The sequence below is a fragment of the Mercenaria mercenaria genome, chromosome 5 (genome assembly GCF_021730395.1).
Source record: "Mercenaria mercenaria strain notata chromosome 5, MADL_Memer_1, whole genome shotgun sequence".
Lineage (NCBI taxonomy): Eukaryota > Metazoa > Mollusca > Bivalvia > Venerida > Veneridae > Mercenaria > Mercenaria mercenaria.
The window spans coordinates 43720561-43864739 of NC_069365.1; the positions used below are offsets into that span (position 1 = coordinate 43720561).

Consider the following 144179-nt stretch of genomic DNA (forward strand, 5'->3'; position numbering starts at 1 on the left):
ACCAGTCTTCATTTCGGTGCACTCGGTGATGCAGAAGTACATTAAATGTTTAACTGCAGTCTTTCAATGCTGACTTACATAACTCAACACTTAAGGGAATGTTTCCTGAGAAAATAACTCACATAAAATGCCTCAATAAATGATATGTTCTACCATACCTACAATTTCATTTCTTCAAACCTCTCTTGTCAAGACTTCCCCTAACAAATAGCAGTACGAGGTCTTCGCTCTTTTATTCTTTGAAGTAGCTCTATGAATGTTTCAAGCATTTTTATTTAGCCACAACAACCCAATATACAGGCCGAGTAGCGTTTCTGATCAGTCTTAAATTGTCAAATTGGTCTTTGCTGCTATCTGATAGGACAGATCTTTTTTTTTTAATAATGTGTTTGATATATTTATCATCCCCGTCATAGGTGTGTGTGGGTCGGGGAACCATCTGCACTTCACACCTTACAAATTATATATATATGCCTATGCAAGTCTGATTCACGGCATAGTATTACTACGAATATACAGATATGAAAACACTGCCGTGTTATATAACTTTATCTAGAATCATTTCATTAGCAAAAGGTTTCATTATGGAGTATGTACAGAAATAAAACTGTAATCTGTCATGCTATATAACATGTATCTAGAAACATTGCATTAGCACAATTATCATAACGAAGTATATACACATATGAAAGTGTAATCTGTCATGATATAACATGTCATCTAGAGACATTGCATTTGCAAAAAGTGGTATATACAGATGTGAAAATACTGTATGACGCTTAATATATAACGCTGAATTAGTAAAAGTATTAAATGAGCCTTTAAGTTTTTTTTACATAACTGTTTTTCCTATACAATATATTTGTCTAAAACAGTAGCCTCGCATGACCATAATTTAAATTAGATCTTATGTGTGACACTGTGAGTATATAAACTGAAACCCTTTCAACCATTTAAAACATTCAGAATGTGGAAGAGATTTAGTATAATATGTGCACTTTTTGTCAGTAGATATCTATGTATTCATGAAAGTCGTATCACTTCATGGTATTAAAAGTTGAAGAAAAAAATGTGTAGAAAAATGACATATGCCATTCAATTATCGTTTTTAAAAAAAAATATGTTTGGTGGTGGACTAAACAGAATGTCACAATGTTGGTCTTTGTCGAGGTGTTATCAACCTTTAGAAATGTACTCAGCAATAAATCTTTAGTCCTGGAGACCATTATATCTTTATTTCGTGTAAAATCAAGTTCACGTTCTAAGATCAACCCTCTACCGCAGATGATCATCACAAATCGACAAATAGCATGTCATATTGTCGTCCTTGTGAGGCGATATAAAAATATATAGCCACGATTGAATATTCTAATTATGTCGACGACTAGAACTGTGTAGTTTCGTAAACTTTGATCAACGTTGACAATTGTTGTGCTGGATCATCAACTGTCAAACTTCTATTGCGTTTTGTCTTTGAAAATAAACACAGTTGCAGGCCCTTACATTAGCAGGTCAATCCGTTGTTCACTTGCTACTTTTTAACATTAATACATTAATTTGGTAACTTATCACGTCGCAGTTGTCTGTCTTTTAACATCGTAACAATGAATATTGTTGAATTACTATATATACAAAAAAAGTACAAATTCATTGTGTAAAACAGTTTTAAGATTTGCACATAGAGTCATGACCATTGTTCACAGACATCATCTTGTATATAATGGTCTCATTCCAAAAAGTCCACTGTCTGAATATGAACTTCCCCTGTTGCTTTATCTTCAACTTTAACCGCTACTTCTGTCCCACCAAAAATAAATTTGCATCCAAATTTTCGTTTTCTTCCGAGTGTCGTATCTGAGATAGGTATTATAAATCGGCCGATTTTAACGCAACCTGGTTCTGTAACAAATATGGGATCAGCTGATGCTGAGGTATATATGTCGTAGCATATTCCTGTCTGAGTGTCACTAACAGGAAACGAATATTTTTCTTTTTGTTCTTCTTCTAGCTTTACAGTCTGTCCGACGGTAACATGTTTAGCAAATAAGTTTATGCAATACGTCACTCCTTCAAAATTACGGGTTATTGTGGGAGGATGCTTGCAGTTTTCTGATGTTTCGTGGGAAAGGGCTTCTCCATAAGTATATTTGCATATTCTTTCTGCAATTGTACTTGGACGATGACCAAATATTACAGCACCTTTCAAAACAGCAAGACCAGCGCCCTCAGGAATGATTATTTTCATACCGCTACCAAATTTGTTTCTAATGGCATCCTGCAGTACATTTGACTCAGAAAATCCTCCCACCATTAAAATCGCCTGGCAGTTTCGTGCTGATTGCTTTTGCATTAAAGAAGATATATGACGAATAATGCTGTCAATTGCCTTTTGAAAGAACGTCCTCGTTACATCTGCATCAACTCTTAATTTTCCACTCTGATACGAAACCTGATCTCGATACTCTGATGACAAAATCCTTTCCTTAATTGTAAGATCCGTAGCTTCAAGGATAGTTTCCGCCAGCGAGGGTGGAATACGAAATGTCACCTTGGTCGATTGTTGTGGGGAAATGTCTCGTTTCTTTACCTCGAACGTTCGTAATAAATCGATGTAGTCATCCATGTGCTCCTCCTTGAATACTTGAAAAGTTTCTTTTCCTGAGAAGAAATAAAAATGAATTGTGACAATTTCATAAAAACAATGTTTCTTCCCCTAAAATCAAGATTACAGGGTAATTGTCCCTTAATTTGACTTTCAAAAAAAAGATTTTGCTTTGTTGGTTCGATGTTTCTCTCTAATCTTTCTGACAATGCTATTTCAAATACGTAGCTACAGACGTTTAAAATATTATATATCATGACCGGAATACTAAATTGAATTTTCAAAATCTTACAGCATTTTAGGGTTCTAGTAACTTCGTTCATATGAATATCAAAGTTTTATTTTAGCATCAAGTGTACTGTAAAAACATGATATTTCATGGGAGAAAATCATCTAAAATCTAGTTTGCCTGTTTGATTTTTCCCACTTGAAGCGATACTTATAATTACCAAAGAAGGTTGAAAAGTGTGTAACAATAACGAAACGGTAAAAAGTCTAAGATTAAATGATTATATATGCCTGGCAAATATTATAACATGAATAGGTTCATACCCGCAATTGATGCAATGAACTGTTCGTATGCTTTATCAACCTCTGTACCTCCCCAAGCTCCACCACTGGCCTTGTGCAACTCTCGTAGTTTTCCGTCTACAATTACTTGGTGCACCGTAATGTCAATAGTACCACCTGAGAAGTAAAATCTAAATCAATAAAGACTGCCAATAACCTAATCTTATGCACTTTAGAAATAGTTTTATTGTTAATGTTTTCTTTCTTTCACTACTTTGATTCGATTTAAGGTAGTAAAAACATCACTACATTAGATATAGACGAATATCCTGGCCACGAACACTAAACACGACAAATACTCTATTTTTGGAGTTTTCGTGATTTCGTATTTTTTTGTTGGCAGGGCGTAAACACGACACGTTATAAGATTATACGAGAAAACTCGACGCTTAGTGGGCGCCGACAGAACAAATTTATCTGTCACTGTTTCGTGTTAGCGGGTATGAATATGTCGTATTGGCGCCCTTTATTTGTCGTGATGTCGTGTTGTCAGGACTTCGCCCCGCCGACCTTATTTTTCGAGTTTTCGCTCCGCCGACATGAAAACACGACGAATACAATTCAGTCATAACAGCTCTTTCTTTTTCTATTTCATTTGAATGTAACATTTGTGACGTTCTAAAATATATATTTTAAAATTTGCAATAAAATATTTTGGGTAGGGGCAATTTCTTATGGGTAGGAAGCGGGAGAGGAAGGCCTGTTTCTAACTTTAAAAGGAAATGTGACAAAAGTTCAATACCGCGCTTGAAAGATGAAACAAATTTAATTGCTTAAACTGCATTTCCTGAATTCGAGATTTAGTGAGAAATAAATCTATATTTTATACTTTAGAAACAACTAAACAGCCGTATGATCCAGTATTTGTAACCGTTTATAGACCATTTTGAAGGGAAAATGACACCAGAATCGAAACATGGTTGCAAAGATTAATTATAAATTATAGTAGTATCAGGTTTTGTGACGGAGTATCCACCTCAGTATTAATATGATTTAATAGCAAGCTTCAAACGACAGTCAATGCCAAAAAAAATAGAACATTGTATAATAAAGTGGTTCTACCTCCTTCATCAAACATTTAATTTGCATTATCACATAATCAAACTAACCGAACAGACGTGTGTAACTTGTTGTGTATATATCTTGAATTACAAACATATTAAGATAAAAAGTCATGATCATGTGGATCGATATGTAAAGTGTTTACATTTCCATTGATACATTTGAATAACCCACAGAGCTAAAGGATCGCAGCCCTTTTAATGGGGGCTACTTTCATCATTATCAACGTATACTATTATCAAGTCATTCACATGTCTAACGGTAGACGACAGAACGAAAAACATGAAAATATTACAAATGAGATATTTGTCGTGTTTTCGTGTCGGTAGGGCGATGATGTCAAGAGAACAACACAGCATGAAAAATTAAGAGCGCCAACACGACATCTTCATACCCTTCAACACAAAAACCCGACAAGTAAATATGTCGGTGCCCTCTTAACGCCGTGTTTTCGTGTAAAATGTGTAAAGCTTTCTTGTTTTCGTGTTGTCGTGTTTTCGCTCCGCCAACACGCCAACGAAGAAAGTAGACAAGTCAGAAAGTTGTTTCCAATGTAAAATGGTATTGCATTCCCTTGCGAAAATGCCCTTACCCAAGGGAAAGTCATGTTTCTTTTCTTGTCACTGCTTTGAATATACAATTATACAAATATTAAAAGTATGAAATAGATAAGGCGACCTAACCGTATTTTTTCACGCAAAAGAAATATTACTTTAGTGTACAGATGTACCTGCCGTTTTTGCCATTTATTTGCACGATAAAACATAATTAGCGGCTAATTTAACTATGTCCATAAAATAATCTGTGCCACGAACAAATTCTCAGGAAACAAGACGGTTCGTATATCACTTAAAACGGAATAAAATGATATGACTGTGATCAGGAAGTTGGTCATTAGGTGAGATACATTGTTCGGAAATATAGAGTAAACATTTAATTGAATAAGGGCTCCGTATGTAGCATACTTTACGTATTTAACATCATATAATTTTATATCAGCAATACTTGGAAAACAGTTAAAGGATCTACAGGTGGTACCCATACACACTGCAGATAAATGCTGTGTCGAAGTTGACTAAAGGAAGTCCGTCAACATTAAAATGTACTTCCTTTAGCGCGAACTGTTACATCATGGAACCTAAATCCTGTATGTGTGATACAACAGTAATTGTTTCAGGCATCTATAGTAATTACGATTCTATCATCAGAATTTGTTGTGATTACACATTATCCCGTTAGCTCTTCAGCAAGAAGGCAGAAGGTATTGTTTACAAACTGCCAATTTCGCTAAATCTCTTATTAGTCGTAAAAACGACTCCTATCAAGTACAGTTTCTGAATATCCTCACATGATTTGTTTTCTAAAATGTTGATCAGATTGCCCATTAAATTATATTGGATTCGAGTGATTTTCAATTTTGGCAAATTTAATAGTTTCTTGTACACGTGGGAAGATATAAGTTCTCTTACCTACCCAGTCCATGAATCCATGACATGCATACCTTACCTTGAGACCATAATAATGGGTAAAACATGTGATAAAAATTGAACAAGTCTGTTGTCTAGTATGTTTGTGCATTTTAGGACAAATATAGTAAGGGCAATGGAACTACATACATGTATACAAGTGTTTAAGGGTGTAATACAATCTGACATTTGTAAAATACATGCTTTTGAGTTTATTTTGGCATCCAAACATTCATCTATTCCAAAAGTAATGTAGAGCCAGAGGCATAAAATATGTTATGCTTGTCCTGCTGTTTACCTTCATAACTTCTAAGATATAAAGTTAAATTGACGTAATTTAGATTTTAAAGGCACTGACCTCCAGATTTGGCTAATAGTTATCTTTCTTTCAAATTGAGTTTTGGTCATATTATGAACATTGCAATATCGGTTTTGTTTCTAAAATATTCTAAAGATTCCAAATCAAGAAAAAACAGACAACCGCTTCGGGAATCGAACCCCGGACCGCCGCCACAATAAAGACTTTTTTTCTGTCGCCGTAACCAATAGCGCTGTAGCGAATTATGACCTCAAAATATAGATATTAATAATCGAGACAGTTTACCTGGATTAAAGCGTTACAAACGCTTTTTGATTTTCATCGTAAAAAGTATTAAAAACAGTAAATTCTCATGTGTTTCCGTAATATATAGTTTATCAGTAATTAAGTTTTAAAGCCTTTTTTAAGAAATATAGCATTTATTTCCAGATACTGTATTCAAAAAAATATTTTTGGTTGAACGACCTGGAGGCCAGTCCCTTTAACGATTTGTAAATTATGTAAAATGAACACAGTTTTCCGGCGTAGAAGGTGTACTCACATAGAACATAATCAGGGCAAACAATCCTAAAGTGCTTAAAAACTTTCATTCCAAGGTTACATGCAATAAACTGTTTTTATTTGTTTCAAGTAGAGTTGAAATACAAGAATATTATGTTACTGTTTATAGATCTTCTTTTCTGATTTGTTTTACGGATGCCATCAGATTTATTTATCAAAAAAGAACTTGAACATGGTAATGCATTTATTGTTATGTCTTGCAGCATTAAAAAATGTCTCTTCTTATCTGCCAAAACAAAGAAGAACAGAAACTGCAAAATTAATCACAGAATTTACAAATGCATTCGGCCGCCTTCCTGACATCTGGCGAAATTGCATTGAAAGCTGACAGACACTATGATATATAGATAATGGGTACCTAATGTACTGATGAGGTGATTGCAGTGTTTTCCATGTATATAATGATTTTTGTTATACACTACTGTACATGCAACAACTTTCTTATTCTTATGTAGTGAGATAAACTCTTAGGAGAAACCCATTGTTTTTGTCGCTAGGGCACTGGTTTGCCTAGGATACCAACATATTAATTATATACACTAGGCATAATCGGCCTGCTGTCCCTACAGCTTGTTCACATCTTGCAAATATTACAATTGTATGTAGCGCGTCCCGGTAAACATAAAGATATATTGGAGTCAGGTGTTGAGTGGCATCCATGTATTTGGGGGCAGTTTGTCATTGAACCTTCAATATTTAATCATATTTGCTTCTTTTATGTATTTCAAGCCTTTTTGACTTGTTTTGGCAGTGCATGTTGATTCATGTGACGATGGTTTTTTTTATATTTTTATCTTCAAATCGCTCCTCGCCCGCTCCAAAAATAGATGAAATCTAAAAAAGGTATTTTTATTTCGCTCGCTCACTTTTTTGGGGAAAAATCCGATGACCAAGAAATCAATTTAGTGTGGCTTGGTATACATTCTTAAGTTTTCAAAAGCATACTAGTATGTTTAGACGGTCCTGCATAGTTGATAAGTTTAATATTCTACAAAATAATATGTGCAGACCGCTATTTTGTATCACACGTATATGAATAATTTACTTTCATGATATATTCATTTAATATATGAAATAACCGCGCATCATACAAAATGATGTTCCAGTCATATATCCATAATAAAACACAACTTTACAGTAATTAGGTAGAAAATATAAAGGTTATCAGGCAAATATACCTCCTGCATCCACTACGATGTATTTAGTTCCTGATTTAAATGACGCTAATGACATATCCTCATCGCCTTTTTGAACTTGCAGATGCCGGCAAAATAGTGATGCTGCTTCTGGTTCAAGTGCGATCAACAACTTTGACTTTAGAATACCAGCCTGTAAACGTAAAATAGAAACATCAACTAAATATTCTTATCTTGAAAGAATGAGTAATTTCTCAGGCATGGGTGTGACATGTTATTTCATAAAAATATCACTATATATATATATATATACAGTCGAAACTCAGTATCTCAAACTCGCTTACCTCGAAATGTATGTATATATATATATATATATATATATATATATATATATATATATATATATATATATATATATATATATATATATATATATTGAAGGCAAAATACCAAATTAATCATAATTTTGTTGTATAGATGAATCTTTTATAATAAGTAGTTTTAGAATGCCATAAGGTTTTGAATACTGACAACATTCATTATAGCTATTAGGAAAATATGTACTTACATCTTCAGCAGCTTCCCTCATAAACTGTTTGGCAGCGTCGTTCCAGATTGCAGGCACTGTCAGCACCCACTGAATATCGTCTTCTTGCAGGACATCAGCGAGTTGTTTATGACATTCTTTCAATAGGTCGTTTTTCAGGAACTGAATTGCCAGTGAGAACACAGTTTTTGCTGGCAATCTCTTTCCTGTTTCGTCCTCTAGAGTAACTTGTCTTTGAATTTTCTGAATAAATATTCAGGATTAAGAAACTATGTATGCATGGAAGGCATATGTGTAGGTCATCCTTCATCCAGCCTAATCCCTTGGTTTCAAAAATCAACAAATTGAGACAATTATATAAATATCACATGCATTCAAGTGTATAACCAGAAATTGTCATCCCAAAAAATATAATGCTAACAGAGGTGATAGGGTTAGCCGAGGTTGGCATTTTTAAGGGTTTGCAATATCTGCATGTATTATTTATATTGATATACTGAAAAATATAATGATGACAAAATCAAGGAAATATCTAATAATATCTAAAACTTGATATTTATTTTAGAGTTATATGCTATTTTAGGGGTGTAACTTCATGATATTAAATGGCTATTAATGTTAGCTCTGCGGAATATAAGGACATGCAAGTGAGATATAATGATGCACAATATTTAATGGCTGATTTATTAATATTATTCATACATGGACAGAGTAAGTTTTCATATGATTATCAAATCATTTTTTTCATATCTAAGCAGTACACGCATGCACTTACTCACTCAAGCACGCACGCACGCATGCAATCATGTATGCTCACATACACATTTTTTCAGGATCTGTTCATTTTACTTTTGGTCCAAACGGAAATACATGTAATTTTATCTTGGCAATTTTTCAACAGTGATCAAGAGAAATTCACGTAGGTCTTCGAAATAATAATACTGACATAAAAGCTTAAGGAAATAAACATAGTTGTATGAAAATTTAGAACAGAAAGAAAAAGGTAAAGTAGTGAAAATCATCTGACTTCGACGACCTATTCTGCTTCCAGCGAGAAGCTCCTCCTTTTTAACTGTATAACACATGCACTTACAAGTACATTTCATTTTCAACTTAAATAGGTCATAACATTATGCTAAATAGTGCAGTCAATTCTGTTGAACGGATGCCCGTTTAAGTCAACCTCAAGCACTCGCCCTGATCACCGGAAATAAACGAAGGCCATACGACTGCAAATTAATAGAAAACCGCTCTTATGACAAACCTAGGAAGTGAGCTTGGATTTTCAGCTATACAGTCGCGGTATCAAAAGCCTGGAATGACGTGAATTTGTTTGACAACGGAACATTATTTCCATGGAAATAAGAAAGCGTGTTTTCATCAAAGCTTCTTCGTATTAAGCATTGCATCGGAAAAGTAAACCGCAACTTGCATTCTAGAACCAATATCTTTGAAATATACATTCTTTAAAGAAAGATATTGGTATTTTTATAATGATTAAGACCTTTAAGTAGTGTTATTTCTAACAACAACGAGAATATTTCAATACTTGACAACTGAATTTTGAAAACACATTTACCATTTTATCAAATAACATCATTTTAAACCTTCGGAAAAAGAACCATGGTTTGTGTAACTCATCAGCAGCAAGTTCAGCATACTTGGTCTCTGCTACATATCCAAACGAATCAAGCGTTTTTCCATCAGGGTTTATTAAGACACATGTTGGAGCTGAAAAGTGATAATAGTAAAACAAATATTTAGAGTTTGCAAAAAAAGGTCTAATTTTATATATACATTTGTAATGATTTTCTTTCCTAGAACATTATTATAATCAATGCTTTTAAAAAATTATTATGTCTTTTAAAAATAAACGCATTAATAATGCACGTGAAAGATATTCTTTTTGATATTTGGCACAAATTTTTATGTTACTGTGCCAGATTTTTGACATTTTGAGGAGTTGTCTATTTGTTACGACACTTAAGACATTGTGAACCTATGAATTAGAGAGCAGTGCTACAAGTATCTGATTCACCTTTACCGTAGCAATGGTTTTCCTCGATTGCTCGTTCAGTAAAAGACAGTATCATTGATCATTCAAAAGAACTCACAGATTGGTAACAGGGATTATTACAATTTTCAACTGATCTTGATTTTATTAGGTATTTTCCATTGTAAATTTCAGCCGTTTTGGACTCTAGAAGGCTTTACAATTTCAAGTATGACTTTATTTTTGATGGGTTGCTATATGGTATCTACGCGAGTATGTAGCAATGATGTCATTTAGAAATTGTAAGGTTTCAAAAAACATTTAAATGTTTCATGAGCTAAAATTTTACAAAGGGAAATTAAATGTTTGGTCATACAAGTGCTAATATTAAAGATGTATAAAAATGCAAAAATTCTACTACTACTCATGGGGACATTTAGGATAATGTATCTTAATAATTTCTATCTCGATTTGCAAACTAAAATCACAATGTACAAACACACCTTTTTTAGATTAAGCGGATCATACTGTAGGTTTATATCGCTAAAATGAAAGGATGCACGTACGATAATGTCACGACCACATAGGACGTAATGGCCAGAAGTTATAGAACTGATTTTGAAGATCAGTCTCAATACTCTTACATCCATCTATCTAGCTGGCTTTTTCTTTGCTAACATTTAAATTGACAAATGAGAGAGTTGCATTTTGAGACTGATTTCTAAATATATTTCCACAACATAGAGACCAGAGCTGCCTTTTCCAAGAAGTATACTCGAGAATTATTTAAAAAAAATCAAGGCTATTTTGTCCTATTCGAGCTAATAACAATATTCATTGGTGTTATAATCGGTATAATTTTGACAAAGATAAGCGCAATCTGCAAATAATTTAACCTTTTTAGATACCAGGCCCCCTGTTTCACCAAACCTTTAAAGTCCCCCCCCTGTTGGTAATGACTTAAACTCCATAGTGTACTCATCTTTGACTTAAGTTGAGTAACTTAATTTGCGATGCGTTTCAAACCGAACATTTTATGACCTCACAATGTCGTACTACTACTTCAAGACCTTGAAGTTGAGTCTGTTAATTTAATTTGAGACAGATCTATGGCTTCCTCAAATTGTTGTTCTCTACTCAATATGGCCGACTTGTAGCCGCCTCGAGAGATTGGCGCCGTAGACAGCGAGTAGAAAGGGTTATAACCCTGATCGTATAAACCCTCTTGAGGTTTTTATCACACGCTCCGAATTAGGCAACTCTACAGATGCCATCCGGATTCTAGTGTTTGTTCTATGGGAATATTTTCAACGCGTTTGGAGAGCCCTACTTTTCGTTTCGTCTCCTCCTTCCGCCCATGATTCTCTCTGGTTAACGCTTCCAGTTTGTTTTGCCAGTGGAGCCCATTTATCTTGTTATTGGAGAACATTCACGGTGGTCCCAAGTCTTCGGTGGCTCGGGCTGTTCGGAGACCCACGCAGCCATTTGTTCACTAATAGCGATACATCAAATTCCCGAGGACGACGCTGCAGAGCATCCACAAAGATTTTCAACATAGCAAGTAAGTATCGGACGAAGCGAAGGATTGGTTTCCAATGAAACATTTAGCCACTTATTGACCCAAAGTAAAGTAAATACCCGAAGTTTTCGTAAATCGGTCAATACGTAACTTTCATTGGTTGATAAAAATTGTATTGATTTGAAAGTTACACACATAGATCTATCATTAAAAGTACTTTAACCGATTTATAACTATGATGGAAAAATAATGCCACATCAAATCTTAAATATGCCTGTGATAGCCCTTTTTTTCAAGACATTGTACGAGTCCCTAGATCCTGGATATAAATAACCAAATAAAAAAGTTTTTTGTGTCAATCCTCCAGATTGTTTTCTCCAGAAGATGTAAATAATCCCTGAATTCATGATTTTGATTTTGTGGTCGTTTTTTTTCTTGCATAAACTTATGGATAGATGTGGTCATGAGGGGTGTACCCAGCCAACCCTACCCTATTATAACCTGAACATTGTTTGCACACCTCACATAAATAATATTGCTTTTCATTATACAGTATAACAATGATTATAAATCCTTGAATGTGCATGTAAATTAACATAGGACCGACTTTTCCTCGAGCTGGCTAACATTGTACAAATGCTGGTGTTACTACTCAAGATATTGTATGCTGTTACACACATGGAAGTGTGGGTAAACCATGGAGAGGCACAAGACTTTTAATATATTCTCTAATTCATCATCTCACTCTTTCCTTATTCAACACTACCTTTAAGAGGTAATATCAAGGTCTGTATCTTCTCTTTATTGTAAAATTGCCAAAAGAAATGCATAGCATTACAAAGTGAATGCTAAGTTATTCGTTTTATTTGCCACTGTAAATTATTTGGTCTTGATCTGCACTGGATAAATATCCACTGTTGTATGATGTCCAATTCTCTTGTTACAATGGTGATCATTGTACCTGATCATAAATACATTTCATTCACATAACCTAACTAGAGACAGGTAAGAGTATTTAAGTCATATAGTCATTTGTTTGAAGTTATTTTTGAAGGTGAATGGTAGGGTAGAGAATTTTTCTCTGAAAAGTCTTTTGGAGTGTTCTTAAAGCTTAATTTACAAATTCAAGATTAGGTTATATAAATATCAAACCATAGCTAATATGGATTCAGATGAGAGGGACTTCATGTTAGTTTTTTATATATTAGCTTATTATATAGAACATATCATCTAAATGGCATGGCCTTTTTTAAAAACGCCTACAAATAGTTTAAACATTCAACCCTTGTATCACACACCAATTTCAAAACTTTCAGCTGTTCTGGTATTTCAGGTTTAAAAAATATCATAACCATAATTTACTATTATGGATTCCAATGGGAGGAATCAATGTTTCTTTTTTTATTATTAGCTATTATTATATAATTGGGTGTGACCTTTTTTGACCTTAATAACATCAAACCCTGTATCACACCCACTGTCCAATGGAATCCTGCTTATGTATTCAAGCTAATTTTCCAAGTTTCTAAACATATAACCTGTCATTAGAAACCTGTCCAGCAGACACCAGCAGGACTTATTATCCCTTTTCTGACTTAAAGGGCATTATTTGAAAAATAAAGGAAAAGCCACCCTTCCATCCTTTGCTAAATAGCAAGACTTAGTGTGTTATATCAGTTCGTTATGAATTATATAATATCAAACAATAGCATTATAGATTCACATAGAGGAAATTCATTGTTTCTTTTTATTAGCCTATATCACCTGTACATGTCTTTACATGTCGACCTGAGACGCTTACTCTCGTTTAAAGACCTGGCTTGGTGTGAAGACGGCCATAAATAATTGTTTTTTTTTCTGTGGCTATATTTTTCTAGGGTTATGATCCTTTCTTATTTTTACAAAATAGGCTGGTAAAAGAAATTGGTGTGTTTAACTCCTCAAACACTTTTTGATGCACAACCTTATTTGTATACAACTTGCTTCAAACGCCTTTTCGGACATGTTTCATGTGAAAATGATCTGTACTAAAAACTTTAATATTTACAGGATGGCGCAGTATGTGTGGGTATCCATGTCCTATGGACACAATTCTAGTTCATTTTTGATTCCCATTAATTAAGATATTCTAGTGAACACGTGTAATTACCTAAACGTATTATCAGCTCACATTAACTACAGGCTCATGGTGAGCTATTGGTATAGGCGGATGGTCCTTCACCCATCATATATTATCAACATTTTAACTTGATATCCTCTGAAACTACTGGTTAGAATAACACCAGTCTTGGCATGTACAACCTTGTAAGGTCCTTTCGCAAGTTTGTTTTTTCAAATGGGGACACTTGGCAACTAACCTTGTAAGGTCCTTTCTCCTTCACCCATCATCCATCTTCAACATTTTAACTTGATATCCTCTAAAATTACTGGTCAGAATAACACCAGTCTTGGCATGACAACCTTGTAAGGTCCTTTCTCAAGTTTCTTTTTTCAAATGGGGACACTTGGCAACTAACCTTGTAAGGTCCTTTCTCCTTCACCCATCATCCATCTTCAACATTTTAACTTGATATCCTCTAAAATTACTGGTCAGAATAACACCAGTCTTGGAATGTACAACCTTGTAAGGTCCTTTCTCAAGATGTTTATTCAAATGGGGACACTTGGCAACTAGAGCTAGAAATAGGCAAACCTTTAAACAAGTTTGGTCTTTAACATTAGTTGTGTTAATACTAATTTGTTTTAGCTCGATTGTGTTGAAAGCTTCAAGCTTATTGGAACCACTCACGATTCCACTTCCTGGAAAAACCAGTACTGGTGTCATATGAGAAGTCATACATTAGTATGAGGTCCTCTCCCAAATTTGTTCAAATGGTACACTTGGTCCCTTTTAAGGACTGTTAGAGCTAAAAATGTAAATACCTTCAAATGACTTTATTTTCTGAACTATTTGATAGATCTTCATCAAACTAAGTCTGTAGTATCAGTATAAAGTCCTCTCCCAATGTTATTCAAATGGGAGCACTTCCTTTTAGGGGCCGCTAGAGCTAAAACTAGCAAATTGAAATACCTTAAAACGACTTCTTCTCATGATTTTTTTTCACATAAACCACTTGATGGATATTTATCAGTCTTGGTTTGAATCATCATTATAAGGTGTTTGCTATAATGTGTTTAAGTTGATGCACTTGGCCCCTTTTAGGGCTGCTAAGACCTCAAAACAGAAAAAAAGACTTCAAACAACATTTCCTCATGAATCACTCGATAGGTCTTCATCAAACTTGGTCTGTAGCCTCAATATAAAGTCTTATCTTGATTTCAAATGTGGGCACTTGGACCCATTTAGGGGCCAATAGAGCTAATATAAAAATACCTTATTAATCAACTTCTCATGGGCAGCTTGATGAATCTTCAATAAGCTTGGTCTGTAACATCTTTGTAAGGTCCTCTCCCAAATTCGCCCAAATGGGAACACTTGATCTTTTTAGGGCTATCAAAGCTAAAAATATAAATACCTGTAAAGAATAATAATATCTGTCATGTGCTTACGAATCGGATAGAAATATCCGTCCCGAGGGCACCTGCGCACGTGGCCGAGGGACGGATATTTCCATCCGATTCGTAAACACATGACTGATATTTTTTCTTGCATATTGTCTACATGTTAGCATTTTATTCTGGCAGATTATTTTTCTTGCGTACCGTATTTTACAAATAACAGGTAGAAATATTTTCTTTGTAGCACTCTTTCTTATAGTAGAGCGCGGGAAATTAACGTCCGTAAGCAGAAGTGACGTCATGATGTTTTGCGTTACGCACAATAACAAAGTTCCACTTAACTTTTATCGTTTGTAGCGTAACGTTATGTTCTTATGGTAAACTAACGTATTTTGAATCGAGAAATATACTATAAGGAACGGAGAGAAACTATCAAGGTACCTTCTTTTTTCGTATTTTTACATAAACAATATATTATCAGTGCATGAACCACTATTTGTCATTAACAGCACGAGAGTCATCTTGCATGGGGGGTGCCAGATGGGTTTTGCCGGCATAGGTAAAATCACAGGAAACGCCAGTCCGTTGTGCGAGAACTTCTTCTCATGAGGTGCTTAATGTATCTTCATTATGCTTGATCTGTAGCAATTTTTAAAGTTTGTATATTTCTTCGATTGGACCCTTTAAAAAGAGGATAAACTGTTTTGAACATTTCTGTAATGCTTGTGAAATTATTTAGGACCGACACTTCGTTGTAACGACAGGTCTTCTTGCACTAGCAACAAATATTAAAAAAATAATCTTACTGACCTTTTATACAGCATTTTACACTTCAAGTATCCTGTTAGTGATTTTAAACAATTCCAATATATTCAAATATATATGCTAAACATCTATCCATTTTACCATAGTCCAGTCCTCTTCAAAATACTTATGTCCCCTTCGAAGATACAAGGGTACATTGGTTTGCACATGTCGGTCCTTAGAGCCCGATTATTTGAGAACCGCTTGACCAGTAATATTCAAACTTGGTAGCATGACTGAGCTGTTAAAGGATGATTACCTCTGCTATGTTTGGAGTCAGTATGTTAAAGGTCAAAGTCACAGATGCTTGAACCTTGAAAACGGTTTCTACCCAATAACATGAGAACCACTTGACCCAGAACATTCAAACTTGGTAGCATGATTGGGCTTATAAAGTTTTAAGGGTCAGTTGGTCAAGGTTACTAGGACCTGAAACTTGACAACAGTTTCCAATCGGTAATTTGAGAACCACCTTATCAAACAACTTTAATTTTGGTGGCCTGATTAGACTTATAAAGTAGATGACCCCTGTTGTGTTAAAGTAGTCTACAAGTAGCATTTCCACATCATCACCAATATTTCATTAAGTATGACCCCTACGATTAAAGCTTCAATACACTGCCGTTCTATCATGGATTTGATTCCAACTGAGTTATGTTCCGTATCATATGCCACAGGGTCAATAACTCTGACAGCAACGTCAATAACTCTGACAGCAATGTTATTAACCGTCCTCTCTATTTACTTAGAAATTAGTATTAAAGTTTTCATGCACTTTTTTCCTTTCACTGTAAATTTGCTTCAAACTTACAAGAGGTGTTCCATGTCATCATCCGCATCATGTGATACAGGGTTCATAACGCTTTCACCAACATTTCATGAATTATATTATAATTTTCAAATACAGTTCACAATAATTTTTACCAGTGATTCAATCTTGCGTGCCATTAAATGGTAACTTTCTTGAGGTGTTTATGAAAAGAGAAATGAACTGTGACGCGCTTATCGTTACATTGTATGAACGTGTTCTTTGATTTTTAAGTATCTACTTAGACGTCAGTGATACTCTACCGGATCCTATTAAGTTTTCCATATTACTGATAAAATTGAGTTTTCTTCATGACACTATAATGGCAACACCACATCGCTTGACTTATATTTACTTATTATTTGCGCAAGGAAAATATGTTTTGATATCACAATCCTTTATCTACATTACATTAACGTTTAATTGATTTTTTGTAACATGTGAAGACATGAGACCTTTTACCGGGTATTTAATGAACACCCTCGTGTAATTCATACATGTATTTTCACGTGCACGCATACTTTTAAAGCGACTAACCCACACATCGTGATGTAAGAATTGCCAAATCAAACGTTTACCTATATTGACCTTTATGTGGCACATTTAGTGTTCTAACAATGTATTTTTAATCGAATTCTGTCATAAATCAAAACTAGAAGCATTCATCTAGCATTTCTGATAAGGGTTTTCCGGTTTATAATAATCGCCTTCAGCGAGCACCTTGCAAACATCAGGTGACAGTGAGAAGAGCGTAGAAGTATAGGTATCGCGCCTGTAATGACGTTTTGAAAATGTAACTAAATAAAACAATGATATAGTGGACGCAACTTGACCCCGATGGTTGACCTTTGCATTATAATACATAATGAGGCACAACCTATTACTGAAAAGGAGTGTACGTAAACACGAGCTGCACGAAAAGGAAATATAAATGTGTGTAAATATAAATTAGTGTAATGGAAAGTTTTAACTTATCAAATGTATGTATTAATACTTTGATACTGCACTGTATACAAACTAATTCCATATAAATATACATGGCTACCCTAAGCACCCTTGATTTCTATAAGGAAATAATCGATATGAACAATCAGCCTTCGGCTCGGTGAATATAACTCTTTTCGGTTTGATAAATCCTGATATCAACCTATGAAAAAGTCGATAATTGTATAGTGTATTGGGAGATTTTAACTGATGAAATGTAAGTATATACTAATCCCCAATGATAACAAGATTCCCGCCGAAACGCGAGGACGATTCCATTTCATGATAACCGATAAAATACCAATCCATAATGCGTACACATTACCTTCTAAATAATTATTAGTATTTCTTTCATCTTAAATCGACAAGAATTACATGGAAACATAGCTCAGTCGGGTAAACTGCAGATAACAATTGAATATTATAAGCAAAACATTTTGTGGGTTCGAATCTTCGTGAGGGTCTTTTTTTCTCATTTTTTGTCTTTTTGTGTATTTTTCTTCTTTTCGTTTTCATTTTTATTCCTGTATGTTTGTTTCTTTCTTAGGTGGTTCGTATTTGTATGTATGCCTTTATATAAAACAACAGTATGTTTATTATTTGCATGGCTTAAATGCATGCATTTAGTCAATATCATCTTTCATATATTGGTAAACTTTTCTGATCTACCATATCGGCTAAAGATACTTCTCTGTTGTGTTGTCACATAGTTCATGAAGGAATCTAAATGTTTATGAGAAAAAAAATAATGTCGATGCTGAGTTTCGAACTCACACGACAAAATATCTGTTTAACACGGACTGTATGCTTTACCACTGAGCTAATTTCCAGTTGGTACAAAACCTGGAAGTATTTAGATTGTAACATGTTAGAAAAATGTTGAATTCCCTATGTTCCATTTTAATCTATTTATAGTCATGTTTGTAAATATCAAGTTATCGTTGGGGCATAGTATACTTTGATACTGCGCTGTATACAAACTAATTCCATATAAATATACACGGCTAACCTAAGCACCCTTGATTTCTATAATGAAATCATCGATATGAATATTCAACCCAAGGTCAACCATCGCGATCAAGTTGCGACTACTATATAAAATGAAGCACACTATAAGTACCGCACAGTATTAATAAACAATCAGTACTTAGCAATCTCTTTTAAAACAGAATATACTGGAAATAAGATCAACAGTTGGCTTGGTGGCGCAGTAGGTTGAGTGGAGAAATGTAATCATTTTGTAGTGATAGTTCGAACCTTGCATCCGTCATTTTTTTTTATTTTGCATTTAATTTATACACTTTGTGTAAGTTTGTGATTTTGTCTGGTTTCTAATTCATCCACGAAAGCTTCAAAAACATTAGATCATATTAAAGATGAAGAGTATTTAAACATGATTATGTGTTAACAGTGACATATATAAGTTAGTGAACAAGTTAGTACTAGATTAACAAACTTGTGTTGTTTTCGTTGAATCGTATTGAAAAAAAAAAGAAATTAAATACACTTTTCAAAATACTATTTTACGGGCCCGGGAATCGAACTCCCGACGAAAAAGTATAAGACGGGTACTATTACCGCTCGGCCAACGAGGAATTACTATTGTCAGCGTAAACGTTGTGTATTGACTTAAATTTATGCTATTGTTTTGTTTGTTTACATTTCAAAGCGCCTTATTACTGTGCGATACCTAACTACTGTCCTTAAGTATTGACCTTGCACTTATTTACTATTGACAAAGGACAGGATTTTTTTTAGCGAAATCAACACAAGTAACATACTAATTGTAGTCACATTTTATGAATGACTTATTCTTGCGCAAGCAGCCTATCCTGGAATTTCATAGCCCGATTTCTGGGGATTTTTATGGGGAGGGTTATTCAACTTAAAAATTGTAAAGAACTTTATAGAAGCACATGCAAACTTTGTCAGATTTTAAATGTGCGAGCATAGCGAGCGAGAAAAAAAAGCATATTTTTTTCACCAAAAACAAGAGTAAAATAAGGTGCCCCCCCCCCCCCCCCCCCCCCCCCCCCCCCACTCAATCCGCTAGTGATCAGGTCGAGGTTGATACGGGCTGGAAAGGGTGAGGGAACCATTAAGTTTAGTTTCATGTAGATATATGAAATAGTGGCGTCCTTCTGCCTTTCAGTGATAAATTATTTTAAAAATTACAATTCACAATGTGTGGATTAATCGCTTTAATACCCGCACGTAAATTTTGAAATGTGCGCCCAACCAAATAAATGGTACACCACGATATTTACACTACGTTCGATAGTCGCATAGCTACCTGCCTTGATCGATTGTAAGGTACCCTATAACTGGAAAAGGAAGTAAATTGTCTCCGACGAAAGTAATGCTTGTGATTACACTGCCATAAAAACCACCGTAAGTAAAGTACAAATTATTTTTTATATTACTTCTTTTCAGTGTCAGATTTAATTTTGCGTTAACATTTTGTTTGTACTTTTATCGAGGAACAAGCAACTTTCTCTTTCGTATTTATTAGGTCTACTTGAAATAAAAATATTCTTAAAAATGTAAAATGGTATCTTATAGCCAGTACAATCTCTATCCTCATTTGGAACTAGCAGAAGGGAAAACGAAAGTAGATTTGATGTATCGTCTAAGGTTATTTTCCAAAACAGTCACGCTTGAACTATATCAAACTACATTGTTATGACCTTGTATTTTCTGAAATATTCCACGTAGAAATTCATTTATTTTTAAACAATCTATTACGTGATGGTTATTTGCTTGTATATGAAAGGTAACAAGTCAGGGGTTTCCAATTAGGATACCCTACAAAAACGCAAACATAAGAATCAGCCAACAAAGGCTAATCTTAGCAACACAAGTAAATCAATTACAAAATAAATTAACTTGAAACATTAAATATCAAGTTTATAAAGAGTCCAATCCAGTCAAAAGCAGTCTTTAAAATTGAGACTTAAGGAAAAATAGATCAAAATAGTTCAAGGGATTGATTGAGGTCGTATTTAACATGCACTTTGAAATATAGAAAGAATAAGAGAAGTACTCGTTCTTCAGCGGAAGAATATTGCGCTCCTAAAGTCGCGCAATATTTCCACTGAAGAACTCGTGCATATTTCCCGATACAAAGCTAATAACCTATAATTATTGGACAACCACGAGAACATGTATATATTACATGAAATCATATAAATTCTAAGTATCGCATTATTGATTTACTCGTTTATGTCTCTCAATTTTACCACCACTACACTTTCAAAGTTCGATACGCAAACTATGTGCAGCTATTGTAAGATGTGAAAAATATTGTCTTGCAATTTTAGTTCACGACACTGGACCAGCTGTTAGTATAGGTGGACAATCCGGTATCAGTCCATAGTCCAGCGTTCACAGTTTTATCATTCCGCATGTCACCAGTTTGATATGGAAAACCCAGTTATCATGGTAGAGGCCACATTTATTTATCTTAACTACTTGAACCTTATCAGAATGTTTGTCTTTATGTTGGAACTAGTTCTTCTTTGATCCAAAATATAATAGACTAAGTAAAGAAGTGTAAACACGTTACAGGTTGCATGCGTACCTGAATGACCTGAAACCTGGTCAGAAGAATTCATGTCATTGTGTCACATGAAGTCTTAAACTAGAACACCGTGAAAATATATGAAAAATATTGTTAACATAACAAAGGCCATATCCTTTGCCTGACGCATGAAACATGGTCAGAACGTCTTAAGTTTATATGATGTAGTGTGAGGGCCAAACTCAAGAACTAAGGCAAAAGCGTTGAATTTTAGAAAAAAAATCCGTAAAGACTCTAAAAGCTTAAGCATGATCTGTATGAGTACTGGTCCGCTTATCTGTACTTATGTAATACATGCCAAGTTTAAGACTGGGTCATTTGAGGTCAAAAACTATATTACATGGTCAAATCATTGATAACCCTTATTTTTTCTTGATCTTTATAAAATGTGGTTAGAAAATTTGCCTGTTTGAAATCACGGTTAGGTTTAAAACTTGATTATGTGACTGTGATAAATAATTAGACCACTACATCATGTCAAAATATAAACAAACTGTTAATCTTCCATGGGCGGCATTTTTAACCTGATCGAATGAAACCTGGGCAAAAGCTTTATATTTACGATGTATGTGTCAATGAAGCTGTGTTATCTGGGTTTTAAAAGAATGCCATTAGATTAATTCTAAGAAACAATTTATTACCATTCTTTCAGTAGCTGCTCAAGAGATCATTCTCATCGAAATATTTCTATTCTTCTTGTTAAATTGCTTATGAATATCGTCCCAATGTATCTGTATTGCTGTATTCTTCCCTTTAATGCTGTACATGTAGCATTTTCAATATTTTCGACCAAATTTACAGTATTTGTTTCCATCCAAAATCTTGTTGTATAGGTATATGTTATGGCCAGTCAAGTTATCAGTTGGTGTCAATAATAACTTATCGCTTGAACAGGATTTTATCTAGATTAAGCCGTTAATAGTTGCCATAATTTCTTCACAAAAGTATTCAGCTCTTCTAGTGTACATGTATAACTATATTTATGTAGATCATAATGGGCATTAATGAACTTATCATAGTCGTAAATTTAAGCCCTCATATTTTTGAACATATTCGTAAAACCATTCTGAAAATTATTTACTAGGCACTAGCTTTCCTCTTTAAAAGTCCTTTAAAATATTTTTAGTTGTTTTGTTGTGAATGTGACTTTAGATAATGAACAAGCCAGACCAAGGTCACTTGAACTAGTTTTAAATATAGATTAAAACAGAAAAAGGAAGTAAATTTCTTTCAACGAATGACCGATAAACTTCTTATTGGATCACAGGTAAGAAAGAGCAATTTTGTTGATTAAACTTAAACTATTTAAAAATTTGAAAAACAAATCTGTTTTAATTTTGTTGTTAACCGTTGAAAAAGAAATACGTTTAATGTAAACAGTTTCAGTTCAATTTATCAAAAATAAACTACTATATGAATACGCATTATTCAGCAAGTCTAATCATGTTTCATTTCAGTCTTTGTATCTTACTCTGATACAGTCGCTGAATGTTATAATTGTCTGACTTCATAAATGACGTTTCGTTTTTAAATGACACCTATATACATGATATACGTGTATATCATATTAATACGTTAACAACGATTACTATAACATAATTTATCCGCTCACACCAGACCTGAAAGAAAATACCACTTTACACGCTATACCCTACCCATAGGTATATTATGAGGCGGGAAAATATAGTTTCACATTTCTCACTAAAATTTCTCCCGCAAATGGATACTGTGCATATTCAACATTTAGTACACTAGTCAGATGCATAGTAGCCATTTTCCGAACTGCACGTTTTAGGTGAGAAATGCGCATTTGAAATGAGCTAGCATATTTTCCCGTGCATGACCATAGTTGTTATAGTATACCTTGGAAAAGGGCATAACATGCACACTGTAACTTTCTGTCTGATCTAGTGGGTTTTTACTTATCGCAGGATCTAGACAAGTGATCTGTTGTAATTCATTCTAAATGTCTGCATGGATATTAATTGGAAAAAATAAAAGTTACATCAAGAAATATCAAATTTATGGGGGAAATGGTTTAGAGGTGGTAGCCCCAAGATTTTGGAATAAATCTGGATAAAGCTTTATTGCACACTCCTCAATTTAACTGTATCTTCCTAAACTACATTTTAACTTATACATTTTGTTTCTTATTATCCGTCGTATCAACTTCCCCCCATCCTTTCCTTCTATTTCTATGTAACCGCATCACACAAATATTCTCGACCTCTAAAAAATAGTCCCGTAATTTTTTTTAAAACCTTGGTATTGTCTGAGTGTGTGAGCAACTGCGGACTATTGTTTTAAACAACAAAAACAAGCAGCAACGAATTCTAGAATCATTTTAAACTTTATTTTCACATTCGAAATATTCGGAATCTCTCCGCTCTAGGGTTAGGGTTTAGGGTTTAAGTTAGGATTATACTTGAAATCAGCCCCAACCTGGGACAAACTTAGTTTTACATAGAGTATATGGAAAACCTTTAAAAATCTTTTTGTTTTGAACCACAATGCACAGAGCTTAGATATTTGACATGTAGCATTGTCTAGTGGACCTCGACCAATATTGTTCAAATCATGACCGGTCTATGCACAATGAAATGTTGATTCTTTAGGTGTATCGCTTGAAATATCATTCAATAAGTACTGGCTTTCAGTCTTTTCAGGGCTTTGATCTTTTACTTATGTTACCCTATACTGGGTTTTAGTATCTTCCATGCACACACCCTTCCTTTCCCCTCTCAAGTTAAGTTTTTTGATTTTCATTTTCCTTTTTTTATTAACTGAAGTTTCTCTATACTGTTTCTTAGTACTACAACATCTCTGGTCATTCCATAAAAGTCAATGTAACTTAGTCTAACTTTTATCTTTAGTTAATACTTTTACACGTGTACCTTTATTTTGAACCGTATGCGCACGTGATGCAGACCTTGACCCCAATGGTACACCATAAGTATGGAGGAGACGTTCTTTAAAGAAATTGTAGAGGATGGACATCCAAGGAGGTAACATAAGCACGAAGTGTGCTTTATGGATCCTTGGATGTCCGACCTCTACAATTTCTTTAAGGATCATCTCCTTCTCAACCACTAGGCGTGACTGATCATATAGGAGTGCTTACATATTTATGCGTGCACGTATGAAAATGTATACATGGACACGCATGTTTTTACATCCACGCATACTTTTGAAACATGCGCGCACGAAATATACTATTTTGACCTCTACCCTCCAAAAGGAACAGAACAGAAGTATGCTCCTCATCCATACAACATGGTACAATCAAATACAAGGTCAACAATTCATATTCTATATTAAATAATACTTAAGCATAAAGTAAAGAAGGTCTAGGTAAAATGTTGATATGTATTCTGTACAGAAATATTACGAACACAATCTATAAAATAGTAAAGAAGGAATTCAAATATGTGTTGCAACAAATGGTAACTATACTTTGCACTACATTACAATATTTACACTATATACGATCAATAATTTGGCAACGGTAGGGTAACCTTTGTAAAATAATAAATCTATAGCAGGAAAAGGAAGTAAATTACTTCTACGAATATTATGTTTATGACTACACTGTCTATAAAAACTATCGTAAGTCAATACCTTAATTCTTTCGCAATAACACGTTAGATTTTGCTTCACCAACAGGTTGTTAATATTTGTTTGTAGTTTTGTTTGTATGTTTTATTTTCTGATATTATTACTGAACTGAATACAGTATTCTTTAAAATGTACAGCCAGTATTAGCCAGTACAAATTCTTACCTGGCTTTGAGCACTTGGCTTAAAACTAAAACAAAATGTAAAGGAAAGTAGATGTCATGTTTTTTCTAAGATATGTTTTGTCGTCACATTTGTTTTACTATAAATTGAGCTAATCAAAACATACTGCTATGATCTTGTATTTTATTAACAATTCCAGTCTGTAGAAATTCCTTCCTTTGTTTTGTAAATTAACTTTTATATGTTCACTTAAGAGGGTAGGTTACCTTAATATTTGTATGTGCGCATGTCCAACCGGAAGCTAACGTGACGATTTACGACGACTTTTACGACAAACTAAATATGTTTTTATATCCATTCTTCTGAAAAAAAAATCATGAACCGTCTCCGTTCTGATGCTTCATAGTTTAATAATGCAGAAATAATGAATAGATTGCTGGAGAAACGATTCAAAACATTGTTGCCTTAAAATGACGTCATTGACGCCATAACGTTACGTGTCAGTTACCGCGAAAAAAAAGCTACGTAATTCTGTGCATTTGCTTTACTTGAACTATTCTTAAAAAGCCATTATTTGTTGAAATATCTTTTAAAAGTCTTTCGCTCTGAATAATGACCTGTATTTTGCTTCTTTTATTAGTTATATTGAAATTTTATGCGGAATGTAAGAAAATGGATGATAATAACTGATGTTATTGGGAATAATGCTGGATGAAAGTGTACTTATTACGGCCATTTTCAAATAAAAATTGGGCAGTTTGATTTGTAACACATATTTTTTCAGTTTCCGTTGAGAATTTGTTACTTATATACTAAAACTATGCTCTAAAATAGTTAAGATTTCAGTAGAAAATTGTGGTTTCTTGAATTAAATTGATGTTACCATGGAAACGAAGCCCGTGACCTATATATCTAAATGTAAAATTCAAAGGCGTTCACACTGGTCTATTTAAGGAACTCAGCCTCGGCTTTTTATTTGCATTTCAACAATATTCATCAGAATAATAGTAGCATGCAGAGCGATTTTCCCATAAAAAATGTCAGACGAAGGGTACTGCTGTAAGTATTTGAAGCTGTGAAATCTGTTTAAATCAATGCAAATAAGACGAAAATATTACTTACGTTAGAAATAAGATGCTTTAAAGCTGCATTAACAAGAAAGAATATTTTTTTATTATTTAATTTTCTTTTTACAAGAAATTACGATAAAAGCAAGATATAAGCTATTTTAAACATCTCTGTTGCCATGGTTACTTTGAAATTTAAGAAAAATAGGGAACCATGTAAAATGCTTGGTATTTCGCTAATAATATTACCCAAATATTCCATGTTGGTCATTAACAGAATGGCACTGAAGCCGTCGAAAAACCCGTTTTCATACATAGTTGTTTAAAAATGAGAGAAAATGCGTTACCATGGAAACAAGAGCCCCGCGACATACATTTCTGGCTTATACATGTATTAGAAAGCTAACGCGCATACTAATAGAATTATCAATTATGCAGACTTCTACGGACAACAATGAAACCAAAATACACTGAAAGGTGTTAAATATCCGTATTTTCCTTCTTCTTTCAATATAAAATACCTTTGGAGGGTCATATACTTCAAACCTGGATAAAAATTGTACCTGAAAGGACAGAGATAAACGAAATGGAGTTTGTAGCAGTTAAAACATTAAATTATATGAAATACAAACCATTTCTGCGGTTTAACTAATTTGAATTTACCCTGATAACAAGGTAACCTACCTCCTTAATGTTTCGTTAAATGTGTGATCACATACTTGGGCCCATAGGATGTAGATTTTGTCAACGTGAATTAAAACCAAATACATATTGCCTTCAACTGGTGAATAGCTTTGACACTAAAATATGTCTGATTGTATGTATTAAGTTAAATCTTGATGATAAAACACTATGTCCAACCAACATTCTTAATAATTTCATTTTAAAATAAAGGTCTATGTAAATCAAATTAGTACAGGGTAGACAATCGAAGCTGCCTAAAGGAAGGAAGGAAAGAAAGTGATCTCATTACACAAATATACTCTGAATACAGCATAATTTGTTCTTTAGCAATACGAAAAAATCCCTGAAAATATGGTCTTTTAATGCAAGTAGTCTCTTAATAGAGGTGGTATATTCAAATGTATCCCATATTCATATCTGGAAGTTATTTGCCACATTTATGACTGTAGGCAATCTAACTAAAATGCACACTGCTTACATTAGGTATCATATAAAATTTCACAATCTGATAAAAAATGTATGGGACCAAAAGAGATATTGCGAAATTGTTTTTGAAAAACATGTCTACATTGCTAAATATGAAAAGAAGATTTATTCGCCTGCAAATTATGCATTTTGCCACTTGTAGAAAAAAACAAAAAAATAAAAAATACATAGCATATTCAACATGTATTATTACTAAAGCCTTAAAAGACTATATATATTAAAAGGTCAAATATTGTGTCCATGATGGTATCATTGTTGGGCATGCAAAATATCAATGTCAGTTAAGAAGATCTTAAATTTTCATAAAACGTTTTAGCAAGCCTAATAATTGATGTCTAAATCATCCAGTTTAGTGTAGGTAATAAAGATTACTGAAAAAAATCTTGAGTTATAGATGTTTAACACTGAAAAAAACATATTCTCGGAATTAACGGATACAGTTACGAAAAAACAGTAACAAGAATATGAAGTCTTGTCCACGTCAGGTATAGCTGTACAATAACTGTATTATCAGAATGATTTTCATGGAGTTCATACAGGGAAAAGTCCTTGGTCTTAACCGCCCGCCATTAACTCTCGAATCATTTCCTCGCTTCCGGTCTTATATAATACATAATGCGTAAGTCCTATCAACCTATCAAAAAGACATAACATGTAATACATTGTTCCTAAGAACAATTTAATAACGAAGCAATTAGAACGGAATATTACAAGATTAGAAATGAAACTAAGCATAACTGGAATGGAAACTAATACAGAGTGAGTTATGTGATAAAGAGGTGCGTGCACCAGCTGTACTATATTTACAAGAATTGTCACTGTACTAAACGTAATCTGATCAAATATGTGGATAACTAGATATTTAACGTTAGTTACTGAGGTTGAAGAAATATCTTTGTTAGCTTGATTTTTCTTAATTCTTTCTATTTTGGTTAATACATTCGACAGGCAATGTTCAGCTATAACGATAGTAATGATTAATAATCATTAATAAATATTTTGAAAAAATGTTATACATTACAATCGTCAGGCATCAACGAGTGTCGGGATCAGCTACATGTAGGTCTACTATGTATCTTCTTAGCTTAATGTTCACAGATGCCAAATTATTTGGTAGGAAACGACAACGAAATATGCTATCAGAGCTGAGACACTGGCCTTTTATTGGCTGTATTCTTACGTTAATAAACTCATTTTCATATTGATGAATATATATGAGAATGTTACAAAATGACAATTTAAAACAAAAATCATTTTCTAAATTTTAAATCAATTCCGATGTAACAAACAGACTTGATGTGGTTTTAAAATCTCTCAGTATTTTCTTAATTAAGGACCTCGGACATTTTCCTATTCAGATTGCCTATCCGATTAAAGAAAAAGTGACATAGGGCTAGACTTCTGAAATTGCATAGTTACGATAGTTGAAGACCATTTCTTGATAAATGCGACTTCATTTTACAAGTTTATGAACAAAAAAGAAGACTTTGTAGACATTTCTCATTCTCTTAAAATATTAACATAAATCATTTTCACGTTTTAAACATCTTTCCGCCCAGTGACGCAACAAAATAGTTCACATGCCTTTGTAAATAATAATTATACACGCATGCTGCAAAAATGGTACGTGGTCACAGGGGGGAAAGTTTTTAAAATTAAAAAAAACTACGTACAGGGTATCAGCAAATGAATTTTACATAAATATTCGACACTTAATTATTGCATGTGTTTCCTAAACCTTACATATCTACAGCTTTATTCATTTTTTGTAAATATTTCAAGCACAGAAAACACTAAACTAAATAAATAGCGGACATAGAAAGTCAAGCTAGAAAGCAGACTGATCCTTATAAGTATATCTTATGAATTTTTCAATCAGATCTGTTACCTCTTGTCAGTCTAAGTCCGTCCATTGAGTGTCATCAGGACTGAGACAACTGCGTCTGTCGTAAGTCAAGAACCAAGCACGTGGCTTAGACATATACATATATATGTGTCTTCAACGTAAACATGACAAAGAGATACAGACGAACTTCTATGGGAATAGTGCCACTTTGGTGCATTTTTTTTTACCTTTTGTAGGACACAATTGAAGCGAACCTAGAATGCATTTTAAGAACAACATTTGCTTTTATTCGATCCAGCATCATATACCCTAACAGAACTACACCAGACACCATCTCCTTAACTGACCCAGTTGCTTCCAGAACTAACACTGACACCCATAGAACTAATACTGACTCGCCCAGAACTAACACTGACACCCCCAGAATTAACATCAATTCGCTCACACATCTGAAACTTATTTTGAAGCCAACCGAAATACTAGTAAGGACCTTAAAGAACTAACACAGACACCCCAAGAATATCTACATAAATGTTGATACTAGCTAGTGAAGTTCTGTTCCACTGATATAAAATGCTAAAAGTAAGGCACTCCTTTGCTTCAACTGAAAAAGGCCAACTACGCCAATGTATGGCCAGCTACACTACTGCATGTATTCAATAATAATCCTCCACATAATGCCCGGTCAGTATTGTACATGTGTATAAATACAGTATAGCAATAGATGTATAGAAAACAAACAACAGGCTATGATCAATGCATCAGTTATCATGAGCACTCGGGTGGAAATAACTGAAGTACAGTTATGGGACCAAACGTTTTGTTCCACTTTTATTTTTTCCTTTTCGTTTATTTTTAAAAATGTCAATAAAACTGATAATCTGCATGGTATAAGTTTATTTATTGTGTTAAAATATTTCATAGTAGACATACCTTAAATGCCAATGCTTATTTTAACTAAAAATACATATTTTGAATTTATCAAAAATATGACCCTTAGTTACAAACTGTTCGAATTTCAAGAAAACGAATATGAAATAAAACTATTTTTGTGACAGTTTGATCGGAATATAACTTATTTATCAGTATTTGAAGCTATTATATAAAACTATCAGCTATTGAAGTCAAGAAATAGCATTGAACTTAGGGCAAAATCCCTAACATAATGTCCGATGTCCTTTTGATACTCTGAAAGTAGGTAGTTTACTCCACATTAGGTATGTGTACTAAAACGATAAAAACTGTGATCAATAAACTGGTGATTATGCGAGCTGTATCATATGAAATAAACATGTACTTTTCACGTGCTACGATAAAATTTTAACAACAGACACTAATCAAGGGATATACTATTATCAAGTTCTTAAATACTCTTAATAAAACAGTATAGTTCCATTCCGGTGAAGCAGTGAGATATTTTCCATGACTGCACTTTAAAATACGTTACCATTGTATTTGGTTGTATTGAAATATATGGGACGAAATTGAAGTCATTATTATAATATTATTGATTTGTTTAAACTTCAGCGTATCAATTCTAAGATATGGTTTCGTTTTCATTTGCCGTCCAAGACATCATCTGTAACATTCAATACATATAATATGTTCCCGTTTCATTTTGATTTAATGTAACTATCAATTTAGTTATAATTCTACCAGTTTCATTATACGTGTTATTGTTTTGTTTGATGGTTTTACAACTTTTGTCCATTTCCGAGTATAATATTATAGTAATTCTAACATATAATTGCTATTCTTGTTACTTTTCGGTGGTGTTTTAACAGGAGAGAAATCGTGTGTTAATAGAGAGATTCTCGCGCTCACGTGTTATTATAACACCTTTTTATATATGCGCATTCCGTGGCAAAGCGTAAACGTATTATGGCCCCAAAACGGATAATTTAACGAAAAATGAAGTCAACGTGAAAAAACAACGCAGACATCACGCGCGTTTCATGGGAATGTAATGACGTATGGGAATAATATATTCGTTTAGCAGTGTTTTTACGCATTTTATATGAGAATAGCGGGATTCTGCAGATGTTATAACACGAAAAAACATGCGTTATCCCTACATTATAAATACATCCATGCACATCCTATGCATTGATATAAGTTAATGATTTGAGGCGCTACCGTCTTAGAACGTGGATTTTCCTATTGGATATTAATCTTGTAAAGTATACAGTCATTCCTGTGTTTGTCATTGAATTGCAGAAACACATGCATTATCGCGGGATATTTATGTGTTCATTTATATAGTATTTACAGTTGAAAACGCCAATAAAGAAAAACTAACAAACAAAAGGAAATGTACAGATATTTTATGCAAGATCCTTAGAATTGAAGAAGGCTGTCAACAGTGTGAACTATATTAAGTGGTAGAAAACGATGCATATAAAATAAAGAAACTTATAATATTATACTTGTCATTTACAATATTCAGAAATATCGTAAAATATCCTAGATATCATTTGAAATATTGCAAAACATAATACTTAATGACTACACAGTACAAAGATAACATATGACAAAAATGCTTAATACATTTTGAATTGTACCAAAATAATGTATTTTGAATCTGGTTACATATTATAGAATAATTTGAATTATACTAAAGCATCAAAAACAAATACCAATTACTATTCAGAACTTTCAGGAAGATAGTTAGTGCCTTCTGTACGACATTGAGAGTTGTTTGAAATATGTTGCCATAGAGCTGATAAGTTGTTGAAAATCTGAACCTAAAATATTTGAGGTCCAGACGATATTTTCACTTTAATGTAACGTAGTATAGCATAAAAATGGGAATCAAGTGAAAAATATCACAGGCTATCAAAACATGGATCATTTCAATTTGTCACACATTAACTAAAGGAAAAAACTTCATCAAGTATCATAAAATTAGCAATCTGTCTACTTGGTGTCGGTTTTTATAATTCTGTGATTGTTATCATTTTCCTTTTTATGAATGATATATGATTACAATTTGTAATAGGCTTATTACCTAACTTAAAGACATTCAAACATGGTTTATAACGATTTATACATAGTTTCTATCTATAAGGGTATCAAGTAATATTCCAGTGAGTAGTACAATGAAGTGTGTACATTTTGAAAAATAAAAATTTAAAGTAGAATATTCTGTCATGCATCTAAGTGTTTCAAAATGACTTCAATAGTTTTCTTCATTTTAATATTCATCAAGTTAACATATGTTTCTTATAAATATAATAAATTAGGCTGCCGTTTCCTAATATATAGCTGCACTAAACATACATATGTTACCGCCACTGATATTGTTCGAAATGTTTTTCTTTACTGTGATGCTTTGCTGTTCATTATGTATGAGCCTAAGTATTGAAATAAAAGTTGAAAGTTATATCTTGGCTTGATATCATTTATAGATTACAGTTTTGACAACCCGGTAAAATTTCAGAGTTTGAAATCTAAAGTTCTTCTTCTTATTTTAAATAACTGTATAATTATTTTCTTTTGTTTGTTAATTTCAGTGTAGCATAGCACCGCTTTGCGATAGTAATTCACCTAAGTAACGACGGGCAATTCACCAAACCTGTGTTCATGGATTCTTTGCCAGTGCTAATCTGTTCTCCGAAACTAACTGCCATATGAATCAGAGTTTAAGGTCGAATGATTTCACACAATATGTCTTTGATACAATCGTCATGGAAAACACAGGCCTCGCCCGGATATCTTACTAATGCCCCCATTATCCGTTTATCTGTGCTCTCTATATTTTACGGTTATAATGACTGAGCAGATTGGCAGTATTTTGTGTTTTATTGATATTCCATCTGCAATAACAGCTGCATCAATTTAAAATGACATAGCCAAATAACTACTGTAATATATATTTCAGATAATATATATATATATATCTTTTTAGCAGAACCAAAGGTAGTAGTTTCGTATTTTAAAGTATGTTACGGAAAGAATTCCCACAGTCTGACAAGTAAAGAAATATACTGTATTCTTAGTGTAAAAAATAGTAGTTATGTGTCAGGATTATTTTCAAAATAATTGATGCAATAAAATAAGATTATTAAAATAGTAATGTAACACGTGTAAAGTATGTTACATACGGATGCCTTCTTCATTTACTCTACATTTTCAAACTATATATCTCATTTAATCATCATTTTATTGACAATTAATCATATCATTTTATTTAGGTTTATTGATATCTTTTTGCCTAAGAAGTTGGTCTTAGTATTGGTTTATTTTATGCAAATTAGCTAAACATACCTAATGTGGAGTAATTTACCGTCAGAGTAACAAAATGTTATCTTAGAAAATACTGTGGGTCTTTAAACTAGCTTAGAACTGTCTGATACATTGAAATTGATTTATAACTTAGAAAATGATATGAATTATGATTGTTTTGTCATTTCGTAATAATCTAATTTATATTCATTAATATGCAAATTAGTTTATTAACACAGAAGTACAGCTAATAAAAGGCCAGTGTCTCATCTGTATCTTGGTAACATTTTATCAACAAAACTGATCAAGATGTGGTGGATTCGGCCCTGTCAGAACATTTTGTACCTATATAAATTATCTAGGGGGTACATAGTAGATCTTAAGGGCCCGGGCATATGACTAGCTTCCGGCCTGCAATATATGATGACATGAAGCTTAGCACACTGGCACCAATATATATACATGTAATTATTATATAATCAAATATCTTTATACAAAAGGCATGTATTAAAGAAGTGACCCGCATTGACGATCGACATTTTTCTTCGATTCCGTATTATCCATTGCAATTTCTGCATTCATTGGTAGTTATGAAAAGAAAGCGAACTTCTGTAATGACCGAAATAGTATACGAGAAAAAACTAGAAAGGGATACAACAACTATATTTTGTCATATGGTGATTTGTTTCATTTCATATCGTTTTAGGTATACTACTACAATGTACAGGTCTACAAGCGCCACGGACAGACAAAGGCGGTAAAAATAATTTATTTTTCTGCAAAGCTCTAAAACTCAAGTTCTATTCGGGAACCTGCCTCTGTCAACCAGTTAAAATGTTTTATTTTATTTTTTGTTGGCATTTTACAGAATGTCAATATGGATTTGCTTTGAAGTGCGTTATTTCTTTCTGATCTTTTATGTAACTTTAATGTGTTGCTGCATTATTTTCACTTAAAACCATGCTAATCTGATCTTTTTATTGTATTCTTTCAATTAAAAGGTTAAAACTTTGTGATATTCTATATTTTCTTACACATTAATCTTCTCTTTTGGTATTGGGTAGCCGTTTACTGAAATGTTACACAATTTTCATATAGATAACTGGCACTGTTCGCGGTATGTCATTTTGTTTTTTGATAGCATGTGTATTTATGTATTCATTGAACTAGCTATAAATGCACATTCTTTGAATGACACTCAATGGGAGTACTTAAAGTGTTATTCTTTGATTAGAACTGTTTTAGTTGATGTGGAATTGTATTTTAATGTGACTTTTCAAAACTGTAACTTTTATTAAGTATTCATGCTGTCTTCAGCTGTTTGTTTATTTATTATTTATTTATTCATCTATTTATTTATCTATTTTGTACATGTGCTTCTTGTGTAATGAAGTGTGCTTTTCTTGTTTAAATTCATATTAATTTGTATATGTCAGTATCAAATGCACACTATAGCTTGTGTTATTTTGTTTGGTTTGTATATCCGACTTGTCAATAAAAATTACTTGACCTGACTTGTCTGAAAAGGCCGTTCTGACTGAATCACCTCTGCAGTCTTCACGCTAAAGAGTGTACATTTATATGATTGACTTCCTAAACTAATTCATGATATTATTTCACAATAATTGCTTGCATCGATGTAGTATGGTACAATAAATTTCTCTGACTAAGGTCGGTTGGCTTTGTATATTCCCTTGTAATGTACCTATTGCTGTAGTTCTTTTTTTTTTCGAAACTTGCTTCTTTACTCACACTAAAGCTTTATGATCATATGACTGAATAGATTGATAGTATTGGATGTTTTATCAATATCTAATCCGCAATAATAGTTTTTTTTTCGCTTTAAAATGGGTTAAAATGACACAGAAACGTAGAATATGTAATATATATTTCTGACAAATTCTTAGTAAAAAAGAGAAAAATATCTTTGATTTATTCCATACTGTTTACGTAAATGAGTATATCAATAATCGTGGTTTCTTCTTGCATATCTATTGTACATGTGCTCCTTGTACATGGGCTGTTTGTACCGTAGTAGTAACGTATTTTAAAGTGAGCCACTGAAAAACTCTTTTCCATTGAAAATTCATTTTGTATGAAAGGCACAAAAGTTACGACAACGCTGCTTAGTGATAGCGGGTCGCTATTTTGACGACGTCTGCGTATAGTCAGGGAGAACGTTCCTCAGATGACGTAGTAGTTATTGCGTCTTGTGAACAGAATGGCCGAAAAGCTAATTTTAGTAATAAATGCAACAAAATGTGTGCAGGTTATGATAAAACCTTGTTTACAAGTTGAAAGGAAATATAATGTAAATATAAGAAATGAGTTGATTGTTTTCGGAGTTCATGCGAAATGAACGACAGAACAGGATCGGCAAATTGAATATGGATCGCTAGCGCGATTAATGGATTTCCCGATCTTATTCTGTCGTCATTTCGTATGAACTCCGAAAAAATATTTCATTCCTTCGTTATCAAAATGGTAACGTAAAATACACACTAATTCCTCTTTCAATTAATTCTTACTCTATATTTTCAAACAATATATCTTAAATAATCATCAATTTTGTTGATAGCAATTAATTATGTCATTTTATTCAGTTTTTAGTAACACCTTGTTTCCTAAGATGTTGGTTTTAGCATTGGCTCATTTTATGCAAAGTAGCATAAATGTGGAGTAGAGTGTTTACCGTCAGAGTAAAAACAATTAGAAAAGACTGAGGGTCTTTAAGACTAGATTAAAAGTGTTTGATAATTAAAATTGAAGTAAAACTATGAAAATGATATTTGTAACAATTTTTTGTCATTTTGCAACATTTCATTCATATTCATCAGTATGGAAATTATATCATTTTTACAAACATACTGCTAATAAAAGGCGAGTGTCTCAGCTCTATTTTTGTACCATTTTATCACCAAAACTGCTGAAGGTATGATGGGTTTTCATCTATATGATTTGTCATTTCAAAAAATAAACGATTGCCATGGAGACAGTGAAATCATATGTAGTTCAAAACCAGTTTTTTTTCATGGGAACATTGTTAATTTTCACACATTTGTTCCTGTCAAACAATTTGCTACCTATGAAAAATTGTCTATGGGGTGCATGGTTATCTTACGGGCCCCAACTTATTAATGGCTCCCGACCAACAAAATGTGGTGACATATACCTTCACAATATAGGATACCCGTGGGTGTCAGACATTAATATATTGTATATCATTATTGTGTGTAAAATTTTGTTTAGCTCTTCGTGTCCATTGAAGGAGATGATGTATGTATTAAGGAAGTGATCCGCAATGACTATCGACATATTCCTTTCGATTACGTATTATCCATATGCAATTTCCACATTCTCTGGATGTTATGAAAAGAACACGATTTTCTGTAATGACTCATGGATGCCGAAATAGTATATGGTAGAAAAATACTAAAAAGCCATCTGTGATTTATATACAACAACTATATTTTTATATCGTGATTTGTTTTACTATCCCTTAGTAGACAACAACCTTTGAGATGTATAAGATAATAACAAGCAAGACCCTCCCTATTTACACGATCGGATACTGTTACAATAAGACATTTTTCATATAGTTTCAGGTCTGCTCATACAAAGGTCAGGCCTACCAGCGCCAAGGATAGTCAAATGCGGTAAAAACCATTTAGATATTCTTCTGCAAACTCTGAATCTCTAATTTCTTTCGGGAACCCGCATCTTTTAACCAGTTAAAATGTTTTCCTTTACTTCTGGATGGAATGAGACAGAACGTCAATGCACCACCTGTGGAGTTAAACAAACCAAGTCATTATTGATAACAGTTGCTTTGCAATAGAATAAGTGTTGTATTTTCTTATCTTTTATATCTGCTGTTGAACTCTGAAATGTTTCCTTTGCTGTGCATGTTTTCTTTCTGAATTTTTATGTTCCTTCATTATGTTGCTGAATTATATTCACTTAAGATCTTGCTAATTTGATCTTTGTATTATTTCCTTAAAATCAAAGCTTAAACCTTTTTGATACTCATTTTTCCCTTTCACATTAATCTTCTCTATCTAATTAAGTAGCTGTTTACTGAACTGTCATACAATTTTCACAAGGAAATTAACTTCTGCACATCTTCGAGTGTACGAATATCTATTGGAATATCTTCTAACATACTTGCAAAACACTTCTAAAAATTTTTTTACAAGACATCAACTTTCATTTTCCTTTAAATGTTGCCAGAAGTAACTTTTAAATATATCCATCAAGCGTGTACGAGTAGCAGGTCACAACGTTTTGAGAACTAAATGGTTTTAAATATACGTTGATACAGTGATACATAAGAGGAAAGGTAAATATCTTTCCACAAACAATCCATAACCTCGTTTTTAAATAAGTTAAGCTAAAGCAATTTGTTTAATTAAACTGGAATAAGATACAAATTGAAAAACAATCTGTCTTAAATCTGTTGACAATAAACTGAAAATGTGTAATGATTAAGCTGAATTTATTCCAAAGAAATAGGATACCTTTGTTTTGTTTAATATTTGTATTTGTCTCTTAGTTTTTACGTCAATTTCATCTGTTTAGTTTATACAAGTTTATTGAAGATTAATTGTGTCTTATGTCAGATGTCCACAGTCCAATACCACGTAAGCCGAACTTACTAGATTTTAGACTAGTATGTAAGCATGTAAAAACATGGCAATGTTCGTATATTGAAATAATTAAATGTCTTTCTGTTTTCCGCTTGTACTAAATAGGTATTTATCAAGGCAAACAGAGCAAGAACCTAAAGAATGTTGTCCCCTATTAGTAGCAGCCATTGATTTTGGAACTACGTATTCAGGATGGGCGTTCTCCTTTAAGAATGACTTCGACAAAGATCCAACAAAAGTGTGTGCCAAAAACTGGACAGGTGATCAGCTGGTATCATCAAAAAGTACATTTATTTGCATATTGTGCTCTGTTCTTTGTCAAAATTAATACGATTATAACACAAATGAATATTATATATTTAGCTCGAATAGGACAAAATAGCCATGTTTTTTTTTTAAAGATAATTCTCGAGTATACTTCCTGGAAAAGTCAGCTCTGGTCTCTAGGTTGTGGAATTATATTTAGAAATCAGTCTCAAAATGCAGCTCTGTCATTTGTCAGTTCAAATGTTAGCAAAGAAAAAGCCAGTTAGATAGATGGATGCTAGAGTATTGAGACTGGTCTTCAAAATCAGTTCTATAACTTCGGGCCAATACGTCATATGTGACCTTACCTTTTTGAAACCTTACAATTTCTAAATGAAATCGTTGCTACGTGCTCGCGTAGATACCCTATAGCCAATTACCAATCTGTTACCAATCTGTGAGTTCTTTTGAATGATCAATGATATTGTCTTTTACTGAACGAGAAATCGAGGAAAACCATTGCTACGGTAAAGGTGGATCAGATACTTGTAGCACTGCTCTCTAATTCATAGGTTCACAATGTCTTAAGTGTCGTAGCAAATAGACAACTCCTCAAAATGTCAATAATCTGGCACAGTAACATGAAAATTTGTGCCAAATATCAAAAAGAATATCTTTCACATGCATTATTAATGCGTTTGTTTTTAAAAGACATAATTTTTTTAAAGCATTGATTATAATAATGTTCTAGGAAAGAAAATCATTACTAATGTATATACAAAATAAGATTTTTTTTGCAAACTCTAAATATTTGTTTTACTATTATCACTTTTCAGCTCCAACATGTGTCTTAATAAACCCTGATGGAAAAACGCTTGATTCGTTTGGATATGAAGCAGAGACCAAGTATGCTGAACTTGCTACTGATGAGTTACACAAACCATGGTTCTTTTTCCGAAGGTTTAAAATGATGTTATTTGATAAAATGGTAAATTTACGTGTTTTCAAAATTTAATTGTTAAGCATTGAAATATTCTCGTTGTTGTTAGAAATAACACTACTTAAAAGGTTTTAATCATATAAAAATACCAACATCTTTCTGTAAAGAATGTACACATCATTAGATATTAGTTCTAAACTGCAAGTTGCGGTTTACGTTTCCGATGCAATGCTTAATACGAAGAAGCTTTGAGAACTAACTAAATATGATATGCATTGATATGGCGTTTGATACCGCGACTGTATCGCTAAAACTCCAAGCTCACTTCCTAGGTTTGTCACCAGATCGGTTTTCCGTCTGGCCTTCGCTTATTTTTGGTGATCAGGCCGGGTGTTTGAGATTGACCTACAAATGTAAATGTAAGCCGTTCAACAGAACTGACTGCACATACTTAGAATAGGTTTATCACCTATTCCACAAGTTGATCAATGATCCGTTGAAAGTTGAAAACGAAATATACTTGTATGTCGGTGCATATGTTGTATAGTTATGCAGGAGGGGCTTCTCGCCCTGATATACCTGGGAAGCCAAATTGGTCGAAGGTAGCTAAGATACACTGCATTTCCTTTTTCTTTCTGTTGTATACTTTTATACAACCAGGTTTATTTCATCGTGTTTTTATGACAGTATTATTATTTCCAAAAACTTTGTGAATGTCTCTTGTGCACCGTTGAAAGATTGTCAAGTTGAAAATATTTCCTTTATGACGAAAATTAATTGTAAAATGAACAGGTTCTGAAAAAAAGTATGTATGTGAGCATGCGTGCGTATATGCATTCGTGAGTACGTGCGTGTAATTCTTAAGTATGAAAGGAACAATTTTGATTGTTTTTTATTGGATCATATGAAAACTTACTTTGTCCATGTATAATTAATACAACAAATTAGCCATTAAATATTGTGTATTATTATATCTAACTTGCATGTCCTTTTATTCCGCAGCGGTAAGAATTAAAAGCCATGTACAAGTAATATCATATCATATAATAGATACTAAGTTTTCAAATATTTTTTTTTGCTTTATATATTTTTTTTAATATTATATTTTGTCATCATTATATTTTTCAGTATATCAATATAAATATCACATGCATTCGACTATCTTTGCAATTATTTTGAAACCCTAAAAAACTATGTCAACCTCGGCTAACCCTGTCGCCTCGATTGGTATTATATTCCTCGGCTAATACACTCGAATGCATGTAATATTTATATATTTGTCTCAATTTGCTGGTTATCGAATCTAAGGGAATTAGGCTGGATGAAAGTTACTCACATTTTGGGGAATTAATATGTCTACACATATGCCTTCCATGCATATATAGTTTATTAGTATTCTGAATCATTTTATGGCTTATCCCATACTTTACAATTAAGTAAAAGATATATAGTATATAGATTTTCTTCAGAAAATTCAAAGGCAAGTAACTCTAGAGGACGAAACAGGAAAGAGATTACCAGCAAAAACTGTTTTCTCACTGGCAATTCATTTCCTGAAAAACGACCTACTGAAAGAATGTCATAATCAACTTGCTGATGTCCTGCAAGAAGAAGATATTCAGTGGGTGCTGACAGTGCCTGCAATCTGGAACGACGCTGCCAAACAGTTTATGAGGGAAGCTGCTGAAGATGTAAGTATATATTTTGTAATGAATGTTGTCACTATTAAAAATATAATTCCATTACACATCATCTATACAAGAAAATTTTGTGATTAATGTAGTTTGCCTTCTTTTAAACATTTCAAAGATGTGTTTTACATTATGGGAATGACGTATCACAACCATGCCCTAAGACATTGCTTATTCCGTCTAGATAAGACTATTTTAGCTGATGTCTCTATTTTACGATTTATAGGCTGGTATTCTAAGATCGAAGCTAATGATCGCACTTGAACCAGAAGCAGCGTCACTATTTTGCCGGCATCTAGCTGTTCAAAAAGGCGATGAGGATATGTCCTTAGCATCATTTAAATCAGGAACTAAATACATCGTAGTGGATGCAGGAGGTATATTCACCTGATAACCTTTATAGTTTCTACCTAATTACTGTAAAGTTGTGATTTCATTATGAATATATGACTGAAACATCAGTTTGTATAAGTGATGATTTCATAAATTCAAATAACAGATTTCGAGATGAATTATTGATATACTAGTACTAAATACAATACAGCGGTCTGCACACATTATTTTGTTTTATAGAAAATTGAACTTCTCACATGTACAGGACCGAACCGTCTACATTTATATAGCGCCCTTTTCATGATAAACACGTTCAAAGGCGCTTTACATACAGCAAACGCAGCCGCATAGGGTGCGAAATTCATCCTCTACTAGTACAGACACAGAGCGATGTGACCAGTGGGACAGTCAGATAAAGTCCCAAGAATAGATGGAAGGAAATCCTTTTTGGATAAAGGCCTGTCCAGCTACCTTAGACTAGCTCTTTGCGATTAGACAGTCTGGTTCTTAAACGTTTCCTGTGTATAGCACCAATACATGCGACTTAAGCTGTATTTCCTGGGAAGAACCAGTACAGGACTCCAAGTTATGAGACTGTTTTATCACCACCATTCTTTATCTGTTAAGCCTCATGCTGATAAACAAATATCTCTGTTAAGTTTTTCATTTTTATGTTTCACTAGGTGAGCAATCTGGGTCATTGTCTTTAAAATTAATGTTCTGTAAACCGATATATAAGGCATTTTCGTTGTATAAACGACTAATTTTTAGACGGAAAAAAAAATGCTGCGCGATGAAGTGCATTTGTATGTAATACATTCTAAGTATGTAGTCTCTACTGACATTTCTCAAACTTTTATTTTCATGAATTTCTCGGAGTGGTTTCGACGCGTCGTTTGCGGAATTTTCAATGTAACTATCCCGTGTCCCAAAACTTTAAAGAATCACTGTGCTAGTGAAATATTTTCCCCACAAGAATTATTGATTTCACAGTATGCACATTTCGTAACGTTTAACATGTGGAGTCACGCAGACTCCTTGAAGATACAAAATAAGTGAAACGAAATTAGAGAAGTATACTAGTATCCATCTACTATAGACAATCCAGCAGTCTAAGAGTTGGAAATATATCTAGAAGCTGCTGATTTGACCTTCATGTATATTCCAATGTCTCCCCATGTTTTACCGTGTCAGATTAACAACATCTAATTAAATGATATAGCTGAAAAACACATACATTTACAAAAGATCGATTTCTGTGCACAATAAGTAAGGTCAAGATGACTTTGTTAAAGAAGTTGTTGTTGCTGTAAGATAATAGAAACCTGAATCGAGACCTGCGGTGTTTCAAATGCTTACGAATTATGGAATATGGTCATAGTTTTGTTATATATTGAAATGTCGGCTCATCCTAGCAAAGCAGACTTAAAACTATATATTTTTCTAGGTAATAAATACATAAAATTAGCATCGGCTTAAATGGTTATTCAATATTCAGTATTTTATTATGTATGTATGCAAAGTAGGAGATCAAAATAATTACACTTTTACAAGCACTTCAAAGCCTGTTCAAAACTGTTACATTTTGTTTAAAACTGTTACTTTTATTTATCATTTATCTTTTTAAATACTGAATGATAGTTCGCTTTCTTATCGAAGAGTTCAAACTACTCTTTCTTATTTGATGGTGCAATGACTAATAAAGTGTAAGACTCCATGATATTTTCTCCCAAATCCTACATTAAACGGACGGAGGAAGTGGAATTCTATCTTGCAGCTTTCTTAGTCGTGCCTTTAAAAGTTAGGCTCTTAGTGCTCTGACTTCAGACATATTGCCATGCAACTTATTTTAAGATATAACGTTGGTTTGTTTAAGAAATAGTAAGTTCCCAAACGTGGTTTATCGTAGATTAACCCGTGTTTTGAGTTCTTATGCGTAAGAATATATCACGAAGCCTTCGTGATATATTGTTTAGCATCAGAACGAAAACATGGGTTATTCTACGATAAATCACACTTGGGAACTTATTATTTCGATTCTAACACGACATACTAGTATCAACAGTGTTAGAGAAAAGGTAACCACTTTTTAGGACTGTGCTACGCACCTGGATCGGATGACGTCATTGCAAGCAAGTGGTTTATAGCAAAATAACCCGAGATAGATTTTGCTCTACATGTATGTAGGTTATTTGCTGGTCGTGTTAGAATAATAAATTAACGCAGCTGTATATTGCTCACAACTAAATGGCAAACTGACTGACTGGCTGGTTAATACAAAGATTGAATGATTCACAGACTGACCAAATAACTGGATGATTTAGCTGACAGACTGGCCATGAGACTGACAGTACTACTGCATGGCGGTTCAATTGTTTGACTTGTTTGGGTAATGAATGTTTGTTTGTTTATTAAATATAAAACACGAGTAATCTTGTATCTAAGACGCTGTGTAAAAAGAAATCCTACATCCATATGTCTATCATAAGTCTTGTAACAGAAATGCAAGATATTTACAAAAGATAATATGTAAGGGTAGATTTCTCGGAAGCACAGAGCACTTAAAACACAGACCAAGAGCCAAGCAAAAATAGTAGGCCCACTATGCAAATTCACATCGATGATAAAACAAGCAAATGAAAATAGCTGGATAGTCAGACAAAAAGTACTTTCAGTTTTCGGATTTTTTTTATAGATGTTGTGATTTTGTGACTGTACTTGTTTATAGAAGCACTCGATGAATATATACATTATGTAGAGGAAATCGATAGTTATAAATAATGATATTGGTTCCACAGGCATATTCTGATATGTTTTTTCAAAATCATCTGAGGTTAACCCGAAGTCCAAAGTAATGCATATGTTTGAGCCGCGGCTTAAATGTTTAGCTTTCCCTTAGCAGGCCCGTGTCCAGGGCCGGGCCAGCCTTTGCCCCTGCGCCCCCCCCCCCCACCCAACACGTTCATTTGCCTGAGTGACCTATACTCAAAAGATTTGCATCCAACTATTTTGGCCAAGGAATAATATCCTCCTGTACCTACTCCCGCATGAAGCTATGTGTCTCGCTGTTGACGCCTTCGTTCTAATCTGGTGACCCCCTCCCCCACGCCCCACCTCCCCCATCAAATATTTCTGGATCCGGGCCTACCCTTAGTTATGTTTTTAGGTCGCTGTCGTGTGCCCGAATTGCTCCACCTAACCTCATGTATCCAAAACGCTACTTACGATATAGAATATATTTCATGTGCAGACGCTATCCAACTGTTTCGTGAAAATCGTAAGGTGTACTAAACTGTGTGCAAAATGTTCAGAGAGGCACTCCATCATATACCTCGGACGAGGGATCTATCAAAGACTTCAGCGGACATCATATAATGTGCCATTTGCTGTTGGTTTGTTGTCAAGCTTACATTGCAGGCATGCTAAAACCCCTAAATGAGAGCCGTTATTGGCAGGCATAATAACATTTATTTGATTTTATACATGTAGAGCTCCATCATATTTGAATTGTTTAAATGGCTGCGATATGTAATTTGTACAGTGACTATCACTTCTGCGTACAGACTGAAGGTTGACAATGACTAGTCTGGTAGTCAAATTATTCAAATGACGTAATGTTCTTGGAAGTAACTTTTTTTTCTAAGTTTAGAACGATAAAATTTTTTTCAAATTAATTAGACCGTTTGGAAAATATGTACCTATATATTTCAGTGAAACACATGATTTAGATGTCATATGAGGTGGTAGAATTTTTAAAAAGAAAAAACTTAAATATTCTTGAAATACATTTTTACTGTACCATTGGATTAATGCTGTTGGATCTATAACATCTGTCGAGAATGATCATCGGAATAAAGAACTCTCCCTGAAAGTAAACGGCATAAAGAACTATCCTTTGTTATATTTGGCGGGAATTGGACGCAACTTCTCCTTGAATTGTTCATATTTAGTCCATCATGTCAACAAAAGACGATGAAAACAATCGTTTGAAGTATTCTAAAGTATATTTTTAAGCGTAAATTAAAAAAAAGCAGTGGGGTAATTTAAGGGTGGCAGGAACTAGATACATGTTTTGTCTGTATATTAATACATTTTAAATTGACTACCCATGTATTTTGAAGCAGCCTTTGATTTTGGTATAAAACATGACCAACTTTGTAATCAAATTTGTCATCGTACGAAATCTAAAAGCGTCGTAGTCGTAGTTTGACTATCTGGTCGTATACTGGAATCCATTGGTATATAGTCTAGGGATGGGAACGAATATTCGAATATTCGAATATTCAAAAATCGGTCGAATATTCGAATATGAAAATCAAATTCGAATTTTCGTAAATTATTGTATATATATATATATATATATATATATATATATATATATATATATATATATATATATATATATTTTTTTTTTTTTTTGGTTTTCTTTTCAAAATAAGTATCATTGATTTTGGGCAATATGAACATGCTAATTCTACAGAATAAAACCATGTCATGTTTGTTTATCGCGTATCAAAAGATGTCCAATTAACAAGAAAATAACAATGCACAATTGGCAGGGGCCATCGTTACGGATTAACAGTTTGCAACAGGCGTCAATGTGTCAGATGCATGTCAAAAGATGTCCAATTAACAAGAAAACTGCAAATCATAATTACCTGGGGTCATCGCTACGGAGTAACAGTTTGTACTAGGCGTAAATGTGATATCTTTTTATCTTTTTGATTTCAGTATTCGTTCCCATATATACTATATACTTTTTATATATTTTGTTCAGTAACAAACCCGCAAATCTAAATTATTTAGACCCACTCTTTTCCCGATAGAATGAACTTTAATATCCGCAAACATAAAAACTCGACACATAAATTCGTCATGTCGGCTATCTCGAATCGCCGAGTTGTCTGATATAATTGTATAATTGTATAATGTGTTTTGTTTCTGTGATTCAATCCCGCCAACACAAAAACTTGACAAATAAGGCGTTGTCGAGTTTTCGTGTTTTCGTGCCTTCGTGTGTTCGCCTCGCCAACACCCCAACACGACATGGTAGAAATCAGCAACCATGCAAAGGAAAGTACAACAACATAATGGGGAAACTTCGAGATGTACACAAGTCGTGTGGTTATAAATTGTTGTGGAGTTTAGTTTAAATCTAATGTAGCGATGTTGTCACTAGTTCAAATGGAATCAAATTAGTGAAATAAAGAAAACATCAACAGTTAGATTCTTTGATTGCTTTATTGATTTTACTTCTCAGGCGGTACTATTGACATTACGGTACACCAAGTTATTGTAGACGGAAAACTACGAGAGTTACACAAGGCCAGTGGAGGAGCTTGGGGAGGTACAGAGGTTGATAAAGCATACGAACAATTCATTGCATGTGTTGCAGGTATAAACCTGTTCATGTTATAATATTTGCCAGACATATGCGATCATTTTAATTAAATTATCTATTCATTATTATGTACTAGCTTCTTTGGTAATAAAAAGTATCTGTTCAAGTGAGGAAGATACTAAACAGGACTACCGAATTTTAAAAGAATTTCTCCCGTGAAATATCTAGCTTTTACTATTTTACTGTATACTGAAATAAATTTTTGATATTTTATGAAAGAAGTTGCTAGAACCCTAATTTTGAAAATTCACTTTAGTATTCCGGTCATGTTGACGTATAAAATTATATATGTATATAGCTTCATATTTGAAATAACATTGTCAGAGGGATAAGTGAGAAACATCTGGCATACAAAGCAAAAGCTTTTGTGAAAGTCCTGAAATCAAAGGGAAATAACCGTGTAATTTTGAGTTTAGGAAAAACGTCGTTTTTGTGAAATTGTATAAATGGTTTTTATTTCTTCTCAGGGAAAGAAACTTTTCAAGTATTCAAGGAAGAGCACATGGACGACTACATCGATTTATTTCGAACGTTCGAGGTAAAGAAACGAGAAATTTCCCCACAACAATCGACCAAGGTGACATTTCGTATTCCACCCTCGCTGGCTGAAACTATCCTTGAAGCTACAGGACATACAATTAAGGACAGGATTTTGTTATCAGAGTATCGTGATCAGGTTTGGTATCAGAGCGGAAAATTAAGAGTTGATGCAGATGTAACAAGGACGTTCTTTCAAAAGTCAGTTGATAGCATTATTACACATATATCTTCTTTAACTGAAAAGCAATCAGCGCGAAACTATGAGGCAATTTTAATGGTGGGAGGATTTTCTGAGTCAAAAGTACTGCAAGATGTCATTAGAAACAAGTTTGGTGATGGGATGAAAATAATCATTCCTGAGGGCGCTGGTCTTGCTGTTTTGAAAGGTGCAGTAATATTTGGTCATCGTCCAAGTACAATAGCAGAGAGAATATGCAAATATACTTATGGAGAAAGTAGTAACCATAGAACATCAGAAAACTGCAAGCATCCTCCCACAAAAACACGTGATTATGATGGAGTGAAGTATTGCAGAAACATATTTGATAAACATGTAACTGTAGGACAGACAGTAAAGCTGGAAGAGGAACAAAAGGAAATGATTTCATACCCTATTTCTGACGATCAGACAGAAATATGCTACAAAATATATACCTCTTCATTACCGGATCCTCTTCTAGTTACGGAACTAGGTTGCGTAAAAGTCGGCGAGATTACAATACCTATCCTAGATACAACACTCGGAAGAAAACGAAAATTTGGAAGCAGATTTATCTTTGGTGGAACAGAAATAGCTGTTAAAGTTGAAGATAAAGCAACAGGTGAAGTTCACATTCAGACAGTAGACTTTTTGGAATGAGATCTATAAATACAATGATACAAATATATGAACAATGTTCATGACTCTGTGTGTTAATGATTAAAAATTATACACGACGAGTTTGTACTTTTTAGTACAATAAGTAAATGAACAATATTTATTGTTACGAAATTATAAGACAGACAACTGTGACGTGATAAGCTGCCATATTTATGAATCAAATGATGAAGACAGAGGTTTAAAGTAGCAAAAGATAATAGGTAAGAGTAGATTTCTGGGCAGCACTGTGCACCACAAACACAACCTCAGAGCCACGCATTTGTAAAGAAGGCCCACAACAAAAAGCAAGTAAAGAACGAATTGATGTGCAGATGCTATTGTGAGGGCTGTCATCAGTGTTAATTTTTTCAAAAGCAAAGCGCAATAGAAATTTGACAGTTGATGATCCAGCACAGAAGATGTCAGTGTTGATTTAAGGAAACGAAATTGCATAGTTTTAAACGACATAATAAGTGCATTATATCGCGACTATATGGCGTTATGTCGCCTCGCAAGGGCGACAATATGACATACTATTTGTCGAGTTGTGATGTTCCCTTATATCGACCGGCAAACACGTCAACTCAGCCATAAAATTGAACAGAACTGCAAATTTGTTCCAAATTATTAACGTAAGAAGGTGGAACTGAGAACTTGAATTTGATTTTACATGCATTAAAAGGTCGACTTATTTACTTTACCAGGGTTCTATTATTGAGTACATGTCTAACAGACAATGACAATTGCTAGACAAAAATCTATTTTGTGGCCATTTGTTTAGTCCACTTCCAAACCTGTTCTTCTTAAAAATAGTTAAATGGCATAACTTTATTTTTCTGAACGTTTTATATGGTCCTACGTTTTCAGTTTATCTAGTCACGGTGTTACACTTACGATTTATTACAAGTTATGATCTTGCGAGGCTACTTTTCAATAGCCAAGTATATTGCTAAAGAAAAAGATTTTAGTAAAAGTCCACTACTTGTAAGGAGTGATATGCAAAATTTCATACCCTGTTTGTGTCTAAAAATTCTATAATTTTTAAGACAGTGATGGATTATAATCGCACACTTCAAATTGACACGGATATAACTTTTGAATGTACACTACTGGATGTACATACCATTAAACATGGTTTAAAACCCTGTAAAATATCCACTAAAATAGGAAAAACTGTTAATTAACCCCATTAATTCTTGCATCACTTTATTTAACGGGTTTCACAATATTAATGGGTTACATGTTAAAATACCATTAAAACACCCATTTTTGACCATAAATCATGCTGTTAAAATTTTAGTTTGGTAGCTAAAAAAGTTAATGGCTTTGAGAAAATGGTGAAATTCTGTATATTTTGAATTTAACAGGACTATTCATTGCCCTTAAATTCGATTTAATGCCCATTAAATGTTCAGGTTCTGTACGATTTCATTTTAGAGTAAACTTAATGGCCCTTAACAGCAATTTGATGCCCATTAAATCCAACGTTCTGTAAAATGTGATTCGTATATTTTCAGAAGCACAAAAAATATATATTTTTTTTTTGTTTTTGGCTTGCACTCGTCTCATTGAATGCTTATAATTCCAGTCCCATATTGTTCTAAAATGGACTTTAATCAAAATAAATACATACTACGTACACATTGCCTATAATAACAGGTATATCATGATGTTATATTTAGTTGCATTAAAGTTATTTCTCTTTGATGCAGTTATGCCATTTTTTTCCAAATATTGACAAATTGTGTTCCTACAAAAAATCGGATTTGTTTTAATGAAAGTCGGATGAAAACATATTAATTTATTTGATAACATCAATCTACATTATTTTGGTAAGGGTAAATACGTATTGATGCATGCCACTTTTTCTGTGCTTTTTATTTTTATTTTTTGTTTTTCCTGTCCAAATAATCAGCATTTGTATAAGAAAATGGGTGGGGTAAGGAATTTACATTATAAATTGGGTACAGATCAGTTTAGATTTTCAAATTTTCCAATCCTTGAGTAGAAACTAAGGTTTATAGAGAAATGAACAGTACATATGATTGTGAAGATTTAAAGTCTGATTTAAATTCATTTGGGGCATGGGCAGATCAATGGCTTCTTCGTTTCAATGAATCAAAGAGTGTGGTACGCTTGATTGGGGGAGCTACTTGTGATGCAATCCCTCAAACATTTGCTCTTAGCTGTTTAAGTGCATGCACCTGAGCACAAAGTACTGAAGGTGAGCTAAATTGTGATTGCCCATTGTGCGCTGACATTGTCATCAACAGTTGCTTTTTGAATACACCTGACGCCTAATGTCTGTACCAGTAAAAACTTGGTTAGAATGTGTGTCAATATAAAAATGTTGAATAGTTAAAACTACCCACATGGTCACTTGATCTATTAAACCGGTACCTGCAAACCCTTCTCAGTACAACACAATACAATACAATATCCATTATTTTCTCATTTCATATGAACATATGACAGAATGAGGATACAATATGACAAATGTTTGTACGAGGCTGTTACATGTGTTTACATTACAAAATAATGAGAGAAAAAAAGAAGAATCAAATATTCTTCTAACATTTTACAAAACAGTACATATGTATAGATACTATTATGTGTGTAGTGATACGTAGTTTAAATCAATACGGCAAATATCAATATGAAGTTGATTATCTTAAGACGTCTAATTCTGATGGCAAATTTTCATGGTCCTTAATTTGATATACCATTATAATATTACAAACTCGTTAAAATTGAATCTGACATATTTAATGAGACTATTAATTAATTTTTTAATAATTAACGGCTATTAACAGAGTATTAAAAAAATTAATGGCCCCATTAGTTTTTACTAATTAATGTGGAATTAAGGGGTACTTTTTTAATGGCACATTAATTTCATGCCAATAAAAAATTTTCATGGAGTTTTAAGGAGCCAATTAACTTATTTTAATGGTTTATTTTAAGCAGCTTTTCATGGTCATTTTAACAAGGTATATTTAACCAGGGTTTTAATATACTTATTTCATGGCTTTTTAATATATTGCATTAAAACTATGGTAATGAAAATCCCATTAAATAGTACGAAGTAATGGGTGAATTTTAATGGTGACCTGTTTATAAACTCTGTTAAAAACGTTTGACAAAATTAAGGCAAATTTCATGACCCTTTTAATGGCATGTGCATCCAATAGTGGTAGCAATATCAGTGTCATCTCTATTCTATGGTTGCTGATTTTCTTGTGTCTGTGACAAAGACACAGAGACACAAACACGAAAATACGAGAGACTTCTGATTTGATCTGTTGTGGCGTGCCGAGACGCGAGAACACGAAAATTTAAAGCAAAAGGACGAAACTTTACGGGAGAACACACGAATTGTTCCGTTAATGTCGGCAGATATAAAACTTCGTGACGTCTTCTTTTTTACCTTGGCAACAAACTACCGATTTATCGTGTATTCGTGTCTTAAACCTGATCCCACGAGGACACGATTACACAATAAATGTCAATTTGAGTTCTCATGTCTTCGCTCCGAGCACGCAAATACACAAAGACACGAGAAATCAGAAGGTTGTCGTCCTTTTATGTCTTCGTTCCTAGTAAACGAGGATTTCGTGTCATCGTATCTTCGTCCAGTGTACACTACATAAGAAATTAATCTCAGTTGTTGTCCTTTCCTCATCGTCGCCTTCCGGAACATATGCGCATATAATAATGATTACAGGCTCTTTAGTACATAATAGTCTTAAGCACAAATGAAATACACTTATTGTACTGGAAAAGCATGTTTTCGACATATGAATTTCCTTGTAATTATCTAAATATTTCATTTTGTGGTTCCCTGTCCTATAATGGTTCCCATCAAAATGGCTTAGTATTTACGGATCAGGAAACCACCAAGCGCATTGGACAAAGTTGTGACCAACAGACTGCGTCATGAAAGCTTATTTGAGTCAAACTGATTTCGTAATCAAACAATATACCAGTCAAGAACTTGAACCTCTCGGTCAATCAGATAGTGTCCTACATTTTATCATCCAGTGAAATCTTGTCACTGTGCCAAGATAAACAAAGAATGACATATCAACAACAAAAAGAAAACCTTTTCCCTCGAATCAATCAGAAAATAATTGAAATTTCTACGACAAAAATATTTCATTCCGTTGTACTTATACAGTCCCTGGCTCGCGGAATTTTCGAAGTACGCGCTTCCCCGCGATTCGACCCTAGCGCGGACACTTTTATGAGCCGCGGGGATGCGCGTTTTTGTCCTGCATCCCCGTAATATATTTTACAGTTTCCACCGCGACCAAAAGCAATAAATCGATTGCGGTGTATTGCGAAGATAAATCGCAGCGCATCGCAGTGAGGTGCCGGTGGTTCGCGGTGAATTGCGGTGGATCGCCGCGATTTACAGGTAAGGGAATGACGTTATAAATGACAATATACAGTGTAAAATGCATATAAACTGACAGGAAATTTAACACTAATTATTTAGAGGAAAAAATAAAAAAGTAAATTGCTTTTCATCATCTTTAATAATAATAATTTCAAACAAAATTTGCTTAGATTATATCAGTTATACGTATTTTCATAATATAAAGATTATCTGCTAACAAGATTTGATAAAATTATCTTTATATAACGAATGCATTCTTTGTGTTACTATTTATAATATCATGTTAAGTTTGTTTTCAATGTGGCCGTGTTATGTAAAAGATAAATATCTACGTATAGTGAAAACTTAGATTTTCCAGTATCATAATAATAAAATAATGAAAAATATCATATTAGAGTAATTGATTTTTTGTATTTATATAAAAAATACAAAAGAATGGTTATTTTTGTCATAAACGCACAATCATGTACAGCTACAGAAATATAACACAACAGGATGAAATCAGATTATTAAGTTTCACCTGTGCAAGAAATGTGAAAACTGATGACAGCAGATATGAATGGATATGGAAGATAAATCGCATTTATATCAAAGAACCTTCCATAGATTAATTAGATGTGTGCAGTTGCTTTATGGTGCGAAACGAACAGTCTACGCATTTTTAAAATTAAATCGGTGAATGCAATACGACATTCCGCTAGATACATGTGTAAAATCAACAATTAAATTCACTATAATTGTTCAAAAGCAAATCGAAATCATTTCAAAATATACATTTCACAATTAAGAAAACTAACTAAATTTTAAGGCAGCACATACATATCACATGAATAAATCATCTTTAAAAGTTTAAAACATAAAGACAGATTTGAAATAAAGAGATGAAAAATATAAAAATGTCTAACATTATTTCTTTTCTTGTTATTGCAATAAGAAGATAACCCTTAAATTTGGCGCATAAATTCTTTTTTTTTTATAATGAAGTACTTGAAATAATAAACAAAATTATAAGAAAACGAACAGTTTCTTTATGTACCAGGTACTGCTTTCAAATTAAAACGTAAGCTATATGCAGGCGTTAAATTATCAAATTGTTAAGTAAGTGTAAAGTCTGCAAGTTTGTCAGTGTTTTTTTACAGTTACATTGTACATTATTATACCTGCGGCTACGTGTTTCACCCTTCGCAGTGACGAGGTATTTCAATGTTGTTTTAACGCGTGTCAATAGATAAGGGGTTAATTGACAACTTTTGCCGATATCTGATCACGTTTAAGAAAAATGTTACACGTGGTATGAAATGCATATTATTCCTTATATTATATTTGTTAAACATTTGAAGTGTGTATTTTTTGTTTTCAATTATCATCAACAATAATAACTAACACGCTATGTATTTTATAAACTAGATCTTACATATAACCAGTGTAAAGATTAAATTGTCTTCAAATTAAGCTTCATATAGTATTTAATTAATAGTTATTTAATATTGGTTAAATTAGTATACATTAGAATCTATTAAATGTTAAGTCCAGATAAACTGCTGAATAACTTTTATTAATTCGTAGTGTGTGAATTGTTTAATTAACATTGTAGTCCGTTCTGTCTACTTATATGAAAATAAAAAAAATACTACTTTTATATACCAAGTATAGTAGCAAACTAATTAAAAGCAAATAAACCAAATTTGATTTAACGATGCCGCTTTATTTTAATTCCTATTATTGTCAATGTTTTCATGATTAATGTAAAATTATCATTTTAAATGTTATTGCATTTAAGTTATTAAAAGTGTATTTGATAAAAGTAAAATTTTAAAACCTTTGAAATACATTCATTAGTTTCTTAGCCACTTGCAATAATCGTGTTTCCAAATAATTCGGTAAATCATTCGTTAAGTGTATAAATATGCCCCGTAGCCAGCCTTACCTGGATTTCGCGGTGACTGCCGGTGATTTGCCGCGATCCATCGCAATTCAGCGCGACCCGCTGAGATTTTTCATCGCGAGTCGCCGCGGACACTTTATCTATAATTGATCGCGGGGTCTTACAAAATCACCGCAATTTATCACAGTCTTCAGTAGTGATTCAATGAGAAAAATCATCGCGATTTTCCACTCAGGGTAAATATTTGTGCCGGTGGTAAGGCGGAAAAAGCAAAATCCGCGAGCCAGGGACTGTACATGACCACCAGAGAAAAAAACACAATTTTATACCACAAATGCTATAATTGTCTTTGCTGAACATATGAATAAAAGCTGAATTTATAAGAAAGCACTGCTCACAATAACTGTGATAAATGTTGATTCTGGAATTTCACCCAATAAAAATAACTAGATATTTATAACTCTTATGTTTTGAATATGAATTTAGAGGCAAATATGCAAAATTTAGCTTGTCAAATTGTTCATGCACAAACCATTCTCCCAAGCACGTATGTATGTATTTAAAACTATTCTAAATATTGCCAAAATATGACAAAACCCTTACTTATTTATATTTTAACTTGCAATAATTCCTTTAATACAAAACCAGAGATTTGCAATTGATACTTATCTTCAACACTGAAGGACCAAACATTTAAATTGTACATACTTTGGATAAAATGCCAACTAAATGTACAATCACTCAAATGTCATGATCAAATACTCTAGGCAAGCAAAAATGAATAAATTTGTTTGGTTTTAGGTCCCGCCCTTTATTATACAATCAACTTCCCTCAGTAACAAACACAGTGAAATGTCTTTGCTGCATAGCTTTAACTCCTAGACAAAACTTGCAGTATTGTATTTTACTTCTTAATGTAATTATTTTTCTTAATGTTTTATTCATTTGATAATTTTGACTTGACAATATACTTAATAAAACTCTCGTTTGACAGATTGTAAGTCAAGATGTCAAGGTGAAAAATATTGTCTATTTTAGCTGGAATTTTTTCATTTCAATTTGTACTGTACAAACTACATTTATCAATCAGAAGGATTGATGGCTCTGCATTTTTAGCAATAATTTTATTAAGAAATACAAAAAGCAACAAAACCAGACACATTTTATAGTTTGGCATCACTAATATTTTAGAAAAAATCTATTGAGACAACAATGTATATTTTGGTAATACCAATATAAGTATGATCATGAATTTATTATGTACAAGTATGCCATTCTTTTACATTGTCTTTTTTGTACCAATGAATTATTAAGAGCACAGTGACAATGCATTTTAAAGTGTGAGGGAATTTGTTTGTGTTTTAGGGTTATCTTCGGGACACAAGTTTCTTTTTAAGCTTTAAGTGTTATCTATTGTGAACATTTTAATATTTGCTGTTAATTATAGGGAACTCAACAGTTTGTTCTCAAAGTGTATACAAAACATGTACATTTTTTTAAATATATGATTTATGACAAAATTTTACCCATTGGAACTCCAAATAAATATTTTTCATGCTTAAAACTTTACATGAGTGTTCTTCCCTTTCTGAACACAGTCATTTTCTAATGCTATTTAATCTTGAAAAAACAAACATGTTTTTCATTAAAATTAAACAAAAATATGTATACATAGATGTTTGATTGACATTATTCTGTACGAACAAATAGTAACTTTTGGGTGAAATTTATTTTTATGTTGTTGTGCGAAAACATAATAAATATGAAAAAGCATGTGTCAAGGAAAAGACTGAAAAGCAAAATAAATAGCATGATCGTCTGAATAATTATAAACAGTGTTCCAAACCTATTTAATAGCAGTTGTCCTACAATTATAATGTGTGTGGAGACAAGGAGTCAAATTTTGTAAAACTGAATAAATATATATTTTTTTTAAACAGTTAGGCACAATAACCTTAAAATGTTATACAGAGTAAATAGTATCTGTTTACCTAGTTAATATACAAGTTAACACATTCTGGTGTTCTTCTATGAAAAACTTAAAGGTGGTCAATCTCATATTAGCAACATTTTATGGCATTCAAAATGAAAAATAGATCTTTACTAAATCCAAAAAAATCTGGCATCAACACCAATGACACAATAGAACCTCCAACATATTTTTATGTCTCAACAGCAAAAAAGTTTTCAACAGCAAAAAAAAAACTATTTTACTATTTTCAATATACTGCAGACTCCTTAGCAATCCTCAGTTTGAAAGGAAATATCATTATGATTCGGCTTCTATTCAAGGATATCATTTTACTTACTTTACAGACAAATTAGTAATCAATTTACTTAAAAAGGGGAAATTTAATATATTCTCTACAAAATAAAAATAAAAATATTGTTTGTTTGCAGTGCTTTGATGTAAATGAGTGTTTGTTCCCCTATTTTTCCCTTTAAGTCAATACAGGCACGACCAAAATACAAAATAAAAGAAAATATCAGTATTTAAGGCTGAAATGAATTAGTTCTTATATTTTATAGAAAGAAATGGTTATATAATTATTTCATGTGCCGTGGCAGGGCTTCCTGCTAGGAATTGAACCTAGAATTCTTACTAAAGAAGTGTGTTCCTTTACACTACAAGAAGTCACCCCATAGCAACACAGAACTTTAGCACCTAAAACGACATGTAGATCTACTGACCTCAAACAAACCTTAACTTGTTGAGAATGTACAAACTCCCGATTGTCTATCACAGATTACTCGCCATGTTTGTTTACAAAGGTCCCTCGGCCAATCAGGTTACCTCGCTGATGGTTATCTGTCGTACTTTTCTGAAGTTCGCAGGAGACCAGCCTAGTAATAAAGCACACTCATAAGAAAATTCATTTCATCTTTTATTTAATGAAGTTTTTAATTAAGCATTAATGCAGTTCATAATATATATAATATTGTTGTAGCTGTATTACTCAAAATTTAACGTAAATGACTTAATCGTCGGTGTATTTGATAAAGTTGACCAAATCAAAGAATAAACTTCATATGAAAAGTAAGAACTTGTAACAAACATTTAATTAGAACCTTAATCAATCCGCTTAGTTAGCATCTCAGTCAATAGCAATCAGTTTGTCAGATTGTCTTTATTACCACACATCTCCGTTTAAGTAGTATGTGTGCACATGTAAGTCATAAATGCATGTCACAGTCATGGGTGCTCGGCGATGTGCCTAATTATCAGGGATGATCGACGAAAATTATCAGTGATCGTTTTAGTGGAAAACATTTAGCATGGAAACTGAAATCGGTCTGAAAATGGTGGTTTTATAAATGTGTTAGCGGTTTGGTCGCATTTCTTCACAAACGACCATTGAATTATAGAACCAATTATTCCGTTCTGTGTCAATATGTGTAATCTGTGTCATAAGCGAGTTGGTCTTAATTTTGGGGTGGTCGTAAGTAGGGACTCTAATGCATATATGTAGATATTTACTATAAATTTCTGACGGAGTTAAACGAGGTCTGAAACTTTAGTATAATTATGGGCGGCGGTAACCGCCAAAATTAGTAAATATACAATTTATTCAGAATTAAGTCAGTCAGTGCAGTGCATTTCAACGCCGTCTAGTCTAAAACTCCATCCCGTCCAATAAATTTGCATTCAACGCATTGTATTTTGAAACCATTTAATGCAAAACTTCATACCATCTATTTAAACATGGAACGATGCATTGAAAAACTTGTTGCGATGCACCGTACTATGAAATCATCCAAACAAAACATGATAACATGCAGCTCAATGTGAAGCCGTTTAACACAACATGAGTACGTGCAGTATAAAATGAAATGATTTATTACAACTTGACGCCGTCTAATGCATATTGAAACCGCTTTGTGTAATTAAGAGCGGTGTATAAAAACTTGATGCCATGCAGTCCAATGTGAAGACGTTTAACGCAACATGAGTTCGTGCAGTGTAAAATGAAACGATTCATTAAAGCTTGGCGCCGTCTAATGCGTACTGAAACCGTGTTGTGTGATTTGGAGCGGTGTATCAAAATTTGATGCCATGCAGCCAAATGTGAAGCCGTTTAATGAAACACGTGTACGTGCATTGTAAAAGGTTAATAAGACTATCAGTTCATAAATTTGACCTTTTATATCCAACAAATAAAGGGCGACGATACAAGGATTGATGCCTGCCGACATGACAGTTTGAATTTTTATTTGGTTGGGTTTAACGTCGCACCGACACAATTATAGGTCATATGGCGACTTTCCAGCTTTGATGGTGGAGGAAGACGCCAGGTGCCCCTCCGTGCATTATTTCATCACGAGCGGTAGAACCACCGACCTTCCATAAGCCAGCTGGATGGCTTCCTTACATGAAGAATTCAACGCCCCGAGTGAGGCTTGAACCAACATCGATGAGAGACAAGTGATTTGAAGTCAGCGACCTTAACCACTCGGCCACGGAGGCCCCTAATTGTACTGTATGTACTCTTCCGTAAAGTTTGGTTATTTCGTTTTCATTGGTTCTCGTTGATGTGTCTTGGTCCCGACACGCGAGGACACGAAGATCTTGTGACACCTCATCGCCTCGAAAGCATTTAATAGCAGAAAACATCCACTAATCTACTCTGGTTTTTAAATACTCAGATTCTTTCTATCACAGCCATGATCCTTTAAATGGTTCCGTCATCATCATGAAAATGGCACGTAGACGCTGTAAGATAAAAAAATCATAACTTTGGAAAGCAAATACTGTTTGTAAATAGTTCATTTTTTGGGGCAGCATAGAATATATATCCAATTTTTGCAAAGTATTTATTATCATCACTATTATTATCATCATCATCATCATCATTATTGGAAATAGTCAAAATATTGCAGCCCTTGCATAGGTTTATTATCTTAAAAATCGATTTAACGAGGCAGATACGTGGATGCAAGATTAATATATCAACAGTTTTCAACATGCCAGCTTTTTCATTTCTAAATTATTTTTAAATGAATAGATATATAATATAATAATCGTTACTGAAGCGCCATGATTTGAAATATTGTTACCATTGAAACAATTCACATGATGAATAATAAGATCAAGAAACGAAAAAAATAAAACTGGATTGTCATAAACTATAGCATAATTATAGTATGATACTGAATCAGCAATCACCATTTTATATCAGTTTTTAAGCCCCATGGACTGTTTACATCTTAAGTCATCCGTAGGAAGCATCTGCCAGGAATGGGTGGTGTCTTTTATTTCTTCGCAGAATTATTGCAATGTCTATGTTATTCGTTATTAACAAATACACGTATTTTAACTTTTTGTAATAAATGAAAATATTTTTAACTTAAAGGAACAGAGGTATCGTTGAAATAGAACCCGAAGCAGCTAGCAGAGATTCGATTTGAAGGCTCACATTTCAGTCGCTATTATGTTTGTTAATTAGAAATCACAGTAAAGCTATTAGCGATATTGTTCGATTAGGAAATAAGAATTAGTTAGATTTTGCCATCATCAGATGAAGAACGAAACAAATCTGAGTGGAAGCTCGATCAAAATATTAACCCAGGTCAGGGTAATTGCATTTAAGGTTTTAACTAAACCAACAACTACTATACTCGAAAAAAAATAATTTAATTTCCTATTTCCTTAAACTGTTTTCGCATTGCTATTGGCATGTTTAATGTGCCATATAAATGTTGTCTTTGGGGTCTGGTATTTATGTATTTTTGCATAGCTTTCTGGCTCATAGCCTCCTAGTCATTATCAAGTTTCGTCAGTCAGGGATATTTTGTATGATGAACAAAATGGACTGACTATAAATGTAGACCATGGTCCATGCAATATGTTGTGTTATAGTATCATGGAAATAGAAGTGCAGTCTAGTTATTTTTCATTCGCGTGGAAAAAACTAGCATGTAATAAAAAGAATATTACATTAATTTTGTGATTTTCCACATTGGTTTCATTAAACTCATTGGATAAAATTGAGCCTCGCATTTTATTATTTTATTCAATTCGTTTATGAAACACATTATGAAAAAGCACTAAGTCTCATGTAGCACTTGGTTTCCAAGCAACAACTTACTTCACTTAAGTATTCAATAAGAACTTCAGTTTTCACAGAATGATAAATTTTGTTATTTTCGGATATTTTATGGAAGAAGTGTGATTTGAACCGAAAACATATAGTTACAACCTTTTTGCATAAACTGCAGGTAACTTTAGCCAAACTTTTAAAAAAGTTATTATTGACCGGGCAACCTTTAGATGATGCTGTTTCGAATAATTCATTTTACAATAATTATTTAATGTAAGATAAACAGTTATAATCCGAATAAATCAATGTTTTGAAAACAACATACATGTAAAAAATTATATCAAGAAAATGCGGGCTAAAATATAAGGTTAAATGCTCTGCATGATAAGACAGCAATGTATCTAACTGTCCTGAAATTGATTTCTTTGATTTTCTCATATTACTAGATACTTTTCACATACTTTGACGCATATATATGGGTAGGAGATATTGTTCTCTTTCCAGCAGTGGCCAATTCAACACATTTGACCTATTTTGACTTTTTTAAATAATCGTATGTTTGTTGACAAATTTCACCACAGAAAATGTCACACTTTCCACTGACCTGTCCCAGCACTATCCTCTTAATGATGGGCACCAAGCGAGGAAGCTACTAGTACCATTTTTTTCGTCTTTAGTATGACGCGGTCAGGGATCGAACTCGTGACCTCCCGCACTTGAAGCGGGTGCCCTACTATTACCGAGGCGGTCGTCACGCTTTAAAGTACCGCAGTGTTCGAAAAATGCCTTTTCCTTCTGTTTATTTTCATTAATTAAGTTAGTGTCTCATCGTTAACTACTACTTTTTCCTAAAAATTCTATAGTTCTATAGAAGTTCCGCATTTTTTAAATAAAATTTCTGTTAAAACGTCTTTCTTCTTTTGTAAATGTAAATTTTGGAGATGTTTAATATAATATTTTCTGCATTAATTTGTATTTAAGTATTGTCAGTTTAGTTATATTAACCTTATTTTTTTCACTTCTTACGAATATTCAAAAATCGAAATAACACAACATTTATTGATATTATGACTTTTTCTTTTTCTCATTCCAAAGTTTCTTTCCGTCGAAACTTCCTGTTCGGGTTTTCATATCGTTCTGTGCCGAAAGATGCATACGTTTGGAGTCAACGTGAAATAAATCCTCACGAACAAACAGACAGTTCTTAAAGTGAAAAACTTTATCAGATTTACATGAGCAAATTACGTTATAACTGCACCATTGTTCGTTAAATTATGGAGCTCAACTTTTTATATCCAGCCGAACAAAGCGTCTACACAAAATCATCTTTTACTGTTAGTGAATATGACAGTACCCTACCAAACTAATTGATGTTTTGACCCAAGAGAAATTTGTACTGAATATGACTAACACGCTAGTATTTATATTTGCATTCCAATCTATTATCTATTTATTAATAAGCGATTGACAAACGCGAAGCGTGTTTGCATTTCCGAACATCCCTCGAAAAAATTCTCGATTAAATTAATGTTACGATACTTTTATGCTGCAAACATTAAACTTAAATTATGTTGTTTTTGTCTTTATAACGGAATAGGACGTCTGTTTAGCTGCGCTGAAATTGAACATTGTTGCAAAGTACGTATTTCAACGTAAATGAGCAATGTAAATAAGCACCAAAAGGGAAGCATATATATTGTGAGTGAATATGGATTATAATTTTCATTGAACCGTGACGAACTAAAGATTCAAAGACGTAGCTTTTGACTAATAACCTTTTTAAAGAAACTGCTCATAAGCAGGAAACATTTTATGACATTACAAAGTTAATCAACAACCGTTACGTAAAAGTTCCAGTTATATATACTTTTCGCACCTGACCAATTTTTACAGCGATTGCCTGTAGCGTATTGAAACGGGTAAAAAATTCCTTGCCTCAAAACCGGGCCAATCTTTACAGCGATTGCCTGCAGCGTTATGAGACGGGTGCCTTTTTTGCAGGTTTAAAACCGGACGCGATGTTTGACGTATTTTCAGAAAAGGGTACTTTTAACAACGTTAAAATGAACCCGAATACGTTTTTCTCGGTTGCAGCTGTTTCTTCAGCTTAAGAGCAGATTTTCATTATAATGACTTCATTTACCGTATAAAAGCGTATAAAATAACCATATATACGTTCTTCAATGATACAGAGCTCTTTCGGGTAAGAACCAAATATACGTTCTTCAACGATACAGTGCTTTCGGGTATTGCAAATATTGTTAACATAAAACCCACTTAAATACGCTACAGGCAATCCATGTATTATTTATTATATTTGTATAGTATAAATAAAGTAGGCAGTATTATAAAACATGTATGTGAACCATCCTATTGCGTATTCACGTTCAAACAAGTATTGTCATTTCTGCTGTGTTTTAGCAACAATTTGAACGTCGATAGACGTAATAAATACGGTTGTGAACGTTAACGGATGAAGAGTCCTAACTTGCCAACATGCCCACAACGTTCAAATACGTATTTTAAAAATAGTCAATAATGATCGATATTACCATTAAGATCGATTTTATTGATCACTTTTATAATTTTATCAAGATAACCCATATATTGTCTCAAAATCTACATAAGTCTTATGTTTGTCTCATAAGGCCTTATTATGCGTCAGGGTTTTCTCAAGAATGCTTAAATTATGCAAAATTGACAGTTTATTGATTTATATCGATAAAAATAGGTATTTTAAATAATGACATTCCTAACAAAATTAATTTTATGTATCATGAATTTAACAAGTAAAATATTAAGATAGTGAAAGAAAATTTTAAGTCCGCTTTTTAGAAGCATAAGTAATAAACGTTTCAATTTCAGGAATTAAAAATATAAAAAAAAAAGTTTCAGGGTTCCTACGCTAAAATGGGGTCAGGTTTTGAGGATAGAAAAATTTACCCCGTTTAAAAACGTTATAGGCATTCACTGTAAATATTGGCCCGTTTTTGAGAACTCAAAAATTTTACCTGTTTCACTACGTTACCGGTGCGCAAAGGATATATAACATCTGCAGCGACACATTATTTTATTCGTATTTTAATAGAGAAAATTACTGTTCATATAAGGAAATAAGAGGAGCAAACAAGGTGTGTGTTTTTTTCTTCCGGTGTTATGTAAAAATAACAGTTACTGCCTGGATCTACTACAAAAATGTAGTTTGTTACATGTCATTCATAGCACGAGAGTTGTCTTACATCCGCTGTGTAAGAAGGAATTTACCATCCCGTCCGGTATGGAAAAAATGAATTGTTATTATATTTTTATTACGTAAATAACAGGATATACTATAAGATTTAAATACACATCTGCTTATAATACCAGTCTTAGGATATGCTAGGCATCCGTTTATCAGACGTGTAGAACAAGTTCGTCTGGTAACTAAACGCTCACTGCAAAACATTTTAATAGAAACACTTGGTATGCATACAATTCAGACGCACTTGTTTATATAATCAAAAACGCGTGTAATCTTCTTATATACATTCCTCTGATAGTCAGAAAGATAGGGAAAACGTTTTAAAGATGTACTAGACAAATATGTGCAGATGCTAATACTAAATGTGTTATACTGAGTCTGCACACACTTCATTGTTCTGCGTCAAAACTAAAACAAACATTACAAATCCTATGTTCAAGAAAAACATGTTACAAATAACACATTTTCATAGATTAACGAGAACATATTTCAGAAGCATTTCATCTTTTCGAATTATTACAATCATCAATTTAATACTGGACATATCATTTACATAGATAAGATGCATTTAAGGTGGAATGCGCCCCAATTTGCCGAATATTATCTTAGAATTTATACTGTACAAAATTCAGGATATATCCTGTTTTACTTTTTCGCCATATTGTTCGTGTTTTTTGCTATTGAGTCAGATACATGGCCCCTGACGTCAGTTTTCGTGCAACGGTGAGTTCCGAGTCTTTTCGGCATTTTTCCTTTCCTGTATTCTGAATGTCATATAAGTGAAAAATGCAAAATAACTGTCACTTTGCATTCAGAAAATGCTACTCAATGGTATAAAATTCAGTGAAATGAAATTGACGCTTAGGACGTCAGTGACGATTTTGTGACGTCAGAACGGGAAAAGTCACATCAAGTTTTGCTAAAAATTTTGCCTTAAAATTCAGTTTATTAAAAAGCTGCTCGATAAAAAAACGTATAATTTTGGCAATGTGTGTACGTGTAGTAGACACATAAATACTTAGGGGTCACCGACTTCAATTTTTCGCTATATAACATAACTTTCCCCTCACCCCCACATGATTTCTGGCTATATGACGTTAGAATATAAAAGAATGTGTTTCAATTTACACAACTCATGTTCATGTTAAAAACGAGATGTATTTATTATAAGCAATTTTCACGATATATTCGATCTCAACTTCAAATGCCATGTACTAGTGAAAGAAATCACCAAAGTAATCTAAATAAAAACAAGAAGCGTACTTCAGCCTATTATTAAACCGGAATCAGAAAACTCCAGGTGCTCCATACATGACTACGAACTAAGTGCATTGCATTGAATCAACATCTTTACCTAAAAAGTATTTCTCCTACACCATTATGCCGGTGTGGACAGATGGAAACTAATTTCCACTTCTTTTTTGAATGCAGAAATTTTGGTCTTTGTCGCAACGATCTTAATAATCTGCGGAATTTCGAAATTGACTTGGATCCTATTCTGTTTGGAAACCCAGACCTATCTGATCAGGATAACATGACTATATTTACTCATGTACAGGCATATATTTCCGAAAGTAAGAGATTCGCTTAGCAACCCTGAGACATTCTCATTTCTTCCCACTTTCTCTCTCCTATTCTACCTTTGACTTGTTCTAATCTCTACATGTGTGTGAATACTTTCCTTCTACCATATGCATTGTCCCCTTTCCATTTTTTACATTCACAGCGATTTAATATTTTTTTTCATATTTTTTTTCATGTCTTAAGACTATATTCCTAGCCCCATTACAGATTTAAGCTCGATATGCCCATACAGTTATATTTTGTCCGCAAAGGAGAAGAATTCTATAAGACTTGTCTTTCATTCTTATCCTTTCCTGATTTGTCTTCACTACAGTATGTCATATGTATAAATATATGTACTCTATTTTGGAATAAATATGTTTAAACTAAGAAATCACCTTTGACAAAATATTTATCTTGTACAATTGTCAGTAAGTATTTGACCCGGCACTCATTAATCTTCGCTAATATTTTCGGACGTTTTCGTTACATTACGCAATATTGCATCCTGAAGAGATCTATAATTACACAAATTAACCTTTATAGTTAACTGTCTGACTTCCACGCACGTTACCACAAGTACGAAATTACCGCAGACCGTTTTCTAAATTCAATATAATGAAGTGTTACCGTATTTGCTTTTATTCTTACAATGTCTTTTGCAACGATTTTCACGAATCCTAATTGTCTTCTCTTGTAGTATCTATTATCGGGAGTAATTTGTCTTTTTATCTAAGATACCTTTAAAGATTTTTATTCGACACCTACTACAAAATAACTTGAATACAAGTATATTTCTTTCAATAAATGAACCATAAAAAATAGAAAGATAAGTGTATTAAAAATTTGAAAAAAAAAGATGCTCCAAAATTGTTGGCTAATCGTTTTGTCCCCGCAGCTACTTGCACATGCGATATTTTTTAAATCATAAAGAATACTTACACAGTAGTTGTTTCTCTATTGAGGGCCAGGTGAATACTAACGACAATTTATCCACTTTTAACTATTCATTTGTTATTCCTATTGATGGTTTCAAAATGAAGATTCAAGGCTTGAAGAATATGTCTTTTCTGTTACTAATCTTCTCAGTCTAATGCAAAATGCTAACTTAGCTTTGTAGAAAAAGTTAGTATACGGGCACCTGATGATATAATTTCGTGAAAATAGGTACTTAAACATGTTTTTAACATTAAGAAATTTCGTTCATATGTAATTTTATGAGGGTTTGCCTGATTTTACCAGAAATATTTATCGACGCATGTCGGACTGTTGCTCCATTTCACATGTATAATCAGCACGAAAACAGTATACCAGATCCTATATCTGATATGAAATTAACATTTTTACACAAATTAATTTATTGTGAATCATGAAACAAATTCTGCCAATTAAGACATCAATCTCCACATCTCATTCGTGCGAGATTACGAGTTGAGAGAAGTGTCTGTTCTATACGCATAATGCTGAGCAACTGATACCATTTTTTATATCCCTGTTAAACGACTAGCGATCAAAGTCCCGATCTTCCGCACAAGAGAGATAAAGAGACAAAGACAGTGAGGTCATAGTAAGGCAGAGTAGCTAGTCCAGCGAACAGACTTTATTCTTAAAAAAAAAGATCTTCAGATGACTGTGCAATAAAGTATTGCAGCTGGTCAGACGCAGAGAATTTATTCTTGAGAGACAGTGTTTTTTTTTTTATTACAATCAAGCACAACTGCTGGTCCGATGCAAGTAATTTATTTCTTGGCGAGAACCTTCTGATCAGTTGCAGTTACAAGCTCTTAATAATGAATACTAGAAAATATTTCATAAAATCATCACAGTTGCAGCTTCCAGATTTAAAAAGTACGGAAAAAGTAAAAGTCATATCTGTTTCTCCGGATGCCCAGGATATAGATGTAGAAACTGTAGTTTCGTGTTCATACTCTGAACACTTGAATTTAAATGATTATAAGTCATATCTGGGAATCAACACATATAATACATATTGATTAACCAATGATCAAAAGTCTTTTTCGATAATATCCTTAGATGCGAAATGTCGTTTACATAATTTACACCCTTTATCAAATTTCTCATTGAGATATTTCATAACTACAATTCTTCTTTTCGGAACAGGTCCGTAATCACCTGAATGTTATTACATGTTTTAAAAAAAATCGACTTTTTTTTAACACTTCCTTAGCAAATCTCACCATATGTCTCTCAATACTTTCATGTCGATTCATTTCATTTGAATTCATTCCGAATTTACCGTTAATACATGCAGCTTTGTATATTCTTTATATTATTTTGTTTAAAAAAATGACGATTAAACGTATCGTTTCTTAATGGGGTAGGGGTAAAATATCGTCAAATATTGAAAAATTAAAGTCGGTGACCCCTACGTACTTATGTGTATACTAGACGTACACACACTGCGAAACAACATACCAAACTTTTACATTTATTTTTTGGAGTCGATATTTTATAAACTGGATTTTTAAGGCAACATTTGTAACATAACTTGATGTGAGTTTTTCCGTTCTGACGTCACAATATCGTCTCTGACGTCCTAAGCGTAAATCTTAATTCGCTTAATTTTATACCATTGAGTAGCATTTTCTGAATGCAAAGTGACAATTATTTTGTATTTTTCATTGATACGAAAATCAGAGCGCAGGAAAGGAAAAGTGCCGAAAGCACCCAGACCTAGGCGTTGCACGAAAAGTGACGTCAGGGGCCATGTTTGTGACACAATAGCAAAACATTAGCAAAACATTAGCAAAAAAAAACAACAACAAAAAACAAAACAATATGGCGACAAAGAAAACCGGAGCTCAATCGCATATATTTTGAATTTTGTACAGTATAAATTTCAGGAAGAAATTCGGCAAAAATATTTGGGGCGCATTCCACCTTAAGTGAAACCAATTACGAACCTTTTAATGTCTAAAAACACTCGTCGCAAGCAAAACTTCTGTATTTAAGGTATTTAACCCGTAATAGAGTACCTGCTTTTTGAAGAGATTTCAATTCCTACCATTACCCTGCTTTGACTGCAATTTTCAGGGCGGGCGTAGTTTCAAGCCCCACCGAGACCAGTTTTTTCCCCTTATTTTCCTTTTTTTTTTGTTTTCTTCTTTCAAGACATATTATTGATTTATTGTACAAAAGCGGAAAATTTTCATTTGATAAGCGATTTCTTGCTGTTCAAAGCGAATTAATCTCTGAAAAGGAAGGGGTAGAGTTAGACATTTTTAAAAATACTGAGTTAATGTGGTAAAAGTTCTCTTTTTTGCCTTCACTCTTTAGATTACATATTGTGATAGAAATTTAGGTAGGTTTTACTTCTGTCCCAAGGTTATTTTTAATGAAATGAGCAAAATTCGAAACAGACCCGCAGGATTCGACCTTAAAGGCCTAGATTTTGGCAGTGGGCCAAGGGACTTCTGTCTTCACCAGCACAGTTGGTGGCTAATGACCATCACAGTATGGTTCCAATAAACAAGGGTCATTGTTTATTGGAGAGTCAGTCTACCTTACAAGTGTATCAATAAGTGTGAAGGGGAAACAATGTTATTTATTTTAAATTAATGAATAATTGATAACTTTTAAAGTTATGCTAGATTTTTGGGCATTTCTATGTAAAGAAAAATATTTGTTGATCAAACACAAGAATAAAATAATCAGAAATTTATTTTCACAATAATGAAATAATGAGAAACTAACTTAAAGAAATATGCAAGTTTTTATTTTTTCAAATTCTGTCTGGAGAATTGTGATATTTCAGAAAAATGTGACTTTGACTCATCTAAAGCTTGCAGAATACTGTAAATAACGTTTGTCTAAAATTGAAAACAGAATGTGCATTTCAAAGTTACAAAGCAAAGTCACTTTTGGAAACATACTGAAAATAAAAACTGAGTATAGATGGAACTCAATGATTTTATATTATATTGTTTGTCAGCACAAAGAACTAATGAAGTTTTCACTATACTTGTGTTTTATTATCATTATTATTTTCAATATTATTACTGTATCTGTTATCATCCTATATGTAATATAATAATGATATTAATAATAATAATAATAATGATAATTATGATTATTTTTATTATTATTATTATTATTATTATAACATTAAAGTAATAGTTATTATCATCTATATAATATCAAAATAATAGTTATTATTATCATCATTCCACATTCACTGAAGAAAAATTAATTTCTTTCAACTCCACTGCACACATCTTCATGGTCTAGTTGGGGTCCCTGCTGTGCTAATTGCCCTCTAATCAGTTACTGTTACATAATCGCTGATAAGCAGCAGATAAGATGGGACTTGTATATTGGATTTGGGGGGAGGGGGGGAGTGTACACTTTTATAGTAGTGAATCTAGGCCTTTAATTTTTCGATGTTGGAGTTAGAATTCTGTCATATCAAATCCGTTTACTGGAGGCACCCTAGGAAAAACTGATATTGACAGTTTTATTTTTTTTTTTTGTTTTTTTCATCAAAATTAATGGTATAATGAATTCTCTGCAAACGTTTTGGATAGTGGCCATCACTTTGAAATTTGTCTCTACTTGAGCCTGAGGAAATTCTATAAATTACAAAATTTATATAAAAAAATACGGCACGGTTAAAGTTGTTTAAAAATTGCAACACAGAGCGGAGCACGGTCAACTTTAAGAATATACTTAGCAAATGTCAATTTTAAACATTTCTATTCGGGGTCATATACCAGGGAATATAAAATTTCAATATACAGCTATGATTATAATTTCAAAGTAAATACTTACCAAGCAACAAGTATGTTATTTTTATTCTCATCCAAAATCCAAGCATCCTGTTCTATTTTATATATAGTTTGTCACAGTGTATTTATGTCAACTGTACTGAAAATATAAACTTCATTTTTTAATCTAAATGACCGCCATGAAGTCAGCGTAGGGGCAACATGTATAAAACTCCTCCTGTATTGAGTGCATGTAGTCCCCTTTAAACAAACACTACTTAAATACAATATCAAGCATAAAACCTACAGCAAAGTGTTGTTTTCATAACCAAACCCATCAACACATTTTACATCTTAGATGATGACTTAAGCAAACACTAACTGATATCTAGATAGAGCTTATACACTACTATTATTACCATTAAAAAGTTTAGGCCTTACAGGTCTTTCAAATAAACCTCTACTGCTTTTGTAATCAGTTTCTGGAAATAGGGACATAGATACAAGATGCTATCACTGGCCAAACATTTATAAAAATAAATAAATATCTAAATCCATGGCGTAAACGTATGTATTTAGGTCGATCCACACCTTAGGACCGAAATGCAGAAGTTTGACGGAAAAGTATGAAATTTGGCTCAATTATAGATCAAACTCTATGTTTTCAGAACGTATGTATCTTTTTTTGTTTTACACTTGTGCGTCCATGTTAAAAGCGCCACCTGGTGGTACCCGATTTTTCCCGTCAATTTCTCGTTTTTCTGTCATAATTTCACTAATATTTTGGTGATTTCATTTTTTTTTCGATTGCGCAATGAGTTGTCTGTTCCAATGTATTTGACAAAATCTATGTGTATTTACTGCTAAAAAACTTTGAAAATCATAGTTAAATGCCGAAAAGCGCGACGCGTTAGATTGTAGAAACCATGACGTTACGGCCATCGCGGATGGTCCGGCCATGGCCGGACCACTGTTTTGAACAAGTTTAATATCGGCCGTAATCGGTCGTACCAGTTTTTTCGCATTGACTTTGATCTTTTGCTTTGATCAAAAGTGTGTTTTTTCGTGACGTAATGACACAAACCAAAACGAAAACTAATTTCTTCTAAAAATTATTTGGTAATCATTTCAAGATTTCATGATAATTTATATTAACATTTATCGAAATCAAACAAAATGCCGACATACATCTCAGCTATAAAAATACATAAACGTCGGATAGTTATCCTTGAAAAATATCATGCAATTGACTGAAAATATTAACAGAAAATGGTTTCAAGATGCAAGAAAAACGCACTTTCTGGCATCAAAAATCTTAAAAATTTCTCGGAGGAAATTCACCGAACCACCTTCAAGAGAGAGAGAGAGAAGGATAGAGAGATAGAGAGAGGGGGAATCCTCCTCTCGTGCTCTTTCCCCCTCCTGCATTCGGCACTCGCGGGACGCCGAAGGTAGGACCGCTTTTTCAATGCTGGCGACGGCCCTGCATGATTACCTTCCGTTAATACGGTGTAACAGAATACTGTAAATTTCCTACAATACTGTAATATTCTAATAATAATTCTAACAGTGTGACAGAAAAATGATTTCTCAGATGGTTGAAGTATATATTTTTAAGTGACCACAAAGTTTATTAAAAAAACGAAAAGCTTCACATGTATATGCAACATGTACATGTAATGATGCAGGCGATACACGGAAGGACCGGAAGAAAAGGAGTTGTAATTTGCAAGAACATTGTTTCCGAATAACGAGATTTATGATTTTTTTTTTCGAAGTTAAAACAGTATTTTAGTTATGTACCTGCGGGCAGTTAACCTAAACAATATTCCTGGATTCTGTACCAGTACTAGCCTGTTCTCAAGTAACTGTCAAATCCTTCATATGAATCTCAGGTATCAGCGGTGGGGGACGGATGATGTTAGACACAAAGTCTTCAATCAAATCGACACGGAGAGGGAATGTGTATCTCTAAAAGTAATAACACACCTTAAAATAAATATCAAAACGTTTGTTAAGCGTATATTCAACTTTATTTCAAAAAATAAAAGTTAATTGCTATTATTCTACTTGATGCTGACATAAAATACTAGGCCTATCAGAAATGCATAGCAGGGCTCTGAGAATTCTGCTCGTATGTGCGAAATGATTGTATAAATTAGCTATTAGCTATTTTAAACGTTTCACCTAAGCGCAATATATTAAAAAATGCAGAAATATCCAATCATAAAATGCAAGTTTACACTATATAAACTCATACCCAAGCAGTATTATCGACAAACAGAGCTTGACAAAGAAGAGGAAATGGGCCCACTAGAAATAGTTTTTCAGGTATACGGTAATAACTTTGATCATTACATGTTTTGTTTTGAAAAAAATAGCCATCATTTTGATATGTTTTATGTGTCATTTTTTATACTGTTATATATATTATGTTATATTAAAACGAAATAACGAATAAAATCAAAGAAACTGCAAATAGTAAATGTTTAAATAAATAAATTTTGATAAAATTTGTTATAAATTGTCGATAACTTCCAATGCTGTACCACGGTGATTATGTTTCTTGTCTAAATAGGTGCTTGCATAATAATAAATTGAAGATAAAACCTTATTGCTTCAGTCATAATAAATTTTCAAAAAATGTCCTATTCATAATGATATTTGGGAAAACAGGGGTTTAACTTTTCAACAGGAAAGAAATAGCCCTAAAGCAAACGCCGTGAATAAAAATAAAAAGAAAAAAAAAGAAATTTACTCACGTAATAAATGGCGCAACATACCAAAGCCCTATGTCGGCGTATCAAAAATAATATCAGTTTGAAAAGGGTGTATTTGTGATAAAAATAGATTGGTGTAAAGCTGAAAAACATATAAAAACGGTCTTGTCTAAAGCCGTAGTTACCCCGTTTATTGTTACAGTCTTGACTTGCTAAATATCTTGTAATGTCGTGTCTTAAAATTGTAACGGCCTGTCCTGTAACGACGTGATATAAATGTCCTTAAAACGTCGCGCTTTTCGACAGTTAACTACGACTTTCAACGGTTTTTAGCAAAAAATCCAACAAGAACACATGCCTTTTTTATTTGATAATTTTAAAGGGCGAGCCATAACGCAGATGTTATCAAAAAATTAAACACTTTGACCACACGGAAAAAAAGTTATAGGACAAAATGCATAAATTTTCATGTACAAATTTTATAACGGTTTCGGCGTCAGCTAATTTCTTTTCAGAAAAATGACGGTCTTATAATGCAGTAAATACATTTAGATTTTGTCAAATACATTGGAACAGACAACTCAATGCGCAATCGAAAAAAAAAATGAAATCGCCAAAATATTAGTGAAATTATGACAGAAAAACGAGCAAAAGAGGTGAAAAATCGGGTACCACCAGGTGGCGCTTTTAACGTGAACGCACAAATGGAAAATACATTCTGAAAATATAGAGTTTGATCTATAATTGAGCCAAATTTCATACTTTTCCGTCAAACTTCTGCATTTCGGTCCTAAGGTGTGGATCGACCTTAAATGACAGAAGCCGAAATAAAAAAGTATCTGGAATCAGTATTTACCTTTAGCATGCTGGCGGCAAGTGATTCTGCCATTTTGACCAGTGCAGACCATGATCAGCCTGCACTGTTCGCTATCCAGTCGAACACCCCTTCTAATAATGAATGGTATTGTCCAAATGGAATGATGGACAAGTCCATTTTAGAAATTTAGCAGGGTAAAGGTTAAGGGAGCACACAAACAGGAAAGACAAGGGACACTTATCAAAGAAGTGCGTCCCTTGAGGGGAATTTCAAAGCTTATTGCCAGGGAGTCTCCGGCCAGTCATCGCACAATTAAAGAGAAAAGCGTTGTGACCAACTGTAAAAGTGCTGAAAGCTAAACATGCAGTGTGTCAAAGAACAATACAGTCATGTCCAATTCCAATATATCATTTGATAATCTTAATAAATACTGGTCAAAAATTGCTCTACCCCGAGAGTTTTACAAATATTTTGATTGCAACTCCATACAGATCAAGTTATGATAAAACGTTTCGCACAGGATTTGTAAATAAAAGATTACTTTTGAATTAAAAGAAATAACAGAATTACGCTGATAAAATTAATAAAAATAATTTATGATAACGTTAGCTCTGCTGAAGAAGCTTTTTTTGTCGTAATATCACAAAGATTAAAGTATTCAACATGACTGCAGTCCGTGGTAAATCTTATTAGCTGTGAAATATAAACCACATAAGATGTAACACGGGGTACAACTCCATCAAGATTAAGGCAATTGGTAGTATTAAAATTAAATTCATCTCTCTTGTCACATATTTGTCACTATTAAATTTGGAAAGGAAGCAATTTTATCCGCATTGTTAGCCTTATTTAACCATAGTTCTCTAGGATATATATTAACAACCAAAGGAGCAAACTCCTGATTATCGGTGTTTCATACATGTATTGTAGATAATTTGAAGTACAGTGAGAGGCACTGATCACACGCTTAACACAAAATCTCTTTCATAACAATATCAGTACATGTCTATGACAATTGGCGTGAAATTTGTTTCTACGGGAGTATCAACTCAATGACAATCAGGCTGTTCAAAGGGCAAAGAAAAATCATTGGTTCTTTGTTTCTCCTTTTGTTTTTAGATATAAAATTGATATACCATCGACCTAAGTTTCATTTACACTCCTCTATCTCAACTTGAAAAAAAACAGCTGCTTTAGTAACAAATACCTGTAATAAGTATGTTTAATTAATATTTGCATTGGAAGCCCGTCCGCTTAGCTCAACAGGGAGGGCACAAATCTACGGGCCGCGGGGCCGTGAGTTCGATCCCCGGGTGGGGCTATGTTCTCTGTGACGAATTTATGAAATATACTGTGTCTGAAATCATTCGTCCTCAACCTCTGTGGGGTAGTTGGCAGTTACTTGCGGAGAACAGGTTAGTACTGGTACAGAATCCAGGACATGACTGTAATACAGTTGAAAACGGCGTTAAACCCAAGACAAACAAACAAATATTTGCATTGAACAAAACATAGATAACTAGAAACAATATTCAAAGTGGGTGTTTGATGCTCACTTTTCTTCATATGTTGCCATTTTGTATTAGCCAGTTTGTTATTTTATTTCGAGCTTCCGTTCATTCCTGAATTTAACACACAACACCTTTTACCAAGTTTGAAGCTTTTCCAACAAATAGCAGGATTTCTTTTCACAATAAGACTGCATTTTTACTAATACAATGTACATAAACGTTGTCAGATTTATTTGTATGTTTATTCATGGGTATTTAAATTATAATAATCTGAGTTTTGTAAAAACATTTGTCCTGGAAAATGATTATTTTTGTTGTGATTTATAAGTCCATCTTAAGACAACTTGAACTGGAATTATGATCATTTGTACCCCATAAAGTGGCGCACCAAGATATATTAATCAAATATTTTTCCATGGTGCAAGCGCAAGTAAAACACAACAAGCATGCTCTTGTGTTTCTGAAAGAATTCAGCAGCAAATGCGATGAACAGCGTTTTTTATTTGATCAGGCATACACAATAAAAGGAAATTGGCATAAACATGCAATTCATTTTGCGATAGTTCGTCGGTACAATATTAATGGAACGGACCTGTAGAAATTAAATAAAACAACGTGTAACGTGACTTGCGAACATGACCTGTAATAGAAGTTATTTTGAAATGCAAAGGATGAGATTCATTAAGCGCAATTTTTATTGGTTTTACAGAGATGAAATTTGTAAAATTAATAACAGAATATATTTTTCAAGATAACACAATGTAACTCCTACGAAAAACAATATTATGCTCCAAAGGTTCTTATCAACTTGCAGCAAGTATTCATATGTTTGTAAAATCAGAAGTGTATATGTATTTCCTAGTTTGAAATTTCAACTTATTAGTGCAAGCCTTAGATAAGTATGTACTTTCTGTTATAACTAACATTTTCATCACTGCTACTACTGCTACTGCTGCTACTACTACTGCTGTTGCTACTACTGCTACTGCTGCTGCTGCTGCTGGTGGTACTACTTACTACTGCTGCTGCTGCTACTTACTGCTGCTACTTACTGCTGCTGCTGCTGCTACTTACTACTACTACTGCTGCTGCTGCTGCTACCTCTACTACAAATGATTAAAAGAAAAATCTGTGCTTAATAATTTGAATAATATCTGTTGGGTAACATTAAGTTGCAACGAAATGAATAGTAAACCCTCGTTTACCGTAGACATCGCTCGTATCATTATGTCAAGATTTGCCTTATTTGGATGTTACCTGATAACATAATACTTTAGGAATGCGGATGTGTATTTACATTTTATAAAACGTAATAAGCCAAGTCAGATATGAATTTTGTAATGCGTTGAACTAAATGCACATGAAAATATTAGAAGCATGGCAAAAATTGCATGTATGGTTAGCCATGTGAAATACTTCCAGTTTTTATTTCAATATCTAAACTGCACGTTTCAGATGTTATTTTTTGACTCAGGAGAAATGTATTTCATTTTTTACCGAGTATCAAGCATAATTTCAAATCTTTTTCAGTATATGAACAGTGTTTACAATATACTTGCAACAATTTAATTCCAATGTTTAAATATGCCTGGTAGCTTAAAGGGAGGAAAACTGATTATTATTACAGACGTTTAAATTTATTTTATAATTTTTGAACAAAAAGTTCGTATATGATTAATTATGTATTCTGAATATTTCACATGTCGTTAGCCAAAATCGCTGCTCAAAAAGTTTGATATTTTTCATCAATATTATTCCACAGTGGAACCAACAGTAATGTTGCTTACTATAAAAACTACACTTTGTTTCCTATAGAATGCGAATAGGTGATATTTTCCGAAATATGTTTTTCTTATTTTTGCAGAAGTCTATAATAGTCATGGAGCGAGATTTGATTATTAAGCAACAGTTACTGTTACTTCTATTCGTTCTTACATGCTTCGACTTGAACCTTTTGTCAAAGATAAATTCAATAATAAAGGTAAAGGAAAAAAGGTAAATGTTCTTGATCAACGTGGGTAGTCGACGAAATACCCCATCTGAAATGGATGAAACAATTCATTTCCATTCGAGCCCACGACAGGCGTCATATTTACCTCCCCGGCACCCAGGCTAGGCCGATACTGTTCGTACTAAGGCCTTAAAACATAAAAATGGAGATATCCTGAAAAGGGCAGTTATGAAAGTGAGATGTAATACTTTGGTCCGACGGTGTGCTATACCCTGCACTGATATAGGAGGGATTACTTACTGGTTTGAAGAAATGATGTTCCATGTGTTCCTCCTTCATATTCTGTCTATCTGTCCACCTCCATGAACTCGTTCTTTTAATGACTGGATGATGGAATGACATTTAGTTTCAATAATAAAAACTGTAATTTACTATCACAGATGGCAGTTCATATAAGCCGCAATATTACATGTTTAGCAGATAATTTTATTGTGTCAGCAGCACAGGAATGGCATATTTAAACCACTCCATTTAAATTTAGTATAGTAACTTTCAGCTTAGTTTTAGTTTAAAATCAAATCACTAAAATATCATAGTTTGTTTTTTTAAATTTTCGGATGCATTAGAAAAATAAGAAAGTACACCGAGGTTATAGTGCTAAAAAGACAATTCTGATAAACAATAGAAGAGAGGAGGTAACAGTTTATAATCTTGTTCCTCATAAACAAGTTTTTTTGTTTATATTCATTTTACTTTTTTCTTTTTTTAAAAAAAAGTATTTCAACCGTTCATGTGTAAAAGTTTGCAGAATTTTTGCCGTGCACTCAATTAATAACAAATTAGGTTCGTAGCCTCTTCCCTCTGAAGCGCACGAACTGCTATGAACAGTATTCTAGAAAATAAATGACTGACTTCTAGTGAAAGAGAGCCAAGTCAGTTGTCACTTACAGGCTATTAGAAGAGGCTATCTGTAGCAGTGAAAGGAACTTTATCATTGAGCAAGATAATACTTCAATCCTGGTCTATCACTTTAAATAGTGTATCATAATTTTGAAGATCCAGCCGTGGTTGGTGAGAACTATGTACCGCCGCAGCTGTCTTTTGTCGGGGCTTTTCATGTTATCATGTCAGAATGTGGTCTTAACTTGTCAAACCAGTGTCTTACTATGTAAAAAATATCTATGTTATCATGTCAAAGTATGATATTAACTTGTCAAAACAGTGTCTTATTAAGTTAACTAGTCATGTTATATTCTCAAAGTGTGGTGTTATCCTGTCAAAACTGTCCTTTTATGTTAAAATGCTATGATATCATGTCAAAGGGAGATGTCAACTTGTCCAAATAGTGTCTTATTATGTCAAAAGGCTATGTTAATATGTCAAAGTACAGTGTGACCTTGTATTTAGCGCATGTTATTATGTTGAAAAAACTAGACAAGATCAAATGATACTTTAAAAAGATAACACAGCTTTGTCTGTTTTGACAAGTTAACACCATATTTTGACATAATAACATGACTAGTTAATATAGTAAGATACTATCTGGACAAGTTAACATGACTCTTTGACAAGATAACATAGCATATTTAAACATATTAAGACACAGTTTTGACAAGTTAATACAACACTTTGACAAGATAACATAGCTTTTAAACATAACAGCAAGCTCCGTAGACAAGATCACATGGTATTTTGACATAATAACATAGCATTTAACATAATAAGACACTGTTTTGACAAGTTAACACAACACTTTGACAAGATAACATGCCTAGTTAACATAATAAGATACTATCTGGACAGGTTAACATCTTTGACATAATAATATAAGGTATTAACATAATAAAACACTGTTTTGACAAGATAACATAGCTTTTTAACATAAAAGCACGCTCGGTAGACAAGATCACACGGTACTTTGACCTGATAACATAACGTTTTAACATAATAACACGCTCTATAGACAAGATCACATGGTACTTTGGCATAAAAACAAGACACTGTTTCGACAAGTTATCACCACATTTTGACATTATAACATCGCACTTTGACATGATAACATAGCATCTAAACATAATAAGACACTGTTTTGACAAGATAACATAACTTTTTAACATAAAAGCGTGCTCAGTAGACATGGTCACGCAATACTTTAACAAGATATCATAGCTTTTTAACAATACCACACTCTGCAAACAAGATCATACTCTGACCTGATAACATGGCTAGGTAACATAATAAGACACTATTTGGTCAGGTTAACATCACAACTTGACATGACAACATAGCTTTTCAACATAATAAGACGCTGTTTTAACAAGTTAACATCACGCTCTGAAATGATAACATGGAATGTCCCGACATAAGACAGGTGCGGCGTTCCACAGAGAACAGTTGTAAATGAAAATATATTGGTCAGCCATTTGGAACGTAAACATTATTTGCTGAACCGCTCAGACAAGACAGACGTTATAACAGTATAATCTACAAACTTTGAAAGATCACTACATAGGTAGACAACAAAAGCGTGCAAGTTAACAATATATTTATAAGGAGTTTTAGTAAGGCGATATTTTGAAGGGCGCTCATCTTTCGTTTAATGAGGAAGCCTTTTAACCCCTTCTATGAATTTAGTTTCGTTTCATCATGTTTTCGGTAATCAAAACATAGATTTACAAAACATGCATTCAAGGACATTGAGGAAGACATTTTCAAATACTTCAGCGAAAAACGCTTGGTTACATCATATTTCTAGGTACTAAAACATAAATTAGCCCTACCTCGAATGTTCAAAGGCGTTTATTTTTACGTAAGAAGAAAAACTTTAAAATTACGTTCTTTTCTAGGTCTCTGAATTTAAATCTGTCATATTTATAATGACTTTATTTTAATAAAATAATATCATGGCCATGTATTATAGAGACAATGAGTAAGAAATGTCTGAATATTAAAATTGAGTAAAAACGAACACATGATATTGCGTGAAAAAGTAGGTCAAGCGGACATGAATATTAGTGGTAATTTTAAAAGGCACTTATATTTACAGAATAATAGTAAAGGGGCCAGAAACGACTAGTATGCATCCCTTGGACCAAATTGTTGGCAGTACCAACTCTTTCAAAATAAAAAAAAATGTTCCCATGATAAAACTCTTTTCAAATATATATGATTGCACTGTTTCCATGGCAACCGTTCATTTTGGAAAAGACAACGATATAGATGATAATCAGTGATATCTTTGTCAGTTTTGATGATAAAACAATATATATAAATGGTGTCAAAATACATGTAATAACATCTTAATGTTAATTAACTAATTTGCATATTCATCAATATTAATGAGACTGTTACATAATAACAATTAAATAAAACATTTTCTAAGTTTTGATACAAGTTTAATGTACCGATCGCGAACAGTTTTGAACTGGTTTTAAAGCCTCTCAGTTTTTATCTTAACTATGATGGTATTGTTTTTCCCTAAAATAGGTATGCTTAGCTAATTTGTATAAAATGAACCAGTGCCACAAACTATATAAATCTGAGACCACTGAAACAAAATAAAATGAGAATTAGATGTTATCAATGGAAAAACAATTTTATTTGATATATATTGCAGACATAGAGTAACACTTAACTGAAGAAGGAATAATAATGTAACATACATTACACATGTTACGTTACTACATGTATTTCAACAACCTTATTTTATTGCATTGAATATTTAGAAAATAGTCTATAAACATAATTAATACTAGTTGTTTTGTACTTAAAGAATACAATATGCTTCTTTCCTTGTCAGACAGTGATATTTTTTCCGCAATAATTTCGATTACACCAAAGCAATATGACTCCAATTAACGCTCCCTCTAGAGCCTTGGATGACCGCATTATAATTACTGAGATCCAGAAAATTAAATATTAAGCTGATGGTCCAGAAATACCGTGACTAAATTTTTGCCCTGGCTGTTCTTTTCAGAACTATTTACTGTTAATCATAGAAATTCATCAATAAAGGTTTTGTATTTAAACTTTTAGCTATGCACATTAAATGAATATCAATTAAATTAGGTATCAAAGGCTATGATAAAGGCATGATCTGTCTTTGTCAAAAGTTCAAACTGTAGCAAGAGAATGATACAAATTGCTTCAGAATCCAATTGTAATCAAATGTCAGTAACAAAAAAGTGACTTTTGGTTCGCCTATGATCTGCTTTTGTCAGATGCTTTCCATTTTATAATTAATAAGATGTTATAAAACATTATTCTTATTAGCTAACCAACAAGACAGCAAATATGCTACGGTAGGTAACATTAAAGTGAAAATATCGTAAGTCTTATCTTAATCAAGACGTGCAGAATGTGATTCTTGTAACACTGCTGCCTCAACTTGTGTGTCGTTTATATTTTTCAGACATTTCATCATGATTGTTGATTTAGATTTAGACTAATCCATTCAATTTCACTATATCTGAATACTGTTTAAACTGTTAAGCTAGTGCTAGGTGCGAGAGTGCAGTTTCACATTTCACTTCATCTTATGAACAGACACAATCAAATCAAGTCAGCTATTTATTTGCTTGGTTGTGTTCTTATGCTATCAAAGGCTCATCTTAAAAATCCTTATTTACTGTCACAAAAACAATGTGATGTTTATAAATAGTCTCCTCATAATGGGATTCAGTGTTTAAAAGTTAGGGAGCCAGTGTTTACAGGCCGTGCTTTAGTTTTATTTAATCTCGGATGTCCTCCACACCGAGTGATCAGTCTCCCCAAAAGGTCAAAAATTTATAATGCTAATGTTGATGTTAGTTTCTAGTGCTGTACTTTTTCATTTTGGTTTCCAATTAAGATATTTTAGTGCACAAGCATCTGTTATTACCTAAACATATTATCAGCTCACAGGCTCAGGGAGGGATGCTTGTATAAACAGATGGTCTGTAGTTCATCGTTCATTTGTAAAGATAGCTTCCTTGTGGACTTGATGATAGGGGACGATGAGCTTTAGTGCGCTTATCGTTATATTGTATCAAAGAGTTCTTTAATTTTCAGTTATCTTCTAACGTCAGCACAAATGCCGAATCATTTTTATTTTTTTCCATATTACTGAAACAATTTAGCTATCTTCGGAACACTCTGTATGCCTTAAGAAGCAAAGCAAGTGTCTCTTTGTTTTATTTAAAACATAACACTTCATCGCTGGACTTGAATTTACTTATTATTTGTTTTGATATCAACTTCAGATTCCATTATCTACATTTCATTGCAGTTTAATTGAATTTTTTGGTAACATGTGAAGACTTGAGACCATTTTTTCCGGGAATTTATTACAAAGCCTCGTATATATTTTCACGTGCACCTGCACGTAAGTTTTGAATTATGCGTGCACGCAAGTAAAACTTCTGCCCCTAATGGTACACCGTGGTATTTACAGTTTTAATCGGTAGTCGCATAGGAAACTATCGTGACAGATTGCAAGATGCCCTCTTGAACTTTAGCAACATCAGGAAAAGACGAAAATAATGTTGAATTTCGTTATTGCACTGGCTTAAAACCACCGTAAGTAAAGTACAAATTATTCTATATTTTTTTTTTCAATATCTGATTTGAATTGCGTTAGCATTTTGTTTGTACTTTAATCGAGGAACTATAGCATTTTTCTTTTTCAAATTTATTAGGTCTACTGAAATGAAAATTTCTTAAAAGTGTACAATGGTAACTTTTAGCTAGTACAAACACTTACCTGATTGTTACCTGATGTGAAACTAACAATGAAAACGAAAGCAGATGTGGTGTATCCTTTAATATTCTTTTCCAAAAGTTGTCTTACGTTTGAACCAAATCAAACTACATTACTATGACCTTCTTCTGTATGAAATATTCCTTGTAGAAATCTATTTATTTTTAAATAAACTATTACGTGATGGTGGTTTGCTTGTATATGACGGATCACAAGTGTGGGATTGCCGAGCTTGTATAATAAGATGGGATACCCGACAAATTGACAAAACTACAAAAATGAGTATCAAGAAACAAAAGCTAATAAATAAGCCACACAAGTAAATCAGTTACAAAATGAATTAATTTGAAATATTAAATATCAAGTTTGCAAAGAGTCCAATCCAATCAAAATCAGTCTTTAATAGGGACGCAAGGAAAATAAATCAAAATACTTCTTGAACAAATGGACAAGGTACAGACAAGGATCGTGTTTAATATGTAGAACTGAAAACTTGTAAATATAGAAAAACAACAAGTAAAGGTTTCTTCAGTTAAACGTTTCCATGGGCGATTTTCAGATCCACCCAAACGTGTTCAAAATATGGCCTATTAATCAAAAGATTATAATGCAGAATCGGTTTAATAAAAGTTAATAATATTTAGATATCTGTCAATAATCAGAGCAATACGAAACTTAAGGGGACGCATATTGCTACATTCACAGTTCATACAGCAATGCGGAAGGGGTGCATATTCAAGAAATCGATGGTGGGAAAATAAAAAACATATTCCTAAACTGATATAATACTGATGGACACCTGTAATATTCAGTATTTTGTGGATAAGGATGTGGTACTATGAATGTAATAGGAAAACAGAGGTTTTTGTGAAAGTACATTCAACACAAAATATTAAGCTTTTGTATAAGGAAAAAACAGGTTTTTTACAATAACAGTGTTCCAAATAATGTTGAAGGGATGAGATTTTCTTTCTAACACACCAGGTTTGCTTAAACATGTAAAAATTTAACGCCGCGTCAGTTCATCTCGGGATGGACGCCATATTTCTCATTGATAAAAAATGTAAACAAAAAAATCAGAGTGGATTAGCATTGCAAGGGCATAACATGACATTCTACACAATGAATACCTTAGAACAGATATCTAAGATGCTACACAGGTCAGGCGGGTTAAATGCATAATGTCGATCACTTGAAATTCATCTTGAAAAGGTGGTTAATTTTAGTTTGTTTACATGGTTTTTAATTTTCCCACGACTTCTCGGCGATTCACTGCAAATGTATTACTGCGCCGGACGAAAGGTAACTCTAATAAACAACGGGAGACAACTTAGGTGTCTGCACGTGTACGGTTTTTAAAAAAAACATGTCGATTATTATAATTTCTTATCAAATAATGAATCCTCTTCAGATATTCGTCTTTAATATTAGAAAATTATTAATTTCTGTGGACATTTGTCAAAAAATATTACTTACAGTGGACTACTTTGCGCATCAAACTGGTTTCCGCTTCAGTTGTGAGGCACTTCCGTTATATTTTTTGACAACAATAACAAAACACAAAATGAATCAATAAAGTCACTTATAAACCGACTGCTACTTAAATCAGTGTAAGTAAAGTTGTTGTTACAACATTATACATGTTCGTTACGTTATGAGATAAAGTTTATCTTGAACTGCATAATCCATTAATTACGTTTAGATGATATTGCATTTACAACTTATTTGACCCCGTTTTTTTACGTGAATGACAGCATTCTCGTGCAACTCGTGCAAACAGAGTTATGAAAAGTATGGTGGAGAATTCAAGGACAAACTATAAATGACATTAAAGTGAGGATAACTGTATATTCGTCCAGTTTTGATCATTGACATTCCTGCTGTGTATAAGTAACTTTTGTGAACAAGATTAGAATGTTGCTTTTGCATATATACACATTGATTGGACCTCTCAACCAAATTTCATACCTTATTTTAGGGATTTTTAAGACAGTACATTTTCAAAAGTTTGTTGAATGAGTTTTGATATTTAAGTGCATTGTAGTTCATGAATACCAAGTTAAAAATTAATAATGGCAACATTTCTAGGCCTTTATTGTAAGCCACTAGACTTCTGTAAAGATAAATGTTTAATGTATTAAGGGGAATATACTCTTAGTTTTGGAATGTGGCATTCCTTGACCACCGTATCTTTTCTTATGCACTACTCTGTAAACAAACTAAATAATGTGTTTTAGCCCACATATGCGAAATGAAAAGCAAGACAGTGAACTTATTTCACATTCTTTCTTTAAATTAGAATCTGTAGGACATTGATAAATGTTTGGACAAAGTGAAGCACTATTATTTTCGCACCAAAAAGTCTTAATTGTTGACTTTGAATGTACACAAGAAGTCTTATGTAATTCAACAATAACTTTCTTGTTTCAGTTTTTCTCATTTTTATTTTAGTGAGCAATCCTTTATGTACTTATAACAGTTGAAACAGTATTCATTTCATTTACCAAAACCTTGTACTTTTTTGCAGGTAAATTTTATAATACCCCACCCACTTTTATCTAATTTCAAAGTATGCGTCCCCTTAACAATCATTTCGACGTAATGAAATCGCCCATCGTAACACACTAGCATAAGGTAGGCAAACGCTATCTTTCACCATTATCGGACAACCAAGATAACATGGATATATTAGTAATACACATGAAATGTCAAAAATATTATTTTAAGTGTCGCATTGCTCAATTTTACCCCTACCATACTTTCCAACTTCGATGTGTAAAATATTGTCTCACGACATCTTAGCCAGTTGTAAGTATAGACAGACGATCAGGCGTCAGTACTCCATGGTCCAGCGTTCAAAGTTTTAACACTCTGTGCACGTATAACAAGTTTGACCCAGCTTGGTCATAGAAAATCCTGTAGAGGTCAAATATATTTACTTGATCTACATAAAACCTTATCAGAATGTTTGTTTTCTCAAGATTGTCATTTCCGACTAGTTCATTTTCGATCCGAAAGGTAACTATGTAAAATCATTGCCTAAATGAAGTTGTGTTAACACTATAGATTGCATGCTTACCTAATTAACATGAAACCTAGACAATAATTGTCTTTATAAAATTTATGTCAAAATTAAAACTAGGTTGTATGGAATCTTAAACTAGCTAAATCAGCGGGTAAAATCATAGAAAATTGTTAACATTACAGAGGCCATATTTTTCGCCTGCAATACATAAAACATGTTACGAATGTTTGTTTTAAAGATTATAAAACGTAGTCGAAGTGTAAACCGAAAAAAAACAAGTCAAAATCATTAAATTAGAAAAAAAGATATACAAAAGAACGTAAAGACTTTAAAAGTTAAATTTACTGTCTGATCTGTATGAGTTCTAGTCAGCTTGTTTGTCTTTCTGTTATACAGGCTAAGTTTGTAACTCTGTCATCATAGGTCAGAATCTATACTACAGGGTCAAATTATTGGAAAACTTAGATACCATAGTTTTGCTTGATCTTTCTAAAACGTGGTCAGAAATTTGTCTATGAAATCTAGTGTAGGTTTGAAACTGGATAATATGATTGTCATTAAAATGTAGGCCATAATGTCAAACAGAAAACTGTTGAGATTCCAGTTGCGGCATTTTCATCCCGCTTGGATGAATTCTGGTCAAAAACTAGATCAACAGGTAAAATTAAATGAAAAGTTTGTTAAGACCCTATCTTCATGAAACTTGGTCAGAATGTTTATCTTTAGTGATGTCTAGGCCAAGTTCAAAACTGGGTCATATGAGATGCAAAACTAGGTCATCTGGTCAGATCAAAAGAAAAGCTTGTTTACACTCTTGAGGCCACATTTATGACCCTATCTTCATGACACTTGGTCAGAATACGTTTATCTTGATGATTCTTAGGCCAGGTTTAAAAAAGGGTCATATGGGGTAAAAAACTAGGTCACCCGGTCAAATCAAAGGAAAAGCTTGTTAATCCTCTTGTTCATTAGATGTGCTTGATATTTAGTCAGAATGTTTTTCTGCATGAAATATCGCATGAATTTTTGTCTGGGTCATATGGTGTCAAAAACTAGTTCACCATGTCAGATCAATGAATAAGCTTGTTTACACCCTTGGGGCACATTCTAGCTCACCTGTCGCGTAGAAACAGGGTGAAATTTGGTGATCGCCTTTTTTGTCCGTCGTCCGCCCGTCCACAGTTTCTTGTGAATACGACAAAGACAACATTTTTATAATCAGGTTCAATCAAACTTGCACATAACTTGTATTGGCATAATATTTCGGTTCCTTTCGAAAACTTGCCAGATTCCATAATAAGTTCCGGAGTTACTGCCCCTGAAAGGGCCAAAATTTGCTATTATTGGCCAGTTGTTAGTATAGACAGACCGTCTGTCAGATCCAACCATAGGTTTTGGAGTTACGAACCCTGATTGGCCCATGAAAGAGCCAAAATTTGTTATGTTTTACCTTGTGAACACAATAGTAGTGACATTATATATTTGATTTTAACCACGCTTACATACAACTTAAGTCACAATAAGATCTTCAGATTGACCTAGTGATCTACTTTCACATTTCTGAAGGTACAGGCTTCAAATTTCGACCACATGCCTATTTTTGTGTTCCGAAATAAAATTTAACCTTGATTTCGACCTAGTGACCTACTTTCACATTTCTCAAGCTACAGCCTTCAAATTTGAACCACATGCATAATTTTGTGTACCGAAATGTACTTTGATCTTGAGATTGACCTAGTGACTTTCTTTCACATTTCTCAAGCCACAGCTGTCAAATATGGATCACATGCCCAGTGTTTTGTACTGAAATGAAATTTGACCTTGATTTTGACCTTGAGATCTTGAAATTTGGAACATTCAAAATGGCTCTGTGGTTGGTGCCAAGATCACATTGTGATCTCTCGATAAGTTAATAGGTTAAAGGTCAAGGTCAGATTGAACCGGAACAGTAGAACTTTTGTTTACAGTGAGCATAAAATTTCTGTTCCTTGTGCAATCACTGAAGGCATCAATGGGAGTGGGGGGCATTTCGTGTTCGAGGAGTTCTTGTTACGATAATGACAGAAAGCGCACAGCCCTAAACTTGTCACTGTGGATGAAAATAATTACTTAGATGGCGATAGTAAGATATCTTACTGACGCAATATTCAAGAATCATTGTTATTGCAATTTCTTTCGCCTGAATCATTGGCAGTATAATACGAAATATTTTCTTCCGTAGTACATACATGCACAGGTAGCATCTAGCACCGAATATGTAAAGTCGCATTCGAAAGCAAGGTTTTTATGACATAAGCCGTTCAAATCAGTTCGATAAATTTAACCTCCATAGACAATCTGTTTTACAAAATCCACAGGAAAACAGTTTAATAACAAGCGTTAACATAGACATTACGGACACAAACCTATGTATAGTCTGTATCACATACGGTAGAACAAAACGGACCAGTAACAACGTTTCAATAACATAGAAATTTTATCTTTCGCTTCTACAACAACCACATCAAAACAGTTTTTGATAACAAGCGTTAAAATAGATAATTTGGTCACAAACCGATTTAGATAGCTGAGCAAAACAGACCAAAGACAACACTTTAATAACATATAGCTTTTACCTGACTACTTACTTACCTTCAGATACCTTCAAATAACAGCATAAATTTCTATTGTCCACCTGTACTTTTCTTTACCCATCGCCCAAAAGAAATTTCCTTTCAATACCTGCTTTGAAATAAAACAAAGCAAAAGATTGTATTGATGTATACTGCAAAAAGTGTGACACAATCTTACACTTAATGCGTGATTTTTTTTAAAACTATTTCCAGTTTCGTAAGGTCAACACAGTACTGCTGTAATTATTACCCAATGTACAGTAAAATGCATAGATTAATAATCATCGTCATAACCACCACCACCACCACCATCATCATCATCAACATATTTTACTTTTTCTTTTAAAGACCGACCACGACCTAGTGACCTACTTTTTTCACCCTCAGAACCCCACGAAAGTCATTCCTAAAACACAGGCAGTATAGTTATACTTCAAGTTTTTAGGTGGTCAATTTAGGCTATCCCTGAACAAATGCGCCCCGACAACTTCATCTGCAAACTTTCTCAGTCGATCTCTTTTCAGCGTAGTTTCAAAAACATAGATGAATAACTATCTTACACTGTAGAAACAAAATGTGATTGAAATTTCACCAAACACACCGATTTCTGTACATATTGCTACAGTTATTCAATAAAATGTTAAGACATTACATACATTGTCTTGGCCTAATATATGTCACTGTCAATTCGAAACTAAATTCTTGTATATCTCATATTTTTCATGCAATGCAATTATAATTACCATCATGGAAATACAAAAGAATACAGTTATTTTGTGGTGCCTCTTTAAAGGTATTATTAATAGCGCAACGTCGCCATCAACATCATCGTCATGAGGATATCATAAAAATTATATAAATAGAACAATTGGTAAATAACCACGATGTTGTATTTCTTAAACTAGAGATGCTTTTGAGAAAAGCGCATGTCTCCCATAACTGCCTTATCATATGTTCAGTGCTTTGATTATAACGGAATGCCTTATTAGACTTTCAGTGCTTTGATTATAAAAACAAGTTTCAAGGGCCAAAATTCCGAAGTGCCTGGGCCGGTTTGGCAAGTTATCGAACTTTGTCGGGGTCTTATGGTCAAACACATTTTGTTCAAGTTTTGTGAAAATTGTTACACTTTCAAAGTATTCAGCTGCTATTGGCAACAACCATAGAAAGATGCCTTCATTCATTCCCAAATTTTCAATCATTTTTTATGTATATCGTAAATAACCGATGATTGTTGGACATAAATAAATAACACTTGGAAGTCTGCAAACTTACATTGTATTCATACGCTTTAGTGGCCAATTATTGTAACTTTTCATTAATCTTTAATTTAAATGAAATACGCTATATATGAAAAAGACAATTTATTCAAAAAGTTATCTGCATTTTTCTTGCATCCTCCTCTCTGTGGCAAAATTACTGGAAAACGCCAGCTGTTCAAACATGTGATGAACGTACTTTTGTACACGAAGTGTCGACTTGCCTGCTTAGTTATTTGTGAAGGATTAAACCGGTTTGAAATATAAAATGATCAAATTGACCACACCCACGACCTGCTCGTGCGTGAAATTGATTAATTGAGACATGTTATATTATATGGACTGGATTTTAGTAATAGAAACAGAAATTATAGCTCTTGCGTACCTACTGAAAAATAGCATAGATTAATTTCTCAAGAGAACATAAATTCTAAATTTTGAAACTTATTTGTCATTAAATTCACTTTTAATGCAATTGCATTCAAAATATACATGTACTTTAAATTACATTTAATTTTGTTTTAAATCTCAAAAATTCATGAAGCATATATCATAGTTATAGTAAATTCTATTCAATTGGATTATTCAATGTACCTTATATTGATTTATATTGTTTGCTCCCGTTGGCTGGCCCTAGCTTTAACCTGCACTTTTAGTCTAAGTATGTTTTATTTCAGTAGTTGATCAAATAATTTCAAAATAATAATTGAGGAAACGGACAGACGATTATGCTGCGTACTACCCTACTCTTGTGCAATACCGCGTATTACTTTTAGTACTGCGTTTTAAGACTGTGGAAAATGTTGATCCCCATATTGTTCAAAAATATGAAAATAAACTTAATAAAAGTAAATTTGCTTCAAATGTAGGAAGCATATGGTCACTCTACTGTCCTTCATGTGCTGTGTAAACAGCTCTGTTTTGGCAGCATTGACATAATGATTCTGTCGTACTAAAAGTACTTATTGAATGACAATTACTTTTCCCTGCGAAATTGGCAGCTGCTATATGCTGTAGATCAAACTGTTGTTTTTAAGGGAAAGGCAGTTTCTTCTCTGCAGAAGACTGGCAATATTTCAGTGATTTGTTCCTCTATATCGGTCTGTAAATAGCATATAGATACTTGGCATTTCATTCGGATTCATATATTTACAAAGTGTATGTTATTATAAAAATTATGTAGTTTGGATATTAAAATGTGTCACTAGTTGATATTGCTTTGAAACACCTATTTGTAATAGAAAAATTGCATTTGTATACATTTCGTTGTAAATATACTGTGTTTCAAAATTGTTTTACATTTTTTGTCATGTTTTAAAACTAACTAATATTTAATACAATTTCCATATTCAATTATGAACTGTACACTATCAGATGCTTTACTGACCATACAAGCACCTGCTATACCTATCTGAGGCAATTCCTGACTTTCTTGCAATCACAGATGTAACAATTATCTCTAAAAAGTTATTTTAAAACATTTGTATTCACAAAAAAAAACAACTTAAAATAAGGTGGTAAAATAATATTTGGCTAATTTGAAAGGTCTGGAAATCAGTTTTTGAGTTTTATATCCTATTGATACTTTTGACATTTTATAGCAGGGCAACTTTCATTCATTTATTTTGCTTGTTAAAAATTGGAAATAATTTTATTACGTATCTGTTAAATATCAAAGAATAGATGTAAAATTAGATAAAAAAATATTGTGTATTTTCAGTCCAGAAAATGTATACATTATTTAATACTTACATGCTTTAGAAAAAGTTCAAGACTTAGTGTCAGTAGTGAATTATAGTGCTTGCCATCTTGAAATATGGTGGCCATAATCGATTTTTCCTTAATATTATATTGATTATGAAAGGGTATATATTTTAAAAAAATTCTATTCCAATTTACATTTCTTTTAAATTAAGTAACGTTCATTCAGCCATTCTAAACAGAAAAGATTATTTCTGGCGGCTACCTTTGGTTTGGTCTGTCATATTGATATTGATATTGATAAGATCCATATTAATGGTGAAACCGGTTGAGATTTTTAACTTATATTTTTACTGAATTAAACCATGTAATATCAAAAAAGGCATTTCCTTCAATCTTTTTTCCCGCTATATTATCCGTATTGTTCAACAACAGTATTTTGGATATATATATATATATATGTGGACTTTTTCAGTTCCATTACCATCCAATGTCAAAGCTTGTTAATATGATATACACTGATTTTGCAATTTTCCTATAAAAATTTTAAAGAAATATAGCGGCAATCTTGGATTTAAGCGGTCATCTTAGATTTCCACAAACTACTTTCCATGCGTAAATAAAGCGTACTATAGTTTTCTACTGCCATGCCAAGTGTCATGTGTTTTTACTGAAGGTACACAATTCTCCCAACTATATACGCACGGATTTCTTGTACTATAACGAGAATGCAATACCATTTTACATTGGAAAACAACTTTCTGATTTGGCGAAAACACGACAACACACACACACACGCACACACACACAAACACACACACACACGTACGCACAAACACGAAAAATTGACACATACTACAGGAAAACACATTGTTCCGAGGGCGCCAATATATTTTCTTGTCGGGTTTTTGTGTTTTCGGGTATAAAAATGTCGGCTGTGTTGTTCTCTTGACATCGCCCCATCGATTTGTCGAGTTCTCGTATTTTCTTTTTTCCGCCCCGCCGACAAGAAAACACGACAGATATCTTGTTTGTCAAGTTTTCGTGTTTTCGTTTCGTCGTCTATCGTCAGACATGCGAATGACTTGAGTATACGGTGAAAATAACGAAAATATCTCCCGTTAAAAGGGTAGCTCTGTGGGCTATTCAAATGTATCAACGAACGTTTAGATTTGGAAATGTGAACATTTTACACCTATACACAGGATCGGGATTTTTATCTAAGTATTTTGTAATACAACATAATATATAAACAACAAGTTACATGCGTCTGATTGGTTAGTATGGTAATGTGATAATGCAAAAAAGGTTTAATGAAGAAGATACAACCACTTAATTATACAATGTACTAATTGTTTAGGCATTGACTGACTTTTGAAGCTCGATATTAAATTATGTTAATACTGAGGTGGTTGATACTCCGTCACAAAACCTGATGCTATAAAGGATACCTGTAATCAATCTTTGCAACCATTGTTCAATTCTGGTGTCATTTTCCCTTCGAAATGGTGTATGAACTGTCACATGCATGTCAAATAAAGGGCGCCAATACGACATATTCATACCCGCTAACACAAAATATTGACATATATTTTTTTCTGTCGGCTTCCTCTTAACGACGCGTTTTCTCGTATGATCTTATGATGTGTCGTGTTTTCACCCTGCCAGCAAGAAATCACGAAATCACGACAACTAAAGTGTTTGTCAAGTATGTCGCGTTTTAGCCCAGTAAAAACACCAACACCATACAGCCAAGATGCTAGCCAGTAACACAATACAAAAACAAAATGCAGCTTGTACGTAAGTCATGCGGTAATAAATTGTGACTGTATCTAATGTAGTGTCGTTTTTAGTAGTTTAAATAGAAAACATTAAGAGTAAAACTATTTATAAAGTGCATAAGATTAGGTCATTCGCAATCTTTATTGATTTAGATTTTACTTCTCAGGCGGTACTATTGACATTACGGTGCACCAAGTAATTGTAGACGGAAAACTACGAGAATTACACAATGCCAGTGGTGGAGCTTGGGGAGGTACAGAGGTTGACAAAGCATACGAACAGTTCATTGCATCAATTGCAGGTATGAAGCTGTTCATGTTATGCTATTTGCCAGATATATGTAATTATTTTATCCAGTTACCGTTCCATTACAATCTGACTAAAATACATCAACAATTAACGACGCACATTGGATCTGAAGACGTGCTATTGATGCCCTCGTTCTGACGATCTTTCCGCTAGCCAATTAGAGCCTTACTTACAACATTTTGTAGAAGTTTAAAAAATCTATATTTAGCCTTGGTTTTTCATGTTTACAATTCTTATGACGACCACACCGCGACTACGCCCTCGTGTTTTGAGAGAAATGTCTTGGTTACGTAAGGTGTCAGACAGGCGATTAACTCAGTTGGTAGGGCACTCGCCAGGTAAGCGAGGGGTCCCGGGTTCGAGCCACATTTTATCACCATTTGACATTCGACGCTATTGTGATGGTTTAGCTAAATGCTTGTTGAAACAAGTCGTCTTATTGGTTCAAATGAAAATAGAGTTGAGAAAATAAAAATAGCAATATCGGAAATCAAAAATATACAGAATATACATCTTCGTTAAGAAGATCAAGTTCTTTAGTCAGATTGCGTTTCATTATTGTGTACACACATTTCAACCTTCTTTGATAATTATATCTATTCAAGTTAGGAATATTGAACAGGCATACTAGTTTTTAGATGAATGTCTCCCTTGAAATACCATGATTACAATTTACTAAATGATACAATAAAACTTTAAAATTCATATGATCTTGCTAGAACCCTAAGTTTTTGAAAATTTACTTTAGTATTCCGGTTATAATAGATAATATTTTAAACGTCTATAGCTACATATTTCAAATAGCATTGTCAGAGGAAGTAGTGAGAAACATCAGACCTACAAAGAAAACTCTTTTTTTTTTTTTTTTTTTTTTTTGAAAGTTATGAAATTAAGGGACAGTAACCCTGTAATGATTGATTTTAGGAAAGAAAACGTTGTTTTTGTGAAATTGTTACATTTCATTTTATTTCTTCTCAGGGAAAGACACTTTTCAAGTATTCAAGGAAAAGCACATGGACGATTACATTGATTTATTAAAAACGTTCGAGGTAAAGAAACGAGAAATTTCCCCACAACAACCGACCAAGGTGACATTTCGTATTCCACCCACGCTGACCGAAACTATTCTTGAAGCTACAGGGCATACAATTCATGAAAAGATTTTGCTATCAGAGTATCGAGATCACGTTTGGTTTCAAAGCGGAAAATTAAGAGTTGATGCAGATGTAACGAGGATGTTCTTTCAAAAGGTAACTGACAGCATTACTAAACATATATCTTCTTTAATGCAAAAGCAATCAGCACGAAACTGCCAGGCGATTTTAATGGTGGGAGGATTTTCTGAGTCAAAAGTACTGCAGGTTGCCATTAGAAACAAGTTTGGGGGCGGAATGAAAATATTTAATCCTGAGGGTGCTAGTCTTGCTGTTTTGAAAGGTGTTGTAATTTTTGGTCATCGCCCAAGTACAATTGCAGAACGAATATGCAAATACACCTATGGAACAGAAATTGCCCACAAAACATCCGAAAACTGCAGGCATCCTAGCTCAAAAACATATTCTTATGACGGAGAAATGCACTGCTTGGAGTTATTTGATAAGCATGTAACTATCGGACAGACAGTAAAACTGGAACAAGAACAAGATGAAATAATTTCAACTCCTATTACCGACTCTCAGACAGAAATGTATTATTACATATATGCCTCAACATCACCAGATCCTGTTCTAGTTACGGAACCAGGTTGCGTAAAAATCGGCGAATTGAGAATACCTATCCCAGATACGACACTCGGAAAAGAAAGAGAATTTGGATGCAGATTTATCTTTGGTGGAACAGAAATAGCTGTTAAAGTTGAAGATAAAGCAACGGGTGAAGTTCACATAGAGTGAGTAGACTTTTTGGAATGAGGTCAATATATTCAAGACGATGCATGTTTGTGAACAATTTTTATGACTTCTCGCTCATCTTTAAATGTGGTATTAGTATACTATGAAATTTTAATTTCTTTTGTATGTATCTATTTAAAAAACAATTAACATTTTATGAGGTTATAACACAGAAGACTGAGACGTGATAAACTGCAAAATTAGTGAGCACAGGCGTTTAAGAGAGGAACGAGTTAACGTGCATATGTTATTCTGATGAAGCAGAAAATGTTTTCATTTTCAAAGACAAATACAGTTGATGCTAACTACTATTTATTCGGTCTCTTCAAAATGTCAACGTTGATCCAAGAACATGAGACTGCATAGAAATAATTTATAATCTAATCGCGGCTATACGACCCTATATCTCCTCGCAAGCAAAAGATTCTTCTTATATCGCCCTTCAAGCACGTCCATTTAGTCATCATTATTAAATACAGCTGCATGTTTGTTCCAAATAGTCTGCGGAAGATAGTGATGCCAAGAACCAACATATTGTTTAAGATAAAACGAAAAATGTGCGCAAGGTGGACTGTTTTATTAGATCATGGTGTTGTTGTTGCGCACAAAAACTCAACACAGACCAACTTTGTGGCTATTTAGCTACATGCTCTTTTAAATTGATAATTGAATGACAAAAATGATCTTTTTTTAAATCATCATAAGATACAGGAAGGAAATGACTTCAACTTTTATTACCATAAGGTAACATATACTGATAAAAGTGTACATATTACATGTCATTAATCTCTACAATTTGGTTTTACATTTTCAGGTAATGTGATAACAGTGTTATATAAGTTACGTTCATGCGAGGCTTTTTTTAATGGCCAAGAATAGTGACCATTTTTCAAAATAAAAATCCACTTTTTCTTAGTAGTGAAATGCTTGACTACATTTTCAGTAGGGTTTTCGTTCTGAAAAGAGCTTTTTTCGTATAGATTGATATTTGTGAAAGTAGTAATGGTTCAGAATTACAAAAAAGTAATACAAATAAAAGAATCAGTAATGTCATCTCTCGCTACTCTAAATTTTAGATAATTCTGCTCTTTCTATAGTCGTATTCTTTCGCAAACAGAATACTCGAAATGATCTTGTATAATTATGAAAAATCACATAGACACTATAAGATTAAAAACATAACAGTTACTGTTTGTCGAGGGAGGCACATATTTTTGTTATTTTTCTTTTCATTTTAGGGTTACTTAGAATATATTTCAGCTTTTGCAATATATTTATTGGATATTTCGAAGATTTCGCAGCTCTTACATAATTTCATTTTGATAATTTGCTATATGAAAAGAGATTTTAAATTAATGGAGCTCGTATGCGGACACAAAGTTAAATATTACGGCGTTGACAATTTTTATATGCCAGTTTTCCCTTTTTACTTTTACGGCACAGGTTTGATATTATACCCAAAATTGCCGGTAATTCAGAAATGAAAAAACCGTGAATTGAAGCATTGTTACCATGAAAACGAATCACTAGGCGTATGATAAGAAAAATGATTGACATTGAACTACTCCTGGAATCGGTTTTCTATATATCAAAACGGTTGTACAGAAGATGTATGTGCAGACACGCATGAACTTTTATATAAATATTAAAAGTCGCTTTCTTTGTTTCTAATTTAATGTAATGTGTTTGATTGCTGCCAACAAGTGTATTGCTGTGTTTTATTTCATACTTTATAGACAATTGTTCATCAAAATATACACAGGTTGTGCAGAAAATTTAGGAAAACGTTCTGTAAATGTGATTGCAATTTCTTTTTATTACGACAGTTTTACCATTCTGTAATGATTTGCACCTATTTGCTAGCGAGATTATTTTCTTATAGCGTGTTTATACATTGATACATATGTAACTAAACAATTGCCAATATATTATTATATGCAACCTCCCCCTTCATGAGAAATGCTTTGAGCACCACAATTTGAAATATATTAGACAATATTGCACCACAATGTAGCAGAAGTTATTACACTTGTCCTACTGTACTTCCGAACGTATATGGATGAAATATGTATCCGTATGTTTACTGGAAGGAAACTTGCAATTACTCTATCACACACATTTCAGCAGATGTATTTTATTATGAACTTAGACGTTCACATACAAAAGCATGCCAAAAAAACAACATTTTTTCATCAATGCACCTAAGAAATATTTCTGTTAAAGGGACTAACCCCCACATTTAAGACGAAAAACAATTTCTCTGTAAGTCCATAAAAAGTAAGTACTCTGTAAGTTACTAGTGGTACAAACATATTGCTATAAGATTTTTGCAAGATATTTGAATAACCAAAAATACTGTGCAGAAGGTAAGGTAGAAAACCGTTGCAACGCTTTAAAATAATGTAGAAAATTTACATTCCTCTTGCAATTTTATCAGTATCTAACATTTATTTTCACCCACTTCATCATTTTAGTGACATATATACACTCTATGCCAAACTTCATGGAAATGAACATGTTCAAAATTTTCTTCCTTGATGTTTGCGAGTTGCTTTAACAAGCATAAACGAAAACGAGAAATTTATGTGTTGTTGTTGCTGTTGTTGTTGCTGTTTTTTTTTTTTTTTTTTTTTTTTGTTTTGTTTTGTTTTGTTTTTTTTTTTTTTTTTTTTTTTTTTTCAATTTGATTTTTAAGTCATTATTGTCATGCTTATATGTTTCATTTAACGCATCGCATTTAACCAAATTTTCTTACTGTAAATACCATTTTAGCATTTTGGCCAAGATTGCATATGATATAACATACAAAAGGTCTTAATTCACACAAATAATGCAAATGGTAAATAGTTCATCAGTTTTATAAGACTGATAAAAAATGGTGGTGATTAATGATGCATACCCAAGCAATAAATATACTGTAATTATGCTAATATACAGTCTGATTATATTCGAAAAAGAAACTTTCATATATTCAAATCTACGTTTCAGGAATAATTAAGTAACTCTAAAAAATGTGGTTATAAACAAAATATGTTGTATTTCTTTTTAGATTTAAAAAAGAAAGCTTTTTAATGTCTAGATTATTCATCGTAATCAAATACTTTGATTTTAATTCTTACAATAAATGACAGTCACAATGTTTTAAACGCAAGACATGTATTATGCAGGTAGTGCACTGTAATAAAACATTAACATCAAGAACATAATTATACCCCACAAAACAAACAGAAGTTTGGGGGGTGTACATAGGAGTGAGCTTGTCGGGCGGTCTGTCGGTCTGTTGGTTTTTATGGTTTCCGGATGATAACTCATAAAAAGCTTGACCAATTCAAATTACTTTTAGTACACAGGTGTAACATCGGAATATACAGGTCAAGTTCGACTTTGGGGTCAGTAGGTCAAAGGTTAAGGTCACAGTGACCCTGAACAGTTAAACGGTTTCCGGATGATAACTTGAGAGCGCTTGGACCTAGCATCATAAATTTTGGTACATAGGTGTAGCATTATGAAATACAGGTCAGTTTTGACTTTGAGGTCAGTAGGTCAAATGTCAAGGTCACAGTGAGTCTGAACAGTTAAACGGTTTCCGGATGATAACTTGAGAACTCTTGGGTCTAGGATCAAATTTTTTGTACACAGGTGTAACATGATAAAATATAGGTCAAGTTCGACTATGAGCTTGGTAGGTCAGAGGTCAAGGTCACAATGACACGAAACAGTTTCCGGATGATTACTTGAGAACGCTTGAGCCTAGGATCAAGAAAACTGATAGGGTGGTTGGTTTTGGCAAACAGATGACCCTTAATGATTTTAAGGTCAGTAGGTCACAGGTCAAGGTCACAGTGACCTGGAACGGTTTTCGGACAATAACTTCAGAACGCCTCGGACTAGGATCATGAAACTTAATAGGGACCCGCACATGACTTCTATAGATTTCGGGTTCCAAAGGTCAAAGGTCAGAGAGACCCGGAATATTTTAACCTTTTCCGGACAATAACTTAAGAACGCTTGGGCCGAGGATTATGAAACCTCACAGGGAGGTTGATCATGACCAGCAGATGACCTGTTTTGATTTTGAGGTCAGTAGGTCAAAGGTCAAGCAAGCTTGGCTTTGACATTGGCTTATTTCTGTGACAAGACTATATTGTGGTGGTATAATTCGTCACTCCTGTGACAACTCTAGTTTGCGACTGATAGCAGAGGTTCTACTAGCGTTAAGGCCTACATTTTAGTCGCTGTCGTTATAACATTTTTAGTATTATAACTCTATCACAACGTGCCACGTGGATTAACTCTATCACAACGTGTCACGTGGGATTCTGAAGATGTAATAACACGGAATAAATATGCGTGAACTTTCTTCTAGCATAACACGTGTAAAAATCTAAAAAATTAAAAACATTTTCAATCAATGTCATTAAATTTCCATGAAAAGCGCAAAAATGTCAGTGTTGTTTTATCACGTTGACGTTATTTCCTTTTGAATTATCCGTTATTGGGCCAGTTTACATTTACGCTTTGCTATAGAACGGGCATATACAAAAAGGTGTTTTAACAACACGTGAGCGCGGGAATCTCTGTCAAATCACGTTTCCATTTTGTTAAAACATTCCCGGGAAGTGACAAGAACAGCAGTTTTATACTAGAATGAATTTTAATTAATAACCAAAGTAAAGCCACCAGTGATATTGTTCAATCAGTAAATGAGAAGTTAGATTATTTCTTCATCAGATGAGAAACGCAACAATACTTCGAACTTTGATCAAAAATACTAAGCCGTATCAAGGTATATTTAATTGAGAGCATTAACTCTCTAATAGGCATATCGGTCAATGTGATAATCGTCATGTGTACCATTTGTATTTTCTATATTGACAAGTGTGAGCTAAAGACACAAATACGTAATCTAATACTCATCGCAACACTTCTCTTTAAGACTTTTTGTATTGCTATAAACATGTATATTTTGTATAATGTTTTATATGAATAAAGTCTTTTGTATTGGTATTGATGTGTACTGTTGCATAGTTTTCTCCATATAATCCTGTCCATTCGTTAAACACGGTAATCAGGTATTCACATCAGGGATATTTGTATGCTTAACATAAAAGGTTACCTCTGCAGAACACAGTTTGTGGAATATATTACCTTTTATTATATACCTATTTAAATTCTGTCAAAAATAAGCTTGCTTGAAATTCGAACAGGCTGAAAAAATCGGTCTTGTATCTTCCAAAAATCCGTATTGTACCTCCGTATTGTATGTTTCCGGACTACTTTCACTGAATATGTATGAGCTGACATAGTTATATAAACAGCGCACACAAAGTTTCATAGCTTTGACAGTAACAGAGATATTTGACTTTATCAAAAACTTTAACCAACGGCGACGCCGACGCCGACGCCGACGCCGGTGCGAGTACAATGGGTCTACTTTTTCTTCGAAAAGTCGAGCTGAAAAGGGTCATTAGAACAGTAGCTATGGCTGAGAATTTGTATTTGTGGATGATTTTGCAAGGGCGGATCACACTCGGCGCAGCGCCTAGTGAGATCCAATCTGGCAAAATCCACTCCAGCCGAACACAGACTCCCAGATCGAACTACTGTTATAATAACCATGTAATAGCTTTCGCCTCAATTGTTGAAAAACAAGCGTAAACGACCCGATTCTAACACTATTCCTTCGAATAACAAAAGCATACAATTAACACAGGAAAATAATTTTGGTTGTTTTTAGATATTTTATAGAAGAAAGAAAAAAATAACGACTTTTTTGCTTAAAAGGGAAGGAATACCTGACCATACGTCGGCACCATATAAAAGTTATCGTTCAGCCATGTTGGAAGAATCTTTTTCATCGGACCACTACTTAAAACGGATATTATAATAGCAATTTGGAATTTGTGAAAAAGGCTAACCATGGGGGCAGCTATTTCAGTGTTTATGGCGTCAATAACACACTTCGCAAATTGTTACATGTATGTAGCAAATACAACACAAAATATATTCATCTCTATAGCTGTAAATTTCTTTCATTCAAGAGATTTTTTCAGAATTAAGGAAAAACGATATTGTCTTTCCAGCGCCATTTTGATCAAATACTAAACTGTTCATAACCCTTTCATTTAGACATTTTATGGAACATTACTAATAGCCAATAGGGCGTTCAAGATGGCTGCCAAACTGAGTAAGAGCTTTGTTTCAACCTTTGTAGACAGACTGAGACAATGTTATTATTCCTTTGGCAGATAATTGGCACTTTCCTACGGAAATACATTTCCACATTTCACTCTTTATCAACACAAATGGCATACCGTTTAAACAGATAAAGCAAAATGGGAGATAAAGTGTTAAAGATGCTAGACTGGACTATAAATTAAATAGTTGACAGTCTTAAGTTTGAATTTACCTTAAAAAAAGTTTATTCAATCTTCTGTCTCCGAGTATATTGAAACTGCGTTTACAACTGACAGCAATGTATATGTATTTACATATCGCGTGTTTTGAACAGTTTTTAAAAGACTGGAGAAACACATGGATTTGTATCTCTGTAATCTTTTTTCACAATACATGTAAATACAATGTCACAATACAATTGTTTTATTATCAAATCAGCTAAAGAAAGCAACTTCGCTATACTTAGAAAGATGTTTATGTCATTTTCTGCTATTGTACTGAATTATAAATAACGAATGATAAGGGTATGTGCAAAATCTGCACAGTGCCACGTCGTGTTCTTTTTTTATTTTTGTTGTCATTTTGGTTAGGTTTCGCTATGTTTTTTTTTTGTATTTATTAGTAATGTTCACATTTTAAGGGTCTTGTGTTGTTTAATAGAAATAAAGCCTGTAGACGACCATATCATCAGCAATTAGACAATCCTTTGATAAGACGCAATGAATGGGTAAAAAGAACAGGAGGGATCCGGTGCACTCCAAGGAAACATGAACGGAGACGTTTAACATTAAGTAGAATCTAGGAAGCTTTCAACCCATGTAAGGGTTCGACCACATATCCCATAGTTATGTTTTAGTAGACATTTTTCGCGACTCACCGTATCAAAATTTTTACTTAGAGGGTAATATCAATCTGTATTTGGTTAAAGATCATTCACTGTCTGGGACACATCATCGTTTAAATTTGTACAGGCATACCGTATTTGCAATATGTGATACGATAATAATTCAAAGGGAACGGATTCAAACTATTTTTTGGAACACTAGTTTCTTTATTACTAAACTAGCTCAATCAAAACATAAGTTATGCATGGCGATTCAACTTGATAATTTACCCAGCCGGATTGCACAATGTAGTTTAGCCTGTCCTCTCACTACACCTTCTCCAGTCTTTGAGCTTTGAATTCATATTACGCGAATACATGTGCATAAAATATTTCAATACTCATAATGTGCGTGAAATTAGCCAGAGCAGCCAGAGTTCAGCCAGAGTAGCCAGAGTTCAGCCAGAGTAGCCAGAGTTCAGCCAGAGAAGTCATAACTCTGGTTACTCTGGCTGGCCAGAGTAGCCAGAGTTCAGCCAGAGTAGATGTGCGTGAAATTAGCCAGAGCAGCCAGAGTTCAGCCAGAATTTAGCCAGAGTAGCCAGAGTTCAGCCAGAGTTTAGCCAGAGTAGCCAGAGAAGTCAGAACTCTGGTTACTCTGGCTAGCCAGAGTAGCCAGAGTTCAGCCAGAGAAGTCAGAACTCTGGTTACTCTGGCTGGCCAGAGTAGCCAGAGTTCACCCAGAGTTCAGCCAGAGTAGCCAGAGTAGCCAGAGTTCAGCAAGAAAAGCCAGAGTTTCTAGGATGTTAAAATGTTCTGGCTACTCTGGTCAGCCATAGTATCCAGAATAGCCCGAGTCACCTGGATTTTATTTGCTCTGGTTAGTCTGGCTGGCCAGAGTAGCCAGAGTTTCTATGGTTTTAAGAGTAGCCAGAGTAACCTATTTCACAAAACATTTTCCGTCTTAGCTGAGTTTGATTATGAAACTTAATATGTCATTTTTATCTAAATAACATGTTTAAACTGAATTTCAAGTTAATTACTATTTTCAAATGGCTATTTAGGGTAGCCAGAGTTCAGCCAGAGTTCAGCCAGAGTTCAGCCAGAGTAGCAAGAGTTTCTAGGATTTTAACATGTTCTGACTACGCTTGTCAGCCAGAGTATCCGGAGTAGCCCGAGTCACCAGGATTTCATTTGCTCTGGTTAATTTGGCTGGCCAGAGTAGCCAGAGTTTCTAGGATTTTAACATGTTTCTCTACTCTGGTCAGCCAGAGTAGCCAGAGTTACCAGGTCCCATGTTCACAAAAGTTTTTCAGTCTTAGCTGAATTTGATTATGAAATCTAATAATTCAGCCGTGCCATGAGAAAACAAATATAGTGGCTTTGCGACCAGCATGGACCCACTATGTTGGTTTTCTTATTGCGCGACTCATATGTCATTTCTATCTAAATAGCATGTTTAAAACTGAATTTCAAGTTAATAACTATTTTCAAGTGGCTATTTAGAGTAGTCAGAGTAGCCAGAACTCTGGTCACTATGGCTGGTCAGAGTAGCCAGAGTTTAGCCGGAGTAGCCAGAGTTCAGCCAGAGTAGCCAGAAATCTGGTTACTCTGGCTGGCCAGAGTAGCCGAGTAACCAGGATGTCAATTGCTCTGGCTACTTTGGCTAGCCAGAACAGCCAGAATTTCCGAGATGTCCATTGGTTCTAGCTACCCTGGCTAGCCAGAATAGCCAGAGAAAATACTGTAATACCTATTGCGAAATGACCCTTTTGGTACTCTCAGGTTTGATTTTTTAGTATATGTACATGTATCAAGTGTATTGTCGCACCATCGTGCATCGCAGCTTAGTATTAAATAAAAAGTCATGATTGTCCAAACGGAACGCCGTGCATAACAGTGTCAAAATGGTGAAAAGTCAATTTACATTACTGAACAAAATTGATAGGTAAGACTAAGTCAGATTAAGTGATACTGAATGACCCTCATACACTATACTTGAATTTTTAGTTCGTGTCACTGTGTGACAAGGTGAGGTTTTTTGATCAACTTTTGACTTGTCTATCAGATTGAGTTAGGCTCTTTGACTGAACTCAGTACTTATTCCATTTTATATTGTAAAATCTTAAAAATCTTCTCAAGTATCACAAGACCCAGAGCTTAGATATTTTGCAAGAAGCATTGGCAGGTACATCTTTTTCAAAATTGTTCAAATCATGGACTCCGGGGTCATATTGAATCTGCCTTGGGGCTTTAAGTTTCACATAGAGTAATATATTAAATCCTGTAAAAATATTCTTATTTTCCTTTAGGCCCGGACTATATACATTTTGTATGTAGCATGGCCTAGTGAATATCTCTCTTAAAATTGAGCAAATCATGTCCCCTGATGTCAAAATTCCCACCGCTTGTGGAACGAGCTTGCAAAGTCTTACAGGAAAATCTTTTAAAATCTTCTTAAAAGAATTGCAATGACAAGAGTTAAGATATTTCACATGTTCAAATCAATACCCCAGAGTCAAAATGGTTCCTACTTAAGTTTTATATAGAAAAGAAAAACATGATATACTTACATAGCAAAATTCTTTTTCAGAGCCACAAGGGTAAGAACTGAAATATTTTGCATGTAAATTAGCAAAATTTATAATGGAGTTTTTTCAAACTTGATTGAATCACCACCCCAGGGCAATATTAGTCTCTCTGTGGATTATCAATATACTTCTAATCTTATACAATATAAGTTTAAAATTTCCAGAATGCCCAGAATTTAGAGTTAACAATTACAAAATGTGAATTTTTACTATGACTGTTATAACCCACAAGGTCCAGGTAAGCGATTCAGGACCTTATTCAGGACCATATGGGTCCTCTTGTTTATATTGATATCATAAACAATTGCATTGAATTTCATATAACTTTGAGTGTAAAAATAAAGAATATACAATTCTTTGAAGCCGTTTGATGAATCACTTGATACATGAAACACTAAAAAAACCTGAGGGTACAAAAAAGGATCATTTCGCAACATGTTAAGCCCTAGAAACCCTGGCTTCTCTGACAGAAGTCCGTTTTATGAATCACTTGATACATAAAACACAAAAATATCAACCTTGAGAGAACCAAAATAGTCAACAATCTTCTCACACCTATCCAATATAGCTTCCGTTCCAAACATAGCTATATGGCTCAACTACTATCCTTTACACAAGAAACTTCTGACAATCTCCAATCTGGAAACAAACAGGTCTCATTGTAATGGATTTCTCGAAAACTTTCGACAAGGTCGATCATCAACTCCTTCTCTATAAAATCGTGAAACTTTGTGTCTACAGAATCTCTATCCTGGATTCAATCTTTCCTTAGTAACCGTTCTCAATCTGTAGTAGTTGAAGTCTCACACTCGTTACCAGTTCTATCAGGGGGTTCCTCAAGGTTCAAGTGTTGGGTCCTTGTCTCTTCCTTTGTTTTATCAATGACCTTCCTGACTCTGTTAAAGGTAGAATACGCTTATTTGCTGATGACACTATCATATACCTCAACATAGACTCGTTAATAGACCCTTACAAAGTTCAAGATGATTTGACAATTTAATTAGAAGAATGGGAACGTAACTGGTCTATGGAATTCCATCCTGATAAATGCGAAGTAATAGGAATCTCCAAAAAAAGAGGGGAAAAATATCATCTTTCCATATAAATTACTTAACCAAAAACTAAAAACTACAGAAAATGCTAAATATCTTGGGATTACTATTAGTGATGTCTTAACTTGGAAACACATATTGAAATTACATCTTCAAAAGCTAGTAACACTCTTAGATTTATAAAAAATCTGTACATTGTAATTACAGTAATATTAAAGAAACTGCCTAAAACATACGTTCGCCTACAATTAATACCATATTGCATCCATTGCAGAAAAATACATAGTATATGAGATTATTATCATTATTATATTATTATCATCATCATCATCATCATCATCATCATAATGATTATTATTATTATTATTATTATTTAGCCCATTTAATATAAAATATACGTTCAAGGGCGCTTAACAATTAAACATGTGACATATCGCAGATATGTAGGAAAATCACAAAAACATGGTATATGCAATATTAAAACTGAAACTGAATGATTTAATTAATGTTTATTTGTACAACATTATTCGGGATGCATGTATTCATCTATGTTCTAGTGTCTGCCATTTAAGTTCTGGCCAGCCAGAGTAACCAGAGTTCTGGCTACTATAAATAGCCAGTTGAAAATAGTTATTAACTTGAAATTCAGTTTTAAACATGCTATTTAGAAAGAAATAACATATTAAGTTTCAAGATCGAATTCAGCTAAGACTGAAAATGTTTTGCGAACACGGGACCTGGTTACTCTGGCTACTCTGGTTGACCAGAGTAGCCAGAACATGTTAAAACCCTAGAAACTCTGGCTACTCTGAGCTACTTTAATTACCCACATGAAAATAGCCAGTTAAAAATAGTAATTAACTTGAAATTCAGTTTTAAATATGCTATTTACATAGAAATGACATGTTAAGTTTCATAATCAAACTCAGCTAAGACTGAAAATATTTTGCGAACACGGGACCTGGTTACTCTGGCTACTCTGGCTACTCTGGCTGACCAGCATGAGTAACCAGAGCAAATGATATCCTAGTGACTCGGGCTACTGTGGCTACTTTGGCTGACGAGAGTAGCCAGAACATGTTAAAAATCTAGGAACTCTGCCTACTCCAGCCAGAGTAACCAGAGTTCTGGCTACTCTGGCTAAACTCTGGCTACTCTGGCTGAACTCTGGCTACTCTGGCCAGCCAGAGTAACCAGAGTTATGACTTCTTTGGCTGAACTCTGGCTACTCTGGCTAAACTCTGGCTGAACTCTGGCTGAACTCTGGCTACTCTGGCTAAACTCTGGCTGAACTCTGGCTACTCTGGCTGCTCTGGCTAATTTCACGCACATATACTCATACACCACTATTACATCATAAGAGTAAATACATAGGTTGTACATTATTTATCTGTTTTATCAAAAAAAAGGTGACAGTTTTCGAATTGGTTACTTTAATGTGATTGCTAGATTCGAACGTCGGCTACTATTGCATATACATGTAGTCCGATATTTTGTTGTTGTGTGTTTTTTAGTTCGGGGTTGGAGGGTGAGGTAGGGGTGTAATTGTATTTCTTAAGAGTTTATAGATTCCGCAATTCTCTCTGACACACACTTACATTAGGGGTGGAAGAGAGCGTAACGCATTATTCAAAGAGCATAAGGAGTGGCATGTTGTATATTATTTTCTAAAATCGATTTTGATCGGGTTCGTTCCGTAGTAAGTGGCACCATCTTGAATATCAGTTTGAATATAAAAATAAGTGCGTACAATGAGCAAATAGTTAAACCCAAAGTTAAAATATGATAATTGAATTATTGTGTTAAGTAGTAGGTAAAATCGTTGCATTTAAGAAGAAAAAATACTGCAGGAAAACTTTATTGTGCGTTTGTAAATAACGTACATTGTAAACTAAAATATATTATACCAACAAAAAAATAAGTAATGATAAAAATAATAAACACGACAAAACACTATAACACCGTAAGTGACGCGGGGATATATGCCATCATAATAAGCAAGTGCAACTCTGTTTAGAGCATAACATCTTATGGTTGATTTTATGGTATTGTATGTGTTCAATATAAACATGAACAATACACGGCTAGTACTACTCCAATTAATACAAAGGTTGAAGTTTTTAAAAAAAGAATGTCTTACCTGGTTACGTAAATATTTCTCTCGTCCGTCTAAATTTATGAACTCGGGCAAACTTTTAACCAGTAATGAGTGAAATTTACAGCAATTAGAATTTTAAGGCTACAATAGGAATGAAAGAATTAAGCAACTACTTTGCCATTGGTTAAATTATTTGTGCATCAATTATGCAACCAGTTCATTTTGCAGCAATCGGATCACAGCTGCTGCTACAATCTGCAAGCTGAGGGCAGTTAGCCACACATACTGCATGTGATATCTACAATAGCAGCTCTTAATTGTTTTATGTGTCTACAGGGTCCGGTCATGTGTGGTTAGAAGCATGAGTCTCGTGTTCTAGACCGCATTTCATCAATCATTCAAATTGTAATCTCTGGACTGAAGGACTTCTACAGACTCGCCGGAGGTATACCAAATTCGTAAATTCTCTACATTTAATGCATTGAGGGACAACTTATGCTAACCTATACTTATTTCAAAACAAGGGTGCCAATGCCTGATATCACTCACTTGAATGTGTCTAGATTGTCTTTCTTTATAAAAGGCCTTCTTTCATCGATATACACATATAAATTTTGATATATTTTATTGTCCCTGGTGGCCTTTTTAAAGACTGCTTAGCTTAAATCTCTGTCGCTAGAGGACCAATCGGCAAGTTCTTCTCCGTACGTTATAAATTAATAAACATTCCATGATCTAACGGCATTTTATAACGTTTTTAATACTTACAGACACCAGACTTGTCCGTAGCGCCATGTATTTTGATGGTCAAAGTAGCTTCTAGCCTTTTGGTTGGTTGGTATTACTATTGTTTAATATCGTTGTTTCACTTATGTTATACGTAAGCCATTCCATATCTGATGAAACCTTTTCTGTCTTAGAAAGATCTATGATCTCTTGTCGTCTGATTGTACCAGCCGCATGAGTACATTTCGGTTTTCTGTCTCCTAGCAACAAAAGAATTTACATCCTATCTGGGACTGTATTACGTAAAAGGTTTCTCGTTTCTTTTTAAAGTGATCTGCAAACCTCTTTACAAGTGAATGACAGGTCATTCCTAAACTGATATCAGAACTGCTGTGAATGTAATCTGTAAAAAAAATATCATTTTTAGCCAAAATTAAATTATAATCAAGCAAAAATAATATGATAGTGTGTTATATTTGTCATAAGAAATTGCTTTTAACAGAAATAATTTTCTCCCAGTAACGTCAGAATTTGAAGAAACAAGAGCTGTTTGTAACCCCCCCCCCCCCACCCCCTCATAGTGAGTTGTTCCAATTTTAGTCTCATGATCACTATGACCTTGACCTTTGACCTACTTACCCCCAAAACAATACCGATCATCAACTGCATAAGCCAAATCATGCTATCACGTTGGAAGATACTTGGTCAAGGGCTTCTCAAGTTGTTAAATGGAAACTGTTTTCAAAGTTCACGCCCCTGTGACCTTGACCTATGGCTTACTTACCCCCAAAATAAAAAGAGTATTCTACTTCATTAAGCCTAATCATGCTAAAAAGTTTGAACGTGTTTGGTGAAGTGATTCTCAAGATATTGAGGGGAAACCGTTTTCAATTCTCAAGTCCCTGTGACCTTTACCTTTGACTTATTGACTCCAAAAACATTATTAGTTATTAACATTGTATGCTTAATAATGCTTTCAAGTTTGAAAGTTCTAGGTCAAGTGGTTCTCAAGATATTAAGCAGAAACTGACTGTTTAGCAGATTCATGCCCCCGTGGCATTGACCTTTGACAAACCGACCCCTAAAACGGTAAGGTTCATCTCCTTCATAAGCCAAATCATGCTGTCAAGTTAGAAGGTTCTGGGTCAGATGGTTCTCAAGTTATTGGGCGGAAACTGTTTTCAAGGTTAAGCCTCTGTGACCTTGACCTTTGACCTACTGACCCCAAACACAATAGTGGTCACGTACTTTACAACCCCAATCATGTTACCAGGTTTGATGGTTCTTTATCAACAATGGTTTAAAACAAATTTCTTGAGGAATACATACATTATAAATAATCGATGGTGTTAGAATATATACCAAAACTGAATCAGGGAAGCATTGACGTCACGTCGGCATATTATTCGGCGCCATATATTTGTTCTACTTTTTACACTAAAGTCGAATCAAAATGATATAACAGAACACTTAATTCACAAACACTGTATAGATTATTAGTCGTCCAGAGTAACTTTCTAAACACACTCCTAATTCCTGTGTAACGCGTTGACATCACGTCGGCCTACTACATATGGCGCAATACATGCTCCATGAAATAGTGTTTCACTATTTAATCTACTTGCTCACATAAAAGACATATAAGACGACATGATATATAAGAGAACCATCTTCCACTATATATCAAGCCAACATGAAAGGCTTGTACACCTGTGGAATAATTTCACGAGAACGTAGTCCGAGCGAATCAATACACAATAACAGATTCGTTGAAACATGGTTCTGCTATACATCATTTCTTAAATCAAATTATAATATGTACATTCTAGCAAAATATCTTATTTTGATTTATGTTTGGAAATGAATCATATCACAGACACTGTTCTAGTACCGCATGGATACTTCTATGTTTCCACAGTAAATATTTTCAAGAGAATTCTTTAAGAGAGAAAATATTTGCAGATGCGTAATATATTAGTAACAGCATTGAAAACTTTATTTGTATTGTTCTTGTTTTAGCTCCCTCGGGCTATTTTAGTCAGGCGAGAACAGCCAGTCTTTATCAATACATTAAACAACAGTATCAAACTGATCTGTTATGCACATGCGTAATATATTCATTGTTGGTAACAGCATTGAAAACTTTACCAATTTAGTCAGTCGAGAACAGCCAGCCTTTATCAATACATTAACCAACAGTATCAAACTGATCTGTTATGGAAAACTACTATGTCTGTTTTTTCTATTTCAAGGAACCTTGGAGCGCTCTTTGTCTGCTGTCTGTGGTACACATGCATATTGTATACCATTCAGTCTGCTTAACAAAAAACACTGCCAATCATACGGTTAAATTAAGTTTATGTTTGTGCAAACGCTGCTGATTTTTTTTTGTAAACAGGCTTGACACAAGAAATCGTCGATTCTTTGTTACAAAACTGAAGTCACATCTGCCAGACCATATTGCTACGGTTAAATTGGTAGACGAGATTTCTTGTTAATAATGAATCCAGTAAGAATTTTAAAGCAGGTTGAGTCATTAACAAATGCATTCATACCATTAGCAATTAGTCCTGCAAGAAGGGAGATCACGCAGGTATGACTGCGAGATAAAACGATAACGATATATTTATATGATAAAAGCAAACATTTTAATATGATTATAAGCGGGTTTGAAGTGTAAAATAATACATACTAAAACTTCTCATTCACAACTGAATATAAGATTTTAAATTATGCAAACAGTGGTTACCTTAGTTTTGATTCCGTATGCTAAAAGTTGTGTACAACATCAAGAAAATACGCAAAAAATGTATAGCATGTAAACAGTATTTTAATTTGGAAGAACTGAAATAGAAAGATATATTTATGTATAAAAAGCATTATGCCCGGCAACAATAAAAAGAAAAACAAAGGCTAAATAGGAATAGCCACATTCTCAGAACGCAGTTTCCTCAAAACAAAAACATATTACAGCGTACGCATGGCTTTGTAGCCGATAGACATATAGAGATGGGGCTTTTTATATATAGACGTGTTGCGTCTTTTGGATAGAATTTCAGGTTCCTGTGGATAGACATATTCACAAAGACACATATACTAAGTAAATCCAACTGACAATACGGACAAAACAAACACATCAGGCAACACAGTCTGTTACCGCTTTTGAACAGTGAGTGACAAAAACACTAATATAGAATTTGATCCGTTTAAAGACACAAAAACCTGACTCTGCATCTCATCCATGTTAAGTTACAAGAAAGTGTTCTAGTAAAAACAAACGTTATCCCCTCTATATAAATCCCTTGGATACGTAATGGCAAGAAACAGATCGATATGTAAAAATATAATTATTAAAAAAAGCTTAAAAGAACCCTGTACAATACCGTTGCAGAAGGCAAAGAAACAAGAGGAACACAATCAAGGGACCAACAAAACAGGCCAGAAGACAACTATTAAGGTAATTCAGACACAGTAGGCCATGGAGTATTCCACCAGTACCGTCAGCCGCAAACTGAAGGAGTAGCGTAGTGTCAAATTGTTCAAGCGCTGGTCATCAAACAAAGCTAGTCGGATCATTTGCTATTTAAATTATCAAATGCGATTTAAACCACCTGAACGTACAATATATTACCCAGTTGGATACAAAATATGTCTCAATGGACGTTTAAATAATCTTAGAACGAATTTTCATGTTAACTAAACGATAAACAATAATTGTTGAGTGATAAGCGAAAAAAGCGATATTGTTGATTGCGCACATTGGCCTGTAAGCGCGGGTGCTTAGATACGAAAAAAGCACGTCTTATATTATTGGCGCCCGCGTCAACACGAAGATGGCAGAAGTCAGCTACCCTGTATATTAAGACAAGCGGGGAAACCTAAATTTGAAATAAACTAGTGACAGAACACACATAAATATTTAAAGCAACTAACGGGAAATGATTTACTGCAACAGACAGACTGCGGCCATCACAATCAATAACAATAGTGCTGTATGCGCAGGGCTAGTAAATTATTTCGTCCACAAACAGGCGGATGGCAATTATTTTAACAATTCTGTTTCAGTACTCATCAATATTTAGCATTTGAAATGATGGTTTCTTTTTGCACTGCCATTGTTATATTTGGCAATGCGTGGATTGTAAAGAAACGTTGTATGAATATGCTCTCGGCAGCAACAGATATATCTTCAGTAGTACAAACATGCTATAAAACGTTATGTCAAAGTGAGCATTTACCGTTCTTAAATCCAAGTTTCAGACAAACATTAACTGATAGGGACCCAAGAGAAAACGACGTACACCATTCCGGTAAAATTGCATAGGTTATTACGTTGCAGATGAAAGGCGTATAACAGTTGTTGGCAATTAGTGATTGCATAATCAATTTCTCATCAAAGTCTCTTGCATCATGCATAAGCAAAAGTAACTTTGGGATAAGTGGTGATGAGCAAACATATTATCAATGGTTTGTTTCCAGTCTGAATGCAAGCATCAGTGTTCAGTAGAAGACACGGGTCAAAGGTCAGTATCACCATGCCTGAAATTGGTTTCCTATAAAAATCTGGAGGACACTTGGACCTATAGACATCATGATAACAGGGACCTCATTAGAGAAATTGGTTTTCAGTCAATAGCTAGAGATGGCTCTATGCGTTGGCCTTTAGAAGAACCCTAATGCTTTTAGAGTGAAATGTAATAGTTGCATTGCAGTTGAACATGGTTACCAACCAATACCCTGTGAACCATTAATATTCTGTCGTCACTGAATGAAACATATCATTGTTTCGGGGTCAGAGGTCAAGATCACAGTGTACTTCAACAAGCTGGCAAGGCTGGCAGGGGTATCTGTATGTTTCAAACAGCTTTCTTGCTTTTGCCTACTTTTCGTGTTTTTTTTAAGAGATGATAGATTTTACTTCATTTACAAACTTTTACTTCTATATGGTCTTAATTCATATATTTTTACCCAGTTTTGTATGAACTGAAAGAATTTCTGAATATAAGTAAGTTTACACCTTTTATTGAAAAATGCAATGTTATATCAAATAGAAGGATTGATTTTATCAACAGTTTGAGAAGTGATCTTTATGATTCATGAGAATAAGAATGAACAGTAATATATTAAGTAACTTAACTCGCAATGTTGTTCTGTTTTACTAGATATGATACATTTACTCTCATTTGATGCACCTAGCATTTACACATATTAACAGTGACATTGTTATGGCTGATTTTCATTGCTGATGTCTAGATTTTCATATATTTCTTTTCTGTTGTTGTAAGATAACTTTGATGTCGTTTATGAAGAACATTCACTATTAAAACTGTGTTCATAGTACTTAATGTGTTTGCTTGTGTTTTGCCTTGTGGACAGGAGATCATGTACTGAATAGTTGGTAATTTTCTCGTTGGCCTTTTCACCTGTAAGACATTGCATGGCTAGCAGCCTTAATGGTGGCATTAAGAATTTTGTATTTTAGGAAACGATGCAGATTAATGTGCATAAATATAATTACTGCTATCTCTATCCAGTTTGTTTAAACACTTGTCAGTCACTGGAACTACAAATATAAAACAACTAACGAATGGTGGATTTTGCTTGATGTTAGTGAGAGCAAGCTTTATTGTTTTGCCACCTCCCATCCCAGTTTGACGGTTAGAAGGCGTAGTGTGCTCATGTTGGTCAGGCAGTAGACCAATAGCATTCCGCTCAATAATGAGAGAAGTATTGAGCTTTTAGTCATCAAACTTTATAGGATGATTGCATTTGTTAAGAGATGACTCCTATTGTTTATGGGGTTGCCAGGTCAAAAGTTGAGGTGAGTGATTCATAGGCTGAAAACGGTTTCCGTTCATCATCTAAAGAAGACTTTGGTTCAACACTGTCAAATTTTATCAGCTCATTGTCTGTGATCGACATATGTCGTTTAGTAGGTCAATGTCACATAGACCTCTAGGCTGAAAATTGTTTCGAACCAATATACGGAGCATGAATATAACCGCAAAACTCCATACGGTGACTGCAGTTTGTAGAAGATCCCGACTGATTCAATGACCAGTGATCGAATATCTTTAGCAATCTTGGGTGTTATAGGATTTTTGCCTTTTGTCATTAGACCACATTTTGTTATGGGTTCAAACTGACTGAGATCGAAAATAGTTTTCTGAGAAATAACTGAAGACCACATGGGTCTGTGGCTTTCAAACTCCATACGATGGTTGGTCCGTAAATGATCTTCTATTTGGATAAACGAACAACATGTAAAACAGCAATCTGTAAGTGCCAAGTGGCGACCGTGTAAAGTCTCTCAAATGAGACCGTGTTTAGAGCCTCTACTCCTTTTATAGGTGTGAGAAACTGACAGCGGTAACCTGTACATTGTCCTCAGCTGTTTTGTCCGTTACACATTACCATCTAATACTCATTCCACAGGCGGTATAACGGTCACCTCTTTTCAAAGAAATAACTGTTAGTGTCACAACAGTTTTTCGTGAGTATATCAACGACAACGTGACTTTTTCCTTATTTTGAAAATCACTTAAGTGATCAGAAATAATCTACTATATTTTCAGAGAGATTAAAACTATTTGGAGAGTCGGAATGTATTGAAATGGATGTTACCTCGGCTGATTTATCCGAAATTGTTTTAATTTATTTTGAGGGTTTTAATTAATGCGAACATCAAATAAATTGAAGGTCTCTGAATGTAATGTTTACGATTATTCAGTAGTTGCTGCTCAAAATGAATGAGACGCAGACGAAATATTCAACATCCCTCATGTTACCTTTCGCCCTTCTCGCCCGACCTTACCACTAACATAAATTGATTCCAACTTGATTGTATTTCGGTATTTCTTGCGTTTCAGGCACGCGCATCGGATATCTGATGAAACATGATATGATCAGACAAGTCAAAATGAAAATATTTTCTATATATCTTTTAATTAATGTCATCGTGTCTTTTTGTGTTATTGATGCACTTTAACTCGTTATTTGATGTGGAAAAGAATGCATACTTTTAATACGTTTTGGGACCAAAACATGTTTGTGTACAGAACCTTGGATAATAAAAATCATATTAAAGGAATTTATGTTCTCTTGAGAAATAAATCTATGTTATTTTTCAGTAGGTACGCAGGAGCTATAATTTCTGCTTCTGTTACCCTAATCCAGTCCATATAATATATGAACGTGCCTCGATTAATCACTTTCACGCACGAGCAGTTCACGGGTGTGGTCAATTTGATCAATTTTATATTTCAAACCGGTTCATTCCTTCACAAATAGCTAAGCAGGCAAGTCGACACTTCGTGTATAAAAGTACCCACCCTCCTCACCCTAACATTTTTTGAAAAAAAAATCTGCTGCCGTGCTATATATTTTTAAGCGCCAGTACACCAGGTCATGCCACATACTGCCATACCGGTATACAGTGCCTTTTATGGATAAAGACAATTATTCCTTCCAAGAAGTCAAAAGTTCGCCACCATGTATATGAAGGCTTCATTATGGATTGTTTAAGATATTGCTCATGCATATGAAACTGTTTCATCTACGAAATTCAGGGTTTTTTTCCAGTTTATTTAAGTATTTATCTGAATATTTAATTTGTCTAAATGTTACGACCTGTATCATGTCCAATTTTCATTTAATACCAGAAAAATGGATGTTATAGATCAAGGAAGTCGGGGATGGAGACATCTTTCTGTTTGCAACATTTGGATATCACCATATGACTGAAATATACTCTAATATTAAATGTGAGTGGTTGCGAGAAGTCACTTTATTGGTGTCAGTGTCAGAATAAATTCATCATACATGCATAGATGCATATGTACATACTTACAGAGTCTGCACCATTTGCTTGGAACACGCCAGTGGTGCACTGATTCCTTTATGACATATTTGTAAAAACTCTTTTTAGTTAAGTGCTTTATTCTGTAGTAATATCATTAAGCTACAGCCTAAAATGGATTGAAACATACGTTACTTTAAATATCAATTACAACAATACCAGTTAGTATTACTCATACGGCCAAACAATAAACAGATACTAAACACAAATTCTTGATTCCAGGGCTTGCTCTGTTTATAGCTGTGAAGCTCTGTACTACTTATTCATAATGTCAAGCATATGCATGACTATGGATGAATTCATAATAGTTTGGCACTATTTCAGAGGCATGCGCATTGAAAGGTTTTTGTTGAAAGATATTGAAGGGATTTGGCATTGTGATATATCTGAAAATTTCTATTTTAAACAAAGATAAAACGTTCAAGCACCACCAAAAGGTACATCAATATATATGTATCATAAAGTGCTTTGATAGGTTTAGAACTGTATATGCTCATTTCTGTTTGTGTTATCAGATAGGGCTTTGTCCTTTAAAAAGAGGTCGTAAATCCTTAGCTGAATTGTGACAGAAAAAAAAATTGCATTTAGATATAGATTTTATAAATCCTTTCAAATGTTTAAAAAAAAACAAAAACTGTTTGTACAATGATCTTTATCACTTGACCTTTAAAAGAAAGTATCATTATATGTCCGAGTCTCCATTTCTCGTTATTTTACTGGGATACACTGTATATGTAACATCTATCAGGCAGCCATTCTGATACAAATTAATAGTACATTGTAGCTACATTCAAACTCCTTTTAATGAAAATTAAGAGTAACATGTTTAGTTTTAAAACTTAACTATAACATACATAATGACTACTAAAAAGCTAGCATAGAAGAGAATTAAAGTCATCAAAATATGAAACCATTGGTGGCATTAACTCATAGTATAATAATTTCGGATTAATTTGAAATAGCGGCCATCTTGAATAAAGACTTATGTTGCTCGACATGCTTCCATTTTGATGTTCCCCACAGGGAACTTCCTTGAAATGCGGTCGTTTCAGCTTATGCAATACTTCCATTATTTCTACCCCACCAGCAAAGAATAGGTATGTCAGCATGAAAGTCGCTCAGAAATAAACACGAACTAAAGGTTTGGCAAACAGACATTTAGCTGCAAAAGTATCTGATTTTTAGTTAACTATTCATTCATTTTTGTTTTCTTTATTGTAAACAAGAGGGTTCTGTTCCTTTATAAAGGATTAGAAGTTCTTACGATTTCCCGCTTAAGTATATGTACTAATATGGTGGGTGGGGTACATCAATATTTTATTCTGTATATAATACATAGCGTAGCATTATTTGACAACCAAAGTAAATCATTGTTTATTTCAGGCTTTAAATTTAAATTTTACTGACATGTTGCTCAGACCGACATCCACCCTTAAAAGATTTCTGAATGATAGTATAACATTATGGTATAACTTAACCTTTGCCTAATTTCTGGGTTACGACTTTCAAATATATTTGGCCTTGGCCACGGACCATAGAGAGAAATCCTTTTTAGATACAGGCTAGTCTTACTAACTTAGCCTAGCTCTTTGCGAATAGACAGTCTGGTTCTTTAATGCGCCCGGTGTATAGCACCGATACACACGAAGCCGTCTTTCCGGAAAAAAAGACAGTTAGATTGGATGGTCCTCGATGCTCGAAGTGATGTTTCAGTTGTCTCTGAGATCAATTTGTAGCGACGGTCATTACACAATTCGATGTCAGCATCGTATTTTATTTGATCATTATTCTTTCATATACTAGTAATTTTACGTTTGCTTGTATAATCTTCAGTGCTTTACTTGAAAATATCTAACTGTAGATAATAACTTTCTTAACTTTGTAAAAGTGAATATTTAAATTGGATAATTCGCGGGATTTGACTAATGTAGTAGTATATACAAATGGGAAAATTACTAGTATAAACACTCGAAGTGAATACAGAAAAATTGGAATACTACTAGTATACACATGTAAAGTGAATACAGAAAAATGGGGAAATTCTTAGTATATACACTTGAAGTGAGTACAGAAAAATGGGAAAACTACTGATATACACATCTGCAGTGAATACAGAAAAATGAGAAAACTACTAGAATAATACATATTTAAAGTGAATACAGAAAAATGGGGAAATAACTAGTATATACACTTGATGTGACTGCAGTAAAATGGGTAAAATACTAGTTTATAGACTTAAAGTCACTACAGAAAAATGGGGAACACTAATAGTACAAGTATTTGAAATGAATACAGAAAAATGGGGAAATTACTAGTATACACCTTTGAAGTGAATACAGAAAAATGTGAAAACTACTTGTATACACATTTGAAGTGACCACAGAAAAATGGGGAAATTACTGGTATACACACTTAATATGACTATTGAAAAATGGGAAAATTGCTTGTATACACATTTGAAGTGAGTACAGAAAAGTGGGAAAACTAGTAGCATAAACATTTGAATTGAATATAGAAAAATGGAAAAAAGACTAGTATATACACTTAAAGTGAGTACAGTAAAATGGGGAAATTACTAGTATATACACTTGACATGAGTACAGAAAAATGTGAAAACTACTAGCTTCTAGTATATACATTTAACGTGAATACAGAAAATTAGGAAAATTACTAGTATATACACTTGGAAAAATTGGAAAACTAACTTATAGTGTTGTATAATACACTTGAAGTGAATACAGAAAATGGGAAAGCTATTAGTATATAATAATATTAACAATAATAATAATAATAACTTTATTTAAAGAGGATAACATATTTGGCAACAGCCAGTCTAACATAATGTCCTCTAACATAATAATGTAAAATAAATGCATCCTATGTATGTAACATAGACAGTGAAGTGCATAAACAGTGTGTAGTACAATGAAAACAGTTTAAAATATTGGCAATATCAGGAGATAAAATTATGTACAAGCGGTTATACATTTGAAAGGAATACGAACAGAAGACAAACACACTAAATGTGCGACTACAGAAATAAGAATATTACACCGAAAAGAATATACCTAGAAGAAGATTTGTAAAGCTGAAACATTCATTCATATCTTTGACATGTCATTTCATTAAGTTAAAAATCACAAAAATGCTTCTTCTGCAGAAAATGTATAAGTTCTTGTAAATATATATTTTTCTTTGGCCTATCGTCTAGATTACCTACTCGCACATATCCATGTGACCATCGTTAACCAATCATTGCAACGGAGGTCAATATTATAATGAGATGCCGGCCGCACTACATTTCAATACTCATTTTATTAATGTGAGAAATTGAATTAATATGTTTCTTAAACAGTTCTCTCCATATTATATAAAGAAGACAGACTTAATTAATATATAGTTAAGAATAAATAGATATTTTTTAAAAAAAAGAAGAGAAAACTTAACAATTTTTTAAGGATTTGGTTTTACAAGGTTAGTTTATACTTTATTACCTTTTTCTTTTTAAAGGTCAGCAGATGGAAATGATACAGAATAAAATATCTTAATATTTCAGAATGATATTTACAAATACGGCATTAAGGAAATATTTTGCGGTATAATTCAGCTAAACTGTGATTTCAATTTATCGTTTTAAGAATGTATTATTATACACGCGCCCAAATAATTTAGATATAAACGGTCACTGAAAGACAATTTGTCAAAAGATGAAATGTCGAACTCTAGATTATCTATAGCACTACTTACAAGTTAAAAATATAAAACTGAGTAGTAAATGCTAGTTGCTGTGTTACGAGTTCAATTAACTAAATTTTGAAATAAAAGAACTAATATGCCTAGCTTAAATCCATACACATGTGTTACCCACGACTAGATTTGTAGGTAGAATTTGACATGAGCACCGCCTACGGGTGCCATCGCTCTTCTGCAAGTGCTGGACTATATGTAAGTAAAGAGCTATCGTTCAGATTTTCTAAGTACAAAATGGGCCATGATTCGAAACCAAGTACATATCAAAGTTATGGTTATTGGCCTATATAGTCAACTAATGATGATAAACATGTGTGCAAAGTTACAAAACTGTAGCCCTTTCAGTTTCTGAGAAATAATGGACATAAACAAACATTTTAACCAAGAAGCACAAAACACAACGGTCATAACCCTTACAAAATGCATATCAGAGTTAAGTTTCTTGGCCTACTAAGTTCCATAATGATGATAAACAAGCGTGCAAAGTTTCAAAGCTGTAGCTCATATAGCTTTGAGAAAATGTGGACCAAAGCAAAATTTTATCTAAGAAACTCAAATTTTCTAAGTACAAAAAGGGCCATAATTCTAACAAAATGCATATCAGAGTTATAGTTCTTGACCTATACAGACAACTAATAATGATAAACAGGTGAGCAAAGTTTCAAAGCTGTAGCTCTTACAGTTTTTGATAAAAAATGGACCTAAACAAAACATTTAAACAAGAACCTCCAATTTTCTAAGTACAAAAATGGCCATAATTTTGACAAAATGCAAATCAGAGTTATGGTTCTTGGCCTATTAAGTCATCTAATGATGACAAATAAATGCGCAAAGTTTCAATGCTGTAGCTTTTTTAGTTTTTTGTAAAAAGCTGGACCTTAACAAAACAAATTTACCAACGCCGACGATCACGTGACGACAATACCTGAGGCTCGTAGATATTTTTCGAGCTAAAAACTTATTAAAAGATTTATACATATAAAATGAGTATGCACTATTAAATACACATGTAAAATTGTCTTCTTTGTAGTATTAAGAAGCGGGTTTTGGCTAAAATTCCTACCATCTTATTATCAGTAAAAGGCAATTTCATTTTATCACTATTACATAAACTCATGAATTTTAGTTGCAGAAACTCTGGCACTTTCAAACAGGGCATTTTTATGTCACTGTACAAATTGCATTCAAGCAGTAAACGGATCTCATTCTCAATGTTACTGTTATTATTACCAGTACAAAATGGACAGAATCGCAACCGCCCAGTTCAATGCGCAGTGGAGTCCAGCTCTACATTTACACAAAGCTGATCTATGACATGTTGGTATTATCATATTACAATACTTTTCGACAAATTGTCCTGTTTAAATGTAACATACGTTCTGAGTTTTGTACTCGCCTCTTCCAGATGTACCCTGAACAGCATTAACCTGATTGAACCAATCATTTTTAAATTCTATAAACATCGCTTTTTCAATGTGTTTAACAACTGGCTTGATTAAAGGTACTGATAAATCACCATATTGTGTTAAATTATACTGACACAATTGCTTTCGCACGTAATGGAACAAGTTTTTACAACTTGCATATTTACTGTTAGCCTATTCGTTTATTACTTTGAGAAGAATTAGTGCTCGTTAATCGCACCCATTAATTAACTACTTCTTTCCACTGACGAATGGACACTGGTATCCAACCCATATCGCCAGAGACAGCCAAATTCGGAGAGAAAAAATATCATGGCTCTATTATGAATTGCTGTAAAACAAGAGAAAGTTTTATGACCCAAAACTGAAACCCCAAAACTAAAAACTAATAAAACAAAATAATACAGAGTCATACAGTTTAGTATAGACATCATATGGAACATCACCAATATCCTTAACTTTAGCAATGAACAATCCCAATGCACGACTAGCACTCTGAACAGCCATCTTAGCAGTAACATTTTGATCTAGATATTCATTAATTAATAAACCAAGATATTTTTAATTGCTAACATACTCTAAAATACAACCACCGCGTGTAAACACAGGAAATAGATTATATTACATTTACTGACATTTATCGAGATATCATTTCTGTCAGACCAATCATTTAAGGCGTTTAACAAAGTTACGCAATATCATCTGCATAAAGTGAAATGCATACAATATCATTATTTATCTGTACACCAGTATTCAAAGATTTTAAGTACACAGCATGGTCATTTATGAACAAATTAAACAATATGGGTGACAATAATTATACAGCCTTGCAAGTGTTAAGGATACATCAGAAATGAGGTAAACTACCATTAAAAAGGAATGTGCAAATAAAAACTGAAATACTAAAGATGTGCTAATTTCACAAGAACAATGTATTGTTGTATAAATTCAAACTATTGTTTATGTAGAAAGTACTTAATAAGAAAATGAAGCCTCCTTAACTGCAGATTGAGATAGTTAGCTACTTAGGATACTTACGTGACCAACATCACACATGCATAAAATGATGTTTCAAACTGATTTGTGGAAATAAAGCAAGGAATTTTATATGTCTATTGTACAATGAATTATTAAAATGCTTTTTTCTGGTGAGCTATTAGTCTAAATGGATGGTTCAGCGGCAGTTGTCTATAGCCCATCTTCCTGCTCCAACATATTTACTAAAACATTTTCATGAATACACCACATTTGGTCTGTCGTATTCTGGTATGGACATTCTCAGTTTTGTTCATGTGGTTACGATTGACCCTTTTATGGGCCGATAGAATTAAAACTAGTGAATCCTTTAAACAACTTCTCACGAACCTTTTGATGGATTTTCCCCAAGTTTGGTATGAAGCATCCTTTATAGACATCTTTTAAGTTTATTTCTTAAATAGTTTTGACTAGCACCATTTAGGGGCCTTTAAAGCTTAAAACAGGAACAAATATTTAAGGAACTTCTTCTAATACATCACTGGATATATCTTCACCGAACGTGGTGTGTAGATTGATAGAATTCTCTCGTGTTCGTTCAAATGGTTCTGCTTAGACAATTCTGTGGCCGGAAAAGTTAAATAAATCGAGCCACATCTTGTTATGATCTTCACCGACCTTGGTCTAAAGCATCCTTCTATTGATCTTTTTGAAATTTGTTAAAAGGATTCCGCTTACGATCTTTCAGTGGCCGCGAGAGCTAAAAAAGAAAACTTTTAAACAATTCTGTTTCATGTACCATATGGACTTCTCTCATGTTTGTTCAAAAGAATCCGCTTAACCGCATTTAGGGGCCATCAATATTAAAACACCTTCACATGACTTCTTCTTATTTTATGGAAGGCTTGATAGATCAACAATAAACTAGGTTTGTAAAAGCCTTAGACTGATCTGTGGTTCCAGTTCGTTTAAACGGTTGCATGACCGATTTAAAAGGCAGCCAGAGCTCTTTTAAACGACTCATGAATCTTCGAACTTGTGGTCTGTAACGTCCTCGTATAGACTCTATCAGGTAAGTTTAATTGATTCTGCTTTATCCCTTTGAGGAGCAGTCAGAGCTTAAGTAGATTGTTTTGAATTAACAGGCTATTTCTCGTGAAACACTTCACGGATCATACGCATGCTATAAAATACATGTAACATTTTTTATCACAAAGATCTGTATTTTATATTGTTTTTGTAAAATACCTGACTAACCGTCTATGTAGTTTCTCATTGTGTGAGATTATGTAATGTTATCTTTTCTGGTCGTTTTTTTTAAATATGGTTATATCAAATATAAATTTCTCTCAATAGTGATTTCTTTCATTACTCTGTGATATGTTATTTAGCTTGGCCCATTAGACTTATCAGGAAGTTTTAATCAATTTAGATAAAATCTGCTCCGGATTTTCAAACTAAGTAGTTATTAGTCGCCCAAGTTTTTTTTTCTAATAGGTTAAGTGATCTTTTGCAGCAGTTAAGCGATATGTAAGGCGCATATCTGATAAAATGCAAGTGTTTAACCCTTACCCTGCTAAATTTCTAAAATGGACTGGTCTATCATTCAATTTGGGCAATACCATTTCATATTCGAAGGGGTGTTCACGGAAAATTTACTGACTGAATAGCGGACAGTGTCGACCATGATGGATGTGCAGGCTGTTCTTGGTCCTGGTCGCAAAGGCTGAATCACTTCCCACCATGTAATATCACAAACACACACACACTTCCCTTTAACAATGAGTGACTAATGTTTCAGTGCGGATTACTAATCGAGATCATGAATCAGGGATGATTGAATATACAATACCACAAAAGCGGAAACAATGACACATTCGTTTAAAATTTAAAATAGAAACGTATTAATTTTGTAAAAAGCTAGGTATGTTATATGTAAATTTTTAAAGCTACTCGCTCTCAGTTTGGATGAAATTTTGCAATATGTTAATTTCCACCAAGTTTGGAATAGAACGTATATAAGACACTGAAAATTGATAAAGTGGGTGAAAATGAAAAATAGATATTGGTAAAACTACAAGAAGAATGTAAATGTTCTGCATTGCAACGGTTTACTACCTTCTGCACACTAGTTTTGGTTATTTATAAGAATATCTTGCAAAAATCTTATGACAATAAGTTTGTACCACTAGTCACTTTCAGAGTACTGACATTTTATGGATTTTTGATAGAAATAATTTTAGTCCGTCTTTCAAACCTGATTAGCCAATCTCAACAAAAACGTGATCGATTTGTTACGTTCTAGAGTGAACTATTTTGTTTGATTTCAATCTAGCGCCATTTTCAACTATATTTCACATTGAGCATTTAACCAAAATACATCTCATGAATATTGTACCAGTAATCAGCTGTTAGAGAACGAATGATTTTAGATTGAATATCTTGAAATTCACAGCAACCCATTAATATTTAGCTATGCGTGCTGGATCCCAATTATTGAACTGTCTTTTTCTATAAATATTTACTACCCTTTCCTTTCATCCTTTATGTTTCTGTCGATAAAAGTAAAATTCATTTGCAAACTGATCATATTGTATAAAAATTCTTGAACAAATGTATAATTTAGTCCTGAGTATACTAGTATATCTTGCACTTAGACTGTGTACACAAAGTCTAGAGCAACTCAAAATTTCAGAGTGTATCATCCTCACCGTTAGCATAATTATAACAAGAGCTCCGCCAAGCGGGGTCCCTAAAGGTTTTATCAGAAGAGGACGGGAGCTCAATTTAAAGAACGTGAAGGTTGAAGCCCAAGGAGAAACAATGTCAATCCCATTATTTGTTGACACACCGCCTGAATGTCTTAAACATTTCAGCCAATGAAAACAAGTTTCATTTCATTTCAATATCTTGACCTGATCTAAGTTATTTAACAGAAACAATCATCCACACACAAAGAAATAATTATAAGTCCATAAAAAATCATTACTAGGTAGAGATAGGTCAAATAAACCTAAAAACATTTCGTATCATCCATGTTGTACCATAGAATAAAGGTGTTAGTTTTTCCATATGGCTAATAATGAAAAAGTTTCAAAATAAGCTATTTATTGGAACAACAAAGAGAAGAAATTCTGAGAAAAATTCTTAGGGAATCTTGAGTCCACAGAAAAATTCTAAGTCAACAAAAAATACTTATCATGTACAGGTCAAAATACACCTAAAAATTGAGGTACCATCCATGCTGTTCCACAGAAAAGTGCCTCTCCTTTTCTCTACGGCTAATAATATAAAGTAACAAAAAGCTGTTTATAGTAAGAACAAAGGAAAGTTATTCTATAAAAAAAAGTAAGTCAACAAAAAAGGGATCTGCAAAATAAAAAAAAGTTATCATCTGGACACGAAATACGATGGGGGCAGATTTGACCTTGCTGTGACCTTGTCCTACCATGCACTCTGCACATAGTCTTATCACCAACTACCTACAGCCCAAGTTTGAATGGTTAATCAGCTATGCTCCGGAAGGTAAATATGATTGACAGGTTTGAACTTTAGCTCAATTTCTGACCTTGACCTTAACCCAACAGACCATGTTTATGTTCTCTGCATACGTCTGTTTAAGACTTACCTACATGTCAAGTTTGAAGTCGATACGGATACCTTGAATGATTAATAAATTACGCTCCGGGGACAGGTTTGACCTTTGAGCTCAATCTGTGACCTTGAACTTTGACCTACAGACCTGGTTCTTGTTCTTTGCACATCGTCTCAGATCATCGCCACCTACATACATGCCAATTTGAAGTAAATATCTTGCATGGTTATTTAGTTATGCTCCAGACACAAAATATGATGGACAATCGTTAACTTTAAGTTTAATTTGTGACCTTGACCTTTGACCTACATAGCCGGTTTAAGCATTCTGCACATTGTCTCATTGCCATCTACCTAAATGTTAAGTTAAAAATCAATACCTTTAATGGTTATAAAGTTATGTATGACAATTTTGTATTGTAAGTACCTTTCCCTAAGGTTAGGTATACAAAGCACAGAGAAACTCAACACTATCGCACTGTAACTACCTCGCTGCCTAGAGTAACGCAACCATTTCACTGAGTATACAAAACAAGGAGCAACACAACAATATCGCATGGTAAATACCTCAAAGTTATATTGATTACAAAAAACCTTAAACAATGTAACAATGTCACAGGATATCTACTTTGCTCTTAACTTAAGTATACTAAACATCGATCAACTTTACTGAATTGCATGGTAACTACATCAATGTTACGTTATCTTTGCAATTGCTATAGCAACGCAACAATTTCACAGGGTAACTTCCTTGCTCTTAGGTCAAGTACACAAAGCATAGAACAGCACAATAATATCGCATTGTATCAACCTGGTACAAAAAAAAACTTTAAAAATGTAACAATTTCACAGGATATCTGCCTCGCTGCTAGCTTAAGTATACTTAACTTAGATCAACACAACGGTATTGGATGGTATCTACCTTGATTACAAGGGTAGAGCAACTCAACATTTTCACAGGGTAGCTTCCTTGCTCTTAGGTCAAGTACACAAAGCATAGAACAGCACAACAATACCGCATGGTATTAACATAGCACAGAAAACCTTAAAAATTGTAACAATTTCACAGGATATTTGCCTCGCTGCTAGCTTAAGTACATGTATACTACTTAGAGTAACTCAACATTTTCACATGGTAACTTCCTTGCTCTTACATATCTGCCTATATTCAAAGCCAAAAGCGACACAAAATATAATTGACTTGGCTATATCATAATAATATCTAACGATAATAGGCTGTTTTATAGATCAATAAAAAGCAATTTAACTTTGCCGTGGTTTTGACGTGTTGTTTCCCTACTACGATTTTTTGAGAAAATTCTTACTTAAGAAGTTAGACATGAAATACGCTTAGGTTTCTAATTCAATTTTACGCTGAGTATACACTCTTAATATCGCATGGCTTCAAACAAAATTTATGTCAAGTGTTATAATCATGTACAGTCATTAGAACAATTGTCAGTCTTGGAAATTAGCTGACTGACCACTGAAGGCAAGTGGCTGTTTAAAAAAGGTGGCCGCTGAGGCAGGTTTAACCTTATGTAATATAAATCTGATGAAGCTTAGGTATATCACATGTCCACTTTATTATTTGGCATAATCATGACAACCTCTTGGTCTAGTTAACAATACCAATGTTTCTCACACAAGGAATTATATAAAATATCTTACTGACCTACTCTTAAAAATGAAGTCCCAAATTTATCACTTGGCTCAAAGGTTCTATAATGTTAAACACTACTTTTGGATCCACCTTTTACGTACTAAGGTGTTTTCTTGATATCACTTACAATATAAGATACCATATATACTAAACAGTATTTTAGAGAACACAAAGGAAATGTTCAGATAAACGTTATTACTTAAGAATTTATCATTTAAAACGATTTTGGTAGGGTACCGTCAATTGTAAATTTCTACCATTTAAGACACAAACATGTTTCTAGATTTTATACCATAAAACGTTAAGGTATCTAAGCTAGTATGCTAGTATAAAATATTCAATGTAATTATTTTTACATTTCCCTGTAAAAATCCTACACTCTTCACATAGCCCTACTACAATCCTCTAAACCTTTAAGTATAACATGCAATACAAATGCTGAATTTCAAGTTAACCGCTGTGACGGATCTAGTTTATCAAACTGTAGTTCTTTGTGAAGCATACAAGTATGACATTGTTTCTTAATCAGTTTTAGTTTAAGTACCAACAGTATTCCTCATGTTTATTTGAAAAATAAGTCAGAATTTGACATTGGGGCGAAACTCAATTAAAGTAAACACGTGCTTGTATCTATCGAATGTTTTATGTTTCAACTAGAGTATCCTATGTGATCGTTGTGAACTGAATTAACTGGATATTGTCAATGTAATTTTGATGAGCATATAAATCTATTTTATGTAATATTCCCCCCTTCCCCCGTGCTAGGAAGTTTTAGTTAGCACACTTATTGTATTTATGTCAGAATAATTTATATATTTGATATATTGCTTGTGTGGCACAGATAGCGCTTGACTCCTTTATCATTGTTAAAATTATAGTTGAATTGCTGTTAATAATAGGATTTGGGTCATTTATGGACGATTTGGGTTAATTGTAGTGTTAGCTGGAGCCCAGCATCACACATCATGTTATATAAAATAGTTAAAGGGAACCAATTATTTGTTAAATCAAGTACCCGTTGTGAAATACTATGTACAGATTTGGACCAACCAGAAACAAGTTTTATAAATAGCACCAATCAAAGCTCACTTCTGCTAGGGTATAAATAGGTAGATGGATGGCAGAAAGATCATTCTGTATCCAGCGATCGAAGAAGACACATCGAGTATTCAACTAATAATGTTTCCCAGTACCTTGATAAGGAAGTTATTGCAACTACACTGTCAGTGCGGATAAATTATTAAAAAAGACGTTTGAAGTTCATAGACTAAAGAAGAGTTGCAGAATTTCAACAAGATTTAGAGCTAAAGGACCAGAGCATGGAGTTTTACCTTAATGGTAGTTGAATGCTATAGACGATAGCAAATATAGGCTGAGCATCGGAAAGCTGAGACAGAGACCCAGAGTTTGATAATCTACTGAGATAGTAGGAGAGTTCCAGCTTATAGACGGTTCAGCGATGCTATAGACGATAGTAAATATAGGCTGACCATCGGAAAGCTGAGACAGAGACCCAGAATTCGGTAATCTACTGAGATAGTAGGAGTGTTCTAACTTACAGACGGTTCAGCGTTATTGGCGAAATACAGCCAAGGCATCGGGGTTATACCTATTTGGTAGTTGAATGCTACATGTGATAGCATATAGGCGCTGACCATTCAGAAGTCAGGGCAATCGTATAGAGTTGCAACTTCAATTAAGAGGACAGAGGCCGAGGCCGGGCATCTATGCGATAGAACTCCTATGTTGTTGATTCAAAGACTGACGAGAACTTCAACAAAAAGATCAGTCAAGTATAGAGTCTCCAGCCTATAGGAGTTTGAGCTAATTATTATTAATTGAAGATTGTTAGTTTGAAACATTTTGTGATTTGCCTGATCCCTGCAATTATCTAACTCATAATTGAAATCATTTACGAATCATTGGTACACGAATCATTAGGCAAGGTAGCCAGAGGAAATATTTGGTCTCACCAGCTGTACGTTTTAACAAAGGACATTCTACATCGTTTGTCAGCTAGTCTAAGACATAGCCACCTTAGCGATTGGACCCATTTCATTGTTCAAGGTACTAAAGGCGTAGGCACTTCCCCGGGTCATATAATTCGTATCCTGACAATTTATTAATTCGCCTCTTAATTAATTCGCATATGTTAAGTCGTTGAATATATATATTTATATAATAAACAACATTACATGAGTTACATAATATTTGCCTACCGGTTTCGTTTATTACCCGTCAGGTCAAATAATACAATATGGCGTCATAAACTGTGTAATTGCTAAGCAACGTTATATTTGCGTACACATGTATACACAACGTAAATATTGTGACGTCATCAATTTTGGTTAAGTTTCTGTTTAAAGATATCAATGAAATAGCGTTCTTTAGATGACGCCATATTGTATTATTTGCCCTGATGAGTAATAAACGAAACCAGTAGGCAAATATTATGTAACTCATGTAGTTTATGTTTTCTTTATAATTTACTTGATCCGGCACAGACCTTTTGCATTTATAAATATATAATATTTATATGTAGCACTCATAAGGAATGGCTAAATTACATAAAAACTTCAACTGTATTCAGTTTGTTGGAATTAAACTAAGACAGTAAAAAGATGTTAAGTTAAGGTGTTCCAAGAAAAAGATTCATGTTTTATAATGTGGACATAAAACGTAAGTTTCAACTTAATGTATTTATCAAATGTTATCATCTACAGCTTTCATAAACGTAATTGTGAAATAAGTTTAGTCGCCTGCTTGTATGTGCATGTTTTCATGATGAAGTAAAAAGAAGTCTTCTCGCAAAAGAGGTTTGTTTGTCTCCAAAACGCATATTTTCTGCAGTTTATTTGCAAAATAAGATTTAGAGCTGTTCAGTTAATGTCATGTCTTACGACTTTTGGGCGTAACAAATCAAACAAAGAAGTCATCATAAGCTATTTTGGCATACAAGGGTCCTGCAAAAAGTTCTGTCACTAATGGGTTTCCGCTGTTTTATCCTAGGTATTTTTAAAACGCTTCATTGCACTTGAATTGTGTGTCCAATAGCTAACGATATCCGTTTATTTCGTGCAAATTGCTTTTAAAATGACCGAGTTAGGTCAAATAGAAATACATGCAGTCATATACACTGTCCAATTTACTTGTCACATTGACAAAAAGACTGAAATTCGTAGCTATAGTAAATGCCGCATTAGGCTTGATATAGATTCAAAGCCAATATTTGATGAATTGTGTGGTATATATGGACCTCGGGCCATTTCAGTGCGCACATGTTTTAGGTTGGTTAAAGTTTTTAAAGCTGGGAAATTATCTGTCGAAGATGATACCCGTTCTGGTAGGCCTAAAACTTCTGTTATCAAGGCAAACATTGCTTGTCGGTAAAAGATAATGCAGTTTTACAGGCATATCAGAAGGCAGTGTGCAAACAATTCTGAAAAAGGGTTTGGACCTGAGAAAGGTTTGCGCTAGGTGGGTACCTCATTTGCTCACTGAGGAGCAAAAGAATCAACGCCTTAAATGTGCCTGGGAACTTTTGAAAACATATAAAGGCTGTGAAAGTCGGGATATTTCTAACTTGCTAAAAGTTGACGAAACCTTGGTGCACATGTTTGAGCCATAGAGAAGGGCGGTAAAGAAAAGATTAAAAACGCCCCTATATTACAAAGAAAACCATAAGTTCGAAAAAGATGTTGTTTACAATTTTCTTCAATTCTGGTGGGCCAGTCGTTCAAGTGCCTTGTCCATCTGGTCATACAGTCACTGGACGATTCTACAAGAACTCTGTACTGAAGAAAGTGAAAATGTTTTACAATAAGAAACGTCCAAGCAAAGGATGGTCAGGAGTCCATCTTATACACGACAACGCCTCCTCTCACAAGTGCGAGGTTGTTTAATCTTTTTTGGCTTCTGGAAAGGTGGAAGTTGTAAACCATCCGCCTAACTCACCTGACCTGAGTCCCTGTGACCTTTTGTTATTTTCAAGGCTTAAGAAAAGGCTTTCTGGAAATAAATATAAGTCCAGAAGTTCTCTTGGCAGCGCCATTTATCAGTGTCTCCAACAGATACCAAAAGAAGACTATTTATCTGCTTTTCGCGATTAGGTGAAAAAGTTACAAAAATTTGTTTCGGTAAAGGGGGAATACTATGAAGGTTTGTAATAAAAGTAATTTTGATAAAACCTAGCACTTAAGAAATCAGAACCCAATGATAGAACTTTTGGCAGGAACCTCGTCCAAAACACAAACACAACGTGTTCCTTTCGTTACTTTTGTGTTACTGTTTACATATTCAAAAGCCAATATTAAATATGCAAAGTACCCTGTAACTTGTAGTCAAATGCTCCGTCAGCATTATAATTGTTTCGATGTTGCTGTCATCAAATAGAGACCATAGTTTAACCCTTAGCCTGCTGGCGGCAGATGATTCTGCCTTTGCGACCAGTGCAGACCAAGATCAGCCTGCACATCCGTGCAGTCTGATCATGGTCTACACTGTTCGCTATTCAGTCAGTAAATTTTCAGTGAAAACCCCTTTGAGTAATAAGTGGTACTGTCCAAATTGAAAGATGGACCAGTCCATTAGAGAAATATAGCAGGTTAAGGGTTAATTGTTTCACAAAGGTCAATGTACAGATACGAATATAGAAACAATGCAATATAACACTTGACTAGTTCTTTCCATTTTAAAGTAGATATGATCTACTTGTCTTATCATTCCCACACATGCAGGAGAAACATTTGACATCACATGTATAAATTTGAATCGTAAGTGCAAAACTGGTTTCAAACAAAAATATTAAACTAAGTAAAATTATTCCAAAGTGGAGGATATAGATATAAAGTGTCGCATTTAAAAAATTTTTCTGTATTTAAGCTGGATTTTAAACCTTAGAATGATCTTTTAACATTGTGAAGAATCAACAGTTGATATGTTTGGTAAATTTTATATCATTTTTTTATCCAATTATCGGTGTAAAATATCATATAAGTTATACCATTATTTTAGGGATTTAATAAATGTTTTAAAGCTTCTGTTTGCATGGCACAGCAGAATTTCAAAGGCAACTGAGAATAAGACAAATGACCATAACAGAAAACAGAGAAAGTTCAAAAGCCTGCACATCTAAAGTTACCTAGCTTTAATAAATAATTTTATTTATATGGTTATGCAGATCAACTATTGTCAGGAAGCTTGGTCAGAAAAACTTTTGTTTTTAATTTTTGTTTTAGATCTATCAGTTTATTTCGTACTATCATGTTGTTAGTATTTATTAGCACTCTTTGGCATGCCCTACATGGCATATTGAACTATCTACCATTTCAATCTCTGCAGCAGGAAAATAAAACTTAACCTAAAAATTATCTGACATGCAGCCTTGACTAGAGAGTTGACATTACAGGCATAAAGGATAAAGATAAACTGAGCCGTGCCATGGGAAAACCAGCATAGTGGGTTTGCGACCAGCATGAATCCAGACCAGCCTGGGCATCTGCGCGGATGCACAGGCTGGTCTGGATCCATGCTGGTCGCAAATCCACTATGTTGGTTTTCCCATGGCACGGCTCAACTATCGTAATATATATATATATATATATATATATATATATATATATATATATATATATATATATATATATATAGTATCTGTTTGATTTTCCGTACACATCAGGGCACACTAGGCAACTATCTTTTAATATAATTATTTCCTTTTTTTTTCGTCAGGAGCGCAATGATTAAAGAAAGTGGACGATTTTAATAAAGTAAATACAATACTATGTATAATTAACAGTAAGACCATTTTAAAAATGAATATAAGGTATTAAACTTACATTTACATGTGAGGTGATAAAATGGAGGGGGAAAACGTATGTGCGAGGCCATGTGAGACTACTATTTTTTATATAATGAACAGTAAATCGAAATACATGTATCAAATTGTCACACGAAATGACCCTTATATTGAGTGATATATTATTTCGCATAAGAACGGAAAATTCTACGATAAATCACACTTGGGAACTTGTTATTTCGATTCTAACTCGACATACTAGTACAACAGTGTTAGAAAAAATGGTAACTACTTTTTACGACCGTGCTACGCACCTGGATCCGATAACGTCTTTGCACGCGAGTGGTTTATTGCAGAATAACCAGAGGTAGATTTTGTTCTACATGTATGTAGGTTATTTGCTGGTGGTGTTAGAATAACATATAAATGCTATCTCGCCAGGGCAAACACACTCATATGATTTCTGTTATTTATGCATGTGAATCTTACGAGCAGACAGGTTTTAGCATTGTTTTGTCGACATACTGTATTTGATGCAATTTCATATTTCACATCTTAATATTTGAAAATGTTTGTGTTATCTCCCTGCCTGGAGTCATGCATACAATGTAAAATAATGGTGATATGTAACAAAATTCATTTCAAACATTATATCATAGCGCGTATTCCTTTGATTATGATAATAAATGAGCGACTCAGCAACAAAACAAACACTCCTACAATTTGTAACATATAAATGTGCTCAACTTTTATTTTTTAAAGTGGCAAGCAAGTGAAAACGTAGTACCTACAACATTGAAAATCCTTCTTTTATTTCAGATTAAATACACTTTTTTTTTTGAAAACATCTTTTTTTTTTTTATTCCAGGCTGAAAATGACAAAAGGTGATAGAATATATCAGGTTAATTTAAAGGAACTGGTGGAAGACTACACATGGCGTTGCTACAAGCGAGACCAGGGCTTCTTCAGAAAACGGTTTCTGAGGCGCAGCCATTATGTGTTCGACATAAGATGGGGATATGTGGACTTTAAACACGTGACGAATCGAGACGATAAGAAATCAAATGTGGAACAGTCAACGGCTTTCGGAACAGATACTAGTGAAGGCACTATTAGTGATACGCAAGAGACAGCTATAGATGCTGAAATGAGAGAACATGTTTCCCAGATTGACGAAACCAACAAGAAAGACATTGAATTGTATTTTTCTGAGTATGAAAACAGAACAAGTACACCACAGACATACACTTTTACTGCAGCACGTACAACTACAAAATCAACGAAGTTCGAAATACAAGAGAACTATACGCTTGGGGCGGAAACAAATCTTGAAATCAATTTAGCAGAAGTTGTAAAAATTGGCGGTAGTGTAAGCGGATCAGTTTCTGTAACTGAAACAAAAGCGCAGGAATTTTTAAAAACGCTGAGCTGGAACTTAGACACACAAATAAATGTTCCAAGTTGGAATAAAGCCAAAGCTTCCTTGTACGTATATGAGATTCCATCCAAATCAAAGTTTTTAGTTAAAACAACCATCAGCCTTCCGGCGAGAGACCTTCCTGTAACTATCCGACGGGTAAAAGACGGAAAAGAGGTGCACACAGAGTGGATCAGCGACCTTGCTGTTCTTTTCGATGACGACTACATAAAAAGGAGCAGTGTTGAGATAGTTCCACAAAAAGTTAAAGACAATTATGGGGATGATGTTATTGAGAATCAGGTTGTACTGACAACACGTGGTATATGTAGAATTGTATCATTCCAGAACCAACACGTGAAAGTTGAATGTCAGAAAATAGACGGCGCACCGAAAGATGGTACAGACAGAAGCCAGGTCGACCATGAGGGATCAGTTGAATCAGCCGGTGAGTGTGGTGGAGAGTCCTGATTAATTTAAACACATCTGGTATGTGTTTTTTCGGCTGTTGGCTAAACAATATAATAAGTTAGAAATCGCTAAAATGGTAATTTACTTGAGACGACTGAGCGAAGTTTAAAATGAAAGAGTGGATTAAGTTACCGAATTATGCAAAATCGCGCTGTGTTTTAGTGTTTTAAGATCAAAGGAACGCTTATATTTGAACAGACAAAGATGTACATAAACTGTATGCATGTAATATACCATTGCTTGTGTTAGTATAAATCTGTTTGACCAAAACGACAGCTCCATTGTGATCAACCTGTTGTACATTATGGTATATTCATATAAATTGCACGTATACATATTGGGCGCGTTCGGCATACTTACTCGAGCTAACCCGAGTCACCCTGGGTATAACTCGAGTATAACTCGTGTGTCCCGGGCAATAGTAGTTGTGTCACCCGAATTCTACCCACCTCCTGAAGCTGGGAAAGGCGGGTGATCGTATCCAAATGCATTAACACTTTAAACAAGGCGTCTTTGGTACACTTGTAAAAGTTTGGGTGCAGTTACTATCAAGGCTTTATCTCAATAACCACAGAAGATATTGAATTGAAACTTCAAACAAGTCTTTGCGCTCATCAGACCTACCAAAATAATCAAGTTAGATAACTCTTGATCGAATCTTATGTAAATTAGAGGTCTCATTTATAGACATACTGCTTTGAAACCTATTTTTACTTTTTAAGGTCATTACCTAACCGCAGATCGATGATCAAGTCCCATTACTCTTATATGTATTTTGACAAAATTATATCCCTTTTGGACCTAGAAAATGCAATTTAAAGTTTTACGTGCAAGTTAGTATATCCAAACTAATGCAGATGTTTAGTTAAAACTTCACACATTTCTTCGGGTCTGTAAAATAAGGTCATATCAACATATTACAAGCCTCATAACTCTTACTTGAGTCAGACCCCTTTTTAGAGTTAAATTTTTGCATGCAAGTTTTTTTTTTAAACTAATGCAGATACTGGATTGAAACTTCACACATGTCTTCCATGTTGTAAAGAACATGTCATCAACTACCATAACTCTTACTTGAACTTTGGCCAAGTTATGCCCCACTGTTTAAACTTAGAAAAAGCTGGTTAAAGTTTTGCATGCAAGGTACTATCTCGGCAACTAATGCAGATATTGGATTGAAACTTCCATACATGTCTCCAGTGATGTTAAGGAAGGTCAAAGCATCAATTCCCATAACCTTAATTTTGGACAATTTATGCCCTCCTTCTTGTGCATAGATATTGTTCTGTTTGCTTGCAAGTTGATATCTCCAAAACTAATAGGCACTGGGTTAACATTTCTCACATGTCTTTAGGGTTGTAAAGCCAGGTAAAAGCATCAAGTTTCATAACACTTACTTTAATTTTGGCAAAGTTATGTCCCTTTTTGTAGTAAGAAAATGACGATTGAAATTTTACCATCAAGTTGCTCTTGTCTAAGGGCGGTACTAGGTTGTAAACTTCTTATATCTATTAAGGGTTTTAATGCGAGATCATAGAATCAAGTCAAATAATCCTTGAATCATTATTTCAGTTGTAGAATCGAAAATCATTCATATCGACAGTTGCCTTCGAATAGTGGAGCGAGCTGTCATTGTTCTTTTAAAACCTTTTACTTTCTTCTAAATGTAGAGCAATTTTGAAATGCTCTTTGTGGCATTCATGCCCCCCTTCTGTAAATACTGCTGAATAGGACAGTGGTTGAGAAATCTGCTTCTTACAGTAACATCCTTGTCAAGCATATTTCGAGGGTTCTCGATCTGATTCTTAAAGCTTGTAAGTTTTCTTTCTGGGTTCACATGGGACAACTTTTAGAAAAAACATCTAGTCTTTAGAACACAAAATGAGTGATAAGGACAAATAATCCACAAAAGAAGCCACACATTGATGTTGAAGTTATAAGTAAAAAATTATACCTCCCTACTTGCCGACAAACCTTCTTTCAGTCAGAACAATAAAAAAAACACGAAATAATTATACCAAACACCCTTTTAATTTGAAATGGTTCGGGGTAGTAGAGTCATGTGTAGACATAAGAGGATTAATATAAGTTGCAGCTCTTGCTTCAGAAATAATTAAAAGTATAAATTAACATAAAATAGAAATTTCTAGTCTATTAAACAATATGGGCTGAACATTTTTTCCAAGTGTTACTTGATCCAAGAATCTGAAAAGTCGATTGATAATAATCCAGTCTGATTTTTCACTCTGACAGAGGTCGTACCAGTTCATCTCTAACAGATTGTCTGCCCTCATAATGGCCATCAAACATATCTATATTAGGTTCTTCACAAAAATCACTTATTGTATTTATTGTATTGTCATTGAAAATGCAAACATTATGTAAGATACACGCTGCGGCAATGTAATCAACTAACAGCACTATATCACATACATAAAACATAAAGTCCACTAATTCAACATAATTTCTGATACGATTGAGGGATACTGTTTCGTCTGATCAGCAGTTTTTTTTTTTTTTTTTTTTTTTTTTTTTTTTTGAAAATTAAGTTATTATGTGTCAAAATGAGCAACCATTCTTTATTATTGTTACAGCTCAGAAGTTTTTGAACTGTTAGCATATAGGTAACAATCTCCATCATTTTCAGTTACTCGATAAAGCGTTCGGACTACAATTGTTACTCGTGTCACTCAGGTAACTCGGGTGATCTGGCCAGAGTTACACGGGCTTGTATGCCGAATGCGCCCATTGTTAAACACGGTGTTTAGTATTAAAGAGTATTGACACATATTTATAAATAGATATATAAATATATATATACGGAAGGTAAGATATTGGTATTCCCTTGTCCATCATTTTATCATTGTATATAGTAGAGAAATATATAAACTATCCTATATCTAGAATGATAGCCCGGTTGCACGCGAAGGGAGGTAAACACTGAATACATAGAGTATTTATAGTTACAAAATATGGAAACACACACGTTGGTGTTTTAGCTGCATACAATATAATCAGTTAGAATACGCAAAAATGAAAATTTACTTGCGACGAATGAGCGAATTTTAAAATGGAAGTGTTGATTAAGATACCGAATTATCCAAAAATCAAACCGTAGATAGTGCTTAGAATACACGTGTGAGATAGATGCTATTAAATAGGGTTTTGACCCTTATCATGCTGAACACGATTAATTCTGCCTTTGTGGCCAGTGCAGATCATGATCAGCCTGTACATCCATGCAGTCTGATCATGATCTCCACTTTTCGCCATTCAGTCAGTATTTTTTGTAAGCACCCCTTTTAACAGTTAATGGCACTGCCCAAATTGAAAGATGGAAAAGTTCATTATAGAAATTTAGCTGGGTAAAGGTTAGGATAAACGGAAATGCTTCACTGTCACAGTGGTCACTGGTATTAACTTTATCCCTAAGCCGACCCGACCGTGTCATCGGGCTGTTGAATTAACTGGATATGATGCTAAATACTAGTATTTATACAAGATTTTTGTTGGCTTCACATGATACTGGGTCGGATGCTGGAAAATGTGCCCTTTTGACAAGTTTCCATAACCAGGTTTGTTTAAACAGTATTTATTTCCGTCAGATCGAAATATCTTCCTCAGACTCTACGTCAGATGCAATATTTTCACAAGTTGGGTGGCCACAAGAAAAAACTAATATTTTCCTTTTATTTTATGTCATTTATTTTATCAAATTATACCAGTTTTACCAGTGCAACGTCAAGCCCATTGAACAACGTCATAGACAAAATAATCCCTTCAAAATGTTATTATGGTAACATGTTAAATAATCTTGAAGCTCGTTAGATGATTACTACGTTAGAACAAACGTATCTTTGTTTTTATAGGTGCTTGTATACTTCTATATGTTTTATTTATGTAAATTTTGGAATGGATTTCCGATTATTTACAAGTCATATACTTTCGCGTTCAAGTGTAGTTCCGTAATAGTGACAATTATAAAAAATGAAAATCTTACAGTGTTACTTTTATATTTTATTCTTATACTTTTAAGATTTTCTTTTATATAAACAAAGAAGGATTTTACCGTGTATTGTCTTGTCGATTAAAGCACGTTTTCGCAAAATGACCTACTTTTGGCCAAGGGAAGTAATGCGTCCATTTACGCCTTAAAAAAGGATTCCAGATTAGATTCCTTTCCTGGTTTAATCCGAACGTGTTAGATTTTGTTTTTGGTTTAATGTCGCACCGACACAATTATATGTCATATGGCGACTTTCCAGCTTTAGGCCATACCAAATTGATTTGTCGTTCGTCGGAACTACCGTATCAATGATTTCATTCCCGAGAAAAAGAAAAAAAAATCACCCGCCCGCACGTACTGTACATAAAAATCTCCGAAAAAAAATGTTTTCTGCTTACGCGGTCCGGAATGATAACGGCAAAACAGGTTTTATCGCTGTTTTAATGCGTCAGAGTGATATTGATCGAAATTCATGCGTTCGTAATACATGTAGCTGATGACTCAAACTCAAAAAGTTAGGAATTATGATGTTGTTCATCATTTGTTTTAAATCTGGAGTGTCTGTGCTAGTGCCACGCATGGCCATCGATGTGCCGGTAGGTGATGAAGTAGGCACGTTCTACCATTGTTCAATACAGTGAAAAGAACAAATTCAAGCCCGACTTGTATTAAGTTTAAGTTGTAAGACGTGCACGGAGATTCAATTAAAATATTTGGATTAAACATAGAAATATTATTCAGATAAAGTTTTCAAACCATTTGTTATCAGTTGTTTAGTTCAGTATTTTAGATCTAGAGCCAAAGCCAGTGCTTTCTTAAAAAAAAATTGTTCACAGATCCTGACTGATCCATCACATTAATTGTCTCGGGCCCAAATCGTTTTGAACGAAACTTCTTTAGTACTGCAGTCAGATAGTCTATCAAAAAAGCATATATTCAATTTAAAAAAATGTTTATCTTTTTTTTTTTTAAATAAGTAGTGTAGATATAAAAATAATTTCTGTCGTATTGTAACCCCAATTTTCCCTGTTTGTGTATTAATTTGCTGTGAATTGATTGAAAGAAAGAATCTGAAAAAACAGACCTTCCCAACTCAAAATTTCTTGGTCAGTCAAAGCACAACAAATAACACTTTCAAGAGTGGCCATATTGGGATCATTTTTTTGTCCGTCTGTTATCATTTTTGACTGAAATGTACCTCTACCACAAAAACTTAAGCTAGTCTGACCTGTTAAGAAATTATTCCAATGGGATTCGAGCAAGGTCGAAGCATTTTATTGTGTGCCCAACTCCGTTTGGTCTCATTGGTCAAGTGATTTATTACTTTCCCCTCACCTCTACCGTTTGGAGTTTCACTAGGGGCACAAAGTTGCTCATGTGTCGAAGCCATCTAACTGGGTTTCAGAAGATATGTTATTCCACTTGGGTGCCCGTTTTGTCTTAAATATTCGTCATCCTCTGCCGTTAAATGGGCACGCCTTCAGATTAATGTAGAACAATCAAAATTAAAAATAAGACACTCATCCCTTAGTAATTATAAATACAAAATAAAAACAAAGTGTTTCAGTGAGTTTTAGCAAGAATTTATTTGCAAAACCATTCATGTAGTCTTTAAAACATATAGAAAAGCTATCTACTGTGTTAGTCACACTGTAAATGTTTAAGTTCTGTGTTATTCTTAAAGAAATGTTAACTTCATGTATAATCATAACTGCCAAAAAAAAAAAAATACCCGCTCGCTCCATGTAAAAGCTACCCGCCTCTGAAAAAATCAAAATTGAGAAAAAAAAATTTGAAAATTTTCCGAAGAACTATGAATCAATTTGGTATGGCCTTAATAGTGGAGGAAGACCTCAGGTGCCCCTCCGTGCATTGAAATAGATTTTAATTATGCGTGCTTTGTTGGCAAATAAAACTCTTTTTTTTCTTATGTATCTAAAATTATAGTTAATTATGGCTGATTTAACACCAGAAATAGGTATATGTATATAATAAAAGGGTCGTGTGGAATCAAGGCCCGACAAAATCCACTCGAGCCGAAAACAATATTTTAGACCAAGGTACTGTTGTAATAAACCTATTGTACTTCTAATATCTATTAATTCAAACAATTGGATTCGTTTAGCCGAAACGTGAACACAATGATGAACCCAGTATGCTCTGAAACAATGTGTCTACATTAGTTTTGCAAGTATCCAATTCTCAGAAAAAGAACGAGTGAAAGGTAAAAGGAAAGGCTTATTAAGGTGAACATTTATTTGATTTAAGCATCAAGAGTAACGTTATTTTGTAATAAATACTTAGAAAAAATAGACATTTTGATAATGATGAAAGTTTTACTTTTTCAAGTTTAGTGTACATTATTTAAATGTTATGGTACAATATTGAATATTTTCACATATGTATGAAGAGTCAAGCGAAATGTGGCAAAAGAACTTGCCAAAATAAAACAATGTCATATCACAAATGATAAAAAAGATACCAGAAGCCAAACATAATATCATTGAAATGTGCCGAAATGGTTACATTAGAAATTGTCACTGAAAGATGAAAGATTTGTTTGATATAAATTATTTCTTTCTTCAAAAGAAATATCAAAATTTAATCATAATTTTGACTCAGCTTGTTAAATACTTCGCTACTGTGGCAAAACAGTAAATTTTAAATCATTAAGAGGTAAATCTGCTATTAGAAAGAAATGTGCAAATAAAACCAGGGTCTAACTGACGTGAACATCGAACATAGGCGTCCGAACAAACATACTCGTATATGGGCCGTTCCATGACAAAATCTGTATGAGTGACAATCAAAATTGGGATAACTTAACATTCATTAAGGTCATTAAGGTCAAGAAGGCATAATAGAACGCCGTCTAGCGGAACGTCAGACCTTATCCTAGAACTGTTTGACACTTTTTTCACATTTAAAATGTCTTTATCTTTCCTCCTTCATAATATGATAATTAAGTTTCATTTCAGTCATAATTGGCAAAAGCGGCAGTAATAATTGGCACCAGTTTGAACTTCTTGGCAAGCACCAACGTTGGAAAAATACTTTGGTCAGAACCATAAACTTAAGACATTAACAAACATTTAGATATCACAATCATGCTTCTCTTGTTCAAAGACAGTCATCCTACTAAATACGTATATAAAAGGATATATACCTTGGTCACAATTAGGACCCTGCCAACCAGGATGACATAAACTAACATCACATTCTCCCGTTGTAGCGTTACAACTGGTATTGAGCCGCGCCATGAGAAAACCAACATAGTGGCTTTGTGACCAGCATGGATCCAGACCAGCCTGCGCATCCGCGCAGTCTGGTCAGGATCCATGCTGTTCACTAACAGTTTCTCTAATTGCAATAGGCTTTAAAAGCGAACAGCACGGATCCTGACCAGACTGCGCGGATGCGCAGGCTGGTCTGGATCCATGCTGGTCGCAAAGCCACTATGTTGGTTTTCCCATGGCACTGCTCTATTATCAAGGCAATGACCTATGGATGAACAGTTACAGCCAAACGTTTGATAATTGCAGACTTGAGAATGAAAACAGGAAAGATTATGTACAATATGAAAAACAGAGGGAGCCAAGTAAATGTCTGTTAATTCACCATTTTTATCTTTAACTGAAACGCAATTTTAAGGTCTTATTGAAATATTAGTCCACGATTACCTGATATGAACAATATTATTGGTATTAGTGATTACAATGTTTCTGTTTCACATTATCTATATTTTGGCATTTATCCTTTTATATTTGCTGTCTTTGTTATTTTTGTTCAACTGACCCGATACCAATAGCTTTCGAAGAAATATCATGATGAACGCTTATTTTGATTATAAACATAAAAATACATTCATGGTGTTGGGATATGTACAAAAAGAAGTCTCCGTACAATATTTGGTCTTCAACCCAACATTCGTACATAATACAGACTAAACTACCGTTTAATTCAAAATATCGGACAATGTAGTAGAATCACTGTTTGACAACAGAGAACTTCACTTGAGGGACTGCAGACGGCATACAGAAAAACAACTGAGTTGGCTCTGATAAAGATACATAATGACATCACATGGCCGATACACTAACATTCAGCATGCTAATCGATCTGTCTGCAGTTGCCGCTACCATTGACCATACAAAAACAAGGATAAATATCCAACAGGGAAAGCCACACTGTTCCATCACCTCGAACATCATTTTGGAGCAACAGACAAAAACACATGTATGGATGTCGTAATAATTAATAAACCACGCAAACAATGTATGCCGGTACTAAAGCAATACAGCGCCCCTAAAGGATCAATGGGTCCAAATAGCTACATAGTACTATACCTGTAGTTGCAAAATGCAAACATGAACTGCTTCATCGTTTCTACGCCTACCACCCGAGCTATACCTGCAATTTAGGCCAACAGAAGCTTTAACCAGGA

General features: G+C 33.8%; 3 protein-coding genes across 7 annotated transcripts; 2 read left to right on the forward strand and 1 right to left on the reverse strand.

The window, feature by feature from the left end:
* Positions 1 to 1726: 1726 nt before the first annotated feature.
* LOC123557047 (heat shock 70 kDa protein 12A-like) lies at positions 1727 to 14160 on the reverse strand. Its single transcript, XM_053544571.1, has 6 exons — positions 14133 to 14160; positions 9843 to 9994; positions 8285 to 8506; positions 7759 to 7909; positions 3155 to 3289; positions 1727 to 2658 (listed from the first exon to the last, which is right to left on the reverse strand). The coding sequence occupies exons 1-6, from the start codon at positions 14158 to 14160 to the stop codon at positions 1727 to 1729; spliced, it is 1620 nt and encodes a 539-aa protein (XP_053400546.1).
* Positions 14161 to 20049: 5889 nt separating this feature from the next.
* Positions 20050 to 96087, forward strand: LOC123557050 (heat shock 70 kDa protein 12A-like). Of its 5 annotated transcripts, none has more exons than XM_053543366.1 (9): positions 20050 to 20260; positions 34200 to 34250; positions 37093 to 37149; positions 38245 to 38423; positions 39222 to 39373; positions 40795 to 41016; positions 41243 to 41393; positions 93281 to 93415; positions 94402 to 96087. In XM_053543366.1, the coding sequence occupies exons 2-9, from the start codon at positions 34213 to 34215 to the stop codon at positions 95313 to 95315; spliced, it is 1848 nt and encodes a 615-aa protein (XP_053399341.1). In that variant the 5' UTR covers positions 20050 to 20260; positions 34200 to 34212; the 3' UTR covers positions 95316 to 96087. The 5 variants fall into 5 exon arrangements, with proteins under 5 accessions (XP_053399341.1, XP_053399337.1, XP_053399339.1 ...); XM_053543362.1 differs by lacking the exons at positions 93281 to 93415; positions 94402 to 96087 and adding exons at positions 46610 to 46744; positions 47218 to 49856 and having other exon boundaries at positions 20149 to 20260; XM_053543364.1 differs by lacking the exons at positions 93281 to 93415; positions 94402 to 96087 and adding exons at positions 46610 to 46744; positions 47218 to 49856 and having other exon boundaries at positions 20150 to 20260; positions 37099 to 37149.
* A 36696-nt stretch (positions 96088 to 132783) lies between these two features.
* Positions 132784 to 139726, forward strand: LOC123557053 (uncharacterized). The gene is made up of 2 exons (XM_053543367.1): positions 132784 to 132815; positions 134709 to 139726. The coding sequence occupies exons 1-2, from the start codon at positions 132799 to 132801 to the stop codon at positions 135727 to 135729; spliced, it is 1038 nt and encodes a 345-aa protein (XP_053399342.1). The 5' UTR covers positions 132784 to 132798; the 3' UTR covers positions 135730 to 139726.
* The last annotated feature ends 4453 nt before the right edge of the window (positions 139727 to 144179 follow it).

Bases quoted from the DNA above. Each gene is read 5' to 3' on its own strand.
- LOC123557047 (XM_053544571.1), bottom strand. From the start codon at position 14,160: ATGGGTGAAGGAGAAAGGACCTTACAAG. The intron at 7,910-8,284 runs GTAAGTACATAT...TTACGTTTACAG, and splicing joins TGAGGGAAGCTGCTGAAGAT to GCTGGTATTCTAAAGTCAAA. The intron at 3,290-7,758 runs GTATATTTGCCT...TTTACTTCTCAG, and splicing joins CATCGTAGTGGATGCAGGAG to GTGGTACTATTGACATTACG.
- LOC123557050 (XM_053543362.1), top strand. From the start codon at position 34,213: ATGTACAGGTCTACAAGCGCCACGGACAGACAAAGGCG. The intron at 41,017-41,242 runs GTAAGTATATAT...TACGATTTATAG, and splicing joins TGAGGGAAGCTGCTGAAGAT to GCTGGTATTCTAAGATCGAA. The intron at 46,745-47,217 runs GTATAAACCTGT...ATTTCTTCTCAG, and splicing joins ATTCATTGCATGTGTTGCAG to GGAAAGAAACTTTTCAAGTA.